General features: G+C 41.6%; 1 protein-coding gene across 1 annotated transcript; it reads left to right on the top strand.

Moving 5' to 3' along the window:
* The first annotated feature begins 51,108 nt into the window (after positions 1–51,108).
* On the top strand, positions 51,109–117,135 carry LOC124613068 (rRNA methyltransferase 3, mitochondrial). The gene is made up of 4 exons (XM_047141655.1): positions 51,109–51,892; positions 89,783–90,024; positions 100,883–101,038; positions 116,400–117,135. Exons 1-4 carry the CDS (start codon positions 51,270–51,272, stop codon positions 116,777–116,779), a joined length of 1,401 nt encoding a protein of 466 aa, XP_046997611.1. The 5' UTR covers positions 51,109–51,269; the 3' UTR covers positions 116,780–117,135.
* The last annotated feature ends 27,044 nt before the right edge of the window (positions 117,136–144,179 follow it).

The raw sequence follows: 144,179 nt of genomic DNA, 5'->3' as shown, positions 1-144,179 counted from the left end.
TTATACTGTATGTTTATTGGGGTACCAGTGATACAAGCGAGTTGACTACTGTCTTTGATGCTTTTCAGGAAGACCGAGAACCATCTTCCTCTAAACATACTTGCATCTGCGTTATAGGATAACAGAGAGTGGATGGAGTGACCGATTAAGATGAAGCTGTAATGAGGTGCTATTTAATGGTTGACTGATGATGCATTCTAGAGGAGGAGAAGTTGCTGCTTGTCAATTTTTCCACAGTTCTGTCAGGATGCATCAGTCGCGTGATATAGCCTGCGTTCTACTTGTATACAGCCACGTGATCTGTATAGGTTTAAAGCATTGTCTACTTGCGATCATTAACGACAAACCTATCGGTCATCAGAGGATTTCAATCTCATGTGTGATGAGACACGACACATTCCTCTAAATGAACTTTGATTTATGCGATATACTCCATCCCCCCTTGGCATCTTGGGTGTAAAATCTAGACTTCAGCGTCACAACTAAGTCAGTGATAGGTGCTTGCGAGGCACTGCATTCCCTGTGTACACATTTGCCTGACAGGTGTGCTGTTTACAGAGTTAGTGACGGAATGACTGGTAATTTTCGCATGTCGGACATCCTGCTATGCGTTTATCTGTTTCCTTGTGAGAGGTATCCACCATTACTGACGATCGTTTTATATTGGGCTGATGCAGGCATAGTATAATTTCTGAACTGTGGTCGGATGTGAACAGTGGGCGCTGTACATCTCCGGAAAGCTATATTGTACCCGTATCACACAGAGCCAATGTTTTAAGGAAGTAGTTTTTTCATTTTACGGTTCAATAACGTAGTTTATCCTAGAGAAACCGGGCAGAAGGATGTATGTCCTGTGCTTGAAATATATTTATTACATAGGAATATTAACAGTGCTACATTCCATATGACTGATAGGCTGGAAACGTAGGTGGTCGAATGTTATAGCCTGTTTTAAGTGCGGGATGTTGTAGCCCTCGGAGTGGATATGTTTATGTTCTCTCCTACCAATACCTTCCAGGTACCGACCCTAGACTCTAGAACAATAATTTAGAGTATGCTCTGTGACTCTCATACGCAGAGGGATAAATCGTAAACTAAGCACTGTGTTAGAAATATGTAGAGCTATGTCTGGTATACTTTGATGATTTATGTGTTCGAGAATTAACACTGAATGGATGTACTGCGCAGTCATCTATCTACAATCGCAATGATACTCGCGAAGTAGAGAAGGGGCAGTTTAGCTATGATACTGAAATTGGGGAAACATGCTGTCACATCATTGGCCGTGAAATTACTGTAAAACTGCCAAAAGTGTTCACGCTATCAGCTGTGATGCTTATTATTAGAGTACACCGGCGGTATCTTTTCCATCCCATCCATGCATTAGTGCGCTGTTGGTTACCACATAATGATTGACTGACAGCGCTTGTTTGAGTTGGGGAATTAGTTTTGTGGATGGTTGCCACCTTCTGAGGGTTGCTAGTACCGAAACAATGATCGCATACATGAGTGCAATATGAGGAATCAGTCGAAAGGGAACTCAGAGCCATCATCTATTCTGCCACTGTGGAAGACTAGTTTAAATGTAGAGGTCGTCAATCACTTTCGGACATCAGTTTGGAAACTCTTCACAATGCAGCCAAACTCTTCTAGTTTCCTTATGTTGTAACCGTCTTTTATTTAAAATCATCCAACGTGTGTCATGTGTTATGGTAGCCGCAGTAACAAAATTATTTACACCATGCAGTGCCTAGTTTTCTGCGAGAGGCCGTGGATCAGAGTGTCTTAATGTCACTTTAGGACCTGACACAGACTTCGAAGTTGTGGTAGAAAAAGAAAATGTATGGCTATGTATAAAGAATATTAGAAAACAATGTTTCAAACAACGACACAGGGTCACCGGGAGCGTCTCCTGCGACTTAGAGTATAGTCTGTGGGATACGGTCGTCATCCTACAGTACAGGAAACCTTAAACTGGTCTTAGCAGTTGATCAATATCAGTATATTTAATAGGATCGTCACATGTGCTCGATGCCTGCATGCATGCGATATTTGGTTCCGATACATGGGGGGAGAGAGATGCGTAAAAATCTTATCTTGTTCTCTATCAGATAAAGTTCGTTGAGCTTTTATAGTTCATGAGTTTTCTCTGGCTGATGGAGTAGAATGACGAAGACAGAATATTGGGGTGATAGACGTGAATGGACCCTGAGGGACGTGGATCTGTAGTACCTGCTTGTAGTTTGGAGAAGCACCACAATGCAGTAGGAAAATCCATGTCCTTCCCCCAGCTCTCGTATCGTCTTTCATACTATTTTGTGTTGCAGGATCAGGCTTCGTTTCTGTCGAATGATCCAGACACAGTTCTGTCACAGTAACTCAGCTTTGCCTGTTTCCACATGGGTTGCCGAAGGTGGTAGATGTAGCTTTCTCCGACTTCTGCTCTGTTCTGGCTTACCTTGGAACAATCACATGCACAAAGCTGTAGGAGTGGTAGCGCAGAGTCTGAAGGGTAGTTCCAAGATACATAGGGGCTACCTAAAACCTCGTTGAAATTTTACTGTAGCAGATAGGTTCGAGGAAGGTGGCTCGTTTTCGAGATGTGTGAGTGCCAGACGTATGATATGGCATCGAGACAGAATGCGTTACAAATACTGGAGAAATATCTAGTGGCGGTGGCTTGAGCGGGTTGCACATATCTGTTTCATACCACACTCCTTAGCCAAATCACTTTCAAAATTCAGCGATTTTATCACGAGATTGCATCGTGGGTTACGTGTAAGCGCACTGCTGGTGTGATAATATACACCCCGGTGATCACTGTCTCGGTATTTCCCTGGATAGAAAAACCACATCATTAATAGCTAATGCCATACATGGACTTATAAAGCCAGTATAGCTTTTAACATGGATACTTGTGTGCGTCTGTAGAACAAAGACCACTTGAAACAGTAACATACAGTAGCTGTTGGGATCGGGTTTTTTAACATCTGGCGGTTTGTAAGACGATCACCATCTCGGTATTTGTCTGGAAAACCCACGTGATTCGTAGGTAACGCCATACGTATATTTATAAAGGAAGTATAGCCTTTAACATGGATGCTAGCCTTTTAACATGGAAGCTTGTGTGCACCTGTTGAACCAAGACCACTTGTGACAGTAGCATACAGTGGTTGTTACGATCGGGTTTTTTAAACATATGAGACGATTACGGCTTTTTCTAAGACACAGTGGTATCACTCACAAGAAAAACTTAAGAGACATGTCCACCCCTCGCTGTTTTTCTCTCAGTATTATTCCGTATCGCCAGCAATCAGTTATTTGCAAAGTGTTATACTTAGTAGCAGGGGATGCGTGATAGGTTTGTCTTGAGCATCAGGCTTATAAAGGATGTGTTTGAGTTCTGACATGCGTAAAGGCAATGACTATGTTCAGTCATAAGGAAGGTATGGATTTGATGTGGAATACTGTGATAGCAAAGGGAAGAGTATGTCAGATGATAAGAATGGTACAGATATTTCTATTTCCAGAGTCACAGCCATCAGCAGGGTGTATTTCTGATACTTCGCTCATTGTCGAATGTCGTTCAACTGTGACTGCAATCGTAGCATTTAGTAATAAGTACGGGAATAAAATGTATATGTGACCGATTTCTTAGGATGATTAATTCTACCTGTGCGTGCTCGCCGGCAACGCTGGTGACCTGTGCGGGGGTGGTACACGTTTCCCTTTAACGGTAGGATCTGTCAGAATGAAGAGGCCTGTTGGAGTGTGGGAATGTAGATGAATTAATGTGTTGTCCTCTAAACGACTGAATAGCGAACTAATACTTAGTATGTGTTGCATAGCTTTCGTGATCGCTTGGAAATTTGAGATTGAATATGGAGGTGCATTTGTGCTGGACCATTATTCTCTCCCATGTAAATGTTCAGTTGACTGCTTCTGCACATTTCGCGCCTTTATTTACTTGAGGGAAAATCGATTGTGGTGTGTGCATGTAGCATGTGGAAGACACATTTGCCAGTTCTCTAGACATGAGAAACACCTTAGTTGACCTTGTAAATTATAGGGATGATTTGGAATCTGCTACACCACCAGCATCGGTATTCGCGAGTGGAAATATCAATTTTCTCTATTTTTCTTGAGTTTCCACGTAAATGTCTTCGCAGACGTGACAAGTTTCAAGTAAGTCAGTGGTTTACAGCACGCCCCCACCTAGCTGAAGATTCGGGTTTTGTAAGGTAATAATTTCCAGTCTATATCTTCGGAATTATGTTGCATGAGCGATCGGTAGGATGCTGCTGTGTGCTTGATATCGTGAAGTACCGCGGAAATGGTATAATATTATGGCGAACCATACAAAAATACGTGTGTTCTTGTAATCCCCGAGTCTGGAGATGTGTGTAGAAAAGCGACCAAGCAAACAGGTCCGGACCAGAAACAGTAACGCGTTTGTGCCGAGGGGAAACGAGTCCGAATTTGTAAAACAGTTCTGAGAGTGACTTCGGTCCGCTGAGAGCGTTCTGGTCATCCGTCAGTGGTCGATGACCGCCGACCTCGCATGGAAATATCCAGTGCTACCAGAAGTATATATGGTGCTGTCTGTCTTCATGGTATATGTATGGATGATGTAAAAGGGATGTATGTTTACTACATCGACACAGTACTTGGTGATATATTGCAGGGTTGGAGATCTGTTTCGCGCTCTAATATTCAAGCTGATGTCCTCAGTGGGAGAGCAGTGTAATTGAGTAAGAGTCTTTCCGTATTTTACGATATGTAGGGCACATTACAGGGTTTAATTGTCAATGCAATATGGTGATCTGTACAAAATACAATCATAATGCTCTCTATTCATTCACAAGACATCCATTGTGCCAGGTCGTAGGAGCGTCTACAAACTGATTCAAACAAGATGGAGACAAGGTATGTACGGAAAGTTCTGAGAAAGCAAGTGTTCAAAGACAAGTTGAAGCAGTCCATCAATCTCTCGTGGGGATGCCGTCACTCATCCGCCACTGTGGCATTAGGACATCTCCAGACCTGTAGCTGTAGGATACTGAAAATTCCGGCCATTTTTTTCTGTTCTGTAAGACAGTCCTTCAAATTCTGTTTGCGTAATTGTTCTGATTTCCCCATCTGTGCTTATAGAGTGCTCTCTTTCCAAACAACAAGAATGCTTTTATGATTAATGGTGTTTTTGCGAGCGTGCACAGGCTTTTAGAACGTTTGCGTATGTTGAAAGCAGGAAGGGTAACACGTGATGGACGGGCTGCCCCGTTATTCGGCGCTATTTTCGTAAACAGGTTCTGTTAAGGCAAGAATTTCCGTGCATACAAGCCGAGACATCACGAAAACTCCTACAAAAGTGCACGTTAAGTATTTCTGGGACACTATGCAATTCGCGAGAGTTCCAGAATTGCAGCCATCAAGAGGAGACATTACCTGTACATCGATCGGTGTCAGACTGTAGCAGCAATCGTAATATTTAATTGTAGTTATACTGGTAAATATGTTCCTGGATTTCAATATTCTTGTGAGTCTTGTATGTATTCGATGATTTGTAGATAACTTTTGCGGTTTTAACTGTCAGTGAAATTTAGCGATCTATGCAAAATAATTTTACCACTGAAAGTCTCGTCTACAGAAAACAATGGCGAAAGGATCGCCAGGAACAATGCACCCTGTGCTATTCTGGGAAGCATTGGAACATTCTTGGTGCTGGACCATACCACATCACGCGTCATCGCGTATGGGACCAGCGCGAGCACGGATTGGAGCTGTGTGACGTAAGTATAACACTCGAAGAATTCTAACAGTATACACGAAAATAGACCCAACTTTCCCCTGCAGTGGTGTGATAGCAATGGCTCGCGCTGGCTTGCCTCCGGCAGTGGCTCGCGGCAGCGGCTGCAGCGGGGGCGGCGGCGGCATTGGGCGTCAAGTGGTGAGATGTGTTTTTTTATTAGCAGTCTCTTGTTTAAACTATATTCCCTCAATTTCACCAACCAATAGGATGCTGCGAATTAAGAAACACTACCCCATACGTGTGAAGAATACCGATTTAATTAATTTTCATAAATGTTTTATATCAGTGTGGTACTAGCGGTACAGTAGTTAATGGGAGAGGGTGTGTGAGTGGGTGACATCGAGCAGAACAGCAGGGTATGTGCAGAGCACTATGTTAATTGGCATAATTTTTATGTAAAACGCAGTACAGTAGTTTAAGGGGGTGGGTGACAAAGGAGAATGCGTCAGAAATGGCTTTGAAAAGCATGTGAAATTCGTAACTTGTACCAGAAAATGGTGAGAGGACATAACTGATTACTTAATTTGGTACCAAAGGCGATGCAATAGTTTAAGGGAATGAGGGTGACATTGAAAACCAGTTAACAGAACAATAGGTTATGTGCTGACAAGGGCCCAAACATTAGGTTAAGACACCCAAAGTACAATTCTGAACATTAGGTTATGCAACATGTTTGCTCCATGCAGTTGCTTCTTGCAAGACCTACATGTTTCCAAACAGCAGAGAATGATGAGCAAGAGAAATCCTGGGAAGAGGTGGTGGTCGGATGACTTAAGTTAGTGGAGGCGCCCTTTTTCCCACCATTTTCTTAGGTTAGTAGAGGTAGCATTGTCCTGATGGAATTTGAACTTCCTGCCAGGAGGGTGTGGCAGGGTGGCATGGTACTTTCCCACCAGAGAGGTTAATTAATTGATAAATCTAATTAAGTAGTCAATGTGACCAATCTTCCCGCCATTTTCTTAGGTTAGTAGAGGTTGCATTGTCCTGTGGGAATTTGAACTTGCCACGAGGGGGGTTGGCACTTTCCTGCCAAAAGCAGCCCTTATCAGCTGATATCATGGCCGCCATCCTGGATGATGTCATGTGCTGTGCACGTTAGTACATGTTAGTGCACGTTAGTAAATGTGGTTGCACATTAGCCTACCAACAAGGGTTGGTAGGGGGACTTGGCGGTCGGTTGAGGATCGTGGTGGAGACTATTTCCTTCCAGGTCCAGGTGGGTGTGTCACTCGTGAAAATTGATTCCATTTCCATGTGGGCGTAGCACTCGTGAAAATCTGACAAAATTTGAATTTCCCACCTGGGAGGCATGGCAGGGGGCGTTGCTCTTTCCCACCAGAGAGGTTAACTAATTGATCAATTTAATTAATTAGTCAATCATATTGATAAGAGTGAGAGGGGGCCCTATTCCAATAACTCAGACCTGAAAGAGTACCTGTAGCAGCAATGGGGGATGGGGTGGGAGGACAATCAGTTAATCAAAAGAAGATGGGGGTGACATGGAAAAGCACTTAACAAATCAATAGGTTAACTCAGACCTGAAAGTGTACCAGTAGCAGCGAGGGGTGGGGAGTTTCCTGAGGGAGGAGGGGGGTGGCATGGGGTGGGGAAACCATAGGTTAAGTGCAGGAACATGGAAAACCACTTAACAGAACAACAGGATAAGGACCTGTCAATCAAAGTAGAACAATAGGTTAAGTACCTGTTAATCAAAGGAGAACAATAGGTCTGCCCGTGAGTGCCTACCTGCTCCCGATGCAAGCAACCCGCACTAACAAAATGTGCCAGAAATGTCCTAGCCCCCCTACTTATACTTTCTATGGTCATATCCAGACTCACAAGAATTTTGGGAACCATGCACATATTTATCAGTGTAACTACAATTAAATATCACGATTGCTGCTAAAGTTGACACTGAGTGATGTACTGCAAATGTCTCCTCTTGATGCCTGTGGATCTGGAACGAATCTCGCATTGAAATTTCAATATCTATAGTGGGCACAATTTTCCATGTAAAATCTCTCTCATATCCTTATGGCTATTCATGTGTTGAATCTATACCTTCCTCACCATAGGACACAAAATCATTTTCCCTGGACATGCCGGAACATAAGCCACAGTAACTTTACACTGAAACATATACAGATTTCGGACAAGCAGTGCAGTTATCATTTATATGTGTACAACACTCAAAAATATTATGATAGATCCACACTCGCACTGATCAAATGTCCCAATCTGACATTTAAGTCAGTGCTTCTGGAAGGTGCTGCATCCTGCCAAGATTATTTCAGACAAGTGTTTTAAAACCACAGGCGTCCGGCACTATGTGATAATCAATAGCACTCCCGCAGACGAAAGCATTGGAAAGACATGACTGATATGGGTCAGTGTTCTCTAATCATCATTGCAGTCCATAGTGCAACAAGGAAAAAGTGAGGATTTGTTTAAGCGTGCCGATGACGTGTCATTTTGTTACAGCTGTATTGCCCATCCTATTTGTACACTATAGCAGTTCAGTTGAAACCTCACATTACTATATTGTGCAGCTGTTTACGAAATGAATCTGTCACCCCTGACATTCGTTCATAATCCTCAATGCGTTGAAGTCACAATTCACCATATCAAGTCTATCCTTCCATGACTAGACGTACATAATTTTTTAGATGAATAGTGGTCTGATTACTTTGCACAAAAATCTGGTGATATGTTGGAACATAAGCCACAGTAGCTTTACGTTCAAGCAGCACCATAACATTTCTGACTATCAGTTATACGTATATATATATATATATATATATATATATATATATATATATATATATATAATTTAAAAAGCCCTTGCATCTTTTTCTTATCGATTTCATCACTTTCACGAATACTTTTCGTAATTTTTGATACTTGTAAATCCAGCTAACTCACAGTCGCTCGAATGCGCGATTCCAGATTGATGGACACCATCAATTAAGATATATTGTATTGGGTGTATAGCGCAAAGACCAATAATAATAATAATAAATGTCTGTTCCATAGCCACGTAAAATGCTACTAATTTTAATGACCTATTTGTTTACTTCATGATGAGTATAGACAGTTCATATTGAAAGATATGCTGGAACAATAGACATTATCTGCAAGAATTGTTTCAAAAAATGGTTCAAATGGTTCTGAGCACTGTGGGACTTAACTTCTGAGGTCATCAGTCCCCTAGACTAAGACGTACTTAAACCTAACTAACCTAAGGACATCACACACATCCATGCCCGAGGCAGGATTCGAACCTGCGACCATAGCGGTAGCGCGGTTCCAGACTGTAGCGCCTAGAACTGCTCGGCCACCCCGGACGGCCAAGCATTGTTTCAACAAGGTCTTACAAGGATGCTAAGTGCGCTAAGACATGGAATAGTGCAAAGATGGTAAACATCTCTTCAATGGAATTCACTGGGATGATCCCATTATACCCTATACAGATATGGTGATGTCACTTCTATTTTTCGACCACTCTGATAGCGTCATCTACGTGAAGGGGAAGATCTCATGGATGCTTCGAATCCTCAAGTTTGTTGCTATTCAAGACCTGGAATTCTTCGGTGGTCCTGTTCTCCGTCGACTCAGGAAGAAGATGCATGAAAATAGTGTTACTGTGTCTGCTTATAAAAATGTAAAATTGCTTTGAGAAATAAATGAATTTTTTACCTCACAACCCTGTGTATACTTTTTTCCCTCATCTTTTTCTCGCTTTGGCAGTGTACAGTTTCGTCCAGATATTGTGTCTGTGGTTCTCCTATATAGAGTTTTAGATATGTTTGCTATATGACTTTGCGAGTGGATGTGGTCATGTGCCTCCTGCTCCCATAACCCTACTTGTGCTGTGTGATATGCGTAATTCCATGCAATAATTCTATATGTTTTGTTATCTTACATCTTAAACTTCACCTCCTTAATAGCACTCATCTTCAGAAAAAGTAATGTCATTTGTGACCTGCATGACTATATAGTGCAACAGGGGATATGTTTTTTTGTAAATGACAAGAACAGCAAAGACCACATGGTAACGAATTCTTTCGTTTATTCTGTTCACACAAATACAATTCTTGAGATTAAAAATAAATTCTTGAGATTACAATTCAGTTCTTGAGGTACTAAATAGTTCCAGAGGTATAATTTGACTCTGTTATTCCAATGAAGAAATACTTTTAACTTACATGCTACAACAGTAATGCTGGCCGAGAATATTTTTTTACAGTTTTTTTTCCTCAGTAGCACTGGATGAGAAAGTTTACGTTTTTCCAGGTATATAAATTGACACTAAAAACTAATGTGGAGATACTTTTTAGTACTAAATTCCACAGCCCCAGCAGTACAGCTTTTACAATATTTCTGGCGGAATGTGCACACTTAGAATCCAATTTCCACAGCACCCAATAGCAAAGGCTTTTTCCAATAACAATTCTGATGGACTGTGAGCGATATACACACACACACACACACACACACACACACACACAGCCGGCCGAAGTGGCCGTGCGGTTAAAGGCGCTGCAGTCTGGAACCGCAAGACCGCTACGGTCGCAGGTTCGAATCCTGCCTCGGGCATGGATGTTTGTGATGTCCTTAGGTTAGTTAGGTTTAACTAGTTCTAAGTTCTAGGGGACTAATGACCTCAGCAGTTGAGTCCCGTAGTGCTCAGAGCCATTTTGAACACACACACACACACACACACACATACAAATTTACTTACACTATGAGAAATGGGTCATATTACTAGTATGCACACACACACACACATACACACACACACACACACACACACACACACACACACACACATACACACACGTTCTCCCTCGGTCCCTCTCTCCCTCTCAGAGTCCCCCACCTCTTCTCTCGCTACAAGTGAGTAGTGTGAGTACAGGAGAGTTTCAATCCAATCATCACAATCGACCCTTTTATCGTCATGAGACGACAGGACGATTTTAAACTGCAGCACAATGTACACCTCATGCCCTCTCGATCAGATACTAGTTTGCTGTACCATATGTGGCACCTGCGGTGCAGCAATGTTAACGCCACTGTACAGATACTGCAAATAGTCTTCAACAGAGATGGCTCTCGATGCCATATGACACACACCCTTATCCTGCCTCTGGGTGGCACCTTCCAGTGTGCGATATGCATACATTTTTGATCGCAGACCTTCAAACTTCACAATCGGCAATCCATTCGCCTTATCTTAAGGCTGATAATCTTTCTTGTTCTGTGGAACAATACAATAAGGATTGTCAGCCTTGCATGAGGATGCGTCGAATACATTACCATGGTACCTCATTACTTCATATGGATCGTTGTTCTTCACCTGACAGATGAAGCTGTCTGTATCGATATAAAGTAATTTAGTATCTGTGAAATGAATTTTGACAAACTCCTACTGAAAGCGGTACATGTGGAATTTGGAAAGGTCTAGTGAGCACATCCCCACATAAACAGATTCCGTAAACTCTACTGCAGTCTTCGCCATCTCCACAGCAACAAAGTTCTTATTGAATATGGTGACCTGCTTAAAATTTGGTCTGGCAGTACATTTTCTTACGCCTTAACGCCCATCCCAAATGGTTCTAAACAAAATTTCACGTCGTTCTCTCAAATTCTCTATTGTTTTACCGAAAATTGAATTATTCATTAATTTATGAAAATCTAAGTCACACATCGCAGAAGCTCTCTGTGTGGTATTCAAATCAGTATAGTCCCTCAAAGAGGGGGTCTGTTTGAAGAAGATAGCCCAGGTGATTCTATCCATCTCCAAGCTAAGACGCTACTAGAGATTATTCCCCAGCATTGTCATCAGTTTTGGGGTGGAGCATCCTCATGGGACTCGTTGCTCTGGACACAGCAGCAAATCGGCGTGTGAATCGTGCAAATTAATAGGGTATGTGAGTTCTGCCTCCACTACATATCCTACATCAGAATCAGCTGCCATAACTTCAATGATTTTTCCACTTAATCCCTTGTATTCGTCTTCAGGCACCCATCGAAATTCAACAATCGGCAGTGATTCCTGCATGGTGTACCCGTATGAGTTATTTGTATCCAAGTACATTATGTAACTTGGATCAAGGGATACTTTGAACCAGTCACCCATGCATGCCTTGGCATGCCTGTGAACAGATTGGCAAAGTCCGCCATGGATCCCTCACTCAAAGAAAAGGAGCAAATCAGCATCGGTCAATAATTTGATGCTGCACTTCATTTTCTTGAGCATTGCGTCCCAAGACAACCCAGGTGCCATGTAATAGAAGGTGGGATCCGGTGAACATGTGGTCATACATCGACTACGGAATTTCTCGAAAACATCAGCAAGCAAGCACACGTATGTGTCCATGTAAAGCTGTGCATACTCACTCAAAGTGGAGATGTTGAATTCCCACCAGACATTCACGATATGCTCATACTCTGCACCCATTATGGCACCACCTGTGAAGTCGCTGGAGAATTCAGTTATGTCGGGTAGCCCAGTTTCAGTGAGTTTTGCCATACCATCCATGTACTCATATGGGAAACCCCCTCTTCCTAGTCACAAGTTGAAACTTTTCCTCATCCGGAAATGCAGCTCGAGTGATATGCTTATCCCCCTGGGGTAGAGTTTCAATGAGTTTCTGTAGTGGAGCCTGCATAAGACGTAGCGTGTCAAGGAAGTGGTGCGTAATTCTTGGTATCATATGTTTGGCGAATGAGATGTATTTCTCGACACCTTCAGGTAGGATATTCACCTATCAGCCAAGTGCTCAACTAGAAAGTGAGCATCATAATCACTTAAAATATGGAAGAAAACGGGTATGTGCCTTGGTAGCTTGTATTTAAAATTGCACATATTGTGAGCTACACCACAGAGCTTCCCCGTAAGATGACAGTGGTCCCTACGAGGAGTTTCTGCATTTCTGGCAAACGGCAGCCCACAAATATGACAGTCAACTGCATTATTGTACAAATCTTCATTCTCCTTCGATTTGGTCATTGCAACGTTGTCGCTGTAAATCTTATCAACCTCCCACGAAAATTTTTCGATTTCAGTAAGCAGCCAAACTGCAGGATTATCCCTGACTTAAGTTTTTCGATGGTTAAGACCCGAATCACAGGAAGATACAATTTGGTACACTGTTGCATATGGTATGTGTTTTTCTGTAAAGATGGTAAGCGATGTCGTACGGTCACCTTCACAGCAGGTCACAGGAGAAAGGAGGCATTTCTCCTGGTGGTAAGCATTTTTAAACTTTCTGAATTTGTTTACCTCAGTAGGCCTAATAACACGTACTGGGTCCTTGGAAGTGCAATCTACTAGATGTGTTGCTAAAAATTTGTCTCAGGAAAATGCATTGAGGTACCTTAAGCAATTATGCTGTTTACCTTTATGCTTACTCTGTTGGACAGGAAGGAGTTGAGACATGCCTTTGATCCAAACATAATGATAATTATCACCTTCAGAGAAGAACAGCACATTTACATGCATCTCATGCTCACCAACAAATTTTGAGAAAAGGAGGGGGCCGACGACAATATGCTTGTCCTGATCTAACTTTCTTTACTTCTCCAGGCCATAAACATGAACTGGTATTCTGCACCTCAAATTTAGATATGTCCTGGATCTTGAAAGGGGACTCGATGTCATGGAAGTTATACCCTCCAGGGATAGTATCTTAGGTATGTGGTATGTACCGAGGTGCTCAAGATGTTCCCTACTATCGCAATTTCTCTCACAAGCCAGGACTGATCACGCAAAACAAGCCCGATCCTTTCTATTTTCAACATTTATGCATGCCCTCTCATTAGCTACATCTATAAGTAGCTCTATGTAGCTAGACCCTCCATTTACTGGATCATAGACATGTGTGTGTGCATGTCCAGGTGTAGTATTCAGCTGAGTGCTTTAGCTGACCCCTTAATTTCCATCTCGGAAAACCGGTCCATTACAGCACTTAAGGTGGGTTTACGAAACCACTCGGCAATTGACGTGCTCCACGTTATTACACCATCCTCTCCCCCCCCCCTCCTCACCAAGGATAATGAAGACTTGTCTCTTCAATGCCAGAATCAGCTTTGAGGGGGGGGGGGGGGGGGGAGAGGGAGCGATTGTTTGATGCAGAGCACCGCAGTGCACTTAATGGTGGGATACTGCGGATCATTGACTACCTTGAAGAGCTCTGTTTCCACGATAGGAAGGCACACCATTAGGAAACCAACAGAGTGACGGTACCCTCCTGTTGGATTCTCGATCCTTGTGAAAGCATTTTGCTCCTCAAAGGCGTCTGCGATCACCGAGTATTCTAAATGCCGTATGATGTCACTGATATCATGCCTTCACTAAAAGGACGGGAGAGGAAAGTGCCACTAGCCACAGAATCATCTCTATTACTAATACTACAACTACAACTAGATGACGGATCTGCTTGTGGTGATGTGTTGAAGGGTATGAGCTGTACCTCAAGAGATCGGCGAGGACATGATGGCGGAGGAGGAGGAGATGCCACAGAATCGGGCCAGTGCGAGCAGTCCTGCTGCTGCAGTCCTGATCCACTAGACTGAGGGAGGTTGGTCCACGTACGCCAGAGCGGTGCTGTGGCGGCGGCGACTACCCGCACAGCAACTAGTGGCAGGCGCCCTTGCCGGCGAAGCGTGTCGCACAGGACCCCGTCTCGATGTTATTGGCTTTGCCGCCCCTGGTACCCAAGGCACAGTGTATTGTAGGAATTGTTCCAGAATGAAATATACCAAGCAGATAAGAAGGTACACCATGGTAACAAATCGGAACAAGTGTGGGAACAATGGCTCACTTTCACTCCCTGCCCTTGTTGATGAGCGTTGTTGAGACCTTTGTAGTGTCTGAAGTCAGTCCGCTTGGTTATGTTACTTATCGATCGCTGGCACGTGTAACAGTTGTATTGTATTCGTTCAGGTATAGTGGTGTGCGTATTTTCGTCATGAGTAAACGGAAACATACAACGTTAACTCTCAAAGAAAAACTGAATGCTTTGAAGTGGATAGACAATGGTGAGAATGTATCTACACTGGCAACGGAGCTGGGTGTTGGTAAAGCAACTATTTGTGACTGGAAGAAAAACCGAGTGAAGTTTGAACGGTCCTGTGCAACGTCGTATTGTATTCGTTCAAGTATAGTGGTGTACGTATTTCCGTCATTCTAGCCGTTGTAGAGTAACTAAAAACAAATTAAATAGAACGTTCTAGACATCGCCTACTGCTGCTGCTGCTGCTACAAGGAAAGAAAGAACACTTATTATTTGTAAGCAGAGTGAGTGTGTGTTACCTATTTCGCTCTGGCTTCTTGGCATCTCCCTCATCTCCTCATGACGACGAATGTCTCTGTCCATCTCCTCCACCCACTGTGGCATTTCGTCCTCGTCTGAATTGGTGAAGGCCCATAGATTCATCTCACTGATATCGTCTACAACATAACGATCTAATAATAAAACAATATACACAGAGATACTATGATAAGCAAAAATTTGTTTTAGAATACATACTTACATGAGATCTGCAATGGCCCCTGCATATCTCCAGCACATACCTCTCCCTGTCCCCCTTCTTCGTCTGCCAGGAAATCACCTACAACAAAGAATACACGCCATATTACATACACAGCAGAGTCCCGCTAATCTGAAACCCGGTAATTCGAACGCTCGGTTAATCCGAACATGAAAAATGTTGGCCCAAGTATGGAAAACTGTGCGGTAAACTGCTGTACATACACACTATTTTAATTTACACAGTACAGTAAACATGTATTAGAAAAACTGGCAATAAAACATTAGGTTTAAACCATGTATGACAATTAAAGAAAAGCTGTCAAACTTACTAATATACAGCGGACATTTTATCCCTTCTTTTTAGGTGACAAAAACTCAGTCATTGTTTTTGGCGTAATGAAGACAGTCTGTTATATGGCGCATAGTTGCGCCATCGTTTCATAAACATCAAATCAGCAGGTGTAGCAGCGGGCTGTTGCCCCAATAACGTAGTGCGAGGTCGAGGGCGTCTGCTGCGTCACTGTGTGGCACCAGCTCTCGTTTGTCGCTTTCAGGCTCATTGTCACTTCCGCCACAGCAGTCCACTTCTTCCTGCTCTTGAATCACAGCAGCAACTAAATCAGCGTCAGTAAGGTTCTCCACACATCCACTGCCATCCACTCATCTATGTCTCCTTTACTAGCTTCTTCACATCCAGTGATTGTATCATTTGTAGTAGATTTTTCTCTTCTTTTTCAACTAGATTGTCCTGAAATTCAAGAGATATCCACGATTTTCTCAGAGTATTTTCTGAAATATTCTGCCATGCCTCAGCGGCCCAATAAACATCATCCTTCACATTGGTCTTTTATTTGTCCACTAAAGGACTGCTATGATCTTGGAGCAGAATTCTTAAAAGTTGTTTTCTGTAAATCAGTTTTAACGTTTGCAGTACGCCCTGGTCCATCGGCTGTAGAAGTAGTGTAACATTTGGCGGCAAAAACTTCGCCACAATTTCTCCATCACTTCCTCAGTACTGGGTGCGTTATCAATCAAGAGGAATGCACGGGGAGACAAATGATTTTCCTTAGAAAACCGTCGAACAGATAGGAACAAACTGGCCGTGAAACCATTCTTTGAACAGCTTACCATAGATTCAAGCTTTTTTCTGGCTGCGATAATATACGGGCAGGGACTTCATGTTGCAGTTTTTAAAAGCTCTGGGCCTAGCAGATTTGCCGATCAGCTTTAAAGGCAGCTTGTCGTTACCAGCAGCATTGCTGTACAATAATAAAGTCACATGATATTTGCACATTTTAAACCAGGAGCATGGTCTTCTGGTTCTGATGCCAGGCTTTTTGTTGGTAAAGCCCTAAAATTAAGGCCAATCTCGCCAGCGTTAAATGTTGGGGAGAATACTTTCCCTCTCGTATCATTTCTTCAAACTCACTCAAGTATTCCTTCGCTGCATCGCGGTCAGAAGAAATCTTCTCTCCAGTAATTGTTAGCTGACTGATTCCATGACGTTTTTTGAATCTGTCCAACCAACCCGAACTCGCACTAAAAGACTCATCACCATTCATTAACTTGTTCAGGTAAACAGCCTTTTTCTGAACCAGTACTCCACTCAAAGGAGTTCCCTTTCCTGCTTAAAGCAAAGGAAAAGAGCTTCATCTGCTTTATCGTACTAGGACTGTTTCAAAGTCTGCCGAATTTCGAGTGTTTTTCCCGACGACGTTGCACATTACCGTTCAAGCTTCACTCGGTTCTTCTTCCAATCACAAATGGTTGCTTCACCGACACCCAGTTCCGTTGCCAGTTTAGATACATTCTCACCATTGTCTATCCACTTCAAAGCATTCAGTTTTTCTTTGAGAGTTAACGTTGTATGTTTCCGTTTACTCATGACGAATATACGTACACCACTATACTGAATGAATACAATACAACAGTTACGCGTGCCAGCGATCGATAAGTAACATAACCAAGCGCTTTGCGAGCCAACTGGCAGTGCACTGACCTCACACACTACAAAGGTCTCAACAACACACAACAACAAGGGCAGGGAGTGAGAGTGAGCCATTGTTCCCACACTTGTTCCCATTTGTTACCATGGTGTACCTACTTATCTGCTTGGTATACTTCATTCTAGAAACTCGTCACCGTAATTCCTGCTAATCCGAACAAATCGGTAATCCGAACAAGGTCTGATCCCAATTAGTTCGGATTAACGGGACTCTACTGTACAATGTTAATTACATATACACAGTTCTATGGAGATTGAAAAAAAAGTAATGGCGGCTATATACACTGAAACAATACGAAATTCTTAGTGAAAAGAAAAGAAGTAACTTTTATCGTTTTTTATCATCAAAAACATCTATAACAGGAACAACATATTATGTAAACGATGACTTTTTTAGATTGAAACTACGTGTACACGACATATACTGCAACAACGCGAAATTCCTTGTGAAAAAATAACATTGATCGATTTTGGCTCCTCGAAATCATCTACAACATCGGACTCGTTGGTCGCAACATATTACGTATTCGATAAAAGATATATCTACTACTTACGATGATACTGCTGCTGCTGCAGTTGCTGCCACTGGTGTTGCTGCTGGTGCAGCTGCAGCCACTGTTCTTGCTGCAACTGCTTGCTACAGCTGTTGCCTCACGGGCTCTTCTACTACCCACCGGATGTATGCTGAAACAAGAAGTCATGTGTTCAGTACGAAATTCTTAGGGGAAAAAAACATATGGTTATCAGTTTCGATCACTTGAAATCATCTACAGATTCGCTGGTCACACCCAGTACTACAATCAGGTAATACATACTTACAATGCTGCTACTGTCTCTGCTGTTGCATCCACGATTGGTGTCGGTGGGTATCAATAGTACTAAATTCTTAGTGGAAGCGAAAAATTACAGTTACCGATTTGAATCTGTACTTGCCAGGTAATTCCCCATCCTAATCTAGCGGTCTCTGCCGTTTTCTGCCACTGGCACTACCGATTGTGCTTGATGCAGCTGAACGCTTCATTTTTCACACAAACTGGTAACGCGCACGCAAAAAGGAGCAAACTGACGATTAACGCACACGAGCGATACCAAGACGATTGACCTCACACTACAGTGGCTGACGACAAAATGAGGGCGACTGGGGGTGGAGTGGCCTTTATATACCCTCTGCCCCCTCTACCCACCACTTTCCACAGGGAGCCAGTAGGAAAGCAGCGTTCTACCTCACCACCAGATTAATGCTGGTCTGAGCGCGCTGGACAAGTCTGTGTCGGTCTGCGAGCACTGCCCGTGTCTAACTAATTGTGGGATTTTTGCTACACGATAGAATCGAACGCAAGACGAAACGTAGGTAATGTTCGCCCCCCATTTCGCGATAACTCCACGTTCACGTTCAGCTTTGTATGTATCTAGGGTTGCCATAATTTCTGTCTGACAAACCGGGACATTTCTCTCAAATTGACTAAAAATGGACGTAATTTGGGAAGATGAAATAGGGAAAAGGGGGCTACTTCTCTTAAGCTTAAAAAAGTGAAAGATTGGAGCAAATTCCGTTTCTAGCTGCGTACAGCCGCAGCTATACAAAAGTAACGGAACTTTGAAAGATCGCTGTATACTTGTTTGATAGTGCCGGTCGCTAAAAATTATTTCACAATTGCTGTTGATTTTGTTATCCCCAACGTCACATTTTTTTTGCGGCTTCGAAAACATTAAAAAGTTTGAGCTTTGCGTGTAAGTATATTTCACTGATTTCAGAAGACGCGATGACGTTTAACGCTATTGACAGCACAGTGTTAATTTCGCTGCTATTACTCACCTACCCTATGTGAATGAATTTGAAACAAAGTAGCTGTCCATTTCTTTAAGTACTTCCAGAGTGCACGTTTGATTTGCGCTTTACATTATCTAAATGATCATTAATATCCGCAATAATACCATAACACTTACACATTACATACTCTGCAACATGGTCACGTCTACCTCTTTTTATGAAGAAGTATTCATCTGAATAGTTTGCTTCGAATGAATACTTCCTCTTCAGCATTTTCAGTTCACTTGGAACAATGAAACACCTTAGCAACAAATCAACCTCGATACGACTCAGAGAAACAGAGAATCACATTGCTGCAAAAATTAAAGTGAGTTAAGGGACAGTGATGGTAGCCCATCATTTTAAATACGTCAGGTAGCAAATAAAATCTGTAACCCAGTAATTGTGCAAGTTGTATAGAGGACATGTGTTAATCAAAAGCTTTCACGTGGCGACCACTCTTAATCAGTTTCATATAAATATCCAAGAACACATTACACACATTTCTCGATTTTACCCTCTCAGACATATTGTAATCAGTAACATTCTCTTTGCCCAGCGAATCCGTAGTCCTCAAGGCTAACTGTCGTAACATATTGAGGAAGTAAGAGCTCTACAATATTTTTTCTACTGTGTGGATGCAGCTCTGTTCTTGAATAAGCAGAGTTGTGCAGACTCTATCTCCCTTTAATAGAGATAACTAAAGCATGACCATACTTTGCACAAGACACTCACTACCACCCCTCAAATTCACTATTAAAATTACGGCATTACCGTATTCACAGACCTACTGCACACAATTGAAATTGAATAACTGAATGACGCCAGACTGACAGTCACTATTCAGTTACATACCGCCAGTACTTTGAAAGTGACAACAAAAGTTAATTGTATGCTTGGATTAAACATTTTTTGCAATCAAGTTTACAGCAGGCTTCTACATAAAATGGTATTCCTTTTTCAAAATTCAGCTCCACACACACGTTACAGGATCCAAACAGGTCTGTATCATTAAGCCACTGTTTCTCGCACATGTAACAAACAAAATCTTTGTATAATGTTGCCAGCTGCAATAGATCCATCTAGCAGTGACTCTCCTCCTGACCCAAAGTGTTAAAAAGGTGCAGTGCTTAGCACCAGGAACTTAAACATGTGCTTAGACTAGAACAGTTTTGCCGTTTCTCCACTCCGAATGGACTACTCTAGTCTGTACCGCACTCGCAATGATTTCTTAGTCGGGGAAATTTGTATGATCTGTTTGGTGGTAGGTAGGTCTACGGTAGCTATGCATGGATTGTAATGACACAAACCCCGACTTGGTTGTCTGAATGTATATAAGATGCCACTGTGTGTTGGCTGGATTTGCAAGTATCAAAAATTACGGAAAGATTTCGTGAAAGTGATGAAATTGGTCGATAAATATGTAATGGCGAAGGCTATTTGCTACTGGGAAGTGTGATAAGGACACCCAGCTGGTGCGAGCGTGGACGTATCGTATACTTTTTGTATACACTTATAATTGATAGTCATAAATGTTATGCTGCTGCTTGAACGTAAAGGTACTGTGGCTTATGTTCCGATATATCACCAGACGTTTGTGGGAAGTAGTCAGACTACTATTCATCTAAAAAAAATTACATGTGTTTAGTTGTAAGGGAAAGAGAGGTTTGACGTAGTGAATTGTGATTTCAACGCATTGAGGAGTAAGTCCCAACGTAAATTCATTTCGTAAACAGCTGCACAATATAGCAATGCGAGGGTTCAAATGGATCTGCTATAGTATACAAACAGGATGGGGAATACAGCTGTAAAAAAACGTCCACTTATCGCCTCTCCTAAGCATATCCTCACGTTTTCCTTGTTGCACTATCGACTGCGATGTTAATTTCAGTCCACCGGCCCGTATCGATGACGTCTTTCCAATCCTTTCGTCCGTGGGAGCGCTGTTGATTACACATAGTGCCGCACGCTTGTGGTTTTACAACACTTGTTTGAGAGAAACTTGGCAGGATGCAGTGCCTTCCAGAAGCACTGAACTCAGACTTAAACGTCAGGTCGGGACACACAGCCGGTATGAGTGTGGGTTTAACATAATTTTTTTGGGCACTGCACTGCTTGCGTGATGTGTGTGCAGTGTAAAGTTACTGTGGCCTATACTCCGGCACCTCCAGAGTAAATGACTGTGTATCCTATCATGAGAGAGATATAAAAACAACACATCGGTAGCCATAAGGGTATGAGGGAGATTTTACGTGGAGGATTATGTGCGCTACAGGTACTGAAAATTCAAAGCCAGATTCGTTCCAGAACTATAGCCGTCAAGAGGAGAAATTGCCAGTACATGGCTCGGTATTAGACTTCAGCAGCAATCGTGATATTTAATTGTAGTTACACTGATAAATATGTGCCTGGTAGAAAGTAGAGATGGGCAAAACTATTCTTTTCAGAGATCGGATCAGAACTGTTCACTCCCTGAAATGAACTAGGTCTTTTTCATGACTCACCACTCATTCACAACAGAAAATAAATGGAAGGCACATTGCCCTTTAAATTTGGTTTATTCCAGTACTATACCTATATTTTGATCTTATTTGATCCTATTTTGAAGTAACACAGATAATGAACAAGAATTTTGTATTGTTTATTGAAATTTCCACGATATGACAAAGTTTTTGATTATCCATTTATTTTGCACTATCGTGGTTTTTTGGGTGATCGGAAAATGTTGTAACTTGAGATTTACATTAACAATGTATTTGGCTATAATGTATTAAAATTTCATTAACCTCGTACAAATACATCCCAAGCCATATATTTTTAAAGTAAACGTTTCCTTCCGAAGACGCCCAAAATCGCAAAATCCGTACTACAATTAGAAAAAAAAATATAAATTTGACTGTAAGACCAAAGTGCTGCATATAGCCTTACGCAGAATAAAACAAGGAAAATATTGGTGAATCACATTTTGCGATACATTTATTGGTTCGCTCGCAATTAAAGTGTAAATTCGAGTGTCCATAATAAAAAATCGTATAGTAAGAGGAGTCGTCAGGAACCTCATCTGATCAGTTTAAACAAATAAAAATAAAATAAAAACAAATGATGTATACATAACATAATTATGTAATATACATATCGGTATTAGTACGAAGAACAGTATAGACGAACTCCGATGCAGAGGCGCTGAGTCAAGCTGGTCGAGCCGTGAGCTGTATTGCTGCGTGAGCTAAGACCGCAGAGACCAAAGTGACACCTGAGTTGCTTTGCTCAAGGCTCTGGCTAGAGTCGAGAACGGTGGGGTGAGCGTTGAGCGGCCTAGTTCCGAGGGTGGGGGGAGCGGTGAACGGCCACCAGTCACCTGCTCCGAGATAAATCGTCCGTTCTCTTGCGAGCAGGTTGTTCCAAGTAGTTCTTATGTTCTCCGCTAGGAGGCTCTCTGTCCTGTTGTTCGCATCAACTGCCCAGAGGGCAGGACGTGCGACTGGAACGATCGCCGACGGAGTGCGATGCTAAGTTAAGGTGCGCCAGACACTGCACGCGGCAGAGGAAGCACAGAGACGGCACGGCATATGTGAAACACAAAATCCAATGTGGCACTGCACAATGCAGGCAGCCAAGACAGAAGCAGGGCAGAGGCCGGCGCCGGCTGTGTTGTGTGGCGTGCAGTGTGCTCCGACCAGCAGAGGCCCCGCTGACCTGCTCCGACTCTCTCTCTCTCTCTCTCTCTCTCTCTCTCTCTCTCTCTCTGCTGTGTAAAACGTTTGGAGCTACCGTTCTTTTTTTCTGAATCACTGATTGTTCACTCTTTTGAAAGATTCACCTCTATGAATCAGTTCAGGAGCGGATCCCCCATCTCTAGTAGAAAGCATAGCAGCAAGCAAGCGGGTTGGGGGTAGAACCAGCCTCTGCATGGATACCTTTGTTCCAGGCTGGGGCTTGCCCGTCCTTTGAATTTCCAGTACATGGCTCGGCATTAGACTTCAGCAGCAATCGTGATATTTAATTGTAGTTACACTGATAAATATGTGCCTGTAGAAAGTATAGCAGCAAGCAAGCAGGTTGGTGCTAGAATTAGCATCCGCATGGACGCCTTTGTTCCAGGCTGGGGTTTGCCCATCCTTTGTACACCAATTCAGAGAGTCTGGCTTTTGAAGATTTGGCTCACTGCCCAACCTGGACGGATGAATAGTTAACTAATACCCAGTCTCCATTGAGTCACCTTCGGGACCATGTGTGTAGCGTGTATAATCCGTTGAAAGTTGAGAAGATTCCATATGACGACCGTTTGCGCAGGAGTGTAGATAGCATTCGAACTTCTACCACTCAAGTCCTCGAGACGTGGGGATCCCTCCACGGTCGGCGGACCTCTATCTGGCCGACGTAGTTTTCTCCGGTCTCCGAGCATGGCGCGTGTGGGTGTGCAGAAGGTGAGTATGTGGAACAGTGTAACCATGATGGTATAAATTGACATCGAAATTTGATATTCCAACTATCCTTTCTTACATCACCACTTCCATCTCGACGTCAAATAATAATATGCTTGGATTATTTAATGAAATTTATCGTCAAAAACGTAATACTGCTGTTAATGCAGCAAACTACTGTACAGTGGCGATCTTTTTTTTTTCGAGTAGTTTTAAACCATGTGAAGCAAATTGTTTGAACGCCATTCTAAAGGTTTAATTAATATTTTCCATCACACGTCTCCTAAAGCAACATTTGTGTCATCTTCGAGATGTGATACATTCCACATCATATTTAATAACTCCTGAAGCAGTTCATGAAACGCACCACAAGGAAGTGCACCTGGAAGGCTGGGGCAGTTTAGAGCCCATGGTGGAACGAAATATCTCATGATAGCTACTATATCATCTGCAAAGCAAACTACAGCTCCCTCTCTCTCTTTGTATGCAAAGTGTATTTAGAGTCATCCAGCTACAAGTTTTGTGTCATCATCCATTTGTGTGTGTTAGTTAGCTACCACATCCACCTTATATCCCCTACATCACGCTCACGTGACCAGCAATTAATTATTTATTAACTTCAGCAGTATTTCAGGATCGATTCTCAGTCAGGCATTTGTCTTGGAAGGAAGGTGTCTTGCTTGCATCGGCATTCCACAGCGGTTTACCGGGTGAACGCTGCTTTGTTTGTGGTTCAGTCCGGTCACAACCGACGGTGTGTGCAGGACCAGTAGTGGCACTCTATGGGACGAGAGAGAAGGTGTTTCGACAAGAATTTCTCAGGTTATAATCTCCATCCCTCCTTCCTTGTTCCATCTGTTGTCCACATTAAACAATGCCAGTCCAAGCAATTGACACGCAAAGTCTTTTATGAAGACTTGAGGAGCGAATATTACAATAAACTTTCAAGTTTACATAGCTTGTCATGTTGAGATGGCTCCAGCTCTTCTTGTCTTGAGGTCTAATTCTTGAAGCTGAAAATTTAGCATCAGGTCCTCATGATCGGTTTGAACTGAATAAATTGGAAGATTGTTGTTGCAGAATTTTTTACATAAATGTATTTTCCATTGATATCCTCACATTTTAGTGTATTATACAGTATTTTGATTTTTCATTTTAACAAAGCCGAAATAACATTGGTCTCACCTATTATACAAAAATATGTCCGATCACATCAGAGGCAAGCTTAGGATTCTCATACTCTGCGGAAATAACAATATTCCATAGGACAGTGTTTTCCAACCTGTGGGTTGCGACCTCCTGGCGGGGGGGGGGGGGGGGGGGGGGGGGGTCGCAAAGCCTTGCTCAGGGGGTCTCTGTCGCAGAGGAAGCAGTTACATCATGGCTGGTAATGTATGTTTCATGACGGTCATCTGCTATGTTATAAATGTCACACACAAGTGACAAGGTTTTGTGAAAGGACCTTGCAAATTCGCTCTCGTTCATATCTGGTACTTATTTGTAATAATGAATACGAATTTCATTTAAAACTGTTGAAGAGTTCAAATAAGGAAACACTTGCAGCAGTGAGAAGGAACACGATGTCTATCGATCTGTTCCCACTTCTGCGGAATGGAACTAGGGCGGTGAGAGTCACTAAGTCTTGCACAGACAATATTTACCACTGAGAGGTTTGCAGGGAGAAGGAAAGGACCAGATCTACTTCTGGGCTGGAACGGCAGTGCAGTGACTGCGTCTTGTGTATTACTGACAACTTAATTTATGTGCCAATCATTTGCTGTGATAAAAATATCACACGGAACGAGAACAATTTATGAAAGAACATTTAAAATATACTCCAGTTCAGATGCAATACAAAATGGCTGCAACAACACGTGCAAAGGTCAAGTGCACGATTTGGCACAATGGTTACTAAAATGCATTTCAGAAACAAACTTCAAACCAAGCAATAGGTCCCTAGGATTGGCAGCAGTGAGACAAGGAATGAAGTACAGAAATTTCTACCGAGAGGATCTAGGATGCCTGAGATCAGTTCAGACCTTAATTCACACACTGCACGTTGACGATTCTATTTTCCTAGTTCTGTGGCTTCATCGGGATTCCCACAAAATCGTCATTGCAGGTCACATGGTTAATTTCTCACTTCTTTTGTGCAGTTAATTGTGGTGATTGGCGTGATGTGAATCATTGTTTGTTTGATAAATATTGTAGAAAAAACTAGTACCATCACTTGTAAAAATATGTGCTACATATTCTCGCAATTAATTAAAGAGAAATGTTGGCTTCTTCTGAAACTGAATGAAAGTAAATGAAATAACAATCCTGCTACATGTCTCAAAACTAGGGGTTGTGTAATACAAAAACACAGGCAATGGAAAATGGTATTTATTTTCTATTGAAATAACGTAATTCCTCGTTTAACATTAATTCTGAATTGAGCATAATGTAGATTGTTTTATAATAAATACACCGTGTTAACGATAAATAAACGCACAACTGTTTTCAGGAACCGATCGATAACTAAATGACGGAGATCCCAGAACGATCTTTAAAAAAATTTTTTAAAAAACTTGACCATTTTATGCTTGCTCAGAGCAAAGCGCGAAGACAATAATCACGTCTGTACTTGCTGGCGCACTCGAACAACTGATGGTAATGACCGAAAACGCTCGACTGTGTCCCTGTTGACCCCTTCTCACTCCCACGCCTATACCATGGCAAAAAATACAATTATATCTCTGCCCACAGAGCACTGCAACCTCTTTTCACATTGCATTCGATTTGTTAGTCAGTATTGTATCAATAGAAGGAAAATTAAATACGTTGCCTTTGAAATTGTTGACACTTTTATTATGATTCTGGGGGGTCGCCAGAATATTTTTATTTGGAAAGGGGCCACGTATTCAAAAAGGTTGAAAAACACTGCCATACGGTTAACAATTTCTCTTAACAAATGAATACCTACTAGTTTTTGTGACATTATTAATTTCGATTATTATTTCATAAATGAATCCAGAAATAAAAATAGTAAACAGTAAAATATTGCATAATTAATAATAGAATTTTTAAGTGTGGTAATAATTCGTAAATTCAAATGTTTCTAAAAAATAATTTTAACTGTACTAAAATATTTTATAAAGTAATTTCTTTTCATAAATTTTAGCTTGAAATATTCGGTGGATAAAAGTATATGAAAGCTTTTGGAAAAGCAACTAAGATAATGTTGACGTATCCAAAATTCGAAAAATAATACTGGTATTTTTGTGGCGGCGTTCGTAGCGACAAACAATTCGCTGTAGAAACGGCTTACGAAGTCACCGCCACACTTTTAATAGCGGGCCGACCGGTCCGCTGGAACAGTGAACAGAAAGATGAAAACCCAAACACTGATTAAATAAAAGTCGGTACTTATCTTTATTAACGAAGATACAGAAACAGTAGTGAACTCCGTGTCTACAGAAATCTGTCTAGTTCGAGTCGGAGCGGCTAGGTCAGCGTCGGCTGTCGACAAACAACAACTCTGCTGCGATGAACACACAACTGACTAGCAAGTACACAATTCGGTGGCGAGTGTACAACTGAGCGCGAATACAGAACTGTCCTAGCGCTCGCGACTCCAGCGCTTAAGAACCCAGAAGCCAGCGGTGGTGCGCGCAGACTTGCGGCGATTTCCTGTCTCGCTGGCGCTGCTTATGCGGACGGTGTCCGGACTTTGATGCTGCCAACCTTTTGGCAGCGGGCTCGGGTGGCATTACTGGCTAGGATATAACACTCCTCCCCCCCAAATCGCCGCACCGTCGTTGAATAATGACGTGGCGAGCGTCGACGGCGGGGGAGGGGTCTGGCCGCAGGCGTAGCAGAAGAGACCGGGGCGGAGACTGTTGGCGGTGGCAGTCCCCGGTCCGCACCCCAGCATTGGCTGCGCGGGGCCTCGTGAAACACCGACTGAAAACCGAGGTCAGGGTGCACGCCTGTGACCACGGGCGCAGCTTCTGGTACTGGACGCGACGGGGCGTCGGGACCCACGAGGAGAGGCAGCGTCTCCTGACGCTGCGTCGACGGCTGCTGAGTGGGCGCCGGACAAGGCGCTGCGGTGTCAGACTCCTTGGGGGTGCCCAAGGAAAGCGGCTGCAGGACAGGCTGCACAGCCACCGCTTGGGAAGGCGGCCCGGCTGAGGGGTCGACGTCCATCAGCTCCGAAGGCGGTGGCGACTGAAGAGGGACCGCAGGCGCCGGAGCGACCACCTGGGGCGCTCCCGGATGAAGCTGCGCGGGAGGCATCAACGGGACGGGCTGTCGGCGTGGTAGCGGCGACGGCTGCTGCTGCTGCCCTGGGGGCGGCAGCGAAGTCGGAAGGCGCGGCTGGAACCCGCCGCGGACCAAATCTGTGGACAAAGAACGAGCGGCAGAATCCGGGCGGCCAGCGCGGCGCAACTGGTTCTAATGCCTCCTGTGCACCCCAGTAGCACCTTGAACAGTATAAAAACCGCGATCCTGGACACTTATCACGGTACCACGTTCCCAACGACGGCGACCGTGATAAACTCTGAAAAAAACGGCGTCGTTGCGCTGAAAACGCGTGCGATGCTCAGAAGCGGCGGGTCGATCCGGGGGGTGCAACAACCGTAGTAGGGTGCGATGACGACGGCCGTGGAGAAGCTCCGCAGGCGAAGGGCCGTCGCGTGGCGTGGTCCGGTACGACGACAGGAACGTGATGAGGGCCTGCTGACGAGAGTGCGTAGCACGAAGGCGGTCCATATGATCCTTGAATGTGCGTACAAAACGTTCCGCTGCACCATTCGATTGAGGGTGGAACGGCGGAGTAAGAACATGGCGAATGCCATTGGCAGAACAAAAACTTTCAAATTCAGCAGAGGTAAATTGTGGACCATTGTCAGACACTAAAACTTCTGGAAGACCCTCAATACCAAAAATTGAAGTCAACGCCTGTATAATTTGTGCAGACGTTGTAGATTGCATGGGCACAACAAACGGAAAATTACTAAATGCATCTATCACGATGAGCCAACGAGAATGCCAATATGGACCAGCGAAATCAATATGTACTCGCTGCCAGGGACCAGCAGGGCGTGCCCACTCAAAATAGCGTTGAGGCGGAGCAGCTTGGTGTTCGGCACACGTCGAACAATCTGTAGACACCTGCGTAATCTGCTTATCAATGCCGATCCATGTACAATGACGGCGGGCAAGCTGCTTGGTGCGGACCACTCCCCAATGACCTTGATGCAACAAGTCGAGGACCTTGGATTGGAGCACTTGGGGAACCACTACACGAAGCTGGTCATTCTCGGTGCGTAACAGCAAAACTCCGTGCGAAACAGACAACAGATGACGTTGCGGATAATAGCGACGAACCACAGGATCCGATATGTCCTTTGCCTTGGACGGCCAACCACGTTGAACAAAACGTAATAGTAAACTCAGATGAGGATCCATAGCTGTCTCACGTGCCACCCGACGATAATCAATCGGAAAATCCCGAAGGGATTGATACTCATCGGCGTCAATCTGATGGCAAGAGTCGTCAGAGGAATCGAAGACATCATCCGCAGCAATCGGCAATCTAGAAAGCGCGTCAGCGTTTGCATGCTGAGCTGTAGGGCGATACAGTATCTCATACTGGTATTGTGATAACAAAAGAGCCCAACGTTGTAGTCTCTGAGCTGTCCGCTGAGGAACTGGTTTAGACGGATGAAACAGTGACGTCAGGGGCTTGTGATCTGTTACTAAATAGAATGGTCTACCATAGAGGTAGTGATGGAATTTTGTGACACCGAACACAATAGCCAACGCTTCCTTGTCCAATTGGCTATAATTACACTGAGCTTTGTTTAGCAATTTAGATGCGAACGCAATAGGACGTTCGGTGTTACCGACTCGGTGAGACAACACAGCACCGAGGCCGAAAGAAGAGGCATCACAAGCTAACACCAGAGGCTTGTTAGGGTCGTAATGGACCAGACAACGATCATTCAACAAAGCCTCTTTAAGCTGCTGAAAGGCTGATTGGCAATCAGCTGACCACACAAACGGAACATTCTTACGGCGGAGACGATGCAACGGTGCAGCAATCTGTGATGCATTAGGTATAAACCTAATATAATATGTCAATTTGCCAAGAACTGCTTGCAATTCATGCAGATTGCGAGGGGCGGGCAAATCACGAATAGCTGCTAAATGTGACTGGGAGGGATGAATGCCTTGAGCATTAATAACATGTCCCAGATACTCCAGCTCCGTAAGGAAAAATGAACATTTATCGATGTTGCAACGTAGGCCTGCCTGAGACAACACTTTAAACAAACACTCCAAATTACGGAAATGTTCAGCAGGCGTCCGACCGGACACAACAATATCGTCTAAATAGTTGCAACACGATGGCACATTAGCCAGAAGTTGTGACAAAAAACGCTGAAAAACAGCTGGAGCTGACGCACAACCAAAAGGCAAACTCAGAAAACGGAACAACCCCAACGACGTGTTTATGACAAAATACTGTTGTGATTGCTCGTCGAGGGGCAATTGCAAATATGCTTCACGGAGATCAATTTTGGAAAAGAAACGAGCTTCCCCTAACTTATCCATCAGCTCGTCCGGTCTAGGCAAAGGAAAAGAATCAATGACAGTCTGAGGATTAACTGTCGACTTAAAATCAGCACACAAACGTAACTTGCCAGACGGTTTCTTTATAATAACTAAGGGAGAAGCCCACTGGCTCGCTGAAACGGGTTGAATAACACCGTTGTTTTGCCAACGACGAAGTTCATCTTCTACAGGTGCCCGGAGGACTTGAGGCACTGGACGAGCACGACAAAATCGAGGCTGAGCATTATCTTTTAACGTAATATGAGCGGCAAAGTTCGCAGCACAACCTAATTCGTCTTTAAATATGTCACTGTATCGTTTACACAAATCGGTTATGCTGTCTTGAGGAACAACAACAGAATTAATTTGCAACACATTGTCTTGGATAGACAGGCCAAACAAGTCAAAACAGTCTAATCCGAAAATGTTTACACTGTCTGTAGCGCGGAGCACTGTGAATGAAACTGTTTTTGTATTGCCACGGAATGTGGCTGGCACGCTACATACACCTAACACAGGAATTTGTTCTCCACTATAAGTAGCCAAAGAATGTTTTGCCGCTGAAAGCTTAGGGCGGCCGATAGCCGCATACGTAGCACTATTTATGAGAGTCACAGACGCACCAGTGTCTAATTGAAAATTGAAGGTCTTATCCTGGATGCGTAGCTTCACAAATAGTTTATTACACTGTCTCTGGATCGGTGCAGTGGAGGCGGAAGACACAAAATCAGCGCGTTTAGCGCGTGTTCGCTGCTTACGACAACTCGTGGGTTGGGCGGGTGGAGCATCAACTCCCGCTTCACTTGCAGTCTGTACATTACTTTTTACAGCGTTTGAATTACGCTTGGGTCGCATAGCAGAGGGCTGGGTGGGTGGCGTATTGCGAACAAGCTTATTACCCACACGAACCGTGGAAGAGTCTTTAAACGCGACCTTCTGGGCGGGCTGGCTTTGAAGAACATGAATATCCATGGGCTGGGCAGCACTAGAATTGTTCTTGCGTTTACACAAACAAACAGTCTGGATATGTCCTTTCCTTTGACAAAAGTGACAAACCGCGTTTCTTAACGGGCAACGTTCACGAGGATGAGCAAGAACACACTTAGGGCAAGACTTAACTCTATCATTTTCCACACGCGGCTGACGAATGTGTTTAACATGACGTGGCCGGCTAGTGTTTACAGTCTGACTCTGCCGGTGGGGCCGCGGGCGTGACATAACTTGCTTAGCACAGGCAATTTGAGAAATACATGGCTGATCTAACTCACACTCAGCATAGTCAAAAGTATCTTGGGCTTCAATGATGTTCATCACAGTCTCTAATGACGGGTCAGGCAACTTTAAGATAGCAGCACGAATACGAGAATCTGCAATGTTTTGAGAAATAGCGTCTCGTAACATGACATCACTGTAGGAAGCTCCACACACACAATTAAATCGGCACTGACGGGTGAGGCCCCGTAAATCTGTTAACCACTGTTTATTAGATTGATGTGGCAGTTTCTTTAATCTGAAGAACTTGAATCTGGCTGCTGCCACATGAACTCGCGACTCGAAATACTCAGCAAGCTTGTTAACAACAACGTCATAGTCTAAAGCTTCTGGCTGGGATTCCGGGAACAACTTACAAAGTAGTCGATAGACTTCCACGCCTGCAGTGGAAAGTAAATAAAGCTGCCGCTCAGTACCTGTGATTTTGTAGACTGTCATGTGCGCCTGCAACTGCGCGAAATATTCTCGCCATTCTTCTCGTGATGCATCAAAAGCACGGAAAGGTGGTGCTGCCTGTGCTTGTTCCTTTTGTGTTGGAGGATTAGCCGCTTGTTTGGCGATTGCTTCCACCAGACTTTGTATTTGCTGACTCTGTAACAAGATCAACTGTTGTAATTCGGCAGACATAGTGAACACAAATTAAACCAGCCCCCAAAATTTTATCGCTATAATTAGTATAACCAGAAACAAGGTGAACCAGCCCTGCACACGAGTTCGGAAGTCCTCGTCGCCAGTTTTGTGGCGGCGTTCGTAGCGACAAGCAATTCGCTGTAGAAACGGCTTACGAAGTCACCGCCACACTTTTAATAGCGGGACGACCGGTCCGCTGGAACAGTGAACAGAAAGATGAAAACCCAAACACTGATTAAATAAAAGTCGGTACTTATCTTTATTAACGTAGATACAGAAACAGTAGTGAACTCCGTGTCTACAGAAATCTGTCTAGTTCGAGTCGGAGCGGCTAGGTCAGCGTCGGCTGACGACAAACAACAACTCTGCTGCGATGAACACACAACTGACTAGCAAGTACACAATTCGGTGGCGAGTGTACAACTGAGCGGCGAATACAGAACTGTCCTAGCGCTCGCGACTCCAGCGCTTAAGAACCCAGAAGCCAGCAGTGGCGCGCGCAGACTTGCGGCGATTCCCTGTCTCGCTGGCGCTGCTTATGCGGACGGCGTCCGGACTTTGATGCTGCCAACCTTTTGGCAGCGGTCTCGGGTGGCATTACTGGCTAGGATATAACAGGTATCAACAACCACTGTTGAGGAAAAGTAATGTTAGAGGAGGATATCCCGTTGCAAAGTGTCAAGTACCAAAGGGTTGCTGCCACCCTGATGCTTTTGTTCAGGGATTAGCGTGGCATCTGGTCTGTCAGTCGCACTGGCCCGAGCGGACACTTCTTGGGCACACGTCGCTTCATGGGGCCTCCGGTGCACCCTAAGTCCAGACAGCTTGTGCAGGTGGCGTTAGCCAACACTGGGGGCGAGATGGTGGATGGTATGTGCTTCATGACTGAAAGATTTTTAACAGTGTAATTACGTGTGATGACTGTTTCATGACGGTATTCTTTGCGTGATTGGGATAAAAAAAGCGATCGATTTAATTACTTATTTTCGATGTATGTTACAAGATGTGTATCTTCCCAAACAGCAGAGTATGATGAGCAAGAGAGAGCCAATCCCTGCAAACTGAATTTTTCAAATAAATAAACAATATTCCTTCTGTTATGTAATCGAATTTCCTGTCATGAGATCCTTCGTCTCCAGCACAGAACTGCCAATTTCCAGGTGGGGAGGGGAAGAGGGAAGTGGAGGGTTTTGGGTTTACCAGAGGGGGAGGGGTTAATTAATTGATCAATTTAATTAAGTAGTCAATCAATTTGATAGAATGAGATGGGACTATTCGAATAACTCAGCCTGAAAGTGTACATGTATCAGCGAGGGGGAGGGGTTGGAGATTTCTTGAGGAGATAGAAGGGGAGGGGGAGGGATTGGGAAACAATAGGTTAAGAACCTGTCAATCAAAAGGAAGAATTATCCCCAGGGGGTTATAATTTGCTTAGCAGAACAATAGGTTACGGACCTGTCAATCAAAAGAAAAAATAGGTTTGCCTCTGAAGGTAAACTTGCCCCTGATGTAGGCAACCCGCAATGTTAGGTTGTGTGTTGACCACCATCATCGAACATGTTGTTATCGACTTTGAGAAAAACTACTTTGATTCATGATATTATGGTCTCTGACTTATGCTGGTATGAATGTCCATTGGGTGCACTTGCTTGTATTGGTGTGTCTCATTTATGGTAATAAAGTGCTTCCTTCCTGCATTCAATTGTATGCTGGTGATCTCCTCTGCTGAACGATTCGCTGTCGGAACAGGAAATGCCACAGGCTTGAATTAAAACTTACCCTCATTTAATGCTAAATCTTGCAGAGTCGACAAAATAGCTGCATTCGAGTTCCAGGTGAAAGAACTGATGAAGGGCATTGACATGGCTTTCCAGTTGGATATTCTGAAGCTTATTTCAAAGTATGAGTCAAGAGATGTTTATCCAAACAGCAGGAATATACATGTCAATTCCAGTGATTACAGTTTCGGAAAATTAGATATGATAATAAACTGTTTAAGGACGACTAATTTACGCATCTTGTAGACAGAATACGATGTACCTGCTAAACTTGACTTCAGTGACATTATCCAACAAAGCTGGAGGCGTCAGAGTCTCATAAAATTTTATTCTCATGTCTTATCTCATTTTTAAATACATTATGAATAGTACCATACACATTTACAAATCCAGACATTCTTAATTTCTAATCTTCATTGCTGTCTAAGAGAATTTGATTTCTGAAATAAATGAATGACAATACTTGTTTCAAAATCATATTGTCTATGATGATTTGGGATAATACCAGCTATTTGCCCCAGGAAACAATCGCTTTAAACCTGGTTTTAGAAAGCTCAACATCATATTGTTTACAAAAGTCATTAAAGTGGTTCATTGCAAGTTGTAAGTCATCTCGTTCTTCAAGCAATATCAAGACATTGTCTACATAAAGTAAGACATTTAGCATGATGTCTTTTGATATTTAACACTCTTTCGTTTGTGTTTTCTCCAATTTAGGATAACGTTATTAACATGGATATTAAAAGAGTGGGTGATATGGAGCACCCTTGTTTTATTCTCTTATATATTAAACTCACTGTTGTTCTTGTTCCACCTGTATATATTTTCATTTTGGGTTCTTTATAAAAGACGAACATTAATAAAACCGAAAAACTGCAGGGGCAGATTCTTGGCTGAAAATAGAGGAAAAAAGGTTCTATGAACATGTGTCTGGAAATGCATCATTGCCACAGTACATGGTGCTGACGACTGACAGTTCTTGTGACCATGTGCTGTGCATTCCTCCTGTGTTGCAGGTGATAGGGATAGTAGCAGTTGTCATGCAAGTTACACATAATCAGACTCTGACTTACACCATGTTGGTGGATCACTTGTCTGAAGCTTGTACTAAGGTTCGATTCAAAATGCTGTATGATCCAGTCTCCAAATCTGGTGTAGGCACAGTCTGCCACCACCTTGCACATTCGCTGTCTGAAAGAACCCATTATTTAGTCTAGATGGAGTCTCCATAATCCATGGTACAGTGCTTGTTGCAGGGTACCCTGTACTTGTTATTTCCCCTCCTGTTCTACTCTCAAATAGAGCGAGGGAAAAGCAACTGTCTGTACGCCTCCATATAAGCCCTAGTTTCTTGTATCTTATCTTCATAATCCTTATGCACAATGTACATTGGTGGCAGTAGAATTGTTTGGCAGTCAGCTTCAAATGTCGGTTCTTCATATTTTCTCAATAGTGTCTCTCGAAAAGAGCGTTGCCTTCCCTCCAGGGATTCCCATTTGAGTTACCAAAGCATCTCCGTAACACCTGTTGTTCGAACCTATCAGTAACAAATTCAGCAGCCCGGCTTTGAATTGCTTCGATATCTTTCCTCAATCTGACCTGGTATGAATCCCAAACACACAAACAGTACTCAACAATAGGTTGCAACAGTGTCCTATATGTGGACTCCCTTACAAGTGCACCATTCTTTCCTAAAATTCTCCCAATAAACAGAAGTCGACCATTTGCCTTCCCTACCACAGTTCTCAAATGCTCTTTCTACTTCATATCACTTTGCAACATTATTGCCAGTTATTTAAATGATTTGACTGTGTCAAGCAGGACACTAGTAATATTGTATCCGAACATTACAGGTTTGATCTTCCTACTCATCCACATTAATCTGCATTTTTCCACATTTAGGGCTAGCAGTCATTCATCACACCAACTCGAAATTTTGTCTAAGTCGTCTTGGATCTTCCTACAGTCAATCAACTTTGACACCTTACCGTACACCACAGCATCATCAGCAAACAACCACAGATTGCTGTCCACCCTGTTTGTCACATACTTTATGTATACAGAGAACAACAGTGGTCCTATCATACTTCCCTGGGGCACTCCTGACAATATCCTTGTCTCCAGTGAACACTCCATGTCGAGAACAACATACTAGCTTCTATGATTTAAGAAGTCTTCGAGCCACTCACATATCTGTGAAATTATTCCATATGTTTGTACCTTTGTGGACAGCCTCCAATGGGGCACCACCATATCAAATGCTTTCCAGAAATCTAGACATATGGAATCTTTCTGTTGCCCTTCAACCCTAGTTCTCAGTATATCATGTGAGAAAAGGGCAAGCTGAATTTCGCACAAACGATGCTGTCTAAAACCGTGCTGATTTGTGGACATAAGCTTCTCAATCTCAAGAAAGTTTATTACATTCAAAGTGAGAATATGTTCAAGGATTCTGCATCAAACATAAGTTAGGGATATTGGTCTGTAATTTTGCGGATGTGTTCTTTTACCTTTATTATATACTGGGATCACCTGTGCTTTTTTTCAATCGCTTGGGACTTTGTGCTGGGCGAGAGATTCACGATAAATGCAAGCTAGGCAAAGGGCCAATGACTTGGAGTACTCTTTGTAAAGTCGAACTGGGATTTCAGCCGGATCTGGTGATTTATTTGCTTTCTAAGCTTTCAGTTGTTTCTCTGTGCCAAGTATGCTTATTACTATGCCGTCTATTCAGGAGTCTATCTGATGGTCAGATGACGGTTGAAAGGGCTCTGTTGGATTCCTTTCATGTTAATTTCTTAACTCTGTTGTCATTTACGGCATAGATTCCTCTTATAAATTTACTGTGGTGTTTCTGACTATCTGGGAGGAGACTGAGCAGTGAAATGTGTTACTTTTACACAGAAACAAGAACGATCTGTCACACTACTACACTTTAAAACACAGTTTATACGTAATTCATGTCACACAGTCTCATATGGAACCTACATCCGCTTTCTTTTATATACTGTATATGATAAGATACTGTCATCCCCCTTCCCTTCTGTGTGAAAGAATCAGTGAGCATATGTATTACTAGTTGCATGCTGGATGGTAGCAGACAAACCTGTCTGCTAGAGAACAGTAGGACCAACGTCAGAACAGGTAGCTACGCTTTCTAAAAGCAAAGAGGTTTCTATTCTTAATATGGTCCTGTCCGTCCCTTGTCATGTTGGTATAGGAAGCTGCCTCTCTGGTCACTTCCGTTTGTATATGTGAGGCACCCTCAGGAAGGGAGCACAGCAGTCAGTCCATGGCGAGCGTCTGAAGTGGTAAGATCTCCGGCTAAGCGCGTCTCTGCTAAGTCTGTAGGACAATGGATTTCTTAAGTTCAGCCTAACTGAAAATTTAATCATCTTTATTTCAGGTTTAGCTCTAAAATATCTAATGTTATCATAAATTGCAACGCAGTGTATTTCGAGTGTGAAGTTCAGAATATATTCCGGTAGTTGCTTTGTCACTACTTTGTGAGTAAAGTGGAACCACGTGTTGATCAGTAACTCTAATTAAGATTATCGATCTTAAATGCGAATGTGCGTGAGATTATTACGTCTCGTCTTGACAATATTTTTCAATATAGCAACTTTTCTTTATGTTCAACCCACGTGGGGTGTACTTTGTGAGACCAGTACCACGTGCTTATACAATTGTTTGACCTATCAGGTTAATAGTAAGACGATAGTAACCAGTTCGCAGTTTTTCTTTTGTAAATTGATTTTCGATCTAATTTATTTTAATGATCAAAATTATTGTGGAGGTACACTCTTTGTGTAAACCAAGTTGACCACGTGAAGCATGTGGTGTAATCATCAAAGTAGCCCTCAGCTATTCTTTTCGCGAAGATTTAACAGGGAGTTAGTATGAATTTAGTATACCAGTGTGTGGTAATTACATGACGGACAGGATTGTGCTACGAACATAACTTCTTTGGGTGAAAATTGAATCGGTTGGTTGTGGTTAATTTCCTCTTGCATATGTTTCAACGTTTTTCGTGTGTTATTTTATGAAAGCAGTGTTGTATGCAGTCTCCCAATCTTGGCTCCATATTTGATGTGTTCCATAAGATTACAGTCTCACATTTTCACAATCCTAAATAAGGCACCAGTTTGGTTATGAATCAAGTTTAAGATGCTGAAATTTCAATGATCAATGTTAAAATAAATTTCGAAATATAAACTGATTTATTTCTTTTTATTTAAATTCTCTTTATATATATATATATATATATATATATATATATATATATATATATATATATATATATATATATATATATATCACCAGTTGTCCTATGACTATTAAAAGATTATAATTAATGTTAGTCTGGTTGGGAATTTGGTAAGCTAGACTGGATACATGGTGAAACAGTTGCACAGTAATGCAAGGTTAACTTCCCCGACAGCTCACAGCTTTTAGCCCACTTTTATGGTCTTGAATATCAGCACCGCTTACACCACAAATTAATGCAACAACATTACACGGTATGCTTGTGTGATCCTCCCATGTGAATGATTTCTTGAACGTAAATTTAAAACTTCGGCTTTCCTTTTGCTATCTTAAACTGCCACACCAGACTGGTCAACAAGGAACTGAAACGAAGCCTTAGACATGCTTAACGATTTTACATACAAGCAGAATTTTCTCAGGTTATTAAACCATGGTAAGTCTTTTCCACCCCTTATCCACTTACTAGGCAAATAACTCTCCAGACCACGATTTACAATTGCGTAAACTTTGCTCATAATTCTCCACATCCATCTTACTGAAAGTATGTGATGTCAGTTCACTGTCTAAGTGAGATGTTAATACCTGCTTCCCTGTTCTATTTAGCAGAAACAGTTTCCTAGCCTTCTTGACCGATTTATTAACTTTTGTAATCATAGTTGCTTGAAATGTTGTGTGATGTTAGTTGGTTAGTTAGTTAGTTACGTGTTCCATTGATCAATAGCACGGAAAAAACGTTATGATATGGAACATGTCAAATGCACAAGAAATGTGCACAGGAAACAAGGTTTTTTTCCTTTTTTTGTTTACATTATAGTGTTATACCTAAATATTTCTATTATCTATCCCATTCCCTTTATTATCTATCCCATTCCCTTAAATGGCACAAAATGCATATATTATATCTCCAGATTTATTTACTCATATTCAAGAATTCATCTATGGTATAGAAGGAGTTGTCAAGGAGGTATGATTTCAACTTGTTTTTGAAACTATTACTGCTGTCTGTCAGATATTTTATTTCATCTGGTAATTTATCAAAATGTTTTATAGCAGCACATATTACCCCTTTCTGTGCCAAAGATAGGTTAAGTAAAGGATAGTGTAGGTCCTTCTTTTTTCTGGTATTGTAATCATGAATGTAACTGTTGATTTTAAACTGGTCCACGTTGTTGTGAAAAAATTTCATTACTAAGTAAATGTACTGTGAAGCAGTTGTAAGAATTCCTAACCTTTTAAACAGATGCCTACAAGATGTGCGACTATGAACCTCACACACTATTCTAACTACTTTCTTTTGAGCAGTGAATACCTTTTGCCTATGTGTTGAATTGCCCCAGAATATTATTCCTTATGACATCAGAGAGTGGAAGTATGCAAAGTATGTTAGCTCACTAATTTCTACATCCCCAGAATTGGTAATTATTCTGATTGCAAAAGATGCTGAACCTAGTCGCTTTAGGAGATCCAAAATATGAATTTTCCAATTAAGATTCTCATCTATATGTACACCCAAAAACTTAGTATGCTCTACCGTGGCTACTGACTTCTTTTGTTGTGTTATGTTTATTGAAGGGATTATACTTTTTGCAGTAGAAAATTGGATGTGTTGTGTTGTTTCAAAGTTCAGAGCAAGCCCATTCGCAGAAAACCAATTAATAACTTTTCCAAAAACCTTCTTTGTATCACTTTCGATTGGACTTTCTTTTACTAGATTAATAACTATGCTTATATCATCAGAAAACAGTGTCAGTTCAGCATCTTGTTTCACATAAGAACCGAGGTCATTCACACATATCAAGAACAGTAGGGGACCCATGATCGAACCTTGTGGAACACCTAATGTAACTTCACTCCAGTTAGATGAAGTGGCAAACTCCTTTGAATCACTTGAAGCATATAAACAGACTTTTTGCTTCCTGTTCTGTAGATTTCACTTAAACCACTCATATGCTGTTCCATTTATACCATAGAATTGTAATTTCTCTAACATAATGTCATGGTTCACACAATCAAATGCTTAGGATAAGTCACAGAATATTTCTACAGGTGACATTTTACTATTTAAAGACTCTATTATGTGTACAGCGAAATTGTATATTGCGGTCTCAGTGGAACAGCACTACTGAAATCTGAACTGTGATTTACTAAGTATCCCATTACTGTTGAGATGGCTAACCACCCTTGAGTACAATACTTTCACAAAGATTTTTGAAAATGCTGTAAGCAAGGATACTGGCCAGTAATTACTGACTTCTGTGGTTTCCCCCTTTTTGTAGAGAGGCCTGACAGTGACATATTTTAGCCTGTCTGGAAAAATACCCTGAGTCAGTTATGCATCACATATGTGACTCAAAACATCAGCTGTAATGGCTCGACATTGTTTTAATAACTTGTTTGAGATGTCATCTACTTCAACAGAACATTTATTTTTCAAAGATTTATTAATTTTCCTTATTTCACAAGAGGTTGTTAGATGAAACTTAATCTGTCTAAAATTTTTCAAAGCTGACTCTTCCATGTACTGCCTGGCTTTTTCTTTTGAACTATTCTCACCAATTTTTTCTCCTACACTTAAGAAGTGATTGTTAAATACATTGACTACCTGTGTACTGTTGGTTAAAATGGTGTCGTAGTGTGAAACTACTTCTGGATCTTTACTAGTTCTTGCTGTCTCATACAGTTTTCTTTTTCTTTCTGAAGACACTTTAATACCTGTAGTAATCCAAGGTTTCTTTAAAAAGTTTATGCTGTTACATTTAGTAATTTTCTTTGGAAAACAATGTTCAAAAAGGGATATAAATTTATCAAGAAATATGCTGCATTTATCATTAGCATTTGGCTAATTATATTACACATCTTCCCGGTTTACATTTCCTAAACTTTCTCTGAAGTGATCTATAGATACCGGGTTGAGCACCCTCTCACTTTTACTTAATGGTATCTGAAGTGTACACCCTGTTAGGTTTTGTAAGTTAATCAGTTGTGCATCATGGTCAGATAATCCATTTGCCACAGGGAAAGCATGTGTTTGTACTACATACCCTTGTTGTACAAATACATTATCTATTGGGTACTACTGTCCTGAGCTATACGTGTAGGGAAATTGAACACTGATTTTAAGTTATATGTTGTTAACAACACTTCTAGTTCACTTTTCCTATCAGAATTGCTTAGAAAGTTAACATTGAAATCATCACAGATTAATAACTTCTTCTTTTTGTTTGACAGACAGCATAATAGGGAGTCAAACTTATTTATGAATAGCCCCCAATCTCCTAATGGAGACCTGTACACTGTTGCTAATATCAACACAACATTACCTAGCTGAAGTTCACATCCACAAACCTCAAAGTGCTGATCAACACAAAATTTGCTTACTCCAACAGTTCTGTATTTATACCCTTGTTTTATGAAAATGGCCTCCTCCTTTATCCATACTAGATCTACAAGTGTAAGATGCTAAATTATACCCACTTAGCCCCCATCTTGTGGTCGTGTGGTAGCGTTCTCGTTTCCCACGCACGGGTTCCCGGGTTCGATTCCCGGTGGGGTCAGGGATTTTCTCTGCCTTGTGATGGCTGGGTGTTGTGTGCTGTCCTTAGGTTTGTTAGGTTTCAGTAGTTCTAAGTTCTAGGGGACTGATGACCATAGATGTTAAGTCCCATAGTGCTCAGAGCCATTTGAGCCATTTATACCCACTTATATTGGCATTTTCCATCCCCATAGTTACATGGTGCTCAGACAGACAAAGTATATCAATCTAATTCTTATTTTCGAGATCATCTAAACACACTATCAGCTCATCTACTTTATTTTTTATTCTCTTGATATTTTGGTGAAGTAAGTTGATACCACCCTTAGCTTTACCCCTATTTGCTGTGCATGAAGTTTCTTTTCTTCTCTTTTCCTTGGTTGTTGTCTGTCTGGAATTTGGCTTTAACCTAAAAAACCTGTCTGCCTGGTCCTAATAACCACAGGGTTCACCCCTTGCGTGACTGTGGCCCTTACAGTACCTGCTAATAGAGAAGCTAACTTATGTTTCCCCTTCATGTGTAGTGTAACCCCATCTACCAATAGCATCAACTGGAACAACATTCATGTGAGACTTTGCCGGCCTCTGGAGCATCCCGTGCAGTTCAATGTTAACATGCCTTACAGCAGTGTTTATCCAGGGCTGATCATGGTGCTGAAAGACCTTCACAAACCCCACATTCTTGTGCCCAGTTTCTGCTCCTATTTCATCCAGGTCACTTCTAATACTATATCTTGGATTCATAGCCAGGCTGTTTCCTGCTCCCCCAACTATAATTACCTGATCTTTCTTCTCAAAGTCCTTGCACAGCTGACCTAAGTTTTCTGTCACCTGGCTAAGGCTAGCACTTGGTTTCAAAAAAATTGTGACCTGGTACTCTGTCCCTAATTTCTCTTGAAGCTGCTGGCCCACACTCCTCCCATGACTGCTACCTATAAGCAGAATTTTTCTTTTCCTATTCTGGTTTGATCACGATCTGCCTTTTTTCTTTAAGCTAGTATTCTGCTTCAACCGACATTCAGCTACATCTGAATGAGGCCCTTCCTCCACTACTTCAGAAAGCAAGCTAAACTGATTTGCTAACTGAATTTCAGAAGTTTTATCAATTGTTTCCCTTTTTCGCCCTTTGCTTGCTACCTTTTCCCAGCGCCCAGAGTCCTTTCCTCCCTTAGCTTACGTAATTCCAAATTCGCGATTTCTAATTCAGCCTTAAGGGCACAAATCTTTGCCTCATGTTCCGCGATTTTTCTGTCCTTTCTACATAATCTACACTGCCATGGAAGAGCCTCATTATCTACCCTCGTTTCCTCTCCGCTGCACTCGCCCCAATGAAACCACAACCTACAGTCTATACAGAGCACCCCCTCTTTCAAATTTCTACGGCAACCACCACACTTGTCACACATGGTTTGATAGTAAAACGTAACATAAAAGTAGAAAATAACTTCAACAACACAATAGTTTCGTAACCTGTACTAATACGTAACTAAACACTAATGCAAACAAACTTATAAACTTGCTTCAGAAACTTTTAATTAACCACACAAATTCTGGTTGAGAGACACGAATTAATTTAACTTTGAAGTGCTAAGTCTAGTCAAAAGCAAATATCTACGCTCGTACGAAATTTACGCCTAAGTATGTAAACAAAATCGGAACCGCCGGCCTTTACGAAATACTTCCTTTGCGACGTAATAACGTTTAGAATAGCGAAACCTTCAATAGATAGATTAGATAAGAAGTAAATGCGCTAGTCTAAAATGTAATATTAATTAAATTAGCTCTTACTTCAATATTAATCGCTTAACTTAGTGAGAGCTTCGTACACGCGCGTCCGCCTGGCTGCAAGGCGGTGTCTGAGAGGGTACTTGTTTTGGTATAGCCGTGCTGTCTCTCGAGCGTTTACGTCTTCTTGGCTATACACATAACACCATCTCTGCTTCTTCCCTACATGAATGTGGACCATTCTGCTGCTTGCAGTACGCTGCATCAATCACAAAACCTGCAACACACAAGGGACACATGGCTAATGGTCGGAGTAAGAAATAGTTTAATAATCAAGTAAAATAAATTTTTACATCACAGAAAAGAGTTTCCTGAAACATTTCATAGAAAACTATGTTCATAACAAACGGCAATTCGAAACATTACGTACTACCACAGTCTAACATAACAGTGGCGACGCTCACTGCTGTAAAATTTTTTACTATTTGGCAGCTGGAGCGACACTAACACTCCAAGCGGCGTGAAAGGAGAACTTCAGATGCATCGTAGCACAGTGTTGTTTTGCACCCATTTCCTACGTGATTTACGAGAAATTTGAATTACTATTTGGCTCGAGGAGTTTGTGTAACATCACAAGACATAGATGTTTCTAAAAATGGTTCTAAAAGTGGGAATAAAATTCATGAATCCACTGGCAAGTTACAATACATTCGTGAAGAAACACTTGTGATGTTGGATAGAACTGCAGCTTATCACGTTGATATCAGCGGAATATAAACACATACATTCACACATAAGAAGCACAGACATGTACCTCTACATGCAATAGGGATCAACGCACCATTTGTCGTTTCATAGGCCTATTGTGTTTTAGTCATTTTTGCCCTCTGCCTCAAGTACGACCTTCATCCTTATATTATTCTTAGTGGGACAAACAACTGCCCAATAGTGGGAGAAATATACTGTGAGTGTAAACCCGAAGTCCTCAAAGCCAATAACATTGTCAGAAGGAAAATTAGAAGGAAGGTCATCGTTGGCCGTAATTTTGATGAGTTATTAAAAAAATCAGTTTTCGTTCGCATAATGATCGTCTTCAGTGCTTTAGCTTGCAAATTAAAGCTCGTAGGCACTGGTGTCTAATTATTAGCAGGAACAGAAACTATGAAATGATCACGATACTGGACCAGTTATCGTGATCGTTTCATAGCTTCTGTTACTGCTAATAACTGGACACCAGTGCCTACGGCCTTTAATTTGTACGCAAAAGCAATTAAGATGATCATTATGTGACCGAAAATCGATTTTGCTGTTAATAAATCATCAAAATTACGGCCAACGCTGCCTTCCTTCTAATTTTTTTTTATCATACGGTCGTTGTGCACACAGCACTCTATGGAGTCGCCAATCAACTATCAGAAGTGATGTCATATGTTAACTTCGCCATTAGAGACTTTTCATCCAATGACATATGCACTAGTTTATGAGAGTATTGGAGAAATGCTGTACCCTCCGCTTTAAAAGGTGGAACATATTGTCACTTATCCCACATTTTATGTGTATGCCTTTAACATACCTTTGTGATGTACACATTGATGGAAACAGAAGACGTTCTGACAAAACCTGTATGCCTGAGTGCTGTAACATGAGTACAATAAATTTAGAGCAAACAGCTTTTTTTTGTCTTTTCATCTTACAGATGACATGCTAATCTGGTTTAACAAGTCAATGGCATCTTTTTTTCAATATTGGGATCTTATGGTGCTCAAAATTTGTTTGTCCTTCTTCACTTGATCCTTCTGATACAGTTTCTGTTGCTTCTGTACTTAAAATGATAGGCACTTTCCTTGTCCCATAACAGTCTTGCATGAAATCTAGAGATGTGTACATTCTGATACGCCAAACGCTTTTTCTAAACGCGAATAACTGCACTTAATTTTACCACTTCATCGTCAAAGTAGGTCTGTGTTGACGATTAAGACGAATCTGGCACTGATATGTGGAGAGTTGAACTGCCTGCTTCTGTGCTATAGGAGTGTTTTACAGCTTTAAATGGATTGTCGAATCTTTGTGGCAGTGTCCTCTTCACCGTCAGTTGAGGTGGCGTATTTGGAATGTCAAACAATGTGATTAACAGCATTCCACACGAGTTTATTATTGTCTGCATTTATGAACTGGTTTTGTTCGACGTGTAGCGGACAAAACTGAGCATTATTATTAGGTAAACAGGGTCTTTTTTCATAAGATCTCATTTGCTATTCACTAGCCATTTTCTACTCTTCAAAGGAAACATTAATCATCAATATAATGTAATTGGCAAGCGAATCCTGACGATACGGTTTAGTAACAGGATGGTATATACCTCTCAGGGTCCTTAGGAAACCTAAAGAAAGGCAGATGTGGTATTTTCTTCTTGTTGTTTCTGCAATTTATTGCACCACACTACGCTCCCATTTGTAAAAACCGTTGTATAAGCAAAACAGAGACCTTGTAAAAAAATAACTAGACTCACTGATGGCGCTGCAGTCGCGGGATAATTTGAACCTTCGGTTGGACGCCATTATAGTGGTTGTAGTCTGATGTGTTGTGTAGTATTGTTGTTTATGAAGACCCTGATTCAACGTTGTATATTTGTTGGAGCGTACATACAGTATTCATTACTCGTAATTCTACTGTCTGTGCGTTCCAATCAAAAGAAGTACAATGGTGAAGAGTTGTGCAGCGATTAATTGTACAAATAAATTCGAGAAAGGAACGAATATTACATTTCACAGGTATGTGAATATTTTAAGTTGTTTTGTATGTCAGTGCACTTGCTTAATAAATGTTTTTGTAACACGGTATTAGCATAATGTCTGTGCATCTATTTGCAGGTTTCCTTTCTCAAAACCACAGCTGTTACAAAAATGGTTACACGCTGTCAGGAGGCAAGATTTCCGACCGACAGAATACCATTTTATATGTTCTGATCATTCTGAAGAAAGTTGACTGATCGGTAGTGTTTTCGTGGTCTAGGTTAGGTTGAAACTTGATAATTTGGTCTTGAGTTGCCAAAGCACTATGCCATATATAACGCACTTCTCGTCATAAAATCTAAAGCAAGGTAGAGTCAGAAAATATCTATTAATATAGTGGGTAAATCTTCGAGTATTTTGATGCATTTTGCGTACATCTATCGTAAATGAACTACAAAAAATGCCAGGGGTCCAGTACATAACTTTTAGCTACGGCAGATTCCATGTAGTACGTAAGATAAATTCATAAACAGTGACTAGTTGCTGTTTGTTCATAAATTAAAAAGTGTGTTGTAGTAATGTATTTAAATGAGGCATTATGTTTGCGACCTAACTCAAGGGAAGGCATTTTATAACCAAAAGCGATGCATAAACATTCGAACTCCGCATGTCAGTTTACCACTCTAATGGCCACCGGCCAGCTATTCAATTTGTCCGCTCTTCACAGTCGACCACTCGTGCGGTTGTGGGGGCCTGAAGCAAAATAAACAACTACTATGCGCTTTCGCTTACAGGATCGAACTTAACACTTTAACTTATTGGCCGCTTGCTGTGTGGCTGGCACAGTAGGCAACAAATCGAGGCGAAGTGTCGGGACTGTTATGTTAGACTGTGGTACTACCACAGTCTAACATAACTGTGGTACTGCTATTCATCATCTTCCCTGTTGGCAATCCTGTTTGTGTTAAACATAAGCATGATTGTTTTGGTTTGATCCTTTGGAACAGGAAACTGTAAATAAGTGTGCTACAACAGAAGTGCACACAGTGTAATCTATTGGTATAAATGGGTAGTAGGATTAATCTTCTAGTTCGCCTTACAAGTGAAATTAATTTCATCCAGCAAAAAAGATTCTGCACCAGATGGCTGAGCAGAAACCCAGTTAAGGTTTTGAGCGAACAATATATTTCATTTGAAACGGCAGCAAAGTGCATCATGTGAAATATAATAGATCTTTCGGGTGCTATTGTACACTCTGTGTTTTATGTATGTAATTAAATCTTCCTTGATTGTTGTGTTCAATGTATTTTACCTGGAAGTACAAGTGTAGTTACTGGCAATAAATGTGTTTTACTCACTATTACTTATTCACCTGTGTCGACTCTAATAGGTTATGGGCCTAGTGATGCATTTGGAATAAGTATATACATAAGATAATAGTGAGAAAGTATTGGAAAAGTTCCAAGTAGTATGCTTGCGTGAAGTACGAGTTATCCTTAAAACACGAACACAACTCTTATGTATTATTCTTTGGTATTATTCTTTTCGTCATGAAAGATCAATGTTACCTTTAAAATAAGCATGACACAAATTCCACAGATTAAAAGACTTATGGGTCGCGAAAACTATGCATCATGGAAATTTGCAGTAGAAGCTTATTTACACTTAGACGACCTATAGGATGTGGTGGATGGGACAATGAAATCCACAGATCAGAATTATTCAAGTAAGGATAGGAAAGCGAAATCAAAGTTGATATTACTAGTTGACCCAGTGAATTATGGTCACGTTGAAAAAGCTGCAACAGTGAAAGAAGTCTGGGACAAATTACTAAGTGCATTTGATGATGGAGGTCTTATGAAGAAAGTAGGATTATTACATGAGTTAATTACCACTCAGATGGACAAATGCAAGAGTGTAGATGAATATGTCAACAAAATAATAGCCACGTCGAACCGACTGAGAAACAATGGGTTTGAGATCGCTGACGAATGGATGGGGACACTACTGTTGGTAAGACTGCCTGAAAGCTAAGCACCTACGATTATGGGGCTGGAAAACTCAGGTATACTTACCACGGATGACAGTGTTAAAGTGAAAATCCTGCAGGATGTAAAGAGTACTTCAAGCTGTCATGTATTGGAGAAAGAAACTGCATTTACCCTTTATTCGAAAAACAAAAAGAAGAAATCAGTGAGGTGCAATAGATGTCAGAAGAAGGGACATATTGCATCTCAGTGCAGAGAAAAAGTAGACCACAGGTCAGACAAGCAGCAAAAAAGGTATGTTGCTGATAGCCCAGACTGAGGGACCAATAATATAAATTAGGCAATCTCCTGTTTTTATTCTTTTGGAGATGTGGGGAATCGTCAACTGGAATGGATTTTAGACTCAGATGCATCTGTGCATATTGTTAACGACAAATCTCTTCTTTAAGATGTTGAAGATAAGACTCATATGGGAATATCTACTGTTGATGCCAGCAAGCTCCAGTGTCATTTGGCTGGGAAACTAGACCTACATGTATGTGTGAATGGTGAACCTGATATGGTTACAGCACATGATGTTCATTATGTAAAAAATGTTGTGACTAACCTACTGTCTGTAGGGGAAATTGTTAAGAAGGGAAATACAGTCATTTTTGACATGCACGGAGCAAGAGTAATCGACGAAAATGTTGAATTTATAACTACAGCAAGTAACAAAAGGGGTATGGTTACCATTGACAGTAAACATAGAGTTGTTAGTCATTCAGTATACTCAGCAGAAGGTTTTTTATGGCACTGCGAACTTGGACACCTAAATAGAAAGAGTATGTCTTTAATGAGGGATATGGTAAAGGGAATACAGAATTATAGTGTAATCAAGGACCCTTGTGAGATATGCATAAAAGGAAAACAAGTGAGGCTACCTTTTAAGACTAGGAAAAGTAAATATACAGAGATCTTACAGTTAATCCATGCAGATGTATGTGGTCCAATGCAGTGTGAATCCATAGATGGTAGCCATTTTTTGAGGAATATTGTAATATGGTCGAAAGGTGGATAGGAAAGAAGATTAAGATCATCAGGTCTGATAAGGGAGAGAATATATCAACCAGAAATTGAAGACAATTCTGGCAAAAATAGGAATCAGGCATCAAACTAACATATGATACAACCCATCTCAAAATGGGTTTGCTGAGAGGGCTAATAAGACCATTGTCGGAAAAGGAAGGAGCATGATAACTGATGCAGGATTATCAAAAGGTTTTTGGGCAGAGGCGGTATCAACGGCTGTATATTTGAATAACAGATCGCCCACAAAAGCATTAAGGAAAAAAACCCCCTATGAGATATGGGTAGGAAGGAAACCTGACCTAAGCAATATAAGGGTTTTTGAGTGTGATGCAACGGCTAAGAGGAAAATGGGACCCGAAAGCTGAAAAGTATTGTTTCTAGGCTATTGTGAGAATTCAAAGGGCTACTGATTAATGGATCCATAAAAGGGTAGCTAGAAGCAGAGATGTGGTATTATTTGAAAATAGAAAGGACTCTGAAGAGGGCAAGACTACTATGTTAACTGCACCCAGTTCCAAGAGTGAAACTTTATATGAAGAAAGAGAAAGTGAAGAACAGGAAGAGGACAGTCAAAGACAAATGGAGACTGTTTATGATGACAGTGAGTTTGAGAACGAACAAGATGAAGAGAACAGTGTAAGGCGCTCTTCTCGCCTACCAAAACCCCAAAAGAATATCTGGATTTTGAAATGTGTGCATCCCAGTCTTTCACTGATAGCCAGCAACAACAGAAAAAGCAATGAGCGACCCGAACTCTCAAGAATGGAAAGAAGCAATGGAGAGAGAATTGGAATCTTTATCTCAGAACGAAACCTTTGAATGGGTAAATATGCCGGCAGATAAGAAGCCATTACAGGCAAGATGGATATTCACTTTGAAGAGCTCTGAAAATTCATCACCAAGTTATAAAGCACGACATGTAGTAAAAGGATATTCTCAAAAACAAGGGGCAGATTACAAAGAAACTTTTTTACCTGTAGTCAAGTATGTCTCATTGAGATGTCTTTTAGCCTTGGCAGCAAAACGAAATTTAACAATTCATCATATAGATGTAAAAATAGCATATTTAAATGGGAAATTGGAGGAGGAGATATATGTCATTCAGCCAAGAGAAGCTATTAAAACCAGATCGGAAAGGAAAAAGTATTTATGGACTTAAACAGAGTGAACATTGCTGGAATCGATGTCTACATAAGACTCTAATAAATATGAATGTGAAGCAATCTAAGGCAGATCCCTATATATATATATATATATATATATATATATATATATATATATATATATATATATATATATAAACAAAGATGAGGTGACTTACCGAACAAAAGCGCTGGCAGGTCGATAGACACACAAACATACACACAAAATTCAAGCTTTCGCAACAAACTGTTGCCTCATCAGGAAAGAGGGAAGGAGAGGGGAAGACGAAAGGAAGTGGGTTTTAAGGGAGAGGGTAAGGAGTCATTCCAATCCCGGGAGCGGAAAGACTTACCTTAGGGGGAAAAAAGGACAGGTATACACTCGCACACACGCACATATCCATCCACACATACAGACATGTTATCTGACAAAACCCTTGGACAAAGATAAGTTTGAAAAGATTGTGGGACTATTTGGTTTATTTTGTGAAGGCAAGCCACAAAATATATGTTCAAAAGGGGGTGTTGGAATTGTGTGAACAATATGTTTCGGATGGAACGGCGGCAAAATGCATCATGCGAAATATAATAGGCCTCTCAGATGCTATTGTAAGCTTTGAGTTCTACGAATGTAATTAATGAAATGTTCGTTAGTTGTTGTGTTCGATGTATTTTACCTGGAAGTGCAAATCTAGTTACTGGCACTAAATGTGTTTTACTCACTATTACTTATTCACCTGTGTCTACTCTAATACTGTGGTACTACCAAAGTCTAACATAACTGTGGTGCTGCTATTCACCATCTGCCCCGTTGGCAATCCTGTTTGTGTTAAACATAAGCAATAAGCATGTTTGTTTTGGTTTGATCCTTCGGAACAAGGCACTGTACATAAGTGTGCTACAACAGAAGTGCACACAGCGATAGCGTAATCTATTGGTATAAATGGGTAGTAGGATTAACCTTCTAGTTCGCCTTACAAGTGAAATTAATTTCATCCCACAAAAAAGATTCCGCACCAGATGGTTGAGCAGAAACCCCGTTAAGGTTTTGAGTGAAAACGCTTCTGATTTGCAGGATGGAATCAAAAATAAGTTAAACATTGAAACGCAGATTTTGAAAGCGGGTAGCCAGGCACAAATACATGAAGTTGTTAGTAAACAGACAGACACAAAACGGAATAGACTGTCTAATGTAGCTGCGGAACGTTTACACAAACAAAAGGCTAGTGAGAATAGACTTAAAAGAGAGCTTGGACAGTTCGCAAAGGAAGAACAAAATTCACGCCGAACTGACCCATTCGGGTTATCAAATTTGATTACAGAAGATGAAAATGTTCCCGAGAAACTTCCGGAGATTGACATGCACACTTTTCCAGGATCGCATGCATACGGAAACTGCACAGTGTCTTATAACTCAAATAGTACTGTAACTAAGAACTCTATGAGAGATCAAGTTCAGGCTTTGGACAGAAATGAGAAACCTACAAGAAATAAAACTGAGCACGATCCTGTAGAAACTTGTGCGCCTAAAGCCGTTGGACGAAAAGGGGGAGATGAAAAGTTGAGGTAGGTCACAAATTTTTTAACCAAGTATATGTAAAAATGTTTAGCAAGTAGGAGTAGATATACTGAAGCTATGTAATGTGACTGAGGAAGCAATGACTTATTTTCAAAGTGGTGTCTTTTATTTTAATGTTATTACATACGTTTATATTCTTGATAATCATTAATAGAGTGTAGCAGTAGTAGTTGTTGCTGTTAATGTTAATTTGTTGGACAATATTAGTGCCATTAATGTTACTAATTTTTTGTCCAAATATCATTTTAAAATGATATAGGATGTGTCAGTTTAATACAAGGACAACATATGAGGGCATATGAATATACTGTTCTGTTTAGTGAGTGTAGGAGAGGGAGTGGACTAATTGCTGCCTGTTTTATCAATTCACAATCACATTCTCGTGTTTTGACCTAACTTAGGCTTTAGGCTACACTACAGGTCAGTATATCACCAGAATAAAGATTTTGCAATTACATTTGTTGGCTTTGCAAACTTCCAACCAAGTTGTCACCTTTCGGCCTAACCTATACATCAGACTACACTACAGTTCAGTATGTTACCGCAGCCTGTATTTAAAAAAATAATGTAGACATAATTTTTTTCAGTGTCCCGTCTCTCATGCTTTTTTCATGTATGATGTCGCATACATCACCATCATTACATAACAGTACAAAACCAACACCCACTATTAGTAGGCGTTAAGTTGACCGATAGGTTTGTCCATGCCCTTGTTGAAAGAATCACCTTGGCATTTGCCTGTAATGATTTAGAAAAATTACAGAAAATCAAAATCGGTATTGAGAATGAGATTATCACTCTGCAGTGGAGTGTTCGCTGATATGAAACTTGCTGGCAGATTAAAACTGTGTGCCGGACCGAGACTCGAACTCAGGACCTTTGCCTTTCGCGGGTAAGTGCTCTACCATCTGAGCTACCCAAGCACGACTCAGTATTGCTAATAGACATGAACCTCTGGCCAGCTGATTGTAGGCCTCAATGTCAGTGTTTTAACAAACAGACTGCTTTATTCAGTTATATATAGTAACATACAATTGTCTTATGTTTGTGTAGACAAACAAGTTGGCTTAATGTCCTAAAAGTAATTACACACTGTTTGTGTAGTTTCTCTATATCTTTTTCTGCATGCACCACAAGCAAGTGCATGTCTGTAGGATCACAACTGTACAGCCAAGCCTTCTTGTCTTCTTTCTGCCCGTCTTAAAAGCCAGTACCAGTATCTCTTCATAGCGAATTAGATGGTGAACTCAGAAAAATGGTAAGACATTAGTATTATGCACTAATGGAACTTCATTACTATTATTAACTTCTACCTTCTCTAAGTAATATTTAATTGTGTAGTATTCATCATTAAAGATATACATTTTGACTGCTGTTTTAAATATATGTATTTGTTGTAGTTATCGCATTTGAATAATTATAATACAGTTTCATTTCCTGATGGAATATACTAAATAACTATTTACCCATTAACAGGTGCTCTCTCTGATCACAATGCACAGTTAGTTAAGATAAATAACATACTGCCTTACAGTATGCATAGTCCTCAGTGTAAATCAGTTAAGATTAATTAATGACTCCAGGAAAATTATTTCTCTGAATATTTTACAAGATGTGCCCCTGGGATGAATAATGGACAAAATGCTCAGATAAAATTTAATCTGTTTCATGGTAAATGTATATCATTACTTGAAAATAGCTTTCTGTGTGAGCTAGTCCGAAACGACATTATAAACAACCATGTAAAAAAAAAAAAAAAAAAAAAAAAGAAAGAAACCCATGAGTTACCAGAGGATTTAAAGCATCTTGTGAAAGGAAAAGGGACATGTATTTGCTGCAAAAACAAATAAAGAACCTGCAGTAGTTGCATCGTACAAAACTACTCTGAATACTAAGGAAGGTTATTAAAAAATCAAGGAACATGCATGTAACATCAGAAATCAGTAATTCTTACAACAGACTCAAGTCTATATGGTAAGCAGTGAAGCAAGAGACAGGGCACCCAGCCACAGAACAGGATAATAACACAACTGAATTGAAGGGCTATGAATGATGAACCACAAGTAGCAAAGATATGTAATAATCATTTCTTAAATATAATAGTGTAGACACAAACAGTTCAAGAGAAAAATCACAGCAGTGTGTTGAAAAAGTAACTCTCATAAAATTCAATCATGTGAATGCATCACCAACCTCTCCTTGTGAAATTAAGAAAATTATATATTCTCTTCAGAATAAAAGCTCATTGGTTTTGATGGTGTTTTCAATAGAATCATAGATGTTTGTTGCCATACAGTAAGCCTGGCCTTATCTGAAATACATAATGCATCACAAACTCCAGGTATTTTGCAGAAAGACTGAAATATGCCTATTTATGAAAGGTAATATGAGAAATGTCAATAACTACTGACTTCTTTTACTGCTAACATCATGCTCCAGAATGTTTGAGGTGATGTATTCTGGAACAGTATCTCACCTGAGGAGCAATAATGTCCTCAGCAAATCACAGCTTGGGATTCAGAAGAGTTGGTCTACTGAGAATGCCATTTATATGTTCACTCACTGGATTTTACAGGCATTAAATAATAAAATAATGTGACCTTTATAAGGCATTTGGCTGCGTGAATCACAGTATTCTCCTAGATAAATTAAAATTTTATTGAAAATCCAGGATGGAATGTAACAATATAATGAAAAGGGTAGTTGCTGCTCACCATACAGCAGAGATGCTGAATTGCAGAAAGGCACTACAAAAAGTCTGTTGGAAAGTTAACTTTCTTCCAACAAGGCCTTTGTCAAAAGTAGGCAAAACACACACACACACACACACACACACACACACACACACACACACACACACACACACATATATGACCACAGTCTCTGGTAGATAGAGTGAGACTGCCAGCTGCCAGAGACTGTGGTCATGGGTGTGTGAGTTGCATTTGCATGAGAGTGTGCATGTGTGTATGTTGTCTTCTTTTGACAAAGGCCTTATTGGCTGAAAGCTAACTTTCCGACAGTCTTTTTGTTGTGCCTTTCTGTGACTCAGCATCTCCGCTATACGGTGAGTAGCAACTATCCGTTTCATTATATTGTTAAAGTTTTATGGGATTGATGGCTTAGCCAACCAATGGACAATGTCATATGTAATCAAAAAATTGCAAAAAGTTGTACTTAGAAATCAACCAACTTAGTCCAGGGCCATTATTTTGAACAGGGAGAAATCACATATGGGGTTCCCCAGCACTGAAACTTATGTCCACTATTGTTCCTCATACTGGTAAGTAAATGATCGCCCATGTAATATACAACAAGCAGAATTAGTACTCTCCTCACTCCAAGCACACAAACAGAAACAGAAGAAATGGTAAATAATGTTCTTGTAAGTATCATTGACAGGTTTTCTGCAAATGGTCTCAATCTCAGTTTTAAAACACACAACATGTTCAGTTCTGCACATGTAAAGGTATTACACCAATGATAATTGTAACACATGATGATGAAATAATAAATGGGATGTCCACATTGATGAGAATTTAAACTGGAAAAAGCACATTTTGAAACTCCTAAAACAACTTAGTTCAGCCACGGTTGCAATTAGATCATTGCAAATCTTGGGTAGAGACGCATCAGTAAGTTGACATTTTTTGTATATTTTCATTCAATAATGTCATATAGAATATATTCTGGGCTAACCCATCTTTAAGAAAGAAAGTCTCCATAGCTCATAAATGTGCTGTAAGAGTAATATGTGATGCTCACCTATGATTGTCTTGTAGACATCTGTTGAAGGATTGAGCATTCTGGACATTCATTACATCTACATCATAATCCAGAAGCCACCTAGTGGTGTGTGGTGGAGAGTACTTCTGGCACCTTTAACTGATTCTCCCTACCCTGTTCCACTTGCGAGTGGCTCTTGGAAAGAACGATTGTCAGTAAGTCTCTGCATTGGCTCTAATTTCTCAAATTTTCTCATCATGGTCATTATGCAAGGTGGGGGGAAGTAATAGGTTGTCCAACTTTTCCTGGGAAGTGCTCTCTTGAAAACCTCTCCATGATGCACAATGCCCCCTGTCATAATGTTACCCAGTGGAGTTTCTGTGCAGCCAGCCGGTATGCCGGAGATCAGACAGGTTTACATGACCTTGTTGTGGTGATCACAGACACATCGCCCAACAACTTACCATGCTTTTGTTCATACCCAGGTCTTTATAGACATTCTGCAAGTGTCTGTGATGCTCTGGTTTACTGCCAAAAGAAATTCAATCACAGCTCTCTGCTTTGAATGCACCTCCATTACAGATGCCATTTTGAAAGGTACATCTAGTGCCACCACATATCGTAACTTCATGGCGCTGTAGGGGCTGAAGCAGAAATATGAGGGGGTGCCCCCCCCCCCCCCCCCCCCCCACACACACACACAAATTGGCATTAGTTTTTAAAAGTTATACATTTTCAAATTGTTTACAAAACAACCTTATCCCCTCCAAAAACTCTCCATTACCACTAATACATTTGTCCCACCAGTGCTTCCACTGTTCAAAACATTTTTTGTAGTCATCTTTACAATTGGCTGACAGCTCCTCCCTCATTAGGTTCTTTACTTCTTCAGTGTTGTCAAATCATTGTCCTTCCATGCCCCTTTTCATGCATGGAAATAAGAAAAAGTCTCATGGAGCCAGGTCAGGCGAGTAAGGTGCATAGGGCAGTGGACCCATGCCATTTTTAGCCAAAAACTGTCTAACAGAGATGGCTGTGTGTGCAGATGCATTGTAGTGGTGGAAGAACCAGTCTCCTGTCTGCCACACACTGTTGCACAATCTTCTTCAAACTTCCAAATAAACAGTTTGAGCACAAGCTGTCAAAGTTTTTCAATATTTTCATCGATTTGGGCAGTTTATGGACTACGTTCAGATTGGGAATGTGCATGGGTGCTGATGACTGTGCAGTTGAGCACCCCACAAACCAAACATCATCATCATCTCTTGGTGTCCCTCTACAATTTGTACTCTCAACACTTCCCTCCAACACTAAATTGGTGATCCCTTGATGCCTCAGAATGTATCCTACCAACCGATCCCTTCTTCTTGTCAAGTTTGTCACAAATCCCTCTTCTCCCCAATCTGTTCAATATCTCGTCATTAGTTATGTGATCTATGCATCTAACCTCCAGGATTCTTCTATAGCACCACATTTCAAAGACTTCTATTCTCTTCTTGTCTACACTGTTCATCATCCATGTTTCACTTCCATACATTGCTAGATTCCATACAAATACTTTCAGAAAAGACGTCCTGACTTTTAAATCTATACTCAACATTAACAAATTTCTCTTCTTCAGAAACGCTTTCCTTGCCATCGCCAGTCTACATTTTATATCCTCTCTACTTCGACCATCATCAGTTATTTTGCTGCCCAAATAGCAATACTCATCTACTACTTTAAGTGTCTCGTTTCCTGATGTAATGCCCTCAGTGTCTCCAGATTTAATTCGACTACATTCCATTATCCTTGTTTTACTTTTGTTGATGTTCATCTTATATCCCGTGTTCAGGACACTGTCCATTCCGTTCGACTGTTCTTCCAAGTCCTTTGATGTTTCTGACAGAATTACAATGTCATCGGCAAACCTCAAGGTTTTTATTCCTTCCCCTGGGATTTTAATTCGTACTCCAAATTTTTCTTTTGTCTCCTTTACTGCTTGCTCAATATACAGATTGAATAAATATAGGATAGGCTACAACCTCCTCAACCACTACTTCCCTTCTGTGCCCCTTAACTCTTATAACAGCCATTTGGTTTCTGTACAAATTTTAAATAGCCTTTCACTCCCTGTATTTTACCCCTACCACTTCCAGAATTTGAGAGAGACTATTCCATTCAACATTGTCGAAAGGGTCTCCAAGTCTACAAATGCTATAAAGTGGGTTTGCCTTTCCTGAACGAGAAGTCCTAGGATCAGTATTGCCTCACGTGTTCCAACTTTTCTGCAGAATCCAAAAAGTTTTTCTCCGAGGTCGGCTTCTACCAGTTTTTCCATTTATCCGCAAAGAATTTGTGTTAGTATTTTACAACTGTGACTTATTAGACTGATAGTTTGGTAATTCTCACACCTGTCAGCCCTGCTTTCTCTGGAATTGGAATTATTATATTCTTTATGAAGTGTGAGGGTATTTCGCTTGTCTCATACCTGCTGCTCACCAGATGGAAGAGTTTTGTCATGGCTGGCTCTCCCAAGGCTATCAGTAATAGTCCTAACGGAATGTTTTTTACTCCCGGGGCATTGTTTCAACTTAGGTCTTTCTGTGCTCTGCTAAATTCTTCAGGTACTATCATATCTCCCATCTCGTGTTCATCTGTGTCCTGTTCCATTTCCATAATATTGCCCTCAAATACATCACCCTTGTATAGGCCCTCTATATACTCCTTCCATCTTTCTGCTTTTCCTTCTTTGCTCAGGATTGGTATTCCATTTGAACTCTTGATATTCATACAGGTGGTTCACTTTTCTTCAAAGGTCGGTCTTAATTTTCCTGTAGGCAGCGTCTATCGTACCTCTTGTGATATGTGCTTCTATATCCTTACATTTGTCCTGTAGCCATTACCGCTTCGCCATTTTGCACTTCTTGTCAATATCAATTTTGAGACATTTGTATTCCTTTTTGCCTGCTTCATTTACTGCATTTTTGTATGTTCTCCTTTCATCAGTCAAATTCAGTATATCTTGTGTTACTCAAGGATTTCTACCATCCCTCATCTTTTTACCTACTTGATCCTCCGTTGCCTTCACTATTTCATCTTTCAAAGCTACCCATTCTTCTTCTACTGTGTTCCTTTCCCTAGTTCTTGTCAGTCGTTCCCTAATGCTCCCCCTGAAACTCTCCATAAAACTTCTGGTTTTTTCAGTTTATCTGGGTTCCATCTCCTTAAATTCCTAGCTTTTTGCAGTTTGTTCGATTTTAATCCACGGTTCATAAGCAATAAAATGTGGTCAGAGTCCACGTGTGCCCCTGGAAATGTCTTACAATTTAAAACCTGGTACCTGAATCACTGTCTTACCATTATATGAGCAATCTGAAACCCCCTGGTGTCTCCAGGTCTCTTCCACATATATCATCTTCTGTCATGATTCTTAAATCAAGTGTTAACTATGCATAAAAAGTTCTCGGTTTACTTGCCGCGTCAAATTTGGATAAAATCCCAAGCTTTCGATGACTACCTCCGTCATCTTCGTCAGGGGTAAAACTGACTGTCGTGGACCGGTGAGGCTTCCGCTTTTATAAGCAGTGGACGGCTTCTCATTGGCTGGATGACGTCACGGTGAAACCGATGCCTACTGAGGTGGCGGCCTCTATATCCATAGATTTTGTTTGCGCGCTTTATCCAGCGTTGCTTGCAGCGCCATCCATCGCAACAGGCGGAGAACTGCGAGGAATGTAAGAAGTCTCCCTCTGTGCTCTTTCTATATCAATTGCGCGCTTCCATGCATTGCTGAGTGCATAACCGGAATCTCTGTTGAAATTATTTTCACAGAGTCTAATTTCAACTGCTTCCCTGATGACAGAGTCCCAATAGTTTGAAGCGTGAGCAAGTAGTCTTGTTTCATCGAATAAAATCTTATGTTTATTTAACAAACTGTGCTCAGCCACCGCTGATTTTTCTAGATACCTGTATTTCAGGTGACGCTGATGTTCCACACAGCGATCGGCAACAGTTCTTATAGACTGGCCCACATAACTTTTCCCACACTCGCAAGGAATGCTGTAAATTCCCGGTACTCTCAGGCCAAGATTATCTTTCACGGGTCGCAGCATTTCCTTAATCTTCCTGGGTGGCCGGAAGACTGGTCTGATTCCCTGCCGGCTCAGGACTCTGCCGATCTTGCTGGTCGTTGCACCGCAGAATGGTAGCCGCGCGATGTGTTGGTCCTCTTGATCTGTTCGAACAGCGTCCTTTCTTGGTTTCTTCGCCAGAGTAGATCTGATATCACGAACAGAATAACCATTTTTTATAAATACCGTCGTCAGATGGTTAATCTCGGAGCCGATATGATCCTTGTCCGAAATAGTCCTTGCTCTGTGTACCAAGGTGTTCAGCATAGCTCTCTTCTGAGCTGGGTGGTGAAAACTACGCGCGTTTAGATACAAATCTGTATGTGTCGGTTTTCTGTGCACAGAATGTCCGAGACGTCCATCTGATTTTCGCTCCACCAGTACATCTAAGAAGGGTAACTTTCCATCCTTCTCCACCTCCACTGTAAATCTTATGTTCTGATGTATACCATTCAAATGTTCAACAAACTGCTGCAGTGCCTCATTGCCATGTGGCCAGATTAAAAATGTATCATCAACATACCTGAAGAAGCAGGATGGACGTAAGGGAGCACTGTTCAACGCTCGTTCTTCGAAATCCTCCATGAAGAAGTTAGCTATGGCTGGTGACAGTGGCGAACCCATGGCTGTTCCGTCAATCATTTCATAATATTTTCCACCATACAAAAAATAGGTGGTCGTCAAAGTGTGTCGAAATAACTTCAGTATTTCAGGAGAGAAATGAGCAGCCAACATTTTTAACGTATCTTCCACTGGAACCTTTGTAAACAAAGAGACCACATCTAGGCTGATCATGGGATTTTATCCAAATTTGACGCGGCAAGTAAACCGAGAACTTTTTATGCAAGGACTCCGCCGCGAAAGGCTTCGTAGTCACAAGTGTTAACTATGATTAAGTTATGCTCCGAGCAAAATTCTACCAGGCGGTTACCTCTTTCATTCCTTACCCCCAGTCCATATTCACATATTGCTTTTCCTTCTCTTCCTTTTCCTACTGTCTAATTCCAGTTCGCTGTGACTATTAAATTTTTGTCTCCCTTCACTATCTGAATAATTTCTTTTATCTCATCATACATTTCGTCATCTGCAGATCTGGTTGGCATACAAACTTGTACTACTGTGATAGGTGTGGGCTTCATGCCTATCTTGGCTACAATATGCGTTCATTGTGCTGTTTGTAGTAGCTTACCCTCATTTCTATTTTTTGTTCATTATTATACTTTCTCCCACATTACCTCTATTTGATTTTGTATTTATAACCCTGTATTCACCTGACCAGAAGTCCTGTTCCTTCTGCCACCAAACTTCACTAATTCCCACAATATCTAACTTTAACCTATCCATTTCCTTTTTTAAATTTTCTACCCTGCCTACCTGATTAAGGGATCTGACATTCCACACGCCAATGCGTAAAACGCCAGTTTTGTTTCTTCTGATAAGGACATCCTCATGAGTAGTCCACACCCGGAGATCAGAATGGGGAACTATTTTATCTCTATTTTATCCAAGAGAATGCCACCATCATTTGACCTTACAGTAAAGCTGCATGCCCTTGGGAGAAATTACAGCCGTAGTTTCCCCTTGCTTTCAGCCATTTGCAGTAGCAGCTTAGCGATGCTGTTTTGGTTGGTGTTACAATGCTAGTTCAGTCAATCATGCAGACTGTTGCCTCTGCAACTACTGTAAAGGCTGCTGCCCCTCTTCAGGAACCACGTGTTTGTCAGGCCTCTCAACAGATACCCCTCTATTGTGGTTGCACTTATGATACAGCTATCTGTATCGCTGAGGCATGCAAGCCTCCCCACCAACAGCAAAGTTATTCACCCTATCACCTCTTTTCAGGACACTATATATTCTGTTCAACTATTCCTGCTACTCCTTTTGTGTCTCTGACAGAATTTTGATGTGACTGGCAAACCACAAAATTTTTATTTCTTCCCTGTGAACATTAATTTCCTTTCCAAATTTCTCGTTGATTTCCTCTGCTGTTTGCTCAGTGCACAGATTGAATAACATTAGGGACACGCTGCAGCTAGTTTCACCCCCCTTCTCGACTACTACTTCCCTTTCTTGTCCTTCAACTCTTATAACTGCAATCTTGTTCCTGTACAAGTTGTAAATAAACTTTAACTACATATGTTTTATTCCTGCTACCTACATTATTTCAAATAGTGTTTTCCATTTTATGTTGTTAAAAAAGCTTTCTTTCTGTAATTCTACATATTCTATAAATATAGGTTTGTCTTTCTTCAGTTTGTCTTCTAAGATAAGTCATAGTGTCATTATTGCCTCACATCTTACTACATTTCTCTTGAACTATAAATTATCATCCCCAAGCTTGGCCCCCACCAATATTTCCATTTTTCTATAAGTAATTCATGTCAGTTCCTTGCATCCGTAACTGGTGGCTTAGTACATTCACGTTTGTTGGCACTTGCAGTCTTTGGACTAGGAATTACTGCATTCTTCTTGAAATCTGAGGGTATTTCACTCACCTGATATATCCGGCATAGATGGTGAAATAGTTTTGTCATTACTGGTTCTCCCAAGGATCTCAGTAATTCTAAGGGAATGTTATCTACTTCTGGGGAATTTCTTCAGTGCAGCTGTGTCAAATTCTTCTGGCATGATTGTGTCTCCCATCTCTTCTTCATTTATGTCCTCCTCTCCGTCTGTAATATTGTTTCGCTTGTAAAGATCTCCTATTTATTCAGTCTGCCTTTTTGGCTTCGCTCTCCCCCTTCTTTACTTGGTATGGGTTGGCCATCTGAGCTCTTAATATTCAAATAGGTGATTCTTTTGTCTCTGTAAGCATACACAGCATCTCACTTTCCCATACACATCAATGTTTCATTCTACCGCCACTGCTCTGCTAGTGTTGCAGTTCCTCACATTCACACTCGTCTCTCTGGTTCATTGGCTTTCCACTGACTCCATTACAGACAGATTGTGCTATGTTTATATTTGTTAGTGATTATTCAAATTGTTTAAGACAATCTCTGAGCCTGCCGACTTTGAAGTGCATTCTGTAGTACAGTTGATGAACACAAAGTAAGTTAACCCAGGTGAAATTTGTTGTCAACTTGTAGAGATTTGTGGTCAAAATGTAATGACTGGTGGAATGGTGAGAAAGTGCGTGAGACGTTTTAATGATGGACGAGCCAATGTTAATGGTTTAGCATAGAAAGTGAATGAAAACAGATGGTTCACAATAAGAATGCTTTGTGGTGAGTTTCCAGAAATTCCAAGAACTTATTGCGTGTGTCACAATTCCTTAAATTTTCACATATTGTGTTCCCATTGGGCTCTGAAAATATTTACAGGTTTCCACAAAAGGAAGCAACTTGGCAGAGCTTGGACATTTCGTACCCAATATATTGATGAGGGAGATAACTCTTAAACAGAATTGTGAGCAGTGATGAAACTTGGATTTGTCGTGTCGAAGCAACAGTCGATGTAGTGGAGGCACTCACAATCCCCCAAAGAACAGAAATTCAAAACATTTTCAGCACAAAAAATCATGTGCACTGTGTTCTGAGGCAGACAGGACATACTGCTCGTTGAGTTCCTTCCCAGAGGTGAAACTGTCAATGTGGCCTGATACTGTGAAACACTGATAATACTTTGGTGTGCAATTGAGAACAAAAGGTGTGGAATGCCCAGTCAAGGCATTGTGTTGCTTCATGACAATGTGTTTCCCTGTTCTGTTAGTGTCACTCAAAACCTTATTCAACTGTTCAGTTGAAAGCAGTTTGATCACCCTCTGTACAGTCCCACTCTCATACCTTCTGCCTTCTATTCATTCTCGAACTTGATGTGTGATTTTGGAGGAAAGTGCTTTGAAAGCGCTCATGACGTCCCAAATAAAGTGTTCAGCAGTGGCTGTCTGCACTGGCGACATCTTTCTATGAATAGGGAACAGAAAAGTTGGTTCGCTATAGCAAATTTCTGAACAGTGGTGGCAGCTATGTACAAAAATGATTTAAGACATGCTCCTTCTTGCAAAAATAAATTTTGATTTGGAAAAAAAATGTTTTTTGAGTTTTTTTCACAGTGGTACTTAGTTTCCGGACATGCCTTGTACAACCTTGCATTACTCACATAGATGTTCCTGCTTTGCCAGTTTGCATGTCCTGTCAATCTTATTTATTAGACAGATGTATTCCCTTTTGGCTGCTGCATTTTTATATTTTCTCCTTGATCTGTTAAATTCAATATCTTGTGGATATTGCAAGTACACTCCTGGAAATTGAAATAAGAACACCGTGAATTCATTGTCCCAGGAAGGGGAAACTTTATTGACACATTCCTGGGGTCAGATACATCACATGATCACACTGACAGAACCACAGGCACATTGACACAGGCAACAGAGCATGCACAATGTCGGCACTAGTATCCACCTTTCGCAGCAATGCAGGCTGCTATTCTCCCATGGAGACGATCGTAGAGATGCTGGATGTAGTCCTGTGGAACGGCTTGCCATGCCATTTCCACCTGGCGCCTCAGTTGGACCAGCGTTCGTGCTGGACGTGCAGACCGCGTGAGACGACGCTTCATCCAGTCCCAAACATGCTCAATGGGGGACAGATCCGGAGATCTTGCAGGCCAGGGTAGTTGACTTACACCTTCTAGAGCACGTTGGGTGGCACGGGATACATGCGGACGTGCATTGTCCTGTTGGAACAGCAAGTTCCCTTGCCGGTCTAGGAATGGTAGAACGATGGGTTCGATGACGGTTTGGATGTACCGTGCACTATTCAGTGTCCCCTCGACGATCACCAGTGGTGTACGGCCAGTGTAGGAGATCGCTCCCCACACCATGATGCCGGGTGTTGGCCCTGTGTGCCTCGGTGGTATGCAGTCCTGATTGTGGCGCTCACCTGCACGGCGCCAAACACGCATACGACCATCATTGGCACCAAGGCAGAAGCGACTCTCATCGCTGAAGACGACATGTCTCCATTCGTCCCTCCATTCACGCCTGTCGCGACACCACTGGAGGCGGGCTGCACGATGTTGGGGCGTGAGCGGAAGACGGCCTAACGGTGTGCGGGACCGTAGCCCAGCTTCATGGAGACGGTTGCGAATGGTCCTCGCCGATACCCCAGGAGCAACAGCGTCCCTAATTTGCTGGGAAGTGGCGGTGCGGTCCCCTACGGCACTGCGTAGGATCCTACGGTCTTGGCGTGCATCCGTGCGTCGCTGTGGTCCGGTCCCAGGTCGACGGGCACGTGCACCTTCTGCCGACCACTGGCGACAACATCGATGTACTGTGGAGACCTCACGCGCCACGTGTTGAGCAATTCGGCGGTACGTCCACCCGGCCTCCCGCATGCCCACTATACGCCCTCGCTCAAAGTCCGTCAACTGCACATACGGTTCACGTCCACGCTGTCGCGGCATGCTACCAGTGTTAAAGACTGCGATGGAGCTCCGTATGCCACGGCAAACTGGCTGACACTGAGGGCGGCGGTGCACAAATGCTGCGCAGCTAGCGCCATTCAACGGCCAACACCGCGGTTCCTGGTGTGTCCGCTGTGCCGTGCGTGTGATCATTGCTTGTACAGCCCTCTCGCAGTGTCCGGAGCAAGTATGGTGGGTCTGACACACCGGTGTCAATGTGTTCTTTTTTCCATTTCCAGGAGTGTATTTCTTCTGAATCTTGTATTTTTGCCTTCATCTCACACAGCTACCCATCCATTTTCTAATGTTTCCCTTTTCATTGTTTCAGTCATTCTTTTTGAAATCTCAAGAACCTCCTGTAGTTTGAACTTATTCACATCCCATCTCCCTAATTTCCTATATGTCTGCAATTACTTCATGTGCAATCTGCAGTTCACAAACAATAAATTATACTCAGAGTGTATATCTGCCACAGGAATTGTTTTTCAGATTAAAATCTGATTTGAAATCTCTCTGTTATAAATATGTTATGTTTGATGTCTCCAAGTTGCTTCCGTATGTATAACGCCTTTCATGATGTTTAAAGCAAGTAACATATTAGGATTGATTAAATTGTGCTCATTGCAAAATTCTACTGGGTGGCTTACCCTTTCATTCTTCTTTCCCACTCCATTTTCTCCTAATACTTTTCCTTCTCCTCTTTTCCCTTCTCTTTTTTTCCTACTGTTGAATTCCAGTCCTCGATCATAATTAAATTTTCACCCTCCTCCCTTAACTGTTTCGTAATTTCTTGTACGTCATCATGTATAGTTTCAAACTCTTCATCATTAGTGGGCATATAGATCTGTAAAACTGTGGTGGAGTGTTGGATTTGTGTCTTTCTTGCATACAGTATTGTGTTAACTATGGTGCTCATTGTAGGTCAGCTTCATTCCAATTTTTTTAATACATAGTTAGAACTACTCTTCAATTAGTCCTACTTGATTTTATGTTGATAACTCTGTACTGACCTGATCAGAACTCTTGTTCTTCTTGCCACAGGACTTCACTAAATTTAACTTCAACTTATTTATTTCTCATTATAAATTCTGTAGCCTTCCTACCCAATTAAGGTACCTAACATTCCATACCCTGACCTGTAGATTTGTTTATGTCTGCTGCTGACATCATCATCAGGAGTAATTCAGGGTCAAATATATGAATTTTACCTTTGGAATATTTTACACAGGAAGATGCCATCATCATTTAATCACCCAGTAGACCTACATGTCCTTAGAAAATATAATGGCTGTACTTTCTCTCTGATTTTAGCTGCTCAAAGTGCCATCATATAGCAAGACCATGCTGTTTAAGTTACAAGGACAGATCAGTAATCACACAAACTATAATCCTGGCAGCTACTGAAAGGGCTGCTGCTTCTTTCCAGGAAATACCTGTCTGTTTGGCCTGTCCACAAATACCCCTCCATTGTGTGCTGAATGTACAGTATTGCTATCTGTACCATAGAGCCATGCAAGCTACTCCACCTACTTGAAGTGTGTGGTTAATGGGGCGGCAGGGGGGGCAGTGGAATATGAGATATTTAAAAATATAAATACAATTACTGTGCGTGTGTTTTTTTTTTTTTTGGAGGTTGGGGTGGGGGAAGAATCATAACGTCCATGAGCACTCATCCCTCCCACCTCCCCTTGGATCTGCCTCTGGTTGATCAGAATTGTCATACAGTACCAAGCTGTGACATAATTGGCTGAAATTTTTAAGTCTAAATGCATAGCGAGGAAATTTTTAAGCCTAAATGCATAGCAACTTTTAAAGACGACGAACATCTCGTGTATACTCCCTTTAGTCTGTCAGCTGGTGTCACTGAAAAGAATTTGATGGAGAAAATGCAATGGGCTATGCAGAAATTATCACTATGCTTAGCAGTTTTTCTGTTGATTGTATTCCAAATTTTATCATGTGTGTGCTTGGTGGTACTTACTCTTACAATAAATGGAAATACAGAAGTGAATCTATGACAAGATGCCATATTCATTTGTACAATTCTGACTGTGAGAAGAATGACATTAAAAATTACTGGTGAAATTTGGACATAAATGTAAAATCCTAAATTGGAACATCAGTCTGATAATCACTTGCAGTATCATCGTAGTGCTTACTACGCCTTTTTTTTTTTTTTTTTTTTTTTACCAGTGGTGATGATGATGATGATGATGAGATGATGATGATGATGATGATGGAACACTTTAGAACACATAAGCTATTTGTTCTGCTCTAATCACTGTGACTGCAGTTCATTCTTAAAACAATAGAAACTGCTATATTGAAAGTATTTTACAAACACGGAGAAAATTGTTGTTCCCTACCAGTGTGGCAGATGGTACACACAGTGAATCAGGAATGTGTAATCATATTCAGTGTAGAGGCTGGCCATCTGGCCTCACCTCTTCAGCCTCTGAGAGGACAGGTAGCTACTCCTTTAGCAGGGTCCGAGCAGGCACACGTGAGGAGGGGTTTGTTGGTTATCAGGAGCTTTAGTGTTAGGTGCGTTATGGAGCCCCTTAGGGAGATAGAATTCATATCCAGAAAGAAAGCCAATATGCCCTTGATATTTATTCCACGGGGCCTCCTCTGAGATTTGGAGGTAGCCTTGCCTGTGGCTGTCGATTGTGTGTACAGTCATCTGCAAGGTGTGACACATGTCACCAACAATGATGTGTATCACTTAGGTTCTGAGGCCATCCTCAGTTCGTGTAAGCGGCTGGCAAAAGTGGTGAAGACTGATGGGCTTGTGTGTCAGGTGCATCCAGAGCATGCATTTTGCAGCATTGTTTCCAGGTTTGATGAGTATCCTTTGATTTGAAACCGAGTGGAGGGTCTCAACCAAAGGCTTCATTCACTGTGCGACGGTTTTGGCTGCCGATTTTGTGGACCTGTATTATCAAGTAGAGAATTGTTAGACTCCCCTTGATAGGTCAGGAATGTACTACACAAAGGAAGCAGCTTTTTGGGTAGCAGAGTACTTGTGCAATCCACATAGCAGTTTTTTAGGCTAGGCCATAATTTGAGGTATTCTGATGAACACTAACCAGTCAGCCATGAAGATAGCGATATCAGACTGTATCCATAGTAAAGAAACTTCGACTGTCAAAATTTTAACAGTAAATTGTCAAAGTGTTCATAACAAAATTACCAAATTTACTGCCTTTCAAGAAACTGGTCGCACTCAAATTATTCTCAGGACTGAGAGCTGGACGAAACCTGAATTAGAAGGCTCTAAAATACTTGGCGAGTCATGGAACTTAAATGAGGAGTACAGATCAGATGCCACAGGAAAGGGGGTGTTCATTACAGTTGAAAAAAATACTCTCTCTATTGAGATTGAATTTGAATGTGACTGAAGTTTTCTAGATCTGTATAACAGGTCTGAATGAAATGAGGTACTTGTTGGAATTTTTTACTGGCCATCCAATTCCATCATGACAGTTTTAGAGTCATTTGGTGTGGGAATACCCAGATCGTGCAATATTAGTTTGAGGCAGACCTCAGTGTCAGTCCCCCGAGGGGGCCCACAGTCCTTTTGTGGGCACGTGTGTGGCGTGCACGGGGCCCCGAGCTATTGCAATCTCCTTTCCTTTCTTGCCTGCATTACCATCCCTGTTTCCCTCCCTCCTTATCCTTGCTTCTTTGTCCCTGCCCACTCTTTTCCCTCTTAGTGGACTTCTTTATGTCGACCTGGCTATCCTCCTGGCTTTGTTTTGGTCTGTGCTATTGTTTAGTTTGCTGTTTCCATCTCCTTTTCGGGTTTGACCTCCATTTCCAAAATTTTCCATTCATTGTGAGCCATTTGGGGATGAACCCCCTACCTAGCTTCCATGATGCAGGTTCCTCTCCCCCTCCCCTCCCCTCCCCTTTGCCTTTGCTCCCTGGCCCCCCTCCTCCTAGGTCACCAGCATGGTAGCCAGTCCGTGTGGTGGGGCTGTTAAGCACCCACTTGGCTGAGCCCCCTGACACCACAGGATCACACTACTAGTACCTGAGCTGTTAATGCCTCGTGCATGACCAGGAGTCGATGCTCATCGTTTTGGGGCACCAGAACTCCCTGCAGTGGCCGCCGTGCCAGACGGCCCTTGCTGTGGCTGGGTGGCGCCCACGGGCCGAGCCCCTGATCGGAATGTGTGGTACTAGGGCGGACGCCTTGCGCATGAAGTGACAAAAGCTTCACCATACTGGCCATTCTGTGGCCGTCTCTAAGAGTGGTAGCCAACGTGACACTCCTTCAGCCTTCCCCTCCCTGGCCACCCCATGGGAGGAGGGTCAAGCTCGCCGGCTTGGGTTGAAACCTTTCCTTCGATACCTGGTTTGTACCAGGATGGATGGTGATAGTTTTGCCACAACTGAGCCTTTGTTTTTCGTGGAGATGATTGAAGATAAGTTTGGCAAATTTGAATCAATGAGTAAAATGTGGTCTGGTGCTTTGCTCATCAAGACATTTTCTGCTGCCCAATCTGACACCCTGCATGCTTGTGACTGTCTTGGTGATGTCCCAGTCTCCGTCACACCCCACCAATCTTTGAACTCAGTACAGGGCATTATTTTCCACTGAGATCTTCTTCTGCGAACTGACAAGGCGCTCTGTGCTAACCTTGAGCGGCGAGGGGTTCGTTGTAACCGCCGTGTGCAGTGAGGCCCTCAAAACAATTGCATCGCTATGGGTGCCTTTATCCTGGCCTTTGGGGGGTATGTCCTCCCAGAGAAGGTTAAGGTAATGGTGTATTGGTTTGATGTAAAACCTTACATTCCACCACCGATGAGGTGCTTTAAATGCTTATGGTTTGGACATGTCTTCCTGCTGAACCACCGATCCCCTCTGTGGTGACTGTGGGCCCCCCGTCCATGAGGGGAGTGCCTGTGTTCCCCCACCAATGTGTGTAAATTGTAATGGAGAGCATTCTCCACGCTCGCCTACATGCCTGGTGTTTGTGAAACAAAGTACAAAATCTTAGATCGGCTCACCTACACTGTGGCTCATCAAAAATATGACCGGCTCCATCCCATGTCTATGACTTCTACTTTTGCTTCAATTACGTCCATTCCCCCTCCTACCCCCTCCTCTTCCCAGCCTCATCCCCTTCGCCTCATGCCTTCATCATCCTCCTCCTCCTCCTCCACCCCCTCTCCCACACCCCTTCACCCTCAGTACCCCTACCCACCCCTTCAGGTGCAGCTCCCCCTCCTCCGCCAGACCCCCCAGGGGGTCCACAACTCTTTCGTGGATACGTGCGTGGCGAGCACGGGGCCCCGAGCCATTGCAGCCTTCTTTCTCTCCCGGGCTGCATTTCCTTTCCCTTCCCCTCCTTTCCCCTCCATACCCCTTTCCCCTCGCCCTCTCCTCTCCCTCTATTGGTGTCCTTGCTTATGTTGGCCCCCGCTATCCTCCTGGTTCTGTTGGTTTTACACTCTGGCTTTGTTGCGTAATCATCTCCTCCTTTTGGCATTCCTTGGTCCCCCTCTGGGGTTTGACCTCCATTCCAAAATTTCTCTTTCCGTAGTGTGAGCCATTTGGGGAAGAGCACCTTACCTAGTGTCTCCGACGTGTGCCCTCCTAGTATATTCCACCTTTTCTTCTACGTCGTTGTCTGATGCTAGGGTGCATAGCCAGCACGGTAGCCAGCCCGTGTGGTGGGGTCGCTATGTACCCTTTTGGTTGAGCCCCCTGAACACACAGGGATCACACTTCTGATACCTGAGCTGTGACCTCCTCATGCATGCCTTGGAGTGGTTGCTCGTCATCCTGGAGCATCGGAACTCCCGGCAATGGCCGCCGTGCCAGACGGCCCTTGCTGTGGCTGGGTGGCGCCCGTGGGGAGAGCCCCTGATCGGAGTGGGTGGTATCAGGGCGGACGCTATGCAGATGAAACGCATAAGGGTCCAAACCTCTGGCCGCTCTTCTGCGGCCGTCTCTCTGCGTGGTACTGATTCCTCAAGTGCTGCTTCTCTTGCCCCTTCGGCCTTCCCTTCCGTGGCTACCCCCTGGGAGGAGGGTCAGGCCCGTCGTCTAGGGGCAAAACCTTTCCCCCGTTATCTAGTTTGCACCAGGACTGATGGAGATACTTTCACCGGTGTCAAACCTTTATTCTTTGTGGAACACATTGAAGACAAGTTCGGCGAAGTGGACTCCCTGAGCAAGATGCGGTCGGGTTCATTACTGATAAAAACTGCTTCGGCTGCCCAATCTGCGGCCCTTCGTGCCTGTACCCATCTTGGCACAATTCCTGTGTCCATTACCCCTCACCAGTCTCTAAATATGGTACAAGGTGTGATTTTTCACAGAGACCTCATCCTTCAAACTGATGAGGAACTTCGGGACAATCTCGGACGGCGGGGTGTTCACTTTGTTCGGCGTGTTCAGAAGGGTCCTAAAGATAATCGTATTGATACTGGTGCCTTTATCCTGGCCTTTGAAGGGGATACCCTTCCTGAGAAAGTTAAGATTATGGTCTATCGCTGTGATGTGAAGCCGTACATCCCACCTCCTATGCGGTGTTTTAAGTGCTTGCGTTTTGGCCACATGTCTTCTCGCTGTACCCAGGACCCTCTCTGTGGTGACTGTGGACGTCCACTCCATGAGGGGAGTCCCTGTGTTCCCCCTCCTGTATGTGTAAATTGTCATGGTAGTCATTCTCCACGTTCAGCAGATTGCCCAGTCTATAAGAAAGAAAAAAAGATACAGGAGTATAAGTCTCTTGATCGTTTAAGCTACACAGAGGCCCGTAAGAAATATGCACGATTGCACCCTGTGTCCATGACATCTAGTTACGCCTTGGTTACATCTTCATCCCTTCCTCCCCCTTCCTTACCCCCGTCCCGGACCCCTCTCCTTCCCCCCTCCCCTGCGGCTCCCACACCTTCTCCTCTGGGCGCCGCTCCCCCTCCCCAGCCGGAGAAGTGTCCCACTCCTTCGGCGTCTGCCGGTCAAGGGCGCCTCTCCCGGGATGCCCCTTCCCGGCACCTTCCAGGTCAAAGGTCTGCTGCAGCGCGGCGACCGCGAGAGCCGCGGTCTATCGGCCCCCAGGTCGCCCGGTCTCTTTCTGTTCCTGATCTTGCTGCAGCTGGCTCCATTATGCCACACAGCCCTCCTCGATCTCAGCCTGAAAAGAAGAAGAAACATAAGTCCCGGGACAAAGAGCCTCTGGTGTCACCGGAGGTCCCTTCCCCGGCTTCACAACCGGATTCTGACCTGTCGTTTATGGATGTCGCCCCCTCCTTGTCGGTGACAGGTGGGGACCCGGCGGTATGACTGGATTTAGCGTGTTCAGCCCTCATTTAAACCATCATTCTGTGGTTCTCCAATGGAATTGTAATGGCTACTATCGTCACCTTCCGGAATTGAAATCCCTTCTTTCGTCCTACTCAGCAGCTTGTGTGGTTCTCCAGGAATCTCATTTTACTGATGCTCACTCACCGACCCTCCGTGGGTTCCGTGTTTTCTGTCGAAATCGGGTCGGACCCTTGCGGGCTTCTGGTGGCGTTTGTACGTTGGTCCGTACAGACATTGCTAGCACGTGGATTCCTCTCCAAACTACATTGGAAGCAGTTGCTGTTAGGGTCCACTTAGACTCTGCAGTCACAGTATGCAATCTTTATCTCCCTCCTGACAGGACTCTTACACCTGCTGCCTTAACCACCCTTCTTCAGCAACTTCCTCCTCCCTTCCTCCTCCTTGGGGATTTTAATGCTCATCATCCTTTGTGGGGCAGTGCCTTTCCATCTAGACGAGGTCTTCTTATCGACCAATTTATTGCAGACCACGACCTGTGCCTTCTTAATGATGGCTCCCCTACTCATTTCAGTGCTGGTCATGGTACCTTTTCTGCCATTGATCTTTCTCTTTCTTCTCCCTCTCTCCTCCCTTCATTACACTGGTCGCCACACGACGACCTTTGTGATAGTGACCATTTCCCGTTGATTATCACGCTCCCTTCCCGCTCCCCGATGGAGAGGTTACCTCGTTGGTCTTTCCACCGCGCCGATTGGCCTCTATATACTGCACAGGTCGAGTTTTCTCCCTCTTTGTTGGGTTGTATTGATGACGTCCTACGTGACGTGTCTGACGCGATTGTTCGCGCTGCTAACCTTGCTGTCCCGCGCTCATCTGGACAATTTCATCGTCGGCAAGTCCCGTGGTGGAGTACGGCCATTGCCATTGCCATCCGTGATCGCCGTCGAGCTTTGCAACACTTTAAGAGGCACCCATCTGTAGCCAGCCTTTCTACCTTTAAGCGCCTTCGCGCTAAAGCCCGTTATTTAATCAAACAGAGCAAGCGGATATGTTGGGAACGATTCGTTTCTTCCCTTGGTTCTACTGTCCCTCTGTCACGGGTATGGGCTACACTTCGCTCTCTCCAAGGTTGCCATCGGCAGTCCACCCTCCCAGGCCTTCACCTCCCAGATGGCATTTGTACGGACCCATTAGTTCTCGCAGAACATCTTGCGACCCATTTTGCAGTGGCATCAGCGTCGGCCTCCTATCCAGCTGCTTTCCTTCATCAAAAACAGCAGGCTGAAGCTGTCACCTTATGTTTCACCACTTGTGAGTCAGAATCTTACAACGAACCTTTCACTGAATGGGAATTTCTTTCTGCTCTATCTGCTTCTCATGATACGGCTCCTGGCCCAGATTCCATTCATAACCAGCTGCTTCAACATCTCAGTGCTCCACAACGGCACCATCTTCTTCGGGTGTTTAACCGTATCTGGCTCCAGGGTGACTTCCCTTCTCAGTGGAGGGATAGCATTGTGGTTCCTGTCCTTAAGCCTGGTCAGAACCCCCTATCTGTTGACAGCTATCGGCCAATTAGTTTGACCAATGTTGGTTGTAAGTTACTTGAACGGCTGGTAGCCCGTCGGCTCACTTGGGTCCTCGAATCTCGGGATCTATTGTCCCCTTACCAGTGTGGCTTTCGAGAGGGACGATCTCCAATCGATCATTTGCTTCGCTTGGAATCCGCAGTTCGGCAGGCTTTTTCCCAGCGCCGCCATTTGGTTGCAGTGTTTTTTGACCTTCGCAAGGCCTATGACACGGCCTGGCGCCATCACATCTTACTAACCCTTCATCAGTGGGGTCTTCGGGGCCCACTCCCGATTTTTATCCGCCAGTTCCTGATCCATCGGTCATTCAGAGTTCGAGTTGGTACTGCTTTTAGTTCTCCACGGACCCAGGAGACGGGCATCCCACAGGGTTCTGTGTTGAGTGTCCTTCTTTTCCTCATTGCTATCGATGGACTTGTGGCCTCTGTCGGTCCCTTGGTCGCCCCTGCCCTGTATGTGGATGATTTCTGCATTTGGGTTAGTTCCTCCTCGATGCCATCTGCAGAACGGCAGCTCCAGGTGGCTATACGGCGTGCCTCTGCATGGACCCTCTCCCACGGGTTTCAATTCTCTCCTTTAAAATCGCGGGTGGTCCACTTCTGTCGCCGTACTACGGTCCACCCTGATCCAGAGCTCTATCTCGCTGCACAAAGATTGCCTGTGGTTCCACAGTTTCGTTTCCTAGGTCTCCTTTTCGACAACAAGCTCACTTGGCTGCCCCATATCAGACTCCTGAAGGTAGGATGTTTCCGTAAACTCAATGTCCTTCGCTTCCTTGCCCACTCCTCCTGGGGTGCGGACCGTTCCCTCCTCCTCCGTCTTTATCGTGCTCTAGTTCTGTCACGTTTGGACTATGGTTGTCAAGTTTATGGTTCAGCTGCTCCTTCCACGCTGCACGTGCTGGATCCAGTCCACCATCGTGGTATCCGTTTGGCCACCGGTGCCTTCCCTACTAGCCCTGTTGATAGTCTCCTGGTTGAAGCTGGGATCCCCCCCCTTTCTGTTCGGCGGTCCCAGCTTCTGGTGTCTTATGCCCTTACTATCCGTTCTACTCCCGTTCATCCTTCCTATTCTATCCTATTCCCAGACCATGGGCGTCGCCCGCCTGACTCCCGCCCTCGGGCGGGTTTACCGGTTGGGCTGCGCCTTGCGTCTCTTACCCGTGATTTTCGGCTTCCTTCTTTGTCCTGTCTTCCTCGCTCCCTCCCCTCCACCCCTCCTTGGTTAGTTCCTCGGCCTCGAATTCGGATGGATCTCCGCCGCGGTCCGAAAGATTCCATCCCCCCGGTGGTGTTCCGTTCCTTTTTCCGCCAAATTTTATGGGAGTTTCGGGATGCTGTTGTTTTTTACACTGATGGTTCTAAATCTGCTGATCATGTTGGGTATGCCTTCACGTCCTTTGTTGGAACGGAAAATCATCTACTGCCACCCTCATGTGGGGTGTTTACTGCGGAATTGATGGCAATTTCCCGGGCCCTTACCTTTATTAAACAATCCCAACACAACCGCGTTTTGTTATGTACGGACTCGATGAGTGGCCTTCTTGCTATTGACTGGTGTTTTTCGCGCCATCCCTTGGTCTCTGCCATCCATGACCATCTCGCTGATCTTCACCGTGCTGCTTGTTCCATTGACTTCCTATGGGTCCCGGGCCATGTGGGTATCCCGGGTAATGAGCTCGCTGATCGTTTGGCTGGGGGAGCAGTTACTTACCCCCCGTTTTCTGTAACCCCTCCTGCAGCGGATTTACGGCTTCACATCAAATCCCACTTTGCACAGTCATGGGCCAATTCTTGGGAGGCTACTCCACTGTCTAATAAACTTCGTGCCATTAAGGTGAATACAGGCCCATGGCGTTCTTCCTTTAGCCTCTCCCGCAAGGACTCGACCACACTGTGTCGTCTCCGCATTGGCCATACCAGGCTCTCCCATGGTTTCCTTTTGCGTGATGAGCCACCCCCGCTATGTGGTTGTGGAGCCTTCCAGTCAGTGGCCCACATTTTGGTTGAATGCCCCCTTCTTTTGGCTCTGCGTGCTAAGTACAGACTCCCCCACACTTTACCTTTGATGTTGGCTGACGATTCCCGGATGGTCTCTCTGGTTCTAGGTTTCCTCCGGGAGAGTGGTTTTTATTCTCAGTTTTAAAGTTTTTAATCTCCCTCTGGTGTTGGGGCAGGGCGGTGAGTGTTTGGGTGTCTCCCACTGTAGGCAGTGTTCAGAGATTCCCGATTCACCTCCCTGACCGGAATCCTCTTTTCTTTCCCTTTTACTCTGTTTTTACCCCTTCTTTTTAAGGCTTGGTTAGTTTTTCTATTCCCATACGTACTTTCTGCATTATAGCAGTTGTACCTTTTAAGTCACAGGTGGTCTTGCCTATGCTGTTTCAGCATAGTGTTGGGTTCGTTCTCTTGCCAACTTCCCTCATTTGTTTTTACTAATGACAACGTGACTGCCCTTTTACGTTTCTCCTTTATCCGTTTTATTTTTCTGACTATACTGAGATGTCCCGTTAGCAGAATGGAGTCTATTTGAAACAAGGGACTGATGACCTTGCTGTTTGGTCCCTTTAACCTCAAACAACCAACCAACCAACCAACCAACCTCCGCCAGAGAAGTGCCTCCCTCCTTCGGCGGCCGCTGGTACTGGAGCTCCCTTCCAGGACTCCTCTAGCCAGCACCCCCCTGAAAGGGGATACACTGTTCCACATCGGCAGCGTGATCCGCGGCCAGTGGGCGCCAAGATTGCCCGGTGTAATTCTGTGCCTGCCCTCGCTGAAGTCTGCCCTTCTCTTCCTTCCTGAGATAAAGAAGCAGAAACGCAGGAACAGGGGCAAGGCCTCTCTGGTACCCCCTGCGGTGCAGCCTTCCCCTCCTACAGTCAATGAACCAACAATCTGACCTCACCTATATGGATATTACCTCATCCTTATCGGTGACGGTTAGCAACTCAGTGACGTGACTGACTCAGGTCCATTTGCTTCCACTTTAGACTCTGGATTGAGAATCCTCCAGTGGAATTGTAATGGATATTTGCAGCCCTTTCTTTCCTTCTACTCTGCCACTTGTCTTGCACTCCAGGAGACCCATTTTGTCAGTTCTTACTCACCCGCCCTTTGTGGGCTCCACACTTTCTGTCGGAACCAAATTGGCCTCTTGCGGGCTTCTGGTGGTGTTTGCATATTGGTCCGCAAGAACATTGTTAGTAAATGGGTTCCCCTCCACACAATCTGGAAGCCATTTCTGTCACGGTCCATCTGGTCACTCCAATCACAATCTGCAATCTCTACCTCCCACCTGACAGGCCGCCCACATCCCATGCCCTCACCACCCTTCTTCAACAACTCCCTTCTCCCTTCCTGTTATTAGGGGACTTTAATGCCCACAACCCTCTTTGGGGTAGTCATATGACTACTGCCCTGGGCAGGACAGTTGAAGCTGCTCTGGCAGAGCTTGACCTCTGTATACTAAACACAGGTGTTCCCACACACTTTAGTGTGGCGCACAGCACTTTCTCCACCACTGACGTCTCCATTTGCAGTCCCGGCCTTCTTCCCTCCATTCAGTGGGGCGTCCACGGTGACTTATGTGACAGCGACCATTACCCCATTGTTTTGACCTTCCTTTAGTGTCTCTCGCTCCATTACCCTCCCAGGTGGGCCATATCTAAGGCTGATTGGAGTGCCCTCTCCTCTGCTCCCATCCCCCCTGTATTGCTACATGACAGTGTTGATGAATCTACTCAGACTTCGACTGCCGCCATCCTTTCAGCAGCTGTTTCAGCAATCCCTTCTTCAGGTTCCCCCCACCGGAAGATGGTCCCTTGGTGGACTCTGGAAATTGCTGCAGCCATAAAAGACCGCCATCATGCTTGTCAACACTTCAAGCGGTACCCTTCTACTGCTCTTCTTCTGGTCTTTAAATGACTCTGCACCCGGGCCCGCTACCTAATCAAATTTCAGAAACGGATGTGCTGGGAACGATATGTAGCTGCCTTTGAACCCCACACCCCCTCTTTACAAGCCTGGGTGAAACTCAGGCGAATTTTTAGCCACTGTCCTCCCACCGGGATTGCAGGAATTTCTGTGCATGGTGTTGTCCTTACCAATCCGGACTTTGTAGCAGAAAATTTCGCTCATCACTTTTCTCAAGCTTCGGCATCGGCTCAATATCCGCCCATGTTCCTTCTCCTGAAAGAGCATTCAGAATGACTGCCTTTGTCTTTAGTTTCTCGCTGCTCGGAGCCATATAATGCCCCATTCAGCGAGTGGGAATTTGCCAGCGTCCTCGCCCTTTCTCCTGACACGACTTCTGGACCGGATCAGATACATAACCAAGTGCTCCAGCACTTATCAATGGCTGGCCACCATTGTATTCTGACCCTCTTCAGCCGTCTGTGGAGTGAGGGAGTCTTTTCTACCCAGTGGCAGGAAAGCATTGTTGTTCCGGTGCTGAAGCCAGGGAAGCTGCCTCTTCAGTTGGATAGCTACCATCCAATTAGCCTTACTAACACCCTCTGCAAGCTCCTTGAACGCATGGTGGGTCGGCGGCTGTATTGGTTCCTTGAATCCCACGACCTTTTGTCATCAACTCAAAGTGGTTTTTGCTGTGGCCGCTATACGGTGGATAACTTGGTCCACCTGAAGTCTGCTATCTGGTCGGCTTTTGCCCATCGGCAACACCTCCTTGCAATCTTCTTTGATCTGCATAAAGCCTATGACACCACTTGGTGCCACCACTCCTCAACACCCTTCACGAATGGGGCCTTTGTCGTGCTCTGCCTGTTTTTATCCGTAACTTCCTTTCTTGTCGCTCTTTTCGGGTCCAAGTTGGCTCCTCCTACAGCTCTCCCCATCAGCAAGAAAATGGGGTTCCACAGGGTTCCGTGCTGAGCGTCCCTCTCTTTCTCATAGCCATTAATGGTCTGGTGACAGCTGTTGGGTTGACAGTGTCCCCCTCTTTGTATACCGACGATTTTTGTATCTATCTCGCCTCTTCCGTAAAGGGTGCTGCAGAACGCCGTCTACAGGGACAATCTGTCGGGTGTACTCATGGGCTCTCTCCCATGGCTTTCAGTTTTCGGCAGCCAAGACATGTGTCATGCATTTTTGCCGTCGCCATACAGTCCATCCCCATCCGGAACTGTTCCTTGATGGCCAGCCCCTTGAGGTGGTAGACACCCATCACTTCTTGGGTCTGGTCTTCGATGCCCGGTTGACATGGCTCCCTCGTCTTCGCTGGGTGAAGAGGACGTACTGGTCCCATCTCAATGTTCTTAGGTGTCTCTGCAATACCTCCTGGGGTGTGGACCGCTCTTTTCTCCTGCAATTGTATCAAGCATTGGTCCAGTCTTATTTAGACTATGGAAGTCCTGTCTATGGTTCTGCGCCGCCTTCGACACTGCAGGTACCATACCCCATCCACCACTGTGAGGTCCGACTTGCGACTGGTGCCTTCCGGACTAGCCCCGTACTTAGCCTTCTTGCAGAGGCAGGGATTCCACCACTGTGAGTTTTGCGCCAGCAACAGCTGATATCTTATGCGCTCCACATTTGCTGCACCCCAAAGCACCCTAGTTATGGTCTCCTGTATCCAGACATGGAGATCACCCTTCTGCAGCAGCGGACATGATGTGGACTTACTATGGCTGTCCGCATTCAGTCGCTCTTTTCTGATCTCCAGCAATTGCCTTTACCGCCTCTCTTCTCCGCTCACGCACGTACCCCTCCATGGTGCGTCTCTCGTCCGCAGCTCTGTCTTGATCTCTCAATCGATTCAAAGGATTCTGTCCCTCCGATGGCTCTTTGCCACCAGTTCTCCTGTCTCCTCAGTTCTTTTCAGGGTTCAGAAGTGATCTATACTGATGGCTCGATGGTTGCTGACTGCACTGGTTTTGCTTACACTTATTCGCGACATGCAGAACTTCGTTCCTTGCTAGATGGCTGTAGTGTCTTTACTGCAGAACTGGTAGCCATCTTGTGCGCACTGGACCATATCCGCCCCTGCTCAGGGCTGTCCTTCACTATCTGTAGTGACTCACTGAGCAGTTTGCACGCTATCAGCCAGTTCTTCCCTTGCCGCCCGTTTGTCATCGCTATCCAGGACTCCGCTTCTCTCCTCGCTCAACGTGGATGCTCGGTGGTTTTCATTTGGACCTCAGGCCATGTTGGGATCCCTGGCAATGAACTTGCTGATCGACTGGCTAAATTAGCTACTCTAGGCCATCTCTTGCTATTGGCATTCCGGAAATAGACCTTCGCTTGGCATTATGTCATTAGATTTTGGGCCTTTGGGATGCAGAATGGATCACTCTTTCTTCGCCGAACAAGCTTGGGGCAATTAAAGATTCTACAACTCCATGGCAGTCCTCCTTATGGGCCTCTTGTAAGGCCTCTGTCGTCTTATACCGGCTCCGCATCGGCCATACTTTTTTTGACTCACGGTTATTTCCTCCATCGTGAGGACCCCCCTCTCTGTCGTTGTGGATCAATGTTGACTGTGGCTCACATCGTATTGGACTGCCCCAACTTAGCCACCCTACGATGGACTTTTAGCTTTCCAGACTTGCTACTCCTGGTGTTGGCTGACAATGCTTCAGCGGCAGATCTCGTTTTCATTTTATTCTTGATGGGGGTTTTTATCGCTTTATTTATGGGAGGGACCTTCCACATTATCGGTGAGTGGAGGGGATCGCAGGCCCTCTTGCTCCCCCCTTCGCCCCAACTAGATTGGCTTCAACTGGGCTTGGTGGTTCAGCCTGGCCCTCTGCCTTCCCACTCCTTTCCTTACGGGGTCTGTTATGTCTTGAGCGCCTCTCTTGTGTCCTGTGCTGCTTCCTTCCCACCTGTGTCATTAGCACTTTCTTTCCCTCACCTCTTCTTCTGCCATTTTCCTTCCTTCCCTGCCATTAGTTTATCATTTTATGGACATTGTAGTTCCCTCTCCTAATGTGGGATTTTATCGGTTTTAGTTAATCTAAGGTCAGATGGACTGATGACCACTTAGTTTGGTCCCTTCTACACCCAACCAACCAACTCAGTTTCAGTGTTGAGATAGGAATTATTGATAATGATGTCATCATAGTGACAAAGCTTACTGAAGTTAATATACCAATCAAAAAGTTTAGGAGAGAATTTTTACTAGAAAGAACTGATAAGCAATTGTTAGCATCCCACTTAGACAATGAATGGACATCATTTAGCTCCAGTATGATGAACACAAAGGAATTGTGTACGAAGTTTAAATAGATTGTGAATCATGCTCTGAAGAGGTATGTGCTGATTAAGGTGATTAAGGGTGGAAAAGACCCACTGTGGTTTAATAAATTCAAATAATGCTGAGGAATCTAAGACTGTTGGACTATCGGTTCGAAAGAGAATGCACAATGACAGACAATAGTTAGTAGAGAATCATGCATCTTTAAGAAGGTGGATGCATGAAGCTTACACCGACTGCCAGCATCATACACTAGCAAAAGATATTGCTGAGAACCTAAATTCTGGTCATATGTAAAATCGCTAAGCGGGTCGAAGGCTTCTGTCCAGTTACTCATTAACCAGTCTGGTATGCCCGTAGAAGACAGCGAAAGAAAAGCTAAAGTTTTAAGTTTCAAAATTTTAGAAATTGTTCACTCTGGAGGATCATACAAACATACCATCATATAACCATCTCGCATGGAAGACATAGTAGTAGACATTCCTGCCATAGAGAAGCAATTGAAAGAATTGAAAACAAATAAAATATCAGGTCCGGGCCCAGATGGAATCCAAATTCAGTTTTTCAAAGAGTGCTCCATGTAATAGGCTCCTTACTTAGCTTTCATTGATCATGAATCTCTTCTACAGCTTAAAGTTCCAAGTAGCTGGAAAAAGTGCAGGTGCTCTTGCTCCTGTGTATAAGAAAGGTAAAAGAATGGACCCATGAAATTATAGAGCAGTAGCCGTAACATTGGTTTGCTGCAAAATTCATGAACATACTCTTTGTTCTAATATAATAAATTTCCTTGAGACAGAAAAGCTTCTGTACAGTTTTAGAAAACATCACTTATGTAGAACTCAGCTTGCTCCTTTCTCGCATGATATCCTATGAACCATTGATGAAGGGCAACAGGCAGATTGACCACTACGGTCGCAGGTTTGAATCCTGCCTCGGGCATGGATGTGTGCGATGTTCTCATGTTAGTTAGGTTTAAGTAGTTCTAAGTTCTAGGGGACTGATGACCTCAGATGTTAATTCCCATAGTGCTCAGAGCCATTTGAACCATTTTGAACAGGCATATTTCGTATTCCTAGATTTCCAAAAAGAATTTCACATGGTGCCCCACTGCGGGCTGTTAACAAAGGTAGTATCATACTTGAGTGGCTAGAAGACTTCTTAAATAATAGAACCCAGTACATCGTCCTTAATGGTGAGTGTTCATCAGAGACAAGGGGAAACATTAGGAGTATCCCAGGGAGGTGTGATAGGACCACTGTTATCCTTTATACACACCTAAATAATCTGATGGACAGGATGAGCAGCAATCTGTGGTTGTTGCTGATGATGCTGTCTTTTACGGGAACATTTCTTTGTTGAATGACTAGGAGGATACAATATGACTTACACAAAATTTCTAGTTGGTATGATGAATGGTAAGTGGCTCTAAATGTAGAAAAATGTAAGTTAATGCAGATGAGTAGGAAGGACTGCTGTGTAATGTTCATGTACAATATTAGTAGTGTGCTTCTTGGCATAGTCAGGCTAATTAAGTATCTAGGTGCAAATATTGTAGAGCTATATGAAATTTATGAAATGGAAAGGATGTGTGAAGATAGTAGTAGGGGAAGCGAATGGTCAACTTCAGGGAAGTGTGTTTAGGAAAGTGTGTTTCATCTGTAAAGGAGATCCATTCTTGGGCACTGCTCAAGTGTTTGGAATCTTCACCAGTTCGGATTAAAGGAGGGCATTGAAGGAGTGCAGATGAGGGCTGCTAGTCTTGTTACCAGTTGATCAATGTGCAAGTTTACAGAGAAAGTCGAATTCTATTTTAAGGAACATTACTGAGAAAATTTAGATAATCAGCATTTGAAGCTGACTACAGAATGATGCTACTGCCGCCAACATACATTTTGTGGGAAGATAAGATAGAAATTAGGGGTCTAATGCAGACATATAAACACATGTTTTTCTGTCACTCTGTTTGTGAGTGGAAGGGGAAAGGGAATGATTAGTAGTAGTACAAGGTATCGTCGTCCTCGCACAATATGGTGCCTTGTGGAGTATGTACGTAGATGTTGATGTTAGTGTTATACAGATGGATGAAACATAAATTTTAGCACTCGTTCTTGAGTAAGAAACAATTTTATGTTTTTTTTTTGTGGCTTTTATCCCAAACATGATACCTGAAATCAGTATGGTAGGAATGACTGAATAAAGTTGGTAAGATGTCTCTGGAATCCCTAGTGTTGGAGCCACCTTAAAAAGAGGTGTCCACTTTGTGTTGATTGTTGTAGAGCCACAATGACTAGTGTCAGCTTTACAGTAGTGAAACTATCTCTCTGAATGTAAACCAAAATTGACTAAGGATTTGTATAGATTTGAGCCTCGAAACAACTTGAGAGTTCGTGAGCCACTCTAATGATCAACGCTATGATAACCATTTCAATATGTACAGCCCTTCCGTGCTTTCAGATCGATTATTAGGACTGCATTCCTCCAGGAGTCAAGGCATCTCAAATCCTCCAAATGTGGTGGGACAGGATAACATAGTGTCCACTCTTGTTAAGAATCAAAGCCACAATCTCTTGTGTTTTGTAATAGCTCAGTGATATTTTACACTCCTTCCCAGAATGATTGTGAGGTTCTTTACAATCAGTTGCTATTGGAAGCCTAGCAGTCACACATGTAGATTGCAGAGCAACTCTCTTCACTTCACCGTAGGACAGGCTGTTTCTGTAAAAAAAACGTGAAGTTCCTGCTGCGGCGTGGTGGGTCAGTCACTCACTATCCTTTAAACAATCTGTCCACCTACCTGTATAGGTTTCAGGTTTTCTGCCCCTTCACACTGTGATGGTAGAAACTGGCTTAGATGACAAAAACAGCATTGACAAAATTCAACTAAATACCTACCACGCTAAGGCCATGTAACTCCAGGTCATGGGAAGCATCTGAAAGTTAGTTAAACTATCGGACGTTCGGGATTCTTGCATGACTCGTTTGAAAAGTGTCTAAAATTTCCTGTCAGCTGGTTTATTGTCTTTAAAACACAGAAAATGGCTATCAAGTCCTTATTTAATATTATGACTAATTATGCCGTGTTACTGACTGTCTTTGTAACAAGTTCAAACCCAGAAGCAGCCAGAAGATGTTTAGTCTGACCTGACATTTTAAATGTCCTAAACAATCACTGACCCACAGCTGTTTGTGAGTTAACACAGTCAGTCATTCAGCAGTCTTCTTGTACAGAAGTGCTCGCCATAATGTCTCGTAATTTGCACGAAACACACCTTGAAATGTTCACATGCAAAATCTCCTAAAATAAATCATTCACAAAGCTCGAACTTTCTCAAAATACTCAGCACTGTAGTTGTTTTTTCATCAACTACATGAGAACTGACTAAACATACAGATTACTTCATTTTGGTACAGATTTGATCAGTACAATTTAACATATGTGTTTACCAGAATGCGGCTCTTGAGTGACTATCTCGACTCATAGATCTGAGGCACAAAGCCCTACTCAGATGCACAGGAAATGCTGAATTCCTTTGGCTAATATGTTAAGCAGTCAATCAGATTATCTAGAGCACTTCTACGCTCATGGTATTTCTAATGTCAGCCAATCATATTACTACACACAATTTAAACTAGAAATCTCTTAATTCCAAAACTAGATAAAATTTAATGTAAACAAAATATGATTCCCTTCCACAAAATAAATCACTAATAAATTTTATACTCAATACCTCTTCTGGTTCCTTTACAAACGTCACAAATTCCCCTAGTACGCAACTTTCTCAAGCTTACATTTATATAATTTTAATAAAATATCACATTCTCACTTCACGTTTGTCCTCTATTCACTCTCAATCTCTCCAAAATAGTCACACAACTGTAACACAATGAAATGATATTTTTCCAATGTACTGTTAATTATGTCAGAAATATGTGGCAATGAAACTGAAGAAAATTGCAGAATATTAGTTTATATTAACGTATCCTCTTGGTTGTAGTTTCAATTGATACTATAGATGAATGCATTATAATCCCTAACTCAGTTATTCTGTGTTTTAGGTAAAAATTTATATCTCCGAAAGTATTGAAGTTATTGACTTGAAATTTTAGCGGCGTGGTTCTGTTATCCATAGAATCTTGTACACTCAGTATGAAAAAGATCGATTAATATTTAATAGTACTTCTTCAGATTCATAGAGAGTATGTGTAGCGCATTGCACACAGCGTTAGGAAGGTATACCACTTGCCCGGCCCAGTAGCCAATGTCAGCCGTGTGAGCATGAGAACCGAAATCTCCTCTCTTCCTGGGTTCATGACAAGTTATGTTTTCAATGAAAGGTGACAACTTGTAATATGTTGCTACATTACACTGGAATGGACACATCAAGGACATGGTGGATGTGATGTGTTCCACTCAATCGTCATTGTCATAAGAAAATTGAACAACAGTGTCCAGAAAGCTTTGACCACCATTCATTCTTGGGGACTGTTCTATTCGTCAGATGTATACCAGATGGAAAGTAGTATCTCTGATTGTGAGACAGCATACTGAGAGACTGAAGATGCAGAATGATACTGCAGCAGTGATGACGCGAGTGCTCTTGCTATTTTTAGAAGGTACAGACCTTCCGATGACCTGACTCAAAAACTTGACATTGGGGAGGTGTGATGACAAAATGCTGTAGTATATTATGTCATTAAAATCCCCAAAAAGGAGGGAGCTGTATAGTCTGGTACCGTGCGCCGCGCGATTTGAATCCCCGCCAGATGTCATGGACGTCGAAGACCCCTAGAGGACTCTACACCATCGTGCCGTATACTGTGGCGGCACTCGCCTCCTGGCCCGCATTTAGAGGGCACCACAGTGGACCACGTGATTGCAGTGGCCAATAGTGGTGTCTCCAATAGCGTACTTAAACATCTGCCTCTCGCTCAGCCTGCCAGTCTAACCTTGCGTACGTCTCAGGACATGTCGCCTCTCCTTAGACAGCGTATTTACTTTCGTGTTTTGTTTATGAGTGTACGTGGTTGTCTAGTTAGGTTTTATTGACTCTGTTGTTTCATTGTTGTTGTTGTTGTTGTTGTTGTTGTTGTAAGGTCCTTCGTTGGTAGTGTCCGTCCTCTCTCGTTGTGTTGTTGTTCGCGGGCCGCTCCACGGGTCCCGCCACATTTTCTGTCAGTTCAACCCCGCGACTGTTCCGGTCACCGTTACAACATACAGTAGTCTTTCAGAGCATTTTTACCAAAATCTTCATTAGGAGGAAAGTATATGGAACATTTTGGAAATATGGCCACTCAGACTACCATTTCTCCCTGGTGAGATCACTCTCCTGTATAGGCTTAGTACAGAAATGTCATATTGTTTAAAGTGGATCTCCTGGAGAATTACTGATTGACGTCATCTGTGCTCAAGAGCTCAGTTCCTTTGCACGAGTCATAAACTCATTTATATTTTATTGGACTATGGTATACAGTGATTGGCAAGATTTGTCTCCTCAGGTCCAGTGTGTGTAGCATGCAGACGGGTTGGTTGCAGGACCCTAAATGGCCTTCTTCTAACCAACACTTGGCCATCGTTGGCACTGATGCAGAACCGCATTCAATAGAAAACACAACAGACCAACACTCTTGCTTTCAATGAACTCTTGCGTGACACACTGAAGGCACAAATGGTGGTAGTTAGGGGTCAGTGGAATGCATGCTACAGGGTGTCTGGCTTGGAGCTGTTCTTCAGATGCAGTACAATGCGCCAGAGCCATACGCTGAATACTGCAATCTTTCCTCTTGGTAGGGCAATGTGGCCATCTGAAGCCCAGTCTTCTTGCACTATACATTCTTGTGACCAAGGCTGCCAGCAATTACACACAGTGGCTACAGTTCAGCCAAGTCTTTGTGCAGTTTTGATAAGGAACATCCAGGTGCTCATAGCCCTATTACACAACCTTGTTCAAACTCTGTGAGGTGTTAATAAGGGCATCTTTGTTGCTTTAAAGGCATTCTGGACAAACATCAACTCACCACGTCCAATCTCAAAGGTAACTATCGCTTACGATGTGACGGTCTGCCTTCTTTGTTTCTTCGCTTGTTGTCCTCAGTGTACTGCATTGCTACACCGGCTGAAAAATGGGTTGCAGAAGTACATCACTGACTACTTTAAATGATGCAGCTGACAGGTGCACATTTGCATTTCACAGCACTTTACTTTCACCGTTCTCAACCTCCCAACAATACACAGTTATATATGGCCAGTGCACTACTGTTTTAACTTTCGATAAGCCTCATTAATAGTTTTCAGGTGAAAATCCACATACTGCTACAATAGTTTACTATTGAACATCTATGAGCAGTAGAAACCTAACCACAAAGTTAACAGTTCTTGAAGAGTAGAATGGTATGTATGGAGCAGACACAGTTGTTGTTTTAAGATACGGCCTAGTTGTATAACACTTATTTCACAGTTAAGTTGAAGCATTGTTGTTGTTCTAACAAGCACAGGTTTCTCATATGAAACTCGGCCATGGACTGACTGTCTCAGGAGCAAAAATCTCGCCCTTATATATCCTCACAATAATAGGTGCTGAAACTACACATTGTTCGAAATTAAATTTATAGAAATTACAATTAAAACTTAACTCATTAAATTAACTGAATACATTGAAAAACTGGTTCTTTTTAACAATTTCCTCTACTACAAGGGTTTGGCCGAATTATTTGTTTAAATCATGAAATTAACATATATCATCAACATGTTTTCGAAGAGAGCCAAATAGATGCTTTAAGATTACTAGTATTTCGTCTTCCAAATGTTTATAATTAATACAGAATTTATATTTGTTTACAAGTCAACAACAGAATTTAAGTTACGAAACAATTATTGATTTCACCCTATAACAAAAGATACTAACTAGGAATAGTCAAACTAAATTATAAAATCAGTTACATACATAAACTAAGCACAAAATTAGATCTGGTGTTATATTCTTTAAAAATGAGGGCCAACCTTTCTCTTTTGTGAAAATGCAGATTATACTCACGTATGTCAATCAAAATTAGTCAGACATGAAAGAATGAATTTTACGGAGGCAGATGGAAAAACGAGGGGAAGTAAAAATATCCCACCTTGCTTTGTCACTATGACTGTACAGCATATATTTAAAGCAAACCTGATCTGCATTCTCATAGTGGCAATATTAATGCCACTCTTATGTGAGTGGCATGAAATTTGAATAGACACCGTCTTTGAGATGTAGAAACACCCCTACCCACTTTCATTTATGTAACACAACTCCTTCTTGGAGTTGTTGTTTTTTCTGTCATTTTATTTTGTTCATTTTTAAAATAAACCTTGCTTTTCTGTCTGAGATTCCTCCAGTATGTAGAATATTGTTTTTAATTTTCTTGTTTATCATAAAATCTACACTTGAATTTCCTTACTGCACTGTTAACTGTTATGAAGCCGATATTCTGATTTTATTTCTATTTTTCCTCATAATTTTTTTTAAAACTTTGCTTCTGATAATACTGCTATACCCAGTTTGATGTTTTTCAATTCTTCTTCAGATTCAGGTAACCTGTCTTTGGACACTAAACTTCTGCAATGTGTTGTTACTAAATAGAAAGTAGAAACAGCATGGCTTATAAGGTCCATATCGTTGTTGATTTAGTCAAACATAGGATAGCCATACCCTGTGGCCTAAAGCTGTTGCCTGAGTTCTCTCAGTCCTCTACTGTCAATACTTTTTCTCTCAGGCTGGAATACAAGTGTTCCAAGAACATGCATGTGGCAGTAGGGCCACTGAAAAAATGTACTCATGATACTCTAGCTTGCCTGGGTCTGAAGAGTTTGATGAGGCATGTGAACAGTAGTAAGTCTTCTCAACGAAGCTATGCTCACAACAGTTTCAGCCAAGCCTGATCACTTGGAAGATTCAGATCTTGGAATCAAAATAACCAGTTGACATTCTGATCACGTGCAAGGAGAACCCTAAGTCTCAAGGCTGTGTATCCATTTAACAGATGTGAACCGTTGTGTGGCTTGTGAAGTATCATAATGCATATGGTTTCACACACAGACTCACCATGCTGACAGGATGGTTTTGTCTGCAGCCCATCCATATTTGTTTCCCACAATGCTGTCCTTTCATGTTTGTTGTCATTTAGGTACTAGCAGCTGTTGTATAGTATTTATGTCTGATCAGTTCTATTAATTCCCACGAAGATGCAGTTCTTAGTATGTAGAGATTTTCCTCATCTTCACAACAGCTGGGTCCCTCATCCTGGGATCTGAATGGCCTGTCCCTCCTTTCTGTTCTTCCCCAACCCATGCCTCTTTTCTCCTTTGGGAAGGTGCTAATGGTTTCTAAAGCTAGGAGTAGCTATTTCATTTCTAAATGTGTATATTAGCAGCATTGGAACTTCATTTCCTGAAGGTAAGTCCTGGTCATTTAATCTGTGTCTCTAATTTTACGGTTTTTTAAAGATAATTTTCCTTTTTATACAACATATATTCCTTTTTTCGGTTTGCAAATATGTTGATTGAACACTTTCTTTCAGAAAGATAATGCTCCTAACAAAATCAAAGAAAATGAGAGAGAAGAATAATCTTGTGGCTGTTGAAGGAAAACGATTGATACAAGATTTCATAGATGCTGGAGCAACTCCAAAAATGATATTCTTCAGCAGGCAGCAGGATATTAAGAGCATCTGTACTGGTCAAAACCATATTGAGTTCCACAGAGTTCCATATAAACAACTGTCTCTGTGGACAGATGTTGCTACTTCTCAGGGCGTTATAGGTGAGTTGTATTACTCTTTACAAAATCTTTTGAGACATTTAAGATGTGATAGTATGTGTGTTAGAGTTTCATGCACACAGTTTTCTTGGTATTGATCAGACTAGATAATGATGATAGCTTACGTTAAATATCCACAGACAGCTGTAGATAGATCATCTTCATCAAATCATTACAATAAGTGATACATTAAGTTGCAGACAGGCACAGTTAAAAGACTCTTGCACATTATCTTTCGACTACAGGCTTCATCAGAAAAAGAAAGACACACACACACACACACACACACACACACACACACACACACACACACACACATTCATTCACAAAAGCAAGCATACCCCATGTACACATGACCATGGCAGCTCGGACCAGAGTGCAACTGTGACATGACAGTTGCACTCCGGACCGAGCTCTTGGAGGTGACATTCATGCATGTGTGAGGTGTGCTTGTCTGTGTGGATGAATGTGTGGGTGTTCCTGTTTCTTTTTCTGATGAATGCTGTGGCTGAAAGGTAATGTGCAAGAATCTTTTAATTGTGCCCATCTGCAATTTAAAAAGTCATCTGTATGGTTAGTAGAAGTTTATCTTTTCCTGACTGTTGATATTCTAAATTGAAATTTCCATTGCTTAAATCATTATAATAAGTAGTCCTGGAAGATGGTCACCAAAACAAAGAAAAGTCCCTTTAAAAGAAGCTATTAATAATTTTCTGTATTGAAATAAATGTTGGATTGGAGGCTCTTCTGGCAGTACTCCTTAATCAGTGAATATACATGTTACCCTTTTTTAAATATACAAGAATCCTTTTGTCAGGACATACAGAAAATAAGGAATTACACTGCAAACAAACATTGAAAACTGCAACATCAAGAGTGATTAATGTGCCTGAGAAGAACTTCGTACCACAGATTAAGTACATGACAGTTCACAATGATAATGGTGACAGACCTGTACATAACCTCTTACTGCAAGAATTCATTTAGGGTGATGTCCCAGGTTGTGGCCATAAACTGGTCATGTTGCTGTGAGTTGTGCTGAATGTAAAGTGGAGTAGCGCTTAGCGATCCAGGCTGGTGTGCTACTGTTTTCCAGTTCAGATCCAATCACCAACAAATACTTGTTATTTACTATTTATCATTTCAAGAAGGATCTAAAAATGTTTCATGTTTTTAATGTTTGCATTGTTGTTGTTGTTGTTGTTGTTGTTGTGGTCTTCAGTCCAGAGACTGGTTTGTTGCAGTTCTCCATGCAACTCTATCCTGTGCAAGCTTCTTCATCTCCCAGTACCTACTGCAACCTACATCCTTCTGAATCTGATTAGCGTATTCATCTCTTGGTCTCCCTCTACGATTTTTACCCTCCACGCTGCCCTCCAATACTAAATTGGTGATCCCTTGATGCCTCAGAATATGTCCTACCAACTGATCCCTTCTTCTAGTCAAGTGGTGCCACAAATTTCTCTTCTCCCCAATTCTATTCAATACCTCCTCATTAGTTATGTGATCTATCCATCTAATCTTCAGCATTCTTCTGTAGCACCACATTTCGAAAGCTTCTATTCTCTTCTTGTCTAAACTATTTGCCGTCCACATTTTACTTCCATGCATGGCTACACTCCATACAAATACTTTCAGAAACGACTTCCTGACACTTAAATCTATACTCGATGTTAATGAATTTCTCTTCTTCAGAAATGCTTATCTTGCCATTGCCAGTCTGCATTTTATATCCTCTCTACTTCGACCATCATCAGTTATTTTACTCCCCAAATAGCGAAACTCTTTTACTAATTTAAGCGTATCATTTCCTAATCTAATACCCTCAGCATTACCAGATTTAGTTCTACTACATTCCATTATCCTCGTTTTGCTTTTGTTGATGTTCAACTTATATCCTCCTTTCAAGACACTGTCCGTTCTGTTCAGCTGCTCTTCCAAGTCCTTTGCTGTCTCTGACAGAATTACAATGTCCTCGGCGAACCTCAAGGTTTTTATTTCTTCTCCATGGATTTTAATGCCTACTCTGAATTTTTCTGTTGTTTCCTTTACTGCTTGCTCAATATACAGATTGAATAACATCGGGGAGAGGTGACAACCCTGTCTCACTCCCTTCCCAACCACTGCTTTCCTTTCATGCCCCTCGACTCTTGTAACTGCCATCTGGTTTATGTACAAATTGTAAATAGCCTTTCGCTCCCTGTATTTTACCCCTGCCACCTCCCACCTTTCTGCCTTCCCTTCATTGCTTAGAACTGGGTTTCCATCTGAGCTTTTGACATTCATGCAAGTGGTTCTCTTTTCTCCAAAGGTCTCTTTAATGTTCCTGTAGGCAGTATGTATCTTACTGCTACTGATATGCGCCTCTACATCCTTACATTTGTCCTCTAGCCATCTCTGCTTAGCCATTTTGCACTTCCTGTCGATCTCATTTTTGAGACATTTGTATTCCTTTTTGCCTGCTTCATTTACTGCCTTTTTGTATTTTCTCCTTTCATCAATTAAATCCAGTATCTCTTCAAGGATTTCTACTAGCCCTCATCTTTTTACCTACTTGATCGTCTGCTGCCTTCACTATTTCATCTCTCAAAGCTACCCATTCTTCTCCTACTGTATTTCTTTCCCCCATTCTTGTCAATCATTCGCTAATGCTCTACCTGAAATGCCCTACAACCTCTGGTTCTGTTAGTTTATCCAGGTCCCATCTCCTTAAATACCCACCTTCTTGCAGTTTCTTCAGTTTTAATCTGCAGTTCATAACCAATAGATTGTGGTCAGAGTCCACGTCTGCCCCTGGAAATGTATTACAATTTAAAACCTGGTTCCTAAATCTCTGTCTTACCATTATATAATCTATCTGAAACCTGTCAGTATCTCCAGGCTTGTTCCATGTATACAACCTTCTTTTATGATTCTTGAACCAAGTGTTAGCTATGATTTAGTTGTGCTCTGTGCAAAATTCCACCAGGCGGCTTCCTCTTTCATTTCTTAACCCCAATCCATATTCACCTACTACGTTCCCTTCTCTTCCTTTTCCTACTATCAAATTCCAGTCACCCATGACTATTAAATTTTCATCTCCCTTCACTATCTGAATAATTTCTTTTATCTCATCATACATTTCTTCAATTTCGTCGTCATCTGCAGAACTAGTAGGCATGTAGACTTGTACTACTGTCGTAGGCGTGGGCTTCGTGTCTATCTTGGCCACAACAATGCATTCCCTGTGCTGTTTGTAGTAGCTTACCCACATTTCTATTGCTTTATTCGTTATTAAATCTACTCCTGCATTACCCCTATTTGATTTTGTATTTATAACCCAGTATTTACCTGACCAAAAGTCTTGTTCCTCCTGCCACCAAACTTCACTAATTCCCACTATATCTAACTGTAACCTATCCAGTTCCCTTTTTAAATTTTCTAATCTACCTGCATATTCTGGAATATTAGCTGTGTGTGTAAGTAGCAGAATTCTCCACCCAGGAAGGAGTTCTGTGCTGTCTGTACATTGGCATCCATAGTAAATGAACTGTCGGTGCTAAGTGTTGTATTTCACTGATGACTCTGCTTGCAGATTTGGGCTTAAATGTGATTATGACATGACATGTTTTGGTGAAGACTATGGGTACTTCAAAACACCTATAAGCTATAGCTCCAATTAGCCAACATAAAAATCATCGCCAACATGGCAACATGGACAGGAACTGGAATGCAACCAGTTGATTGTTCCGAGGTCCCTTTATATAGGTGACCAATAGGAAAAAAAAAAAAAAAAAAAAAAAGGTCATGTGCACATCAGGCATCCATCAGTGTTTTTGAAGATACTGGTCAGGACCTATTGAAATGGCTGAAAGAATTTGACCGAGTCACCAAATACAATGGATGACATGACATGACGTGTTTGTAAACATGTACTTTTGCTTGGATGGCACAGTCCAGCAGTGTTTCAAGGACAACAGAGGGAAGCTGGATATCTGGGACAAATTCCAGGATGAACTGAAGAAAAACCGGTCAAGGTGGTGCAGTTGTTAGCACACTGGACTCGCACTCTGGAGGATGATGGTTCAAACCTGCATCCAGCCATCCTGATTTTGGTTTTCCGTGAGTTTTCCAAATCACTCTAGGCAAATTCCAGGATGGTTCCTTTGAAAGGGCACAGCTGATTTCCTTCCCCATTCTTCCCTAATTCGAGCTTGCGCTCCCTCTAACGACCTCATTGTTGATGAGAAATTAAACACTGATCTCCTCCTCCTCCTCCTCCTCCTCCTCCTCCGAATTCAAGAAAACATTTGGCAACAATCAACAAGAAGTCAGTTTAGTGGAAGAACAATTGAGTGGGACTCAATGTCGTGGAGAAATGACACAGTCCTACACAAAGAATGTTTTGGCTCTGGGCCACATTGTGACTCTGAATATCAGAAGACAACAAAATCTCACTCTGATGAAAGGAGTTGTAAAAGACATGTACCAAGCTTTTCTCTGGTAAACGATGTCACAAAAGCCAAGGAATCTACGTCTACATCTATACTCTGCAAGCCACTGTATGGTGTGTGGTGGAGGGTACTTTGTACACCACTGTCTCTTCCCTCTTTTTCCTGTTCTGGTTGTGTAGGACATGTGGGAATAACAATTGCTGGTAAGTCTCTGTGTGGGCTCAAATCTCTATAATCTTATCTTCGTGGTCTTTTCATGAGATAGCTGTTGGAGGAAGCAATATATTGGTCGACTCCTTTAGGAATGTACACCCGTGGAACTGTAACAGTAGACCACAACATGATGCAGAGTGCCTCTTTGCTGTAGTTCGCTGAGCATCTCCATGACACTTTTGTGCTTATTAAATGAACCAGTAATGAAATGTGTTGTTCATCTTTGGATCCTCTGTGTTTACTCTATCAGTGCTATCTGGTGCAGATTTGCATACTGATGAGCCCTATACAGGTACTAGTCAAACGAGAGTTTTGTGGATTACTTACTTTGTTGATAGATTACATTTCCTGAGGATTCTTCCAATGAGTATCATTGTGGCATCTGCCTTACTCATGATTAATTTTATGTGAGTGTTCCACTTGAGATTGCTGTGTATGCATACTCTTAGATAGTTTGTGGAAGTGACTGCTTCCAATGATTTTTCAACAATTTTGTAACCATATTATAAAGGGTCATCAAGTGGTGCCAGTGCATCGAGGAAATGCAACTGAAAAAAGTTGGGTGAATGAAGTATGAACAACTCCTGAATGTGGTCCCTGTGTCAGTTGTTTAAGCCCAACATGACCTTGCCTCTCTGATATGTCAGGTACTAAGAGAAGAGATTTTGGGGTTTGTGAGAGCCAGATATGTTAGACTGAGTACACGAGAGGTAGTAGCCATGAATGTCAACCTCGTATGGCAGGAGGAAATAGAGAATGTTGAAGAAGAGGTGTATCAGTATCTAACATCAGGTCTTCACCACCTGTCAAACGCGAACATATGCTACAGCTACAGCTTTCAAATGACAACCCAGCATCTGACCAACACAGGTACAATAACTCCTCCACCAATTATAACACCTTGCAGAGGAACATTTGGAGGACAGAGGACTATTGCAGAGAAAGAAGAGTAGTGTTCTACAACTACTTGGCTGTAAGACATCAACCACAGAACAGTTCTATTCATGCCAATGAACTGCAGATGATTGTAGTTGACCTATGTGACGAAGCTCATTGCTGTAACCTGGATGAGGTCACTTCCTGACAAGCTGTAGCCATACCCCATTGTTGTACAGAAGTACCAACTGCTCATCCAGCTGTTAAATTTCTGAAAACTGCTTGAGCCAACTATCTACAGAGGTGAGACTGCTACAGATGAAAATCCTCTATTTAGGATGACAGTGTGCGGTAACGGGCAAGCTGCGGCGCCACTCAGCGGGTTGCGGCCACATGGTGCCGAACGTTAGCTGGGGTCCAGAGACTGCGTGGCTGGGAATTCCATGGTGACGCTGTGTCAATGAAAGAGACTTGTATGCCAAGCATGCCAAAGATGGCGGACTTTGTGAAACCATCATGGCAGACATTTCACAATTCGTGTAGAAATTAATAGTAGCAAGATGAATCATGATACATCAAAAAGAAACATGTACATGACCATTATTTGCATGGTGATTCTGATGGCGCAATCAGATTTTCAATATCTTTATTAGTTTAAAGTTTAGTATCTGACTGTAAATTATACAAGTAACACCCAGCAACGAATTTCCAAAATCTAAACGGTTCATCCGATTTTGTCGATCGTCATGTCTTTAGAAAGCTATTTGTGTAAACATAAATTGGTATACATTACAGGCATGTAACTTGAATAGTACATGAGTTATTGGAGGTCGAAGTGGCCGATTACTATCGATCGCATCAGGCCATAAGTACTCCTCAGTTACACGAATTAACGGTAGCAGAATGCTTATAAATATATTTATTTGTCTATGTCTTTGCTTATATCCGATTTATACTATTCATGAAGAAATTGGCTAAATATTTACTGTGTTTTAGAAAGCACAGAGACATTAGGCTACTGGCCTACCTCTTGTTCTATTCCTTTGATATATGTTTATTTAATTTGTTTATGTCTCTAATAATGTGTGTTAGAGTGCATTTATGGTCCAGCCTTAGGAATATTTATTTAATTTCAAGTTATTTAAATGTAAATCCAGTATTTTGAATGTGTTTCATTATGTTTGTGTGGGTGTGTTGGCTTGAAGACACGGCGCGAGCGCTGTAGCTAATCACAGCGTTCGTGAATGGGGAGACTGGATGAAAGCAGGAGAAGAGTTCTAGGCAGGACGGGACAGGTCACTGAGAGTCTGGGATGGTATGGCGCGAGGGACACACCGTCATGAGAGAGACTTGGAGTGTGGAGTGGTTTGTGCATGGTAGCAAGTTTTACTTCGGAGTGCGGACTTGTGAACTCGTATTTAGAGATGTCCAAAACGATAGCCCAGTTCAGTAATAACTCTTCAATTAGAATATTTTGCACATGATTATGGATCTTCAAGCATTGCACATCAGTTCAGACAACATTCTGTTACAAACATGGATGTGTTTGAACAACAACAATCAGTGCTTATCAGATGAATAATGATGTGGAGGGGAAGCTCTGTAGTGGTGACCAAAGGATACTATGTCTTATTATACTACGCCCTAATAGAAAGAGACATTGAGCAACAACAATGTTGCTGTGATGTGGAAGAAAATTTACCTCAAGAAAATCATTCTTTTCTAACACTTAATGTGGCTTTTAAAGATGAGGATATTCACAGTTTGTTTTACTGGGCAGTATAAAATTGAAGGAAGTCGCGAACAAACAATTTCCACTAACTGTTTAACATCTTATAGGTCATAATTAACTGATTGACTCTGATGTTATTCAACTGATGCCTTTGACAGCATGTTGTTCCTGCTCTCCAAAAATTTGCTTCTCAGGTAGTGTCATATAATTGTGTTAATAGTTGTTGCACCAACACAGTAATGTTTTTATATATAACATCTAGAGCTGTTGATAAAGCAAGCCTTTATTTGCTACCAGTATTGACTGAAACCATCATCTTTAAGATACACAAAACTGTTGTGTGGCATTCCTCCTATATTGTGAACAGTAAAAATAATAATATAGATAGTCATTCTGTGTCACTGTCCTCAAGGGTAAAATGCATTTATACAACTGAATAATCATAGTACCAAATCTATTTCTACAGGGTGTCCTAGGAGGAATGGCCACTGCTCAGGGCTATAACAGGAATGCTCGTTTGAAGCAAAATAACTGACATATGCCCTATTCCGAATGGTTTCCAAGATAGAACACATTTGATGTAGTTTTTTTGGGCTATTGGCACACATGCACTTACGATTTTACCTATCCGACCTCTTTGACATTTTATACTAGCCCAACCTACCTCATTGCTTTCAACCTCTTTTCTTGGTACGTCTTTCTGTCATTAAATTAGCCTGTTGAGCTTGTCCATAGTGTGTTGCGAGTGAAGTAGCAAAATGCTGCTGTCCTAATTAGGGAGTGTGCAGAGGCGCTCAGACAAGCAATACAACATGTTCTTTCAAGAGTGCACAAATGCATGAAGTTGACGGTGGGATATTCGAACATTTATTGTGAACTGTGTGACAGCTGTAATGTGAAATGTATGATGATGCTTAGATGAAAATGTGTTTAGATGTAAATGTGTTAAAAAAGCAAACTTTTCAGTTGATGCTTTGTAAAACACATGTTGTAATGTTTACTAATTGTTGTACATGTGTATGTGTATAAGCCTAACACTGTATTTAATAATGCAGAAAATAAATAACAATATATACGGAGGTGACAAAAGTTATGGGATACTGCCTAATATCATGTCGGACCTCCTTTTGCCTGGCTTAGTGCAGAAACTAGATGTGGCATGGACTCAGCAAGTCATTGGAGGTTTCCTGCAGAAATGTTGAGCCATGCTGGTGGCCCTGTAGCTGCCCGTAGTTGTGAAAGTGTTGCCAGTTTAGGATTTTGTCTATGAACTGAGCTCTCACATATGTCCCATAAATGTTCAAGGGGATTCGTGTTGGGTGATCAGGGTGGCCAAATCGTTTGCTTGAATTGTCCAGAATGTTCTTCAAAACAGTTGTGCCCTGGTGACATGGCACATAGTTGTTTGGGAGCATGAAGTCCATGAACAGCTACAAATGGTGTCCAAGTAGAAAAATGTAACATTTCCTGTTAATGAATGTTTCAGTTGGACCAGAGTACACTGTCCATTCTGTGTAAACATAGGCTATACCATTATGGAGCCATTACCAGCTTGCAGAATGCCTTGTTGACAACTTGGGCCTATGGCTTTGTGGGGTCTGCACCACACTTGATCCCTACCATCAGCTCTTACCAACTGAAATTGGGACTCATATGACCAGCCACGCTTTTCCAGTGATCTAAGTTCCGACCAATATGGCCTTGAGCCCAAGAGAGGTACAGCAGGTGGAGCAAACCCAAAACTATGACTATAATATCAGTTAGTTACAGCTGGAATCAGCCAACTCATACAAGTACCTGGCTGTTGCACTTTGGAGGGATATGAAATGGAATGATCACATAGGCTCAGTTATGGGTAAAGCAGGTGGTACACTTTGGTTTACCGAGCGAGGTGGCGCAGTGGTAAGCACACTGGACTCGCATTCGGGAGGAAAATGGTTCAATCCCACGTCCGGCCATCCTGATTTAAGTTTTCCGTGATTTCCCTAAACCGCTCCAGGCAAATGCCGGGATGGTTCATTTGAAAGGGTACGGCCGACTTCCTTCCCTGTCCTTCCCTAATCCGATGAGACCGATGACCTCGCTGTTTGGTCTCTTCCTCCAAACAACCCCAACCCCACTTTGGTTTAGTGGTGGAATACTGGAGAGGTACAATGAATCTGCAAAGGATATTGCTTACAGATCACTCATTTGACCCATTCTAGAAACTGCTCAAGTGTGTGGGACCTGTGCCAAATAGGGCTAACAAAGGATATTGAGTGTATACAGAGAAGGGTGGCATGAATAGTCACAGGTTTGTTTGTTTCAAAGGAAAGCATCACTCAGATGCTGAAGAAACTGAGCTGGCAGACTCCTGACGATACATGTAAATTATCCTGAGAAAGTCTACTGACGAAGATTCAAGAATTGGCTTTAAATGATGACTCTAGGAATATACTACAACCTGTATGCATCGCTCACATAGGGATCGTGAGCACAACATTAGAATAATTACACTATGTACGGATACATTCCAATGATCATTCTTCCTGCAACCCATACATGAATGGAATGGGAATAAACCCTATACAATGAGATGTACCCTCTTGACATGCACTTCACAGTGGTTTGCTTAGTATAAATGTAGGTGTAGATGTAGAAATAGGCAGTTGTATAAATATTTCATACTAATTAATGATTCTGGTTTCCAGAATGAAATTTTCAAGTTTCAGTTTTGGGTTGCTGTTTCTCTTGTTACATAATGATCCACTTACATCTAGGCCATATGAGTGGGCAACAGTTTTTTCAGAGCTACAGAATTACAAAGCTGGTCTATATTTTCACATATCCTTCGTTCAAGTGGGTTTTCATCAGATGTAAAAAAACCAACAGACACATGACCCTCCTGTATTGTTTCTTTTTGTATGATACGATAGAATTTTATTCTGAGAATCACACCTTTGGTTTCATAGAATTCATAAAGTCTTTCATCGTATTTGTGTTTCTTGTTTTTGATACACTGCCTGAAAAATATGAGAGTCCCATAAAGTTATTGATTTGTCAATGCAGAGCTTTTTAGCAGTAGCTTTTCTGCCTGAATGCTCTTTATGATAACAACATTATTTATATTAATGGAGAAAAAAATGTGTGCACAGTTTGCATGTGTATTATGCATATTCTTTGTATATTTGTGGTTTTAATTTTAATTCTCAGTGTATTGTAGGGTGACTGCGGCTTTTAGGTAAACAGATTAGGGGAAAATGTCAACAAACAACATCTACAGTGCATAACGTGCAAGGACATCATTGTTAATATGCCATGCTTTCCTGATTTTAAATGCTCTTTAACTGTCCGTACTATCCATATGTGTCATATTGCGTGTCTTTTTCTTCCTTCATTTTTATTTTCTTGTGACAGACTGGTAGATGAATGAGTCAGTTCTCGTGGAAAATGATAATTCACTGAAGTTCAGTGTTTTTAGGTAGGTTGTTCATAGGGTTTTGTAGAACTGAAATTTGAGTTATAGGAATATTCATCCATTGCATCATTCAGATTGAAAAAAAAATTGCAGTCAGTTACTCCCAAAGTTGTTGTGCTTTATGTTCAATTTTATTCATTTTTCACTTAGGATTATTCGAGATATCAAATATATTAAGGCAGACTCCAGCAGAGAACTCATTGCCAATTACAATAATCTGTGATAATGTCAGAGATCCTGGAAATATGGGCTCTGTGCTGAGAATTGCTGCTGCTGCTGGTTGTGAGAAGGTCATCTTAACAAAAGGTATGTATTCTTTTACCTAATGTTCATGTGTGAGTCAGATATACCGGTATATAAAATATGCAGTCAGGTAGTCAACTTCCATTTTACATATTGCTGGCAATGTAATGTGATGGTTACAGTGCCGGCTGGTGTGGCCGAGCGGTTCTGGGCGCTACAGACTGGAACCGCGCGACCGCTACCGTCGCAGGTTCGAATCCTGCCTCGGGCATGGCTGTGTGTGATGTCCTTAGGTTAGTTAGGTTTAAGTAGCTCTAAGTTCTAGGGGACTGATGACCTCAGAAGTTAAGTCCCATAGTACTCAGAGCCATTTGAACCATTTGACTGTTACAGTATTCATAGATTAGTAAGAATATTGAAACTCTCCCACCCCATGAAACATAGGGGAGGCTTGCGTGCCTCAGTGATACAAATAGCCGTACCGTAGGTGCAACCACAACGGAGGGGTATCTGTTGAGAGGCCAGACAAACGTATGGTTCCTGAAGAGGGGCAGCAGCCTTTTCAGTAGTTGCAGGTGCAACAGTCTGGATGATTGACTGATCTGGCCTTGTAACACTAACCAAAACAGCCTTGCTGTGCTGGTACTGCGAACGGCTGAAAGTATGGGGAAACTACGGCTGTAATTTTTTCCCGAGGGCATGCAGCTTTACTGTATGGATAAATGATGATGGCGTCCTCTTGGGTAAAATATTCCGGAGGTAAAATAGTCCCCCATTCGGATCTCTGGGCGGGGACTACTCAGGAGGATGTCGTTATCAGGACAAAGAAAACTGGTGTTCTACGGATCGGAGCGTGGAATGTCAGATCCCTTAATCGGGTAGGTAGGTTAGAAAATTTAAAAAGGGAAATGGATAGGTTAAAGTTGGATATAGTGGGAATTAGTGAAGTTTGGTGGCAGGAGGAACAAGACTTTTGGTCAGGTAAATACTGGGTTATAAATACAAAATCAAATAGGGGTAATGCAGGAGTATATTTAATAATGAATAAAGCAATAGGAATGTGGGTAAGCTACTACAAACAGCACAGGGAACGCATTGTTGTGGCCAAGATAGACACGAAGCCCACGCCTACGACAGTAGTACAAGTCTACATGCCTACTAGTTCTCCAGATGACGACGAAATTGAAGAAATGTATGATGAGATAAAAGAAATTATTCAGATAGTGAAGGGAGATGAAAATTTAATAGTCATGGGTGACTGGAATTTGATAGTAGGAAAAGGAAGAGAAGGGAACGTAGTAGGTGAATATGGATTGGGGTTAAGAAATGAAAGAGGAAGCCGCCTGGTGGAATTTTGCACAGAGCACAACTTAATCATAGCTAACACTTGGTTCAAGAATCATAAAAGAAGGTTGTATACATGGAACAAGCCTGGAGATACTGACAGGTTTCAGATAGATTATATAATGATAAGACAGAGATTTAGGAACCAGATTTTAAATTGTAATACATTTCCAGGGGCAGATGTGGACTCTGACCACAATCTATTGGTTATGAACTGTAGATTGAAACTGAAGAAACTGCAAAAAGGTGGGAATTTAAGGAGATGGGACCTGGATAAACTGAAAGAACCAGAGGTTGTACCGAGTTTCAGGAAGAGCATAAGGGAACAATTGACAAGAATGGGGGAAAGAAGTACAGTAGAAGAAGAATGGGTAGCTTTGAGGGATGAAGTAGTGAAGGCAGCAAAGGATCAATTAGGTAAAAAGATGAGGGCTAGTAGAAATCCTTGGGTGACAGAAGAAATATTGAATTTAATTGACGAAAGGAGAAAATATAAAAACGCATTAAATGAAGCAGGCAAAAAGGAATACAAACGTCCCAAAAATGAGATCGACAGGAAGTGCAAAATGGCTAAGCAGGCATGGCTAGAGGACAAATGTAAGGATGTAGAGGCTTATCTCACTAGGGGTAAGATAGATACTGCCTACAGGAACATTAAAGAGACCTTTGGAGAAAAGAGAACCACTTGTATGAATATTAAGAGCTCAGATGGAAATCCAGTTCTAAGCAAAGAAGGGAAAGCAGAAAGGTGGAAGGAGTATATAGAGGGTCTATACAAGCGTGATGTACTTGAGGGCAATGTTATACAAATGGAAGAGGATGTAGATGAAGATGAAATAGGAGATATCACACCGCGTGAAGAGTTTGACAGAGCACTGACAGACCTAAGTCGAAACACGGCCCCGGGAGTAGACAACATTCTGTTAGAACTACTGACAGCCTTAGGAGAGCCAGTCATGACAAAACTCTACCATCTGGTGAGCAAAATGTATGAGACAGGCGAAATACGCTCAGACTTCAAGAAGAATATAATAATTCCAATCCCAAAGAAAGCAGGCGTTGACAGATGTGAAAATTACCGAACTATCAGTTTAATAAGTCATCGCTGCAAAATACTAACGCGAATTCTTTACAGACGAATGGAAAAACTGGTAGAAGCCGACCTCGGGGAAGATCAGTTTGGATTCTGTAGAAATATGGGAACTCGTGAGGCAATACTGACCCTACGACTTATTTTAGTAGCTAGATTAAGAAAAGGCAAACCTATGTTTCTAGCAGCTCTGAAAGTGGCAGGTGTAAAATATAGGGAGCGAAAGGCTATTTACAATTTGTACAGAAACCAGATGGCAGTTATGAGAGTCGAGGGGCATGAAAGGGAAGTAGTGGTTGGGAAGGGAGTGAGACAGGGTTGTTCAATCTGTATATTGAGCAAGCAGTAAAAGAAACAAAGAGAAATTCGGAGTAGGTATTAAAATCCACGGAGAAGAAATAAAAACTTTAAGGTTTGCCGATGACATTGTAATTCTGTCAGAGACAGCAAAGGACTTGGAAGAGCAGTTGAACGGAATGGACAGTGTCTTGAAAGGAGGACAAAAGATGAACATCAACAAAAGAAAAACGAGGATCATGGAATGTAGTCGAATTAAGTCGGGTGATGCTGAGGGAATTAGATTAGGAAATGAGGCACTTAAAGTAGTAAAGGAGTTTTACTATTTGGGGAACAAAATAACTGATGATGGTCGAAGTAGAGAGGATATAAAATGTAGACTGGCAATGGCAAGGAAAGCATTTCTGTAGAAGAGAAATTTGTTAACATCGAGTATAGATTTAAGTGTCAGGAAGTTGTTTCTGAAAGTATTTGTATGGAGTGTAGCCATGTATGGAAGTGAAACATGGACGATAAATAGTTTGGACAAGAAGAGAATAGAAGCTTTCGAAATGTGGTGCTACAGAAGAATGCTGAAGATTAGATGGATAGATCACATAACTAATGAGGAGGTATTGAATAGAATTGGGGAGAAGAGGAGTTTGTGGCACAACTTGACTAGAAGAAGGGATCGGTTGGTAGGACATGTTCTGAGGCATCAAGGGATCACCAATTTAGTATTGGAGGGCAGAGTGGAGGGTAAAAATCGTAGAGGGAGACCAAGAGATGAATACACTAAGCAGATCCAGAAGGATGTAGGCTGCAGTACGTACTGGGAGATGAAGCAGCGTGCACAAGATACAGTAGCATGGAGAGCTGCATCAAACCAGTCCCAGGACTGAAGACCACAACAACAACAACATCAACATTGAAACTCTGTGAGCAGGAGGTATTTCATTCCCAGGTTGTTGTTTTGATTTGTCAATTTTTCAGTTCTCGGAGCTATTTTACCATTAAACAACAATTTTACAAACACTCAATTGAGTTATTGGTGACTCACTGACTATAATTCACACCCCTGTATTGTGTACAAAATTAATATTGCTTATTATTACTGTTGATAAAGAGTTAAGCTCATTGCTATATTTGTCTTTGCTTCCAGAGACAGTACCTTGTCCTTTAACTTTCAGAAATTGTATGATTGGACTGTAGTTGATTGTAGTATGATACTATTACCATACATTTTATATGAAACTAAAGACAGTGAAAATAAGTGAATAATTTTGGATTTTTTGTAAGAAGTCCTTGAGTTGTGATTAGTGAGTGAAGTAAAAAAGAGACAGTCACGCAGAAGCACACATGTAACAGTATATGTTCTCATTTATAGCTGCTGGCTGTACATCTGAAAACTTTTTACATTAATACTGTTTGCGGGACTCTTCCTTCTTCTGTTGAACATCTTCTGTGTAATGTTATCATCTGATCTTATTGTACTTTGATGCCATGAAAAGGACGTTAAATAATTTTGTGGATTCTGGACAGTAGTAAGATATAATATTGTTGCATTGTATGAATGATGCACAAATAGCATGTGTGCTATCCACACAGTCCTATGAACCACAGAAGCCTTAGTTGACCTAGGTGTTCTCCTTAGATTCAGAGCTGAGGCATCTTGTGCATACTTTCTTGAAATGATATACTATTAGTCTAACACTAGATTAAACCAGCAGAGGTACTTGCAAAGACCACAGAGAGTTTTTGTAGACTCTCACTCACAGTAGTTTGGTGTGCTAAATTGTATTGAGGCAAATGTAACAGAAAGATGAGTTTCTTATAGGATATCCGCCAAATGCAATTACTGATGTTATCAATTCTTGCACCAGCCATACAATGGGGAACCAAAAGAGAGAACAGTATTCCTTTCCTGTGGGTGGAGTGGCCATAAAAATGGGTTTTCCTGCTAGCTACCTCTAGAACACACTGTTTAAATCTGTTGACCATCCAAAATGAAATGTCAGTTAGGTTGAAGTGCTTGTTTTTATAAACACTGTTTCATGTGTTTGACAATTTTGCTGTTGTGGAAAAGTCAGAGCAATATGAACAACTAATTACAGATAATTTTTTCTGATGTTACAAGTATGAGACATAACCCGAGGAGCAACTTAACTGGATGAAAACAAACAGGAATATATGCATTGTTTCTTTTTTATCTTTATTTTTTTTACCTGATCGAAGGAATGGGGAAAGGATGGCTAACTGGCTGGAAGAAAGGGAGAGGGTCTAACATCCATTTGCTAATGAGAGGAATCTGACATTAAGTAAATTATCTACCATTAATTTAAGCTACTACAGTTAACCAACACTACTTCATTCAAATGCTAAAATGAATGTAAGAGGCATGTGGAACAGCTGTCCTACACTGTGGAGTCAAATGATGGATCCTCCAACTCAACAATACTACTGGTCATATAGCATTAACCATAGCCATATCAACATATTTTCCATAATGCTTATAACCAAGGGGTGGGATGGCATGTGGGCACTGTACACCCAATCTAAAAAAATAAATAAATTGTTAATTGTTGTTGGGTTGTAGTAACCGTATATGTTTTAAAGAGATACTGTTGCGTAAGAAAGATCCAGAATCTGAAAATATCTTTCATTGCCTCCTTTGTGACTTCAATGCACTTCCAATATTGTGTTCTACTGATTGTGGGGGTGGGGGGATATTTTATGCCCACTGTAAAAAAAATTAAATACAAAATTTGTTACTTTTTGTTGACTTTACTCGCAACATACTTTTTAAAGAGATAGCAATAGGTATGGTCCTGAACCTTAAAATACTGCCTTTTCAAAATACTGTTACATTCCATCCTTGATTTTCCATTGTTGAATACTGAATATCACTTTCACTGGGAAAGTGACATTGACTATTAAGACTTAAATTTTTGAGTTAAATTTAACTTAAAAATTTAAAACATTTGTGTAATTGGGTAGAAGAATTCATTAAAAGTAATAAAAAAAATTCAGAATTTTAAAATATGAAGTAACTCACTATATTACAATAATTTCAAAAGGTTTGCATAAAGTAATTCCCTTGCCTCCTACCCTTATTATTGTGAGGGTTAAGTGCCAGGTATGTTTTTGACCAACATTAAAACAAAACTAGTTTTGCAACCCACTGTATTTCCTGGAGGTGACCCCAGTGACTTGCTTGTCACATAATGAAAAGAGAAACATTTCAGACCATTGAATAGGTGAAAGGTAAATTGCCAAACTCGTAAATCATAGAGGCACATAACAGATAAACTGGTCACTCCTGTCCCTTCTGCCTGAAAAGAGAGAGAGAGAGAGAGAGAGAGAGAGAGAGAGAGCGTGCCTCTACATTATGAACAAGGATCCTTCTGTCTGTGTGCAAGATGTTGTCAGCAGCTTTTGAATGTAGCAACATGAAGCTAAATTAAAATTTTGGCCCTCTGCCTTGCTCTTTCCTACTACTTACACCTGAGAAAGCATGATGTCTAAGAGTGTTTGAGAATAAACAGTGTTCACGGTCTTTTCTGTCTGTGACTTTTCTGTATTCTCCACAATGAAAAGAGGCTCTAAAGATAAACATTCCCAGGACAGAAAAGAGATGAAACAAAAATAACTGAACACATGAAACAATGTATATGAAAACCAACATACACTCACCCTAAACTGAGTTTCTGCTTAGATGATGTCTTATCAACTGATACAAAATAACTTTAATAGATGCACCTGGCAGATAATCCTGTACTACTACACCTCTGCAAGCAGAAAAGGAATTCTGCTTGTTTAATTCTTCTGCCACCAAACACATTAAACGTTAGGCTAGCCAGACCCTTGTCTGGGATAGGATTCATGATACTTACTGCCAGAAGTTTGTCTTGAGAGAGTTGTTCTTAAATGATTTGCAGATTGCTTCAAACATCTCGGTGTTTTCTTTGCTATTGGCTGGATGGTTCCTCTAGGACCCTGTCTCTTGGGAAATATTGCTTTACTGCTTGGCTACTGGTGAAATTTGAATGCTTTGGGACCTGGTAAACTAAGAAACAAGAAACTAATATTACCAAGAAACACATCTATATTGCATTTGGAAGGATCTAAATTTTGCTTTGACTTCCAGGTGTTAGTCAAGCAAACAGTTTTTAAATCTTCCTGGGAAATTGTGGAGGAGCTTAGAAGGAAACATACTGGATACTGACTAGGATGCATATGTCTGAAACAATATCTTTGTGGCAGTGATCTGGGCAAAAGGTTGGATAGAAAATCAGAATGCCCTCCTAAAAAAAACCTTCTTTTGTTTTGCAGAAAAACCAAAGAAAACTGTACTTTCCATTCTGCGCAATCCAACTAGCAGAATTTTGTGCCTCTGTGCTGAAAGTCTCATGATTTACCCAAACATAAAAATATACTTTGTTCGTTGGTGCACAGGGGCCATGCAGTCTTGGATCCTGAAAGTCAACCAACTAAATTATCTTACATCAAGTATATCCTCTGCAGAACATTTACAGTGAGCAACAGATTGGATTCACTATGCACTATTATATTTGGAAGACTGAGATTGGAAGGAGGCCCCTGCATCAGTAGCATGTGGGGGAAGTATTTGAAACAAAAGTGATCTTGATTTGAAAATAATAATAATAATAATAATAATAATAATAATAATAATAATCTGAAGTACATTTTCTAGTCTCTCTTTGAGATCAAGGTTCTTCCATGTTTCATCAAGGTGGTTATGTCTACGCAAGACAAATGTCTATTGTGTCCCCTGTGGTTGTGGCTTTGCATGTGTTGGTCAGCTCATCCTGACCAATGTATTGAATATGTGTCAGGCATGCATGCAACAGCCATGCATATCAGTTGTTGCTGAACATTGCGCTGAAACTGACCATCCCTTGGAGTGCTTGAATACAAAAATTTCAGCCTTCACTTCTATCCGTTAGGACAATGTTCTAAGGAAATCTACTGAGATTACATTGGCATGTGACATTATAAACAGGGTGGAGTTGTATTCCAAAAACTCTGTGTGGGATACTATTCTCCTTGTTGAACTACAGAGAAACTGAATGAGCACATTCCTTCATTGCGTTAGTGTTTACTAGTGGTAATATTTTGGTGGTAGTTGCCTCTGTTTGGCAAGTGGTGACAGCATCTCTTGTACATAGTTTGGCTTCCTGCATGCTCATGGGAAAAATATTTTGTTTAACAGGGGATGGTCATTTCAGGTACATGAAAATATGCACATTGAGCCATTGAATAAGAGATATTAGTTGCTGTGCTGGTGGAAGTGCTCCTCTTCCCACAGCAAATGTAATAGTTCCACTAATGATGGGTCTGGGATATCATCAACTTGCTTATTGGTGTGACAGTTGAGTGTAGGATGGGTAATATTCACAATACCATTGTATTTGATTATGGGCAAGTAGTGTGTACCTATTTCACTCAAAACTCCTAGCCTGTGGTGGCATTAGGCTTTTCATATGCCACTGTTTCAGTGATGTACAGTGATAGTGACAGTCAGTGCTGTCAAAGGCTACTACCAAGGCCATCAGTATGTTGATCACAATTCACTGTCTACTGCTGTAGACGGGGAGAGTGGATAGATGATAGTGCAGCAAATCATCTGCCAATTCAATGGTGATTGATAACAACAATGACCAGTGAGCAGCCATACCATCTTCTATGGTGTACAGAGGCCACTGTCCAACTTGTGTCGCTTTGGTCATCACACATCACATGGCACATGGTGCATAAACACCACCATTTCATGTTGGAGGTATGGAGAAAGGTCGTCTGTACTGATGAGTCACAGTACACATTAATACACACATCAGTTTATCAAATACCACATGTGAGGATTCATATTACATATGTACTGAACACTTTTCATGAGGTGGTGGAAATGGAACCTACTCTCCAACTTGTGCAGCCATTTATTCACAAGCAGCACCCCTAAATGCTTGTATTTTCACTAAGTGAATGCGCTTCTGAATTACCAGAATGATTTGAAGAACAGTCCATGAACATGAGGATGCTTATGTGTATGCACCTGTCCCCCATCTTCCAGTTCAGCTGATCTTAATGGTATTGAGCACATTTTCAGGTTCCTTTGAGCTAAATTTGATCAGTTGTTGAGAATTGTGCTTTGTGGTTAAGTGATCATGGATCTGTATGGTCACTTACTACTTTTGGTATTTAGTGGATTCTATGTGTTGCTACCATCATCATATCAAAAGTTGTCTAATTCATTGCTCGTGAAAGAACATTATTGTAGAGCATTAGTTTTGACTAACAACATCAAAAGGTCAGTCAAACAATGGAAACTCCAATGGAGTTGGCAGTCATGTGTACATTAAGTGTTCTTGCTTGTGTGCGCGAATGATGTGTCTCTCTCTTTTTACTGATGAAGGCTGTGGCAAAAAGCTTTATACAAGTGTCTTTTAATTGAGCATGGCTGCGACTTGATGTGTCTTCTTTATGATAAGTATCAGTTTGTCTTTTCCTAGATTGTTGAATCAAAAGGTTAAATTTCAGTGGCACTGTTCAGCTGTGGAGGATGGTGGTTGCTTCTTCAACAGTTACAAATTCACATTCTCTGTGCTGAAAGTGAATTTGGTACAAGGCTTGTGACAATGCACTATCAAATACCAAATTCAGTACCAGGCTGTTACTGCACACTGAGAACAGAGAAGAAGAAAATCCCGCTAGCACTTTTTACTAAATTGCATTGCAATTCCTACCTAGTGGACTTAATGTAAGTTGTTGCTTTTATAGATCTCGGAAATCAAGAAGTCTTTTAGTAACTTTTGATGAGGTTTTAAGAGATACTAGATAACTTGATCTTATGTCAGGGCTCTTCTACTAAGACATCAGTTCATACACATATTCATATGGGAAGGAATGTAACACTACATGGAGATACAACATACTGATCCAACTGTCTGTGGGAGTTTACATTTTTTTCCTAAATTTCTACTGCATTTCTTATGCCAGAGCACTTTCAACCTTTTGAGTGGTGACATACTGCCTGGTGTGCAAGAGAATTATCTCTCTTAAAAAACCATTTCAAGTCAACCATCATTCCCGTTGATAGGGATCTGTATTTATGGTTGATTTTCAGTTTTTTTCTCACTTTTGGGCTTTGCAGCAACAATGTACACAATGGTGATTAAGAACTTGTGGTTAGGGTAAAACATACATGCTTTAGATGTTGTTCAGAGAAGTACCCTCTTCAGGTTCTGAGTTAGGGAGACACCATGTACATTTATTATTAACTGGTTACTGTGCAAGGCCCATTCAAAATGCAGTTAATTTTGTACACTGAGCCATACCACAGAGTCAAGAGTTGGAGCACTGTGCTGCGTACATGCTTGTTGACAGTTGCAAAATGTACACACGGTGCACACTATCCATTACACAAGTGAGTGTTGCAGTAGCCAAATAAGGGAAAAATCATCATTTAAAAGGAACTTTAATAGGAAATACAGTGGCTTCAGAGAGCATTACACTACAGAAAAGCACTAGGGCCTATTAGCACTGCTAAAGCCAAGTGAAATTCTCTGCTCTGCTGAAACAGTTGATAAACCAAAGGTACTGCTCACATTAAAATGTATTTTGTCATCTGGGTCATACATATGTACTGCATACACAACAATCTTCAATACTTGTGGACATAATCCATTATAAGTCATGGCTTGCAAAACTTCGCTAAGAATTGGAGCTCTTTCTTGATGGTAATTCCAAATGGAACAATTTGATATTGACCAGATCAAGAACCAACCATTTAAAGTTGCTGCTGTTGGGTCCTTGGCTGATGCTTGATGTGCATACCAGGCATCTAAGAGCAGAAGTAAAAGCTATAGAAACCTATGGGTCAATACAGAAAAACTTGGTGGTATCTACACTGTATCATTCGTCAGATGTAATCGGTCTTTAATTTCTTTAATTTGACTAAGGGTTACCAAGCACAAATGAGTTTAAGTGCCATATTATTATTACCTCCCCTCTTATGCTACAAAAGGCAAATATAAGAGTGATATAACAGGAGTATTGCAACATTACACTGTCTTCTATACAGATTATCAGACATAAATAAGTGGTCAGCTGCATTATTCCTATATGTAGATTCTTTTGCACACCACTGAACAGAACAGTTATAAGTAGCCAGTACATTGTTGTATACATAACCTTCAAATGTTAATGGCATGTGAATTTTTTGTTCAAAATGATGATGACTGTCATTTAGCATAATATGGAGCCTCAGGGTACGTATCAAATGTTTAAGCAGACTATGAGATGATGTAAATGTACCTTCAAATATGTATTTCTATATCTTTAAATTTTATTGGATGGCAGGATACTTTAGATTGTCTTCTTTATTTAAAAAGATTTAACTTGGAGAAAACCTGACACTTATTCAGTAATTATGTGAGAGGAAGTTTTTGTGTGGTACTGCAGATCAAAAGTAGACGTAGGATAACCTGTAATTATTTTACAAAGAAAATTTATGCACACACATGATCCCTTATATTATTATATCATTAAATATGTTTTTGTGAAACTGTGTATCGCCCCAGAGTATGCAAGCATGCTGTTATGCGTATTAACAATTTTAATGTAATGTAAGGCATGCATCATTTTTTAATATATAGAATATACTGTGTAGGCAGTGGGTGGCAGAACGGAAGACAAACGTAAGTAATATTTGTTTTATGGATTGAATAGTGGACATATGGTTGATATCATGGTTTATGTGTGTCCCTTGCTTTCGAATCTTAACTGTGGAAAGTCCAGTCTGGAATAACAACAATATTATGAAACAAGAAATTGCTACTTTTCAAACAGAAGAGGCATTGAGTTGCACGCAGGTACAATCATGACTACTAAACATTTAAGCTTTTGGCTAAAAGGTGTTCATTGGAAATAGAAAGCAAACATGCACACATACGTGCGTGCGCACACACCCACACACACACAAACATGACCACTGTGACCAGACTCTAAATCTGAGCTTAAATGTTTAGCAGTCTTTTGACTGTGTCTGCCTGCAACTCAGTGCTTCCTCTATGTGATGAGGGACAATCTATCCTTTTCATGACATTGTTGCTATAGAAACTGTCTTTTATGTTTTTTACAATATTTATAGAATGCCAACCATCTTTTTCCTTACCACCTGTTTTCCACAGTGTGTAAGTTTTAACCTCCCCATCATGAGTATTCAGGTTCGCATATTGCAGTATATAGCACGGGACGAACCCATGTGTGTGTGGAATCACTTGGCCTAATTAATTTTCCACGGAAACAATTATTCTGCCCTCAGTATGTTCTTTTAGTTGGACATGAACAGTACATTTTATCTATATTCTCTCTTTAATATAAATACTGTTTACCAGTTATAACATAAATAGTCTACTTTATATTACTTGTCATTGAAGGTATGGCATATGTCACTTGAAACAGATACTTGTAGGTCTGTATCACTTTTGATTGCAAAGCCTGTGATGAACTTATAATTTTCCCAAAACTGTTGCATACCTGCTTGCATGTTTGTTAAGCTTTGTAATGTTTGGAAAGCATGCGATGTGATGTGAAAATATGGAATGCACTGTACATTTGGTTGTTTGTAAATGTTAAAAATTAGGGTAACACCATAACAAAGAACAAAATTGGAAGTTAGGTCAGACATATGCTTTGTTCCGTATTTGTTGAACCTGTTCAGGATTGGAATATGTTATACCATTGCTCATGCACTTCTTCCCCTTACTTTTTTGTGGGCACAACATAGTACATCAAATTTCACAATGTGACCTGTATATAATATATGTTGGGTCTTAAATGAATTAAACCGGCTGAAAATGCCCCTATAGGAACTCAAAAGAAAGTGTTGCTCCTGTGTAAAATACTCGAATTGAAAAGTGGTGTAGCAGCTGCCCCATTCTACCTACTTCAGCACCTTTAAAGCTTTCCCAAAAAGTTTGCTCTTTTTATCATGCAACTCACCTCTCATTCCCACAATCTCCCCTAACTGTAACTCGCTCTCACCCGCTAGTCCATTGCCGCAGGTTGCTCATACTCATCCATCCCCACTTACCCACTCTCACTCACTCATTCAGCTCGACCCATTGTCGTTATCTCTTTGTTTCTCTCTAACTGTCACTTTCTTCTGTCTCACAGCCACAGTCTCCTTTATTCCATCCTGCCACTACTGTCTCCTCTCACTATCACTGTCTCTGCCTTCCTCTCTCTTACTTCTGCTATCTCATTTATTCCTTCACAATGCTGCTGTCTCTTCTCACTATGACTTTCTCTCTCTTCCTCATTGTCATAAGACTGTCTCTGATTATCACTGGCTCTTCCAGTTTATCTTCACCCTGCTGCTGTGTCCCTCTCTTTCTCTCGCTCTGCCATTGTCCCCTGCACTCTTTCGATAACACAACCATCATCTATCCTCTTGTAGTATTATTACTTTTCACCCCATTTGTTATTGCTACTGCCTCGTTCTCCCTCAGCATAAAAAATTGTGAATATTTTTGCATACCAAAATTTTGGGTAAATTTTTAAAGGTGCTGAGGAGGGAAGAATGAGGCAGCTGGGGTCCACTTTTCAGCCTGAGTCTTTTAAGTAGGAGCATATTCACCTTCTTTGGGCTCTGATAGGAGCATTTTCCCACTGGTTCCCTTCTTCCTACTGCTACAGTACAGCATGTCACTCATGTGAAAAGAAATTTATGGTTCGGTAAAATTTTGATAGTTTACATATGTGAAAATGAAATAATGCAAAAATAATTGTACACCTCAATCCAGATTTTATGTGCAAAAAAATTTTGCATTGTGTTTGCCTGACATAAGATTTTACATGTGTGTTTTACATGTACAAGTAGGGTAACTTTGAGCCTCTGTATTTCAAAACTGGACAGTGAAAAAATTTTTCAAGATTGTTCAAGATTGGCATTGTAGGAATATATTGTGAAAATTACAGCCATTTTCTGTGCAAAGCCATCTTGGAATCCACAGCTTGGTTATGTTACCCAGAAACCATTTTTAGGGCTGTTTCTTGGTAACCAATAAGGCTTTTTGAAAATGAGAAGATGGCACTTCTAGAGAAATCCTAGAGAATATATCATTTAAATTTGAGCAGTTTGCTGCAGTTAGTTATTTAGATATATGCTGCAGTTTTTCTCAGGAACTGCCCATGAAGTAAATGGTGACTCTTAAGGCATATGGTAGACCACATCTAATGCAAAAAAGAACCAATCAGTTTGCTCTATTTGCCTGATCTGGAGGAGGTGTGTAATATTCAAAACTTAACCATATGCTGTAGGATAGTTATAGTAAGATGATCTTTTGGGTGGTATACAGATGGTCCCTAGCTCAAGGGCTATCCAAAACATTTGACCCTAATTTTCTATCATCAATAGAAACTGAGGTATGAGCTTTGGAAGAATCCCATTGTTATGCATGGTGTTTCAGAATATATTGGTAGCACATGCTGTTGTGAGTGTACCGATAATCTGCAATTGTGGGTTGCAGTCAGGCTGTCTGCTCACACTGTCAAGTGCTGCAGTATACTAGCAAGTAGCAAGTGGCGCCTGTGTTTAAATCATTTAATTTATATGAAAGTGATGATATTTGGTTACCTATCATTGTTCTCCGATTTTTAATCATAACTCTATGCAGTGCCCCTTAAACAAAATTATTCCTACATAAGACAAGTCATCTGGCTGTAGATACTAAGTGCTACCTGTGCGAATAGGAGATGGGTCACTAATTGAATATAAATTTAGGTGTTAGGAAGCTTTTATTAAGTATTTGTGTGTAGCGTAGCTTTTTATGGAAGTGAAACGTGGATGATATACAGTATATAGCAAAGAGAGAAGAGGCTCTTAATAGGTGGTGTTACAGAGAATGCTGAATATTGAATGGGTATACTGAGTAACTAACACAGAGGTAGTGAATCAGTTTGGGGAGAAAAGAACTTTGTGGCACAATATGGCCAGAAAAAAAAAGGATAGGTTGAAAGGGTACAGCCTGAGGCATCAAGGCTATTTAATTTTGTAATGGAGGGGTAAAAATTGAAGAGGGAGAGAAAGGCTTCATAATGGTAAGCAGGTTCAAATGAAAACAGACTGCAGTATTTATGCAGCTATGAGAAGATTTGCTCAAGGTAGACTAAAGTGGAGAGCTACACCGAATCTGTCTTAAAACTGATGATTACAACAACATAGATCAGAGAAAATTTTCAGGAAAACAGTAGTAGAAAATATTTGAAAGCCAAGTAAAATGAATTATCGTGTCCTATACCATATGTATGTCTTTCCGTGACTTAATTGTGATGGGCGGCCATATACTTTGTACAGGAGGTTTCTTTGTAATAGTGGAACTGTGGCATAGAAATCTTGCATGTATTTAGAAAAGTTCATTTTGTATAAATTTCATTTGGCCTACAGTGGTATTAATGAAATGTAGTATTTCTCTGCCTGATGTGTATTTCAAAGAACACCTGTAGCACTAGCAGTAGGTTCTTCGGTATTAAGAATTTTGAAAACAGTATTTTATGTGTTGTTAATTAGATATTTTTAACTTTAGTAAAGTGGTTTGTCACCTTCACATCATTTAATTTTTCTGTAATATCTTTTCTCTATCCGCTGTGCCACATGTTTGTACAATGCAGTTAACATCCAAAATGTTACAGGTTGTGTAGATCTATGGGACAGCAAAGTGTTACGCAGTGCAGCAGGTGCACATGGTCGCTTGCAGTTAATAGAAGATCTTTCATGGGAAGTTGTTCCTGAGCATCTGCCGGATGGTTGTGTTACATTTGCGGCAGACAGTTCTCAACTACAAAGTCATGTGACACCATTGCTCTATTACAACAAGGCTGACTTTCACTTGGCTTCACACATAGCTCTGATAGTGGGTGGTGAGACCCATGGGCTCAGCTCATCTGCCCTGGCACTGGCTTCTGCTCGTCTCCATGTTCCAATAAGTGTTGGGGTTGATAGTCTCAACACGGCTGTTGCATTTGCTATTATTGTGTTTGAAGCAAGACGGCATTTGACTGCTGGTACTTAGATATTGTGGACGCTATTTGAGTTGCATAATGAATTGAGGATGAGAGGTGATATGGTAGTTACTGATTTTGAGTTGTTAAACAACTGTAGCTAGTTTTTTGAATCATGTTTTTGTCACACTCCATTTTTTATTTCATTTACTTTGGATTAGCTATTAAATATGTCAATGCAATTAAAAATAGTAGCATGCAGTTATCAGACCTGGGAAGCAGAGTTGTGTGATTTTTTTGTGCAAGCCTTTTTGTATTATTTCTTGTCTTCGTGCTGCAGGAAAGCGTAGTTGTAACTTCTGGTGTAACTCAGAGGAAATAAACAACATTGATCCTGTTTCATCATGAAAATAACGGAATTATTCAATGATTGTTTTCTTTTACCTGAAATGTCTTCCAAACACTGAAATAAATTGGAGAGTAGAACAACCTTTATTTGTGCTGTTTGGAATGTTTTTGATAAGTGTGGTATATGTGTACCACTGTAAATAAAATTGCCAATACATTTGGGTAATATTGTTGAACAAGATAGGGTAAAGAGACTTTTTTGTGTTTCTGTTTGCTCTGGTGGAGTATCAAATCTCTCCCCCAAAACTTTGGTTAAAACTGAAGTCATAATTACTATTCAGCTCTGCTTCAGTGGGCGATTCATTGTGGACATTCATGGAAATATTGCTGATTGTTTCATGACACTCTAGCAGGTTGAAGCAGTGAGAGCACTCTAGCAGGTTGAAGCAGTGAGGGTGTCAAGGTGTCTCATAAAAAAAGGAACAAACTGACCTCGACATGTCTTTGCATGTGATTGAAAAAGTTGATCATTTAGGAGTACTTGCTACAAAGCAATAATATCGGAAGTACCTAATTGGTCTGTGTGGATATAAAATAATTAAAATGTGAGTTAGTGGTATGCCATTGTAGTACAGATATGATGAAGGTATGGTTATAATAATGAATCTTTGAATGTGAGTGTTTCACAGTATCAACCAGGACTGAAATAACTATTTTGTGTTCTCGGCCATGGTATTGACTAACTCTTCCCATTCACGGAAATTAAAAATATCCTCCCTACCATTCATCCCACCCCTCTCAAAGTTATATTCTTCTGCACATCCAAACTACATAAAATAGGTCTCTCACTATGCCCTTAAAAAACTACTAGCCCCCTCCGTATTATTGACATTTCCTTCTGAAATATCTGGTCCAAAGAAGGAAGATTAGAGTTGAAAATAATTTCAATGAGATAGTCATTAGAGGTGGAGCCCAAGCTGGAACTGGGAAAGGATTTTGAAAAAAAGGGGACGGGGTGGAATTCAGCCACTTTAGTTTCAAAACAACCATCCGAGCAGTTTTAAGATTTAGGGAATAGAGAATTTTCAGAAAATCTAACTGGGATGGGCACAGTAAGGATTTAAACTCCACTCCTCATGCATGCAAGTTTAGTGTTTTACCACTGTGATATCTCATTTGGTACAGGTAGAAGACCTGTCTCATATCTAGTCACTATTCCACTCCTGTCGCTGACATTTTATGCCGATCAAAGGCAGGGCCACTTGTGGAAACACCCACATTTTGTACGATCTTTACTGCATCTGCTGCATGATGTTTAATACATGTCGATGGCTGGTCCTTTTTACCCCTGTCTTCCCTATGCGTTTCTCTTGCTGTGTATTCCATGTCTTCCTCCTGTACCTTTTTCTTGGCATTCACATAGCAGGTCTTGCCCCTTTCCCTTGCCTCCTTGCATTGATGCCAGGCAAAATTGGCTTTTACACACCTAAAGCTCTATAGTGACTATCTTTCTTAACACTTTTCATCTGCTCTTCCTCTCCCTCATTACCCCATGCACCTTTGATTTCTCCACAACTCAGCCCTTCCAGTATCATTACTCATTACAGTTAGGCAGCTTCTATATTGTTAGAAAACAGTGTTGTTGTTGTTGTTGTTGTTGTTGTTGTGTGTGTGTGTGTGTGTGTGTGTGTGTGTGTGTGTGTGTGTGTGTGTGTATTGTTTAGTGCTTATCCTATCTGTTGAGTAGTGATCTTGTAATAAAGGCAGGCAGAGTGAATGATGGCATGATTTCAGAGTGGGAACATATCAACAAGAGTCATCTGTGAGCAGTATAACATTACTCAGGTGAGGAAGACCCTGTATTGGACTTTCAAAGATTTGGGGGGGTGGGGGGTGGGGGGCAGCCGTTAACCTTTCACAGTATAGGAAACATAGTTAACACAAATCTTCAAGCACCATGTAGCAGTTTATGATGCAAAGTCCACAAATAAGACCAGTTGTAAACAACACTGCTTCAGACAGTTCTGCAAGGTTTTGTGCCTGGAGAGGAGTCAAATTATCAAGAACACCATTACATCCATTGACAATTTCATACTTTCATGTTCCAAATGGAAGTAGGCAAGCATCTGTAGGAGTTTTAACTTTTTAAATCTTTACAATAATAATTCTGTGAACCAATCACTACAAATCTATACTAATAATAAATCTGTAAAACTGTTGTGCCTGTTTGAATATGCTTTCTCCAACACTTTTTGATGAATTCTCATGGGGTTTTTTGCAGGTAACTAGAGCATAGCTTGGGGCACCATATAGGCCTCTTCTCATCAAAATCAAATCATGGAAAACAGTATCATAATTGAAAGTTTTATCAATACTAATATTATAAATGTGAAAGTAGCTCTGTTGTCCGTCTCATTTTCATCACTAACCTGCTGAATCGATTCGATGAAATTTGGTATGGTGATAGCTTGAACCCTGAGGAAGAATAGAGGGTGCTTTAAAGAGTGTGTAGTACAAGATACTTACTGATTTGAAGAATTTTATGTGAATTAGGGAAAAATATTTACTGTTTGAAAAAGCTGTTTACTCTGACTTCTGATCTTTATCGTATCTGTGAAAATGCTTTTATTAGTTGATATGTGCCATGTGATGTGATCCAAAACAATGACTACAATGTGTATACAAACTTAAATGCGTTTGTTTCATACTTCCACACTATTTGTTGTGTAATGTACACTTTGTATAATGTTTTGCTACTTCAGTAGCATGATGCTTAGATGCAAGCTTCCCCTCTGTATACACTGCTTGGCAGCATTGCTGTGCATGCTGATGACACATCTTGTGTTGGGATGGCTTGGAAGGGGGAGAGTGGTGTGCACTTCATGAGCTATGCTCATATGAACAGGTGGACACGTGAGGGGTGGGTGATGTTATTGCATTTACAGTAGCTTATGTAGTCACCATCACTCATCACAAAAAAACTACTGATATGCAAGAGCAGCTGTTGGTCGCAGCTAATAATGAATGATCATCTGGGCAAAGATAAAAAACATGTTCTCCACAGAAACTAGATAACCAAATTATTTCCTGGAATTTGTTCTTTATAATAATTATTACAAATTTCTTAAAAATGTCTACTAGCAATTTGATGGCTTGATCATGTCACCTAATTTTTGTAACGTTTAAGGGAGGTCACCATAAACCACTAAGCCGAACAATTGGTTTATGAGAAACCTACTTGCAAAAATGTATTTCATATTAGAGGTATGTGGTTGACAATTATTCTACCATTAAAGAATTACATGAATAATTTGTCTTGTACAGTAACAAACATTGTAATGTACCGTGTATAATAGATAATTAAATCATGATGATAATTGTATTGTCCTGAAACATATGTAATGGGAAATATTATTTTAATAATTTTAGGAAATGAGCTGCAAGTGGAATGACAAACTACGGAAGCTCATAGAATCACTGAAACTGACGGTTATTAGGAGCATGAAAAAAAAAAAAAAAAAATAATAATAAAAAAAAAGCACTAAACATATTACAATCAAAGAGAGAATGCTAAGAAGGTAATACATACTTGTATGATGGCAGGGTTGTACATATGACTACTATGGCAGATAAACATAAAACAATGTGGAAATACATTATAAGTAACTTTAGGATTTTCCACATCACAGCATCCCATTTGTAGATAGCTTTATTCCATGTAGTCAAACTTCGGTGGTCAAGGTGTTATGGTGTGGGGAGGCATAATGTTACATGGGCATACTTGTCTCCAAATCTTTGAACATGGTGCACTCACAAGTCAACATTATTGTGTTTACTTCTTCCCAGTGTGCATCTTGTCAGGGGTTTATTTGCCTCGGACTTCATTTTTATGGTTGACAACTGTACGACCGCTTTAAACTGTGTAGGTGGATGAGCTGTTGGAGTGAGAGGATATTTGGTGAATGGACTGGCTTGCTCATTCTGTCCCCCTCCCCCAACTTGAATCCAGTTGAGCACCTGTGAGGAGTATTGAGGAGATGGACTGCAGCAGGTTCACATGTACCAGTGACAATCACACAGTTGTGACCTGTGAAGTCTATTTACAATCAAACAGTTGTCAACTGCCCTAGTGGAGAAATGAAATGCCCTACCATGACTTGTTACCAGCCTTGTGACCAGTTTGGAAGCGCATTGCAGAGCACACACCCTATTAAGAACAATGTCTTGCATTTTGTGATGTCCAAGGGACCATCGTAAATCACAGTGACTTCAGTGTAATTATTGTCTCTGAACAAGTGTCATTTCTGTTCGTCTCGTTGCATATTTGTTTCAGTTACCATCTGTAATATGCTGTAGCAGGTCGTTCTATGTATGGTCCAAGTTTCATTGAGCAGCGTTACTTGGCAGTGACGTATTGTGGGAAAATTACTTTCATGGTCAAGTTTTGCACTCCATTATATATTAATTAATTGCAAATATTTTTTCTCATATTTACATTTCTCTTATATTTTGTCACTGAAACAGTGCACTGGGGAATCACAAATACAGTGTAACTGTTTCTTCAGATGTGAAGTGGTTGCTATATTTGTATAATAATAATAATAATAATAGATAATTTGACTGTGTACTTCCCATGTTGATCTTCTGGTCATCATCACCAAAGCTGTAATACCTCCTGTAAATCCAAAAAATGTTGTCTTATTTACACCAGATTTTAGACATGAACTTTCCACACCACTTACAACTGAAGATGTGATATATTTTCTTCTAAATACATCAGCAATTCACTATATCGGTTGTGGATGGTGATCCACCGATTGTAAGCCTGCTGTGGCTTGAAAATTAGTTAATCTTACAACAAGTAAATTATATCAAAATTTCATAAAAAAGTGACTGGTTGAATGTTATATTGAAATTATTTATACTAATTTGACATGTTCAGTCACCATAAACAATCTCAAGTATTCATCACACTTCCATTGCACCATTTTTCTGTTGGTGATGAAATAGTTCTTTGAAAGTCAGCGCATCTCCAGGGTGGGGTGGTGACCCATGAAATACTTGTTGATGTGTCTGAGCATTTATTTCATCTCACTAAGTCGCTACAACTGCCGTCCTGTGCTGAAGATCTACACTGTCTTTCGATATAGCTCACTACATTCACAATAAGAATGTAATCAGTGCACAGTATTTGCCCTTTTACATTAGACATATTATATTGTGTCGTTATTTTCTTACTAAATGAATTACTTTTGTTTTGAGTATCATTCGTTTGTAAGAGGGTCTAGGATATGCCTCACTCCCTTGGACTGGTGTGTAATTTTTTTTGAAATTCCACATATGAATATTATCCCAAATGCATTCTTTCTTCTTGTGAAATTGCGCTTTCCATTTAAATAAACTTTATATCAAATATTGTTGCATGCCACACATACTGAGGCCCACTTGCTATTGTAGAACGTTCCCTGTGTCTGCCAATAGTGTGTGTGTGTGTGTGTGTGTGTGTGTGTGTGTGTGTGTGTAACTTCCATATCAGACCTGACTGTGATGTTAAGACATGGCAATGATATGTCCTCTCATGGTCCTCACTCATTTGAAAGCTCTGGAATTACAGCAGTTATTTAAGATAAGAATACAGGTGGAAATATATACTGTTTGGGTGCAGATTTTTATTTAAGAGAGAGTGGGCCACACTGCATCTGATCTGAGCTCAGGATCACGAGATATTTGAATTCTGATAGAGTACTAAAATTAGAACTGATAAAAGCAAGCTATGGCCTCAAGCAGCCATTGTCACTTGGTGGGGTGATGGAATGCATGAAAATGTCAAATTATTGTGATGAGGATTTAGAGTATTTAATTGAAAGTCTGGTGTGAGAATACAAAAGGAATGTAAAATTAGAGAGATTAGAGCGCGCACGGAGGCTTTCAGACAGTCGTTCTTCCCGCGAACCATACACGACTGGAACAGGAAAGGGAGGTAATGACAGTGGCACGTAAAGTGCCCTCCGCCACACACCGTTGGGTGGCTTGCGGAGTATCAATGTAGATGTAGATGTAGATGTAGATGAAGAGATAGAGGTGTGATGCAGTTTGCAGGGGCATACACTTCTTCATGACAAGTAGATGGACCTGTACCAGGATGTGCAACTCAAGGAAGGAAAAATAGCTCATCAGAAAATTATGTTGCGGAAAAGTTAAAATGAATAGAAAACTGTTTCAAGTATTGTTATGCAAGTGTCTCCATGGGAGGAAGTGATGTATGGCTATGTAAATGTTTTTACACAAAGGGAAAATATCATTAAAATGGATTGGCTAACATCACTTGCAGCACACGTAAATTAAAACTGGGAGTGATAGACCATTGTTTGGGAGAATGCATCCGGCTGAGGTAGGATGTGTGTCAAGTGCCAGTTCCACCTACCATCGTCTCTGTTCATATTAAGTTGACAATATCTGATTAAGTGCATTAATGTAGGAAGTGCTTTTAATTGGTATTGATAAAGTACTTTGTAGCTGTAGCTGAAAGTAGTATAATGTACAAAGTCTATGTCGTGTAAATGTTCCAGCACTGATAGAACTATCACTATTTGGTAAGTTGGACAATGTTGATTATCTAGTTCTATACTACTTCAGTGTTGTTGATAGATTGTCACTGATGGCCTTCTGGTCACATACATGGCTTTAGTTTTTTTTTGTATCGTGGAGAATGTCATGTGACTTAAATTGCCAGCAGATTCAAACTATACTGATGTTTCATTTCTAAGTCCTGTGTGACAGAGAGCATAAATGGTGTGGCAGACAGTGTTTTATACCTACATTAGCAACTGTTCCATTGTACGTGGAAGGGCCTTTGCAATAGCTTGTGATTTTCTGTCATGTAAGCTCTGAATTCTGATAAGCACACATGTAAGTTTGCGTTATTTTTGTAAGGCATGTACACCACCATATTGTAGGATGCAGGCTCTCTCAACAATATATTACAATTTTACCAGATTAGTTTATTCTTTCTTTGATGGTGTAGCAACCTGCCCCACAATATTGTTGTCTTGAAGTAAAGTATAAGCAGATTTCACACATGGGGAGCATAATGTAAGGATAACTGCAAAACAGGTTAAGTCAAGTAAGGTTAATATTAACAAGTCAAGTATGTGTGACTGGACTTCGAATGAGCAGCATCAGAAGATAAGTCTGTGTCATCACTCAGCCACAGACCCTTATTAGTCCTCTCTTATTCTAATTAGCATAAAAATGCTAAGTCAAATTAAATTGAATCACATGTGGGAATTTGTAATACATTACAAATTGGTGCATTGTGGCCCAGGGAAATGGCATGGATTATTGCTGTTTAGTTAAGCAGGGTATAACAAGTTTGTTGTGAAGTCTCAGAATTTAATTTTTTTTTTTAAACAATACTGAGGTGTAGCAGCTGGATGTTTTGACTCGTCCCATTTACACAAGAAACGGACTTCGATTGGTTCGTGCACTACACCCGGGCACAAATGAGATCACCTTTTCAGTTTGCAAAATAAAGCAGGGGTATGACCAAAGAGCCAGCAGCAGACATGGTGGCACTGAATGCAGGGCTGCCAGGTACCCTGATTTGAGCAGGATTGTCCCAATTTTTCTGTTGAGAACCCTTGTTGGAGTACATAAAAATCCTGATGACATCGGAATGGATAATATATTTCATATAATATAGTCTGTTCATTATACAAGCTAAGAGGCACTCTTGTAACAACTTAAAAATAGGGTTCTTAGTCGTAAAAGACTCGCACTCAACAGCCATTCAGGAACTCAATACTTCATTGACTGGTCAGCTCCCTAGAGCTGAATCGCTGTGTGATCATGACCAAATGCCAATTTAGGACAAAAACATCCTCAATCAATAGAAGATGATAGGCTTCAGTTGACAGTGATTTGTTTTTGGCTGCAGCCAACTTTACATACATAGCTGACAGAACTGTGTAAGGTATATAATTGTTTGCTTTGTTACTGTGAGCTGTACTTCTCTCTCTTTCAAGTGTTTCCATTCTTTGTGATAAGAATACATAATTGTTTCAGTTACGATCTTTATTAAAAATATCAATAAATATGACAGTTTCAGTTTCGATTGTGAACATTATTTAATCAGTTTGTTCTCCGACATTGGCTCGCAGAAGCTGCTGTGGCTTGTTCATCCTGCACAGTGGCACTGATGTGGGGGCAGGGCTTGCATTAAAGACCCACATAAAAAATTCCGATTTTATTCATTTTGAAAGTGTCATGTTCGAAAAAAATCCCAACTTTGATTTAGAAAAACTTGGCAAACCTGGCCGAAGGTCGGTGGTCTCCAAGCACCACAGTGGAGACAGCAACCAGAGGAGTAGCGGTCTATGTGACGGAAAAGCCTTTAAAGTATAAGCTGTCAAACTGTTTTCTGACTCACGTTTGAAACACGCCAGAACAGAATGGCCAATAGTGAGAATGACTAGCACCTGGATGGCAAAACTGCGAGGACCACTCTCTGCCCATCATTCAATTTGCTCGTGGTATGGAAAGCACGTGCCCAGTGCGTGTAGAATATACCATGGTCAGTAGATGCGCACACGGCAGGATTCTGCATTCATAGGAGGTGGAGAGGATCTCGCTAGAATGCCCACTACATTCCCCCAAATGAAAATACTTTGAAGAGTCCCACACCGTAACCCACTACTCACAAACCTACGACAGAACCACACTTCTCACTCAGGGTAAAATTTTACTGTTACTGAAAAAAACACTGTACGTCTACTTCACCTAACTTCATTTACACCAGTAGTACTATTTGTAGTAAAAATAGCGGTCTCGAAATTCTCTGTCTACTAAGAAAGTAACTAGGCGTACTTGTATTAATACTACTACACCATCGCTAATACTAATACCAACAAAACTTCACAAAATAGTTAGCTAAAACCAAAAATTCAAACGGCCGTTGGAACACTCAACGAAGTTAAAACAGTGAATTAAAATTTTAGTGAAATTATTTCTCTAGAAACAATAAGAAACGTCGGCTGAAAACTAAGGCATAAATTTACTATACGACTTCAAAGCACAGAAAAATCCAAAAAAACTTTTCCAAAAGTTTATTCAATCGTTATTTCGCCACAAATCAGTTACCAGAAGTCGTGGTAACGCGGGTGTCGGTTACTTCATAAGTATTAATATGTATTACATTGATTTTTATTTGCGATCTGCAAGGAGAGTTATTTCTCAGCTAGCAGTGAGGATGAGATCTGTCTCCAAAAACTGTTAAGTAGAAGCAGAGTCGACTGCGGGGAGGGATCGACTACCATCGCAGTGTGCGACAGCACGCAAAGCTACACCAGCCGCTCCTGCTTTATTTACAATGTTTGGCATGTTGTTTGCATTCGCTCTGCTTCCACACAAAGGTAGGAAATTCAGCGCACGCGAAATTCGTTTAGACCAAATTTCCGGCTGTGTTACCATGAAACATTACATTTCTGTGTTGTTTGTGTTGTAAACAACTGTAGCCCGTTCACTGAACAGGTAAATTAAAAAACTTTCTCCGCAAGGTACTCACATAGCGTACAAATCTCTGTAGGGTTTACAAGGCGCTTTCAAAATGCCGCCCGGTGAATTCAGTATTTCTCACTTCTTACGGTACTTTATCAGCCACTGTGGCAAACAGCCAAATATTTCTGGATCACAGATCGAGCTGTCTGTATTCCCCATACACATAGAAAAGAAAAATAGTAACTAGTGAGTTACCTGTTTCCAAACGTATTCTGAACTTGCATTTGAGTTTCGCGTGTCTCCACTGAAAATAAAGCTAAAGCTTCGTTGTGGCACAGTGCTGTGCAGCCCCTCGCCGTGTCTTTCACTGATCAGCCATTTATTATATTCCTCCTTTTTAATTTTAGTGACTCTTTAAAGAACTCTACAAACGAGGAGAGGAAATTTGTAAAGACGTTAGACGTTCTCCCGGTATTCTGAGAATAATAAATGACTTGCTCGATTACCAGATGCGCCGACAGGCTATGATTTTACGTGGGTTTCAACATTTGTGTAGGCTGGCCTAATTCCCCACCTATGCCTACAAACAATCTGTTAAACTACAAATATACAAAGAACAAAGTTTACACGCTTCACACAGAAATGGAACACACGACTTTATTCTCTTAGGGTAAAGGGCCGCTCACAGACGCAACTGAAGAGACACCACAGCTCCCGATATACTGACGTGACACCGTAGTTGCAATTGTTGGTGGTGTCACTGGGAAGGTGCCACTTTCTGCCAGGCCACTAAAAGTTAAAAGTCATTTGTACTTAGTGACAATTGTAGCCTTCCCTCATCATTGACAGCTCCCTGAATGTTGTGTTTCGAAACACCAGCTTCTGCCCCAGCTTTTTCAGAACAATTTCTCCGATGGTGCGTTCTATTTCAGGATATTTTCCTTTTTTGTACCGAAAAAAGCAAAGAAAGTTGTCGATAGGGACAAATTGGCTGTTTGTAGAAAATATACCAATAGCGATCTTGCTTGTGGAACCAAAAAAGCGAGTTGCATACAGACCATGGTTTGTGAGACTAAACGTTGCTGGAAAACAGGAAATATCTCCTCCGAGCATGATGTGACAGTTAGGGAAGCAAAAATTTGAAGTATTCGAATGCCTGCATTAAGGAATAACATAAAATTCCAAAATGCTGGAAGAATGGAACGTCTGCAGGCGATTTTTACAATCCACCGTAGGATATTTTTATGTAACATAGTGACTCACCAGTTGCCAAGTAACCACATGTCACTTCCAGTTTTACACGAATTGGGACTACATCCCTAAGACCAGTATCCGATATTGGAATGGAATCTGATACACAACTGAGAAAGTATTAGAAATCTGTTTTCAACTTCAAGTGTTTACCTTTTGTGAGTATTCATTGCCCCTATTTTATCCTTACGCGAAATATACTTTCGGATCAAGAATTTGGGTTCAATTTTCTTTGTGTGTAACTCTTGCCTTAGGTCTTATGCCATAACCTGCACTATAGCATTAATATCTGCCCGAATCATTTCAGCTGACGCCATATTCAGGACTGGGTAGAATTTCTGATGTCCTATGTGAACGGCAGCTCACGGTGTTACTGCGATATACCACAAGATGTGGCGCCACCTTAGATGCGTGCGAGAACCCTGCTAAACTGACGATTGTAGCAACTCAGAGGTAATACAGGCACAGAATTGAGAATAAGTAAAGTGATTTGTCAGATAGTAGATAGGGGTAAGCCCAAGTCGATATTGATACAAGGGGACATATATAGGAAAAAAAAGGTCGATTCTCAGAACACTCACGGGACTTTACGATCAATAAAATGATAATTTCATATAATGAAGTAATCCATTAATTTTTCATGTATTGCTAAAGACGAACTGTTATAATTTTCTTCCTAATTTCAACCATTCGTTCCAGTGTTATTTGACTGCTGAGAAAAGTGAGAGAATCGATACAATTTCTTTCATCCAGCTGAAACAACTGATCGTCTTGATATTCAACTTTCGGTGTCGGTGTTTTCAGAATAAAGGAAGGTATTACAGGAACTGGACCTGGTTTTAATTCCGGAACATCCTGCGAAGACTCTTCAAAAATCTTGTTTTCATAACTCCTTTACAATATAGTATTCATTGCCAATACTTCTCTTTTTACGAAAATTTGTAAAAAGCTTGAATATGACACTAGGACCAAACACAATCTCTACAAAGACGTCAAGGTTTTGACATTAGTACAAAAAAGAGTTAGATACATGGGTATGCATATATTCAGGAGCTTGCTAGAGCACATTAAATGTCATGTAGGCAATGTGGTCAAATTTACGATTGAAATAAATACTTTTCAGTTGGACAACTTCTCCTACTCCAGTGAAGACTACCTTAACAGAAATTCTTAAATTTAATGCTATAGGCTGTTTTGCAATTAGAATTAGCACTTTAATAACTATACTGCGCTCAAACTACATAAAATATGGATCTTTGACCTCTTTCTACCTCCCAGTGACCGCTCTTCCTGGGATCCACGGAATACAAGTTATGTAATGTAATGCAAACTTGTACGTCCTGGTTTTATGCCGTCCATTTGCTAATAGTAGGTATAACAGCTGATAGAGCTATTTTATCGAAGATGGATCATTTGCGATGTGTAGTTGATGATGCCTTTGGTGTCCGGAAATGCTATCGACAACCACGATGATTAAGAGATGCCGTTAGGATGCGTTAACACTACGCGAACATGCCTCATGAAACATTTATGCTAAGGGTTTTTTCAAGACGGCTGTCTCACCCTTTCATTTACAAAGAGCGAAACGTTTGCGCTACACAGAAACGGAGAGGCTGAGCATTCAGTCTGGGCGAGAAAATCATGTCGGCGTGCTCTGCCATACCTCCAGCTGCTGCATCAGTCGTCCTCATGTCGATGCTATCTTTGAAAAAGACAAGGAAACGACGGAGCCGCCGATGGGGAACAATCTTACAAGGGAAATTATAGTTAAATCTACTTATAGTTTAAGTCTACATCTACATCTACATCTATACTCTAAAAACCACTGTGAAGTACATGGCAGAGGATACGTCCCATTGTACCAATTATTAGAGTTTTTTCCCATTCCATTCACGTATGGAGCATGGGAAGCGATAGTAGTAGACTGAAGAGAAAGCTGGCCCATTTTGTTAGTGCAATTTGCCTACATCAGGGAGAGGTATGCACTTAGGGGCAAACGTATTGTTCTCCTTTGATTAACAGGTCCTTAACCAATTGTTCTGCTAAAAGGATAACTCCTTTTGATTGACAGGCACTTAACCTATTGTTCCCCCGACCCCTCCCCCTTCCCCACCCCTCACGAATACTTCCCCCTTGCTGCTACAGGAACACTTTCAGGTCTGAGTTATTGGAATAGCCCCTCTCACTCTTATCAATTTGATTGACTACTTAATTAAAGTGATCAATTAATTAACCTCTCCCCCTCTGGTAAACCCCCTCCCCTCCCAGAAATTGACAGGAAAAAGACTCTGTTGATCGTTCATTTGGAGGGAATTCGGTTGTAGTGTGTGGAATATTGTTTAAACACTTTAGACAATGTATAGTATATTATTTAATTATTTATGGCAGTGTATTTATTTAGTTACAAAATTTGTCCAGAAATCGACTGCTGTGTGTGGAATATTCTTTAAACAATTTAGACGACACACATATTGTCTAAATTGTTTGTTTAAACAATTTAGGGTATTCAAAGCAGTGTATGGAATATATGGAAATTGGCGGCTTCTTGGTGGAGAGGAAGGATTTCATAACAGAAAATTCAAGGATATACTGTTTATTTATAAAACACTCAGTTTGTGGGGGTTGGATTTCTCTTGCTAATCATTTTCTGCTGTTTGGAAACATGAAGGTATTACTTGGGGCAAAGATGTTGCATAACCTAATGTTCGGAACTGTACTATGGGTGTCTTAACGTAATGTTTGGCCCTTTGTTGGCACTGTTGTTCTGTTATGTGATATTTCATGTCATTCCCATTTCCTTAAACTATTGCACCGCCTTTGATACCAAATTAAGTAATTAGTTACGTCCTCTCACCATTTTCTGGTACACTTTTCGAATTTTACATGCTTTTGAACGCCATTTCTGCTGCATTCTTCTTTGTTACCCACCCCCCTTAAACTACTGTACTTCGTTTTACACAAAAATTATGCGAATTAGCCTAGTGTTCTGCACTTAACGAGTTGTTCTGCTCCATGTAACCCACTCATGCACACCCTCCCCTTAACTATTGTACCGCTAACACAACGTTGATACAAAAAATTATGCAAATTAATTAATTCTATATTCTTCTCATATATGGGCTAGATTATTTAATTCACAGCATCCTATTCATTGGTGTAATAGATGGGGTTGGGTTGTTTAGGGGGAAGAGACCAAACAGCGAGGTCATCGGTCTCATTGGATTAGGGAAGGACGGGGAAGGAAGTCGGCCGTGCCCTTTGAAAGGAACCATCCCAGCATTTGCCTGGTGCGATTTAGGGAAATCACGGAAAACCTAAATCAGGATGGCCGGACGCGGGATTGAACCGTCGTCCTTCCGAATGCGAGTCCAGTGTGCTAACCACTGCGCCACCTCGCTCGGTAATGTAATAGATGGAATATAGTTTCAACACAAGATCGCTAGTAAAAAACACATCCCACCACTCGACACCCAACGCCGATGCTGACGACTCCACACACGCCTCCAGGAGTTAAGATGCACCGGTGGTCCCCACGAAGTGACGACACAGCCGTCAGCTGCTGAGCCACTCACAGGTGTCAGTTTGGAACCCCTCAAGGGCATCCCTTTCATACATGACACCCAAGAAATACCTGTCGAAACACATGTTCACCTAGACACTTGCTGGCGCGATGGCGCATAGCTGAGGTGCAGGTCCAGCGCCGAGAGAGATTTTGTAATGCTTCCCAGAATAGCACCGGGAGCATTGTTTCTAGTGATCGTAACAGGGCACGCGAGACGCATCGGCCTCGCACATGTGTTTATCTGCCCAGTGAGGCTGGCGCATCGCCACAAGATGTGTACGTAGCATGGCTGGAATTTTCGGTCTCCTACAGCTATTGGTCTGGAGATGTCCAAATACCACAATGTTGGATGAGGGACAGCATCATGCCAGAAATGTATCGTCTGCTTCAACTTGTGTTTGAACACATGAACAATGAATACATAATTTCCACTCAGAAATTTCCGTAGATAAACCCCACAGAAGTTGTCCATAAATCGTCAAACACATACAAGACTCACTACAATATTGGGAACCAGGAACATATTTACCAGTGCAACTACAATTAAGTAGTAGAATTGCTGCTGCAGTCCAACACTGATCGATGTACAGGTAATGTCTCCTCTTGATGGCTGTGGTTCTGGAATGAATCTCAGTATCTATAGCGCAAGTAATTTTCCATATAAAAATCTCCCATACTCTCACGGTTATAGAAGCACTGAATCTATACATCCCTCATGATAGAACACACACTCACTTTCTCTGGTCATGCCACAACTTAAGCCACAGTAACCTTACACTGCAATATATACACACTTTACACAAACAGTTCAGTTATCTTTTACATCTGTACAGCGCCTGAAAAATTTATGGTGTGCCTGCACTCACGCCAGCAAAATGTCTCGATTCTTCTCAGTCCTAGGAAATTATCTGACAAAGTCTTCGAATCAGCGCTTCTGCAAGGTGCTGCATCCTTCCAGGTTTCTCTCAAATAAGTGGTATGAAGGTCAGCCGTCTAGCACTATGTGATAATGAATACCGCACCCACGGATGTAATGCTTGGAAAGACATCACTGACGTGGGTTGGTGTACTGTAATCAACATCACTATCGACAGAACAACAAGGAAAATGCGAGGGTAGGCTTAGGAGTGCCGATGAGGGGACGTATTGTTACAGCCCTATTGCCCATCGTGTCTGTACACTAAAGCAGGTCCAGTTGAACACTTGCATTGCTTTATTGTGCATCTGTTTACGGAATGAATCTATCGCCACTTACATTCGGATATACCACTCAGTGCGCTGAAATCACAATTCACTATTTCCAGTCTATCCTTCCATTACAACAAGACAAACGTAATTTTTTTTAAGTGAATAGTAGTCTGACGACTTCACACAAATTTATGTTGGAACATAAGCCACGGTACCTTTAAGTTCAAGCAGCAGCATAACATTTCTGACTATCAATTATAAGTGTATAAAATTTTTTTGGTATGTCCACACTTGCAACAGCTGGGTGTCATTTTCGCACTGCAAAAAAGCCTCCCGCCATTACATGTTTGTTGATGAATAAAGAAAGTAATTACAATTTTAAAAATCCCTAGAGTCTTTTCGGTTTATCGATTTGTCCCAGCTATCTTGTCCACCCAAAATATCTCTGGAACAATAACAGCTATTGGAAAACGACTTTCACCGGTATCAATGTAGGGCTGGGGCCCATGAATGTACATATTTGGAAACATTCTAAAACGAAAGCATATGTGTTTTTTAACACAAACTTATGTTTTTTTAAATGGACCTCCTATATTTTTTCTTCAGCAATCCATAGCACATACACAATGGCGTTGAGTGCATCGCAATATTCCCATTACATCCCGAGATATTAAGACGCGAAGTTGACGCTTGAAACACCCGACATGCGCTGCTAGCGCACGTCCTGAGGCTCAGGCGTGAACCCTATGCTGCCCGTAATCGCGATGTGATTGACATGCGTAATCACACTTCCATACTTATCAAGAGGTCCGAAACGAATTACACGGTTTGCTGCCATCCTGCATTAACGTCGTACATTCCAGCAGGTATTTATCCCATAGGCTAGGGGTGATGCGGTTCTGTAACATATCTGTGTACCGCAACGTTAGTCACAAAGTTAACTTCGCTTATCGTTAATCCGTTACTAAAAAGGTAATGCCGTTCAACGTTAAAATTTTACTTTACTGTAGATCTAGCGCAAGTGACAGTTAATCATTCACTCGTAATAGTAAAATTCATGTTGATGGTTTTAGTGAAACGAGCAAGTGGACTAAAAGTTTTACCGTTGTTTAGGTAAAAATGTTTTGATGTAAACATGTTTAACCAATTAGTTTTATTATCACATAATTATCAATGTTATGTTTATCTAATGCGTTAAATGACAAATTGTTGCAAACAAATGTTTCTTAACATCACTGGGTAAAATGGCCCTTTGTAGAAACTTCCACTGTGATACCAGCACTACATACTAAACATAGCGTTCACATCTCATGCTCAAAGTGATGCCCATTGGCTTGCATACTTAGGGTCACTCTGCGGATGAAGGATGCCCTACTTCGTGCTACTGTTTCCTCTTTGATGGCTGTACAAGCATCAATAATGCGTTGCTTCGTGTCCTCTGGTGTTGTTGGTTCATGTTGGTAAACAGCATCCTTCACTGCTCCCCAAAGAAAATAATCCAGCGGTGTAAGGTCCGGAGATCGGGCAGGCCACCTAACTGGGCCACCTCGTCCAATCCACCTACCAGGGAACTTACGGTTCAGAAGTCGTCGTGCTCGTAAGGCGTTATGTGCAGGGCATCCGTCATGCTGATACCACATGACCATTCTCCGGTTCAGAGGTACGGTGTCCAAGAGAACAGGAAGATTGTGTCGTATAAATCTGGAGTATTGTCTGCCATTTTGGATGCCATGTATAAAGAAAGGTCCGATAATGGTATCTCCAATAATCCCACACCAAACATTAACTTTCCACGGACGTTGATGCTCTACCTGACGGAGCCATTTTGGATTGTCTGCGGACCAATAATGCATATTCCTCATATTGACAATTCCTTTGTTGGAGAATGATGCCTCGTCGGTAAAGAGAACATCTGCAAAAAAATTTGGATTAGTCAGAAGTTTTTGATGGGCCCACCGACAAAATATTACCTATTGCGGAAGTCATTTCCATGAAGATCCTGGTGTAAATGAACATGATAAGGATGAAATTTATGACGTTTAAGAATACGCTGTGCACTTGATTTCGACACACCAACTTCACGTTCAATTTGACGTGCTGATTTGAAGATTCACAGCTATGGTAGCGAGCACAGCAACTTCAGCACGTTCATCTGTGCGTGTTCTAGGACGATGCCGAGGTCTTGGATTTAAGCTTCCCGTTTCACGTAGACGAGTGTGAGACGACCAAACATCCGGTGCGAAGGCGATGGCTTGTCAGGGAATCGTCTTCTGTACAGTCGTTCTGCCTGAACAGCATTTCGTCCACCTACAACAGGGTACAGTACAGGTATGTAGAGTAGGGTGGAAAACAGACATATTAACTTAATAATCATAATGTTCGCTAACAGTACTATCAACAAACAAGCAATTTCATAACGTATTTCCCGTCAACGTACATTCTCCATAGGTCAGCAGCATTTCTACCACATCTTCATGTGTGTACATTATACTGTACAGTATAAGTTCCACAACACAACGTTTATTCACAATGTGTACTACCTCCGTGCCGTCACTAGATTACTCTGATGCACGACTACACTGGCAAGCGATGTACTGCACGCCAAAGCAACAACAAATGGGATGCTCGGAGGGTGGTGGAGTACAGGAGTTTGCATGGGTCGCAAATCATAAACAAGGCGAAGTGGTAACTGTGGCAGTAGTGGGAACTACGTTGGACACTTGACTAGGTAGAGCCAGACCCTGCGCGACAGGCACAATGGGTCATATAACGCATTAGATAAACCTTATTTTGGGTGTGCAGGATAAATAAGACAACCTGACGGGTGTACACCGATCGGTACTGGTTCATATTGTGTACGTAGATACGTAAAACGTGCAAGAGGGAAACCATTATGTGCTTATGAGAGTTGATGGCAGCAGACCGTATTATTCGTTTCGGACCTCTTGATAAGTATGGAGGTGTGATTACACATGTCAATCACATCGCGATTACGGGCAGCATGGGGTTCACGCCTGAGCCTCAGGACGTGCGCTAGCAGCGCACGTCGGGTGTTTCAAGCGTCAACTTCGCGTCTCAATATCTCGGGATGTAATGGGAATATTGCGATGCAATCAATGCCATAGTGTATGTGCTTTGTCATGCTATGGATTGGTGAAGAAAAAATATAGGAGGTCAATTTAAAAAAAAAGCAACATAAGTTTGTGTTAAAAAACACATATGCTTTCGTTTTAGAATGTTTCCAAATATGTACATTCATGGGCCCCGCCCTACATTGATACCGGTGCAAGTCGTTTTCCAATAGCTGTTATTGTTCCAGAGATATTTTGGGTGGACAAGATAGCTGGGACACCATGTATATAGACCACGAAGTCGAGGTTTGTGTCAGTGCATTCAATGCATAGTTTCCACCACCCAGATCACACAATTCTCCCCTGACAAAGAAATCATTGTGAGCCATTGAGTAACTAGAAATTTATCCCTTCTGCGAAGACCTTTACGTGAGAACTCGAAAAAAAATAGAGGGAACTGATATTTCCACTCGCGAATACCGAGGCAGGTGATATTAACAGATTCCAAATTGTCCCTATAATTTACGAAGTCAACTAAGGTGTTTCCCATGTCTGGAGAACCGGCAGACATGTCTTCCACCTGTCTTTCACCTGCTAGATAAAAAAAATGGCTCTGAGCACTATGCGACTTAACTTCTGAGGTCATCAGTCGCCTAGAATTTAGAATTAATTAAACCTAACTAACCTAAGGACATCACTCACATCCATGCCCGAGGCAGGATTCGAACCTGCGACCGTAGCGGACGCTCGGTTCCAGACTGTAGCGCCCAGAACCGCAGCTAAATAACACATAGCACAATCGATGTTCCCTCAACTAAACAAAGGCGCGAAATGTGCAGAAGCAGTCAACCGAATAGCGGTCCAATACAAACACACATCCATATTGAACCTTCTCAAATTTCCACGCTATCATGAACGCTGTCTAACACATACTATGTATTAGTTCGCTATTCGGTCATCTGGAGGACGACACGGTTAAGTTAGCTGCATTCATACACCCCAACAAGCCTCTCCATTCAGCCAGCTCCTTCTGTTAGCCCGAAACTTGAGTCATTCCCGCCACAGATCACTGGCACTGCACACCAAGCGCACATATACAGAATCAGCCTAGGATAAAAACTGGCCACATACATATTTTATCCCTGTACTTACAATTAAATATTATGATCGAGGTCTCAATTGGACGACATTCGACGATGAATGAAGTATCGGAAATACACCCTGCTGACGGCTGTGGTTCTGGAAATAGAAATATCTGAACCATTCTTATAACTTGACATACTCGTCCCTTTGCTGTCACAGTATTCCACATCAAAGTCATACCTTCCTTACGATTGGACATAGCCACTTCCTTTGCACATGTCGGAGCACACACGCAAACCTTACACGCCTGATGCTCATGCCGCACCTATCACGCACCCCCTACTACTAAGTATAAAACTTCGCCAATAACTGATTGCTCGCGACACGAAATAATACTGATCGAAAATCAGCGATGGGTGGACATGTCTCATAAGTTTTTCTTGTGAGTGGTACCACTGTATCTTAGAAAGAGAGATGTAATCGTCTTACAGACCGCCAGATGTTAAAAATGGCGACCATATTACTATCACGAACGATCTTGGTTCTACAGGTGCACACAAGTATCCATGTTAAAAGCTATACAGGCTTTATAAATCGAGGTATGGCATTACCTCCAAATGAAGTGGTTTTTCCAGACAAACACCGTGACACTGAATATAGACAGTGACCGCTGGAGTGTATATTATCAGACCAGCAGTGCGGTTACACGTCACCGACGGTGTAACCTCGTGATAAAATTAACGAATTTAGAAAGTGATTCGGCTAAGGAACATGGTATGAAGCTGGTATTTGCAACTCCCTCATGCTGCTACTAGATATTTCTCCAGTATTTGTAACGTATTCTGTCTCGATGCCACATCGTACGTTCAATGATATGCTGACTGGGTTATATGGGGCGGTTGATTGAGAAGGATCGCAAACGGTAGTAAACGGTGTACTGATTGAGGTTTCAGATCTCTAGTGCAACGCTTTCGGTAGAAATGGTGTCTGATTTGGAATCAAGTCTTTCCATTCAATCACATACCTGCATTGTATCCGATGGAGAAATCCCTTAATGATTACAGCTACTAGTGAATCATATTTCTGGCACTCTCATATCTCGAAACGAGTCACCTATTTCGAACCTATCTGCTACAGTAAAATTTTAGATAGTCCCTATGCATCTTGAAACCACCCCTCAGACACCGCACTACCATTCCAGCACCTTTCATTCCAATATAGATCGGAACTGAGCAGAAGTAGAAAAAAGATATATCTACCACTTTCTGCAACTCGTGTAGGAATAGGCTTAGTGGAACAGGACTGTGTTTTGACCATTCGGAGGAAACGGGAACATGTTTTAGTAGTACAGGCAACTGTGGATGACATGTTAGGTTAGCGCCAAACGAAGCCCGGTCCTGCAACACGAGGTAGTATGAAAGACAGTACGGGAGTCGGTAGAAAGACAAGGATTTTGCTGCTGCGCTGTGGTGCGTCTCCAAACTGTGTAGAGATACTGCACTCTGAAGCAGATTTGTGTCCCTCAGGGCCCATTCATGTCTATGATCCCAACATTCTATCATCGTTTTTCTGCACAATCCAACAGATAAAATTACGAATTATGAAAGCTCCACTAACTTCATCCAATACAGAACTCGATAAGAGTTTAACTGCATCTCTCTCCTCCCATATATCGAAAAAAAAAACACCGTACGCATGCTGGTACCGAGCACATGTGCTGATCCTATTAAATATGCAGGTATTGATCAACATCACAGGCCAGTTTACAGTTTCATCACTTGTACTGTAGGAGGATGACAGTATCACACAGACTATACTGTAAGTTGCAAGAGATGCTCCCTGTACTCCTGTGTTGGTGTTTGAAACTATGCTTATCTGAGATGGAGAAATAGTTTTGGTGGAGAGGCAACACCTTCTGGGGACAGCTAGCACTGAAACAGTAATCGTGTACATGATTGCAATATGAGGAATCAGTCGAAACGGAACACAGGGCCATCAGTTATCCATCACTGTGAGAGATGAGTTTAAATGTAGAAGTTGTCAGTCACCTTCAGACTGCAGTTTGGAAACGCTCCACAACACAACAGAACTCTTCCAGTTTCCTTATGTTGTAACTGTCTTTTATTTAAAATCATCCAGTGCGTGGGGCGTGTTATAGTAGCAGCAGTAACAACATGATTTACACCATGGGACGTCTAGTTTTCTGCGAGGGGCAATGAATCAAAACGGGTTAATGTCAGTTTAGAACTTGACACAGACCTCGAAGTCTTGACAGAAAAACAAAATGTATGGCAGTGTAAACAGCGTGTTACAGTAGAAACGAAAAAGCAAAGTTTCAAACACAGACACAGGATCACAGGGAGCATCTCTTGCAACTTACAGTGTAGTCTGTGGGATACGGTCATCCTCCTACAGTACAGGTGATGAAACTTTAAACTGGTCTGTGCAGTTGATCAATACCTGTATATTTAATAGGACCGCTACATGTGTTCGATACCGGCACCCATTACGGTATTTTTTTCGATATATGGGAAGAGAGAGATGTAGTTCAAATCTTATCGAGTTCTTTATTAGATGAAGTTAGTGGAGCATTCATAATTCGTAATTTTATCTCTTGGATGGTGCAGAGTAACGATGATAGAATCCTGGGGTGACAGACATGAATGGGCCCTGAGGGTCATGAATCTGCTTCAGAGTGCAGTATCTGTACGTAGTTTGGGGACGTACTACAATACAGTAGCAAAACCCTCGTCCTTCTACCAGTTCCTGTGCTGTCTTTTATACTACCTCATGTTGCAGGAGTGGGCTTCATTTGGTGCTGACCTGAGACGTCATGCACAGATGGTGGTGGTGGTTAGTGTTTAACGTCCCGTCGACAACGAGGTCATGAGAGACGGAGCGCAAGCTCGGGTTAGGGAAGGATTGGGAAGGAAATCGGCCGTGGCCTTTCAAAGGAACCATCTCGGCATTCGCCTGAAACGATTTAGGGAAATCACGGAAAACCTAAATCAGGATGGCCGGAGACGGGATTGAACCGTCGTCCTCCCGAATGCGAGTCCAGTGTGCTAACCACTGCGCCACCTCGCTCGGTTCATGCACAGATGGCAGGGCTACGACAACATGTTCTTGTTTCGATCGAATGGTCAAAACACAGACCTGTTGCACTAACTGAGCTTAGCCTGTTTCTGCACGGGTTGTAGAAGGTGGTAGATATAGCTTTCTCCGACTTCTACTCAGTTCTGACTTAAATTGGAATGATCACATGCGCAAAGGTGCCGGGATGGTAGCGCAGAGTCTGAGGGGTGGTTACAAGATGCATAGGGACTATTTAAAATTTTACTGTAGCAGATAGGTTCGAAATAGGTGACTCGTTTCGAGATATGAGAGTGCCAGAAATATGATTCACTAGTGGCTGTAATCATTAAGGGATTTCTCCATCAGATAGAATGCAGGTATGTGGTTGAATAGAAAGACTTGATTCCAAATCATAGACATCATTTCTACCGAAAGCGTAGCACTAGAGGTCTGAAACATCAATGAGCACACCATCTACTACTGTTTACGATTCTTGTCAATCAACCACCGCCTATAACCCAGTCAATAAGTCACTGAACCTCTGACATGGTATCGAGACAGAATACGTTACAAATACTGGAGAAATATCTAGTAGCAGCATGAGGGAGTTGCAAATACCAGCTTCATACCACGTTCCTTAGCCGAATCACTTTCTAAGTTCGTTAATTTTATCACGATGGCACGCCGTCGGTGACGTGTAACCGCACTGCTGGTCTGATAATATACACTCCAGCGGTCACTGTCTATATTCAGTGTCACGGTATTTGTCTGGAAAAACCATTCATTCGGAGGTAATGCCATACCTCGACTTATAAAGCCTGTATAGCTTTTAACATGGATACTTCTGTGCACCTGTAGAACCAAGATCGCTTGTGATAGTAATATGGTCGCGTTTTGTAACATCTGGCGGTTTGTAAGACGATTACATCTCTCTTTCTAAGACACAGTGGTACCACTCACAAGAAAAACTTATGGGACATGTCCACCCATCGCTGATTTTCGGGCAGTATTATTTCGTATCGCGAGCAATCAGTTATTGGCGAATTTTTATATTTAGTAGTAGGGGGTGCGTGATAGGTTCAGCATGAGCATCAGTCTTGTAAGGTTTCTGTGTGTGCTCCGACATGTGCAAAGGAAATGTCTATGTCCAGTCGTAAGGAAGGTATGAATTTGACGTGGAATACTGTGATAGCAAAGGGACGAGTATGTCAAGTCATAAGAATGGTACATCAGGGTGTATTTCCGATACTTCACGCTTCGTCGAATGTCATCCAATTGAGACCTCGATCATAATATTTAATTGTAAGTCAGGGATAAAATATGTATGTGGCCGTTTTTTTCCCTAGGCGATTCTGTCTATGCGTGCTTGGTGTGCAGCGCCAGTGACCTGTGGCGGGAATGATTCACGTTTGCGGCTAATGGTAGGAGTTGTCCGAATGGAGAGGCCTGTTGGGGTGTACGAATGTAGCTGACTTAACTGTGTCATCCTCTAGACGACCGAATAGTGAAGTAATACTTAGTATGTGTTGGACAGCGTTCGTTGTCGCGTGGAATTTTGAGAAGATTCAATATGGACGTGTGTTTGCGCTGCACCGTTATTCCCTCCCATGCAAATTGTTTAGTTGACTGCTTCTGCACATTTCGCGCCTTTATTTAGTTGAGGGAACATCGACTGTGGTGTGTGCATCTACGAGTTGAAAGACAGCTGGAAGATATTGTTTGTTGGTTTTCTAGACATGAGAAATACCTTAGTTAACTTTGTAAATTATATGGATGATTTGGAATCTGTTATATCACCGACCTCGGTATTCGCGAGTGGAAGTATCAGTTCCCTCTATTTTTTTTTCTAGATCTCACGTAGTGGACTTCGCAGACGGGATAAGTTTCTGGTTACTCAATGGCTCACAATGATTTCTTTGTCAGGGGAAAGTTGTGTGATCTGGGTGGTCGTAACTATGCATCGAATGCTCTGACACAAACCCCGACTTGGTGGTCTGAATATTAACAAATAAATGTCCCGCAATTACATATTTGTTGATAAATAAAGAAAATAATTACAATTTAAAAAAGCCTAGAGTCTTTTCCGTTTATCGATTTCACCACCATATATATGGCTTTTTTAAGTTGTAATTATTTTCTTTATTCATCAACAAATATGTAATGGCGGGACGCTTTTTTGCAGTGCGAAAATGACTTCCAGCTGGTGCAAGTGTGGACATATCTTAATTTTTTGGTACGCCTATAATTGATAGCCAGAAATGTTATGCTGCTGCTTGAACGTAAAGGTACTGTGGCTGATGTTATAACATACGTTTTTGGGAAGTCATCAAACAAATATTCACGTAAAAACAAAAAAAATTACAAATGTCTAGTTGTAATGGAAGGATAGATTGGACTTGGTGAATTGTGATTTCAGCGCACTGAGGGGTATATCCGAATGTAAGTGGCGATAGATTCATTTAGTAAACAGCTGCACACTAAAGCAATGCAAGTGATCAACTGGACCTGCTATAGTGTATAGACAGGACAGCCAATACTGCTGTAACAATATGTCCCCTCATCGGCACCCCTAAGCGTTCTCTCTATAGTGATATTGATTACAGTACACCAACCTACGTCAGTGATGCCTTTCCGAGCATTACATCCGTGGGTGTGATATTCACTATCACATAGTGCCAGACGCCTGTCCTTCATACCACTTGTTTTGGAGAATCTTGGCAGGATGCAGCACCTTCCAGAAGGGCTGATTCGAAGACTTTGTCAATAATTCCCTAGGACTGAGGAGAATCGAGACATATAGCCAGATTGGCTAAAATTTACAGACGCGCGAATCTTGGCACGGACTTCAATGCGAGATGCCTTTAATAGGTTCCACAACGAAACATTGTCTCGAAATTTGGTAGAAAATCCGAAGAAATTCTGGTCGTATGTAAAGCACACAAGCGGCAAGACGCAGTCAATACCTTCGCTGCGCAGTGCCGATGGTACTGTTACCGACGACTGTGCCGCTAAAGCGGAGTTATTGAACGCAGTTTTCCGAAATTCCTTCACCAGGGAAGACGAATGGAATATTCCAGAATTTGAAACACGAACAGCTGCTAGCATGAGTTTCTTAGAAGTAGATACCTTATGGATTGCGAAGCAACTCAAACCGCTTGATACGGGCAAGTCTTCAGGTCCAGATTGTATACCGATTAGGTTCCTTTCAGATTACGCTGATACAATAGCTCCCTACTTAGCAATCATATACAACCGCTCGCTCACCGATAGATCTGTACCTACAGATTGGAAAATTGCGCAGGTCGCACCAGTGTTTAAGAAGGGTAGTAGGAGTAATCCATCGAACTACAGACCTATATCATTGACGTCGGTTTGCAGTAGGGTTTTGGAGCATATACTATATTCAAACATTATGAATCACCTCGAAGGGAACGATCTATTGATACGTAATCAGCATGGTTTCAGAAAACATCGTTCTTGTGCAACGCACGAAGTAATGGCCGCTATCGACAGGGGATCTCAAGTTGATTCCGTATTGCTAGATTTCCGGAAAGTTTTTGACACCGTTCCTCACAAGCGACTTCTAATCAAGCTGCGGGCCTACGGGGTATCGTCTCAGTTGTGCGACTGGATTCGTGATTTCCTGTCAGGAAGGTCGCAGTTCGTAGTAATAGACGGCAAATCATCGAGTAAAACTGAAGTGATATCAGGTGTTCCCCAGGGAAGCGTCCTGGGACCTCTGCTGTTCCTGATCTATATAAATGACCTGGGTGACAATCTGAGCAGCTCTCTTAGGTTGTTCGCAGATGATGCTGTAATTTACCGTCTAGTAAGGTCATCCGAAGACCAGTATCAGTTGCAAAGCGATTTAGAAAAGATTGCTGTATGGTGTGGCAGGTGGCAGTTGACGCTAAATAACGAAAAGTGTGAGGTGATCCACATGAGCTCCAAAAGAAATCCGTTGGAATTCAATTACTCGATAAATAGTACAATTCTCAAGGCTGTCAATTCAACTAAGTACCTGGGTGTTAAAATTACGAACAACTTCAGTTGGAAAGACCACATAGATAATATTGTGGGAAAAGCGAGCCAAAGGTTGCGTTTCATTGGCAGGACACTTAGAAGATGCAACAAGTCCACTAAAGAGACAGCTTACACTACACTCGTTCGTCCTCTGTTAGAATATTGGTGCGCGGTGTGGGATCCTTACCAGGTGGGATTGTCGGAGGACATCGAAAGGGTGCAAAAAAGGGCAGCTCGTTTTGTATTATCACGTAATAGGGGAGAGAGTGTGGCAGATATGATACGCGAGTTGGGATGGAAGTCATTAAAGCAAAGACTTTTTCGCCCGCATCTCGTGGTCGTGCGGTAGCGTTCTCGCTTCCCGCGCCCGGGTTC

The sequence above is a fragment of the Schistocerca americana genome, chromosome 1 (assembly GCF_021461395.2).
Source record: "Schistocerca americana isolate TAMUIC-IGC-003095 chromosome 1, iqSchAmer2.1, whole genome shotgun sequence".
NCBI lineage: Eukaryota > Metazoa > Arthropoda > Insecta > Orthoptera > Acrididae > Schistocerca > Schistocerca americana.
The sequence above is the reverse complement of the archived record's forward strand: the minus strand, read 5'-3'. Positions and strand labels throughout refer to the sequence as shown.

Bases quoted from the DNA above. Each gene is read 5' to 3' on its own strand.
- LOC124613068 (XM_047141655.1), top strand. From the start codon at position 51,270: ATGGGTAGTAGGATTAACCTTCTAGTTCGCCTTACAAGTGAAATTAAT. The intron at 51,893-89,782 runs GTAGGTCACAAA...ACTTTCTTTCAG, and splicing joins GGGGGAGATGAAAAGTTGAG to AAAGATAATGCTCCTAACAA. The intron at 101,039-116,399 runs GTATGTATTCTT...AAAATGTTACAG, and splicing joins GAAGGTCATCTTAACAAAAG to GTTGTGTAGATCTATGGGAC.